Source organism: Oncorhynchus gorbuscha, unplaced genomic scaffold (genome assembly GCF_021184085.1).
Source record: "Oncorhynchus gorbuscha isolate QuinsamMale2020 ecotype Even-year unplaced genomic scaffold, OgorEven_v1.0 Un_scaffold_1384, whole genome shotgun sequence".
In the NCBI taxonomy this organism is placed as follows: Eukaryota; Metazoa; Chordata; class Actinopteri; order Salmoniformes; family Salmonidae; genus Oncorhynchus; species Oncorhynchus gorbuscha.
In genome coordinates this window covers 18,560-145,628 of record NW_025746177.1, presented here as the reverse complement: position 1 = coordinate 145,628, position 127,069 = coordinate 18,560, and the positions used below count along the sequence as shown (strand labels likewise).

The following is a 127,069-nucleotide window of genomic DNA, read 5'->3' as shown; positions in this document are numbered from 1 at the left end:
GTTATGCAAGATATATTCAGTTAGTTATGTGGCTATATTCAGTTAGTTATGTAGGCTATATTCAGTTAGTTATGTAGGCTATATTCAGTTAGTTATGTAGGCTATATTCATATTCAGTTAGTTATGTAGGTTAGTTATGTAGGCTATATTCAGTTAGTTATGTAGGCTATATTCAGTTAGTTATGTAGGCTTAGTTATGTAGACTATATTCAGTTAGTTATGTAGGCTATATTCAGTTAGTTATGTAGGCTATATTCAGTTAGTTATGTAGGCTATATTCAGTTAGTTATGTAGGCTATATTCAGTTAGTTATGTAGGCTATATTCAGTTAGTTATGTGGCTATATTCAGTTAGTTATGTAGGCTATATTCAGTTAGTTATGTAGGCTATATTCAGTTAGTTATGTAGGCTATATTCAGTTAGTTATGTAGGCTTAGTTATTATGTAGGCTATATTCAGTTAGTTATGTAGGCTATATTCAGTTAGTTATGTAGGCTATATTCAGTTAGTTATGTGGCTATATTCAGTTAGTTATGTAGGCTATATTCAGTTAGTTATGTAGGCTATATTCAGTTCGTTATGTAGGCTATATTCAGTTAGTTATGTTGGCTATATTCAGTTAGTTATTTAAAACGTAGCTTTTATTTTCACGACCTCCGCCGAATATGGTCCCTCTTCTTATTTGGGCGGTGTTCGGTAGTCAACGGGCAAGTACCTTCTCGTCTTCGCTGATACACTTTTCATTTTCCATTGGTTTTGTCTTGTCCTCCATCACACCTGGTTCCAATTCCATCAATTACATGTTGTGTATTTAACCCTCTGTTTCCCCCCATGTCCTTGTCGGTAGTTGTTTTCTTGTTGTGCTTTTGCACGGTCTGCTGGTATTTACCGGGTTTTGTTTGACCCATTTATTGTACTGTTCTGTTGACGGTGGTTTCTGGATATTAAACGACACCGCTGGAAATCAGTTTTTGCTCTCCTGTCTTCTCTGCCGCCAGTAACTACATTTATACTTTTCTTACTTTCTTTTGCAAGGCTAGTGCTCGATCAGTGTGTGATTCCAACACCAGATCTCCAGGTTGTCTCCTCATTTCTCCTCTTCTGAAAGGAAAGTGTGCTGGTCTGGAGGAGGTATGGCTTCCCTTGAAACAACATGCCAAGGACAGAAGCACAGCCTGTGTGGGCTCAAGTCCATTATCCCAACAGCACCGTCAGTGTGAATGCAGGCGCCTGCGGTGGGACTGTGCTAAGTAAAACAGGATTTTCATGTTTCACTATGGTAGAGAGAGAGAGTCCACCTTTCCTTGAACCCAGAAGGGGCCCTACTCCTGACGAGAACTGCAATGGGAATAATTTTGGTGCTTCTTTTGGGGTTTTGGAGGGACGGTTTCGGATAGGTTTTACAGTGTTTGCAGATTGCTGACACACTGAAAGTGAATGCTGAGACTAAAGCCTCAAACCCTTAACTTTTGGAACCTTGCCTTAAACAGAGGCACCAATTGTACAAATACATTTTCTGCTTTGTGCTTTGTTTGTGCTTTGTTTGCAATTCTGCAACACACTTGCAAAACACTACACATTGTTTCTTACATTAGACACTTTGTTCAAGAATGACATTTCTTGCAATCATTGGGAAAACACTTCTATTCAAAATGCAAAACATACCTGAAATTTGCAACACACACACACACACACACACACACACACACACACACACACACACACACACACACACACACACACACACACACACACACACACACACACACACACACACACACACACACACACACACACACACACACACACACACACACACACACACACATGAAAACACAGTAGTTGAACACAAATTAGTCTGAGCCTCAGCACTGCAAATAGACCTCCGGTAAGCTCACCTCTTTTGTGAGAACTTTGCAAACATGGAGGCAGCGATAGTGAGAGGAAGAGGAAGAGGACGAGGACGAGGAAGAGGACGAGGACAAATAAGGGCACCAGGCAATAAACAGAGGCATATTTACAACAACATTAGGGCCACTTTAGTGGACCATGTCATAAATCAAGGCCTGACGATGAGGGAGGCTGGGCAGAGAGTCCACGGTAGCATCCATAATACGGACATTTAGACTGGAGAACAGGTATGTCTTCAACTTTCTACACTAGGCTGTTCCTATGCAATTGTTGTACATCATTCTGCATCACAGTACAATACAATGTAGTCCTACAATATTAGGTCTATGCTCCTCAGTGAACAAAAACAATAGGTACAGTATAGTGCTGTGAAGTACATGTAATACAGTTTTGATGTTACTGTGTACAGTATGACAGTACAGTATGTATGTTGTCTGTGGGGAACCTGCCTTGCTTGTAGTTTTGACTGAATGTGTGTGTCCCAACCCACCCTTCACCCCCACCCTCATCCTTGTGTGAAAATATAGACATTGTAGTCCTGTGTTTTTAGTTAGGCATTTTCTGTTACAGAGTCCTGGACTTTGATGCAGCTGCATAGCCTCATGAGTTCTTTTTCATTGATGAAGCTGGATTCAATCTAAAACCAGGCGTCAGGGCCGACATGTTAAAGGACAAAGAGCCGTTGTGAATGTCCCTGGGCAGCGCGGGGAAATATCACCTTGTGTGCCGCCATTAGTCTGCAAGGAGTTCTCCATCACCATGCCACCCTCGGTCTCTACAATACTACACACATAATCATATTTCTGGATGCATCACCATGCCACCCTCGGTCCTACAATACTACACACATAATCATATTTCTGGATGCATCACCATGCCACCCTCGGTCCCTACAATACTGCAACACATAATCATATTTCTGGATGCATCACCATGCCACCCTCGGTCCCTACAACACTGCACACATAATCATATTTCTGGATGCATCACCATACCACCCTCGGTCCCTACAATACTGCAACACATAATCATATTTCTGGATGCATCACCATACCACCCTCGGTCCCTACAATACTGCAACACATAATCATATTTCTGGATGCATCACCATGCCACCCTCGGTCCCTACAATACTGCAACACATAATCATGTTTCTGGATGCATCACCATGCCACCCTCGGTCCCTACAATACTGCAACACATAATCATATTTCTGGATGCATCACCATGCCATGCATCATGTTTCTGGATGCATCACCACCACCCTCGGTCTCTACAATACTGCAACACATAATCATGTTTCTGGATGCATCACATAATCATGTTTCTGGATGCATCACCATACCACCCTCGGTCCCTACAATACTGCAACTCATAATCATATTTCTGGATGCATCACCATACCACCCTCGGTCTCTACAATACTGCAACACATAATCATATTTCTGGATGCATCACCATGCCACCCTCGGTCTCTACAATACTGCAACACATAATCATGTTTCTGGATGCACTACATAATGCAGTTGTACAAGACGGACCAGAGCAGCCCAGGTTTGTTGTCATCTGGGATAATGTTAGTTTCCACCGGGCTGCTCTGGTCAGGGACTGGTTCACCAACCACAATAACTTCACAGTTGTGTACTTGCCCCCTTTACTCCCCATTTCTCAGTCCGATTGAGCAATTATTTTCGGCTTGGCATTGGAAAGTGTATGACCGCCAACCACATGTCTGCCTGCCTCTTCTGCAAGCAATGGAAAAGGCATACAGAGTTATTGAGGTGGTGTCAGTCCAGGGTTGGATACGGCATGCAAGGCAATATTTTCCTCTTTGACTAACCAGGGATGTCATTGCTTGTGATGTGGATGAGATGATGTGGCCAGACCCAAACAGAAGGCGAGATCCATAAACCATCCACCCCATCCCTTACAATCCCTTACAATACTAGTTTTTGTTTACCATTGCGCTGTTATTTTACTGTAATTATTTTTGAGTTTACAGTAACATATTGTATTGATTATTGTACTGTAATTCTACTTTTCTTCGTGTATTTTTGTTGTTGTAAAAACCTGCAATGGCAAAAAAACAAGCTGTATATATTTGTTTAGAGCCTTTCTATTTCTGTGTTCATTGATGTCACGCCCCGACCTTAGAGAGCCTTTTTACGTCTCTATTTGGTTTGGTCAGGGTGTGATTTGGGTGGGCATTCTATGTTCTTTATTTATAGGTTTTTTATTTCTACGTTTTGGCCGGGTATGGTTCTCAATCAGGGACAGCTGTCTTTCGTTGTCTCTGGTTGAGAATCATACTTAGGCAGCCTTTTCCCACCTGTGTTTGTGGGTGATAATTTTCTGTTTTGTGTTTCTGCACCTGACAGAACTGTTTGTTGTCGTTGGCGCGTTGTTATTTTGTTCAAGTGTTTTGACAATAAATCACGAACACTTTCCACGCTGCGCTTTGGTCCACTTCTTCATGCACCGACGAGCGTGACAATTGAAATGTGGGTAGATGTACTGTACCGGAACAATCTTTCACAGAAGCCTGTATGAGAAATGAAAAAGGTATACAAAGTACTAAAGACAGCAGTGTTTTGTATAAAGGACATCAGTGTGTTGTTGCTGCATAGAAGTGAGATGTAGAAGTGAGATGTGTATCTCCAAGTGTTGTGTCTCATTTGGTTTGTGTGTAGAGCTTTGACACAATGAGCCAAATTCCGCAACAAGTCTGTAAGCAATTGCAAAAAAACTATAAATAATTACGGACAGCACTTTGGCTGAGTCTGCTGGCTCAGTCAATTTCAATGGGACTATTTATCTCTAAACATAAACCAATACCTTGGAGATTGTTTCAAATTGTAACCTTAGAAAAGTCTAAATGCTGAGCCATCTTTTATTTTCCTCATAAACTACTGTCCACACACACCTGAACTTGTAACAGGAGTTTAAATTGCCTTTCCAAAACCATTCAGGAGTTTGATTTAACCACTGGGGAAATGGTTTGACTGCTACTGCATAAATATTTCAGATTTAGCTGGTTTAAGGAATTTATCCCTACCAGGATACAGCAGCTGCATACAATATCCAATATACCAGGGGTTGTGAAGAGGCATGCATGGGTTTTATCCACTCTTCCCTCACCCTTATCTGACAGCCCCTTGCTGTGCTGGAGTGTCGGTGGAGTATTACTGATGCATCGTTCCCTAATGACACTGAATACAATCCTCAGTAGATAACCCAGGCCTAGCCAGGGACAATGGACCTCACAATGGGCTGCTGCGCTGTAAATGTAAACCTAATATGCCACTGTTTGGCCAGGACAGATAAGCCTTACTGAGTCCCTGATAGATTCAACAGATGAGAAGAGACATGAATCCTCAATACAAACGGACCAGACTGGCCAGAGGAGGAACCCCTATCAGAAAGTAAGTGTGTGTGTGTGTGTGTGTGTGTGTGTGTGTGTGTGTGTGTGTGTGTGTGTGTGTGTGTGTGTGTGTGTGTGTGTGTGTGTGTGTGTGTGTGTGTGTGTGTGTGTGTGTGTGTGTGTGTGTGTGTGTGTGTGTGTGTGTGTGTGTGTGTGTGTGTGTGTGTGTGTGTGTGTGTGTGTGTGTGTGTGTGTGTGTGGCTCATGGCAATTCAATGAATTGGTCAATGCACTGGAACATTCTTTTGGTCACGTTTTCTTTGGAGCTGAAAGCTGTGGATTGTGTGTCTATGAAAGATGTGTGTCTTTGAGTTAGAATGCAGATTTACTGTGCCATTGTGATTGCATTATTAGATCATTTGAATATGAATGAAAGAAACCTGAATCTCCACCATGAAGATAATCCCCTTTGGGGTTCTCACACACATATGTCAATCTCACAGAAGTAGCCCTGGCCATAGAGACCTCTCCCCCTCTCCTTTTCCTCCCTCTCTCCCCCTCCTCCTGCCTGTACAGCGGTTGTAAGGTGATGTAGGCTTCTTTGAAACCTCTCTTTCTTTTCAACAGAAGACTTGGCCCTGCCCTTACACACTCAGACTACTCCTCCCATGCCTCTGAAGGGCAGAAGAGAAAGAGAGAGAATTCAAAAACAACCTCAATTTTGATAAACTCCCATATCTACTGGGTGAACTACCTCAGTGTGCCATCACAGCAGCAAGATTTGTGACCTGTCCCCACAAGAAAAGGGCAACCAGTGAAGAACAAACACCATTGTAAATACAACCCATATTTATGTTTATTTATTTTCCCTTTTGTACTTTAACCATTTGCACATCATTACAACACATCTTTACATAATATGACATTTGTAATATCTTTATTCTTTTGTAACATCTGTGAGTGTAATGTTTACTGTTCATGTTATTGTTTATTTCACTTTTGTATATTATCTACTCCACTTGCTTTGGCAATGTTAACACGTGTTTCCCATACCAATAAAGCCCCTTGAATTGATTTGGCCTCACTGACTAACTAAGGAACTTCTGCCTCCGTGCCTGGCCAGGCCTGGGCCCCAATGTACTGACACACAGAAAGAAGGACATTTAATGGAATGCTGCATCTCAAATCCAGTGTAGTGTAATGCTTCCACCATTCTGTGCTGTGTCTAACTAATAATGATGTTGACTTAACCACATATTAATATAGGTAAAGAGCTTTGAGTTTGAGGAGTAGACGTTCTGTCTATGCAAATCATCAATATTACTTTCTGACAATAACACCAGATCTCCATGGCTACAGACTAGTTGCTATGGAGAGAGGTTAGATCTAAGAAAATAACCTCTCAAGTTGTCTAGGCTACTGAGCCTTGACCCACAATGCTGAGCGCTAGGGGATGTCGGCTTGTTTTCATCTCAGCAGGACAAATATGAATTATGGATTTCACTGTTTGAAAGGGGAAAACCAGGCCAAGGCTTTCCAATTAGTGAATCTAGCTGAATGCCAAATGCAGTTTGTTGCCCTAGTATCTTGTTCCAATGGGAGCCTTTTATATATAACCCCACTGATCTAAAAAATAACATTGTAATTATTAGATTTTTCTAATAATGCACCCAAATCTCTGTTTAAAAGGCTGCAAGCATTGCTTTTGTAGTCCAGACATCAATCAGATTAGCAGTTGGTTATTATTGAATCAAAGGTTAAATTCTACGTAGGAAAAGTATGAAAATCATTTATTTTTCCTTTCTTTCTTTTCAGTAACATTGTCCTCACACAGGAGGGCAGGGAAGGACAGGCTCTGTCTGTCTGTCTGTCTGTCTGTCTGTCTGTCTGTCTGTCTGTCTGTCTGTCTGTCTGTCTGTCTGTCTGTCTGTCTGTCTGTCTGTCTGTCTGTCTGTCTGTCTGTCTGTCTGTCTGTCTGTCTGTCTGTCTGTCTGTCTGTCTGTCTGTCGTCCGTCCGTCCGTCCGTCCGTAGGAAAATCATTTATTTTTCCTTTCTTTCTTTTCAGTAACATTGTCCTCACACAGGAGGGCAGGGAAGGACAGGCTCTGTCTGTCTGTCCGTCCCTCCCTCCCTCCCTCCCTCCCTCCCTCCCTCCCTCCCTCCCTCCCTCCCTCCCTCCCTCCCTCCCTCCCTCCCTCCCTCTCCAAGACACATTCTGCTCCAGATAACTCTTCTATAAACATTACTGTTGATATTTTCACAATTTACAGAACATAGAATAGAGGCAAAACCACCTCCCTGTAAAAATAATCACAATCAGCTCTTCCCATTATTACCTGCCTGTTTTCCCAACATGGTGTCACATGACACCTCACATCTCACGTCACCCCGCTCCTCCGCTCTCTCCACTGGCTTCCAGTTGAAGCTCGCATCCGCTACAAGACCATGGTGCTTGCCTACGGAGCTGTGAGGGGAACGGCACCTCAGTACCTCCAGGCTCTGATCAGGCCCTACACCCAAACAAGGGCACTGCGTTCATCCACCTCTGGCCTGCTCGCCTCCCTACCACTGAGGAAGTACAGTTCCCGCTCAGCCCAGTCAAAACTGTTCGCTGCTCTGGCCCCCCAATGGTGGAACAAACTCCCTCACGACGCCAGGACAGCGGAGTCAATCACCACCTTCCGGAGACACCTGAAACCCCACCTCTTTAAGGAATAACTAGGATAGGATAAAGTAATCCTTCTACCCCCCCCCCTTAAAAGATTTAGATGCACTATTGTAAAGTGGCTGTTCCACTGGATGTCATAAGGTGAATGCACCAATTTGTAAGTCGCTCTGGATAAGAGCGTCTGCTAAATGACTTAAATGTCAAATGTAATGTGACAGGAACAAAATAGGGTTTTCTTCCATTTCGGACCAGGCCAGGAAGACCCCATTTGAAGAAATAATCATGTGGTCTCTGTACCCAGGTGACCCGATAGACCAAAGGTTGTTCATTCCTCAATGCTCCATCTCCACTGATCCTTGACCCAGTTAGCTTCACCCTTCTATGGGTTAGGAATGTCCTCCCCACACTGGATAAAGACTGACCAATAAGCTAACCTATAACCAGTCCAGGGACCCCCCATGAGAGAACCACTATGTCTATTTGCACTTTACAAGCTAATTACCAAACAACGGAGCAGGGTTAAGGTAAGTTTAAACTAGCAGCTCAGACGGCGTATACACAGGCAGCTGTTGAATGGTCCATTAGCGCTATGCTAACAGTTAACATCAGAAGTAGAGGCCCCACAGGGTGGAGCCCAGTGAAACATGCAAATCCACTGACCTCCGCCCTTTCCCACATGACCTATGCAGGCGTTCACTGATTGGCCTGGGATGCTCTGTTCCAATGTTCATAGCGTACCAATTAGAAGCAATGTGTTGGACATGCATTCTAAACTGAGTCTGTTGTTTCAGCACTGACTATTCTTTTACGCATGTTTCAGCACTGAACTGCTCATTGAGTCTTATCTAAGCAACTACTGTTTCAGCACTGACTACTGCTCAAGTCTTATCTAAGCAACTAGCTCTGACTACTGCTCATGAGTCTTATCTAAGCAACTACTGTTTCAGCACTGACTACTGCTCATGAGTCTTATCTAAGCAACTACTGTTTCAGCTCTGACTACTGCTCATGAGTCTTATCTAAGCAACTACTGTTTCAGCTCTGACTACTGCTCATGAGTCTTATCTAAGCAACTACTGTTTCAGCTCTGACTACTGCTCATGAGTCTTATCTGACTACTGCAACTTATCTGTTTGTTTCAGCTCTGACTACTGCTCATGAGTCTTATCTAAGCAACTACTGTTTCAGCTCTGACTACTGCTCATGAGTCTTATCTAAGCAACTACTGTTTCAGCACTGACTACTACTGCTCATGAGTCTTATCTAAGCAACTACTGTTTCAGCTCTGACTACTGCTCATGAGTCTTATCTAAGCAACTACTGTTTCAGCACTGACTACTCCTCATGAGTCTTATCTAAGCAACTACTGTTTCAGCTCTGACTACTGCTCATGAGTCTTATCTAAGCAACTACTGTTTCAGCTCTGAGCTTATCTAAGCAACTACTGTTTCAGTGTTTCAGCTGTACTACTGCTCATGAGTTTCAGCAACTACTGTTTCAGCTGACTACTGCTCATGAGTCTTATCTAAGCTACTGTTTCAGCTCTGACTACTGCTCATGAGTCTTATCTAAGCAACTACTGTCTTATCTAAGCAACTACTGTTTCAGCTTCTTATCTAAGCAACTACTGTTTCAGCTCTGACTACTGCTCATGAGTCTTATCTAAGCAACTACTGTTTCAGCTCTGACTACTGCTCATGAGTCTTATCTAAGCAACTACTGTTTCAGCTCTGACTATCCTCATGAGTCTTATCTAAGCAACTACTGTTTCAGCTCTGACTACTCCTCATGAGTCTTATCTAAGCAACTACTGTTTCAGCTCTGACTACTCCTCATGAGTCTTATCTAAGCAACTACTGTTTCACTCTCAGCTCTGACTACTCCTCATGAGTCTTATCTAAGCAACTACTGTTTCAGCTCTGACTACTCCTCATGAGTCTTATCTAAGCAACTACTGTTTCAGCTCTGACTATCCTCATGATACCAATGAAGAGTCTTATCTACCCACTATTGTTTCAGCTCTGACTATCCTCATGATACCAATGAAGATTCTTATCTACCCACTATTGTTTCAGCTCTGACTATCCTCATGATACCAATGAAGAGTCTTATCTACCCACTATTGTTTCAGCTCTGACTATCCTCATGATACCAATGAAGAGTCTTATCTACCCACTATTGTTTCAGCTCTGACTATCCTCATGATACCAATGAAGAGTCTTATCTACCCACTATTGTTTCAGCTCTGACTTGTCTGATTGTTATGCTGGACAGGTTTCCTTCTACAAGGGGAAACGCTCTCACATACATTATGTTATGAAAATGGCCCTCAGACTTCCACATTTGGTACAGTGCAGTTAATATCCATTTCAGTGCCATGGTTTGTAAAGGGAATCAGATTATATATGGAGCTTGTTCCCCCGTTGCCCCAACGGAGGGGTCAATTTCCTAGATGCAGCATAGATGCAATCTATGTTTATTAGTCTGTTCGTTCATGTGTATAAATCTGTTTCATGGAGTCCTTTGACAATCTGACACTAGCAAGAGCAGGTTCCTCCAGTCTACACTGATATGGCAGCTCTCGCCAACAGTGAGTTCAACTCCAGTGTCTCTCCAGAAAGACTTTTAATTGGTGGAAATTAAGATTCAGCACAAGACGGTTTGACGATTCTACTCATGTTTGTCAAGACCAGATCAGTCCGTCAGGCGTCAACGCTGCTTCCCGCTCCCACCTTCTAACAGAACAGAGGATGAGGGATGGATGGGAGGATGAGGGAGGATGGGAGGATGAGGGATGGATGGGAGGATGAGGGAGGATGGGAGGATGAGGGAGGATGGGAGGATGAGGGATGGATGGGAGGATGAGGGAGGATGGGAGGATGAGGGAGGATGGGAGGATGAGGGAGGATGAGGGAGGATGTGATGAGGGGTGGAGGAGTGGGGTTGGATAATGAGCCCATAGCTCCTGGGAGACTGATCTAACAGTGGATCAGATCGCTGTTTCACTGCCACATTCATGGCCGTGAGAACGAGGAGTCCACACACACACACACAACCACTCATACACACACAACGACGGCTTTTCTGTGTCCCAGGAGGAATGAGGATACAGTGAAAGGCTGTTTGTTCTGCTACATGGCTGTGCCGCCACGGAGGCCTTTGGCATTCAGACGCACACTGCTCCCACGATCAGTCCATTCAGGAGGCCCTCACACAGGAGAGGGTGCGATGCTCTTAGACCTCTCTGGCGTTGTTCTGGAAGTCCCCATTGATGTTTGGACGGGAGAGTGAAACAGTGAAATAGCACAGGGGTTCGTCTTAGCTGTTGTCTTACTGGATCTGTCTTAATGTCCTGACTGTCATGCCTCTTTCTGTATGTTCTCCTATAGAATCTTATACATAGTGGAAAGTGCTTGATTGGGACAGGCTGGGTAGATGCCAAACTAGTTAACCCTGAAAACCAGTTGGAAACCAGATACTCATGTCTTTGAGTTTCATTGACTGGACTCCCCAGACATCCCTAAACCAGCTTCTGAGTCAACTCTCATAACAATCCGTGTAACAGCTAACTTGTAAGCTTTCAAACATCATTATGTCTCCTGCCAGAACGCGGCCTCTCTGCCTACCTGCTACTCCACGTAACAAGCCTAGCCTGAGGCCTCTGGGGTGGGGGACAAGTTTAGACAGGGCTGGAGGAATCGTCCAGGAGCCAGTCAGGAGCCACTGTCAGTCAGTCTGTCTGTTGCCCTAGGGATCATCACACTCCACTGGGCTAATGTGGATGTGACTGCCCCTGACACGGGGGACAACCCTACTGGAAGAGCATAGTTCCCACCAGGGAGGTGGTTTGTTTGTGTGTTTATTAAATATCATGTCTTGGTTGTTGTTATTGGAGAAACATGAATAATTGTGATTTCAATATTTCTCCTTTCATGTCCTGAATCTGCAGCAGCTAAACATATAAACTACCCCATATATACAGAGTTCTTTGGGATAAACACGGTTTTAACATGATTACTGTATGTTGTGGAAAAGAAGAGATGTGTTCAATAACGTCCATGCTGTGATATACATGTGTTTTTCTTTCTTCCCATCAGCTGGTTAAACAGGGTTCTACCAGGACAGGGCCATTTACACACAGTTGGTGCAGCTTCAGACCCCGGTGGGTAGAAAGGTCATTGACACGGTTAACTGACTTGGTGAACACCTGGGGTTTCTCTTCATCCAGACACAAACTACAGAGAATAACTGGGGTGGAGCACAGTTGGTGCTGATTAGGTTCTGCCACTCACACACAGACACACAGAAAACACAACCCATACATTCTAGAACACACACAGACACATGTTGTTCTGGAAGAAAACACAACCCATACATTCTAGAACACACACAGACACATGTTGTTCTGGAAGAAAACACAACCCATACATTCTAGAACACACACAGACACATGTTGTTCTGGAAGAAAACACAACCCATACATTCTAGAACACACACAGACACATGTCGTTCTGGAACGAAAACACAACCCATACATTCTAGAACACACACAGACACATGTTGTTCCGGAAGAAAACACAACCCATACATTCTAGAACACACACAGACACATGTTGTTCCAGAAGAGAACACAACCCATACATTCTAGAACACACACAGACACATGTTGTTCCGGAAGAGAACACAACCCATACATTCTAGAACACACACAGACACATGTTGGTCTGGAAGAAAACACAACTCATACATTCTAGAACACACACTGACACATGTTGGTCTGGAAGAGAACACAACTCATTCATTCTAGAACACACACAGACACATGTTGGTCTGGAAGAGAACACAACTCATACATTCTAGAACACACACAGACACATGTTGGTCTGGAAGAGAACACAACCCATACATTCTAGAACACACACAGACACATGTTGTTCCAGAAGAGAACACAACCCATACATTCTAGAACACACACAGACACATATTGTTCCAGAAGAGAACACAACCCATACATTGTAGAACACACACAGACACATGTTGGTCTGGAAGAGAACACAACCCATACATTCTAGAACACACACAGACACATGTTGTTCTGGAAGAGAACGCAACTCATACATTCTAGAACACACACAGACACATGTTGGTCTGGAAGAGAACACAACCCATACATTCTAGAACACACACAGACACATGTTGTTCCAGAAGAGAACACAACTCATACATTCTAGAACACACACAGACACATGTTGTTCCACAACTCATACATTCTAGAACACACACAGACACATGTTGTTCCAGAAGAGAACACAACTCATACATTCTAGAACACACACAGACACATGTTGGTCTGGAAGAGAACACAACTCATTCATTCTAGAACACGCACAGACACATGTTGTTCTAGAAGAGCATTCTATACATACCAAAACACAAATATTCCCCTCTCAGACAATGAAGTTTGAGGCAATAATAAACAGTTTTGTGCATTTATTTGTTATTTTACACAAGAGCGTAAAAACATCCACTGACTGGCAAGAAACTGCGTTTGCAAATTCAAAAAGAGCTGCAGGTTGTGACTGAAATGTACACACATTGGCTGTTTTTCTTTTGTGTAGTGATATAAATGCAAACGAGTTGAACAAAAAGAACAAGATAACTGAAATATAACTAATGGTATATTATTTTAAACAGTAGCAGAACTGCCATTTTTAAACATTACACAGAAAGCACACCTTCATTGATTCCGTTTCACAAAAAACTTCACAAAATCACTGCGCCTACAGATCAACAAATATATAAATATGATATTTACAGAATAAACAATGGATTTGAAAGTCTACTCCTTCATTCTACATACTAAGCACCAATACTTTCTAAATGCGTCATCTAGAGGAGTGTTTGGGACTGGATGGATTCTCCTGGCTTTATATTGACACCTCACTAACCATCATACACACATCAACATACATACATCTACTTCTCACATTGACACCTCACTAACCATCATACACACATCAACATACATACATCTACTTCTCACATTGACACCTCACTAACCATCATACACACATCAACATACATACATCTACTTCTCACATTGACACCTCACTAACCATCATACATCAACATCATCTACTTCTCACATTGACACCTCAACATACATACATCTACTTCTCACATTGACACCTCACTAACCATCATACACACATCAACATACATACATCTACTTCTCACATTGACACCTCACTAACCATCATACACACATCAACATACATACATCTACTTCTCACATTGACACCTCACTAACCATCATACACACATCAACATACATACATCTACTTCTCACATTCTACAGATTGGCTTTCGTGTTTGTAATGTCTTTTTTATGGCCCCAGTGAAGACCAGAAGTTGCTTAAGAGTCAGCTGATGGGGATCAGAATAAAGAATACAAAATCAAATATAGCTTTAGAGTTTTGACTCTGGTCTCGGCTGTCAGTCCGTTTGACATTCCTGATTTCCATGTAAACACAGTGGCTTGATTCAGTGGCAGGTCCTTCAGAGTAATGGAGTCTGGTTGACTGACTGCCTGCTCACATAAACACTGGCAGGGAGAGCACCTCGTCGCCTTCCCTGTGGCTCTGACCAGGGCAGGGGGAAGGGTGTGTGTGTGTGTGTGTGTGTGTGTGTGTGTGTGTGTGTGTGTGTGTGTGTGTGTGTGTGTGTGTGTGTGTGTGTGTGTGTGTGTGTGTGTGTGTGTGTGTGTGTGTGTGTGTGTGTGTGTGTGTGTGTGTGTGTGTGTGTGTGTGTGTGTGTGTGTGTGTGTGTGTGTGTGTGTGTTTGTGTTTACGGTGTCGTTGAACCATCTGTTTGGGTGACACCAAGTCTCCAGTTCAGAAGAAGTGCTTTCTCAAGAAGACCCCCCAGCCCTGTTACTAGGCAAGGGGGAAGTTAACCAAACTCACTCAGAAAGGGGGAAGTTAACTAAACTCACTCAGAAAGGGGGAAGTTAACCAAACTCACTCAGAAAGGGGGAAGTTAACCAAACTCACTCAGAAAGGGGGAAGTTAACCAAACTCACTCAGAAAGGGGGAAGTTAACCAAACTCACTCAGAAAGGGGGAAGTTACAACAAAACGGGAGTTACACTGAAACAGAGCATATTTGGTCTTGGTCTTTTACAGTGCGTCTAATGTGCTTGAGATGTCCTTCCCAGGGACTGCATTCAGTCAGTTAACTGTTCAGCCCATTCAGCAGGCCTTAAGTAGAGTGCGTTTGGTAGAGAGTCAGTTCTCTGTGAGTTGTGTGACATCACCTCTGTGTGTCCAAGACAATTTTCCCCTCAGGGACAATTTTCCTCTCCCAGCGGGCCAATCACACGTTATTCTCCACAGCCGCCACGGCCAAGTACTCTGTCTCGGACACATGTGATGCGTCAATGAGCTTGGCCAGGCCCGTCTTGGTGGAATACTTGAAGATGAAGGCCTTCATGAGGTCGTAACGGTAGTTTCTGTTGATGAAGTTATAAATGACGGGGTTGATGCAGCAGTGGACGAGGCTGAAGCACTGGGTCAGGTGGAGGGACACATACAGGAAGTTCTCCAGCCTGCAGCTGAAGGGCAGGACGTTGAGGAGAGATAAAGTGTCGACCAATAGGACTCCGTGGTAGGGCAGCCAGCAGACCAGGAACACCACAATGTAGGTCAGGATGATCTTCCGGCTGAAAATAATCATTGATTAATCATTGATTGGATTTATAAAGCATGTGTGTGTGTGTGTGAATGTGTGTGCATGTGTGTGCGTTTGTGCGTGCCTGCGTGTGTGTGTGTGTGTGTGTGTGTAAGGGGGACACTCACCTGATGCGGCGCTCCTGGTTTGAGTTGGCGCTGGAGCCGGGCGGGTTGGCGTTGCCAATGGAGCTCGCTAATAACAGGTAGAAGACAGCGATGACTGGGAACGGGATGGCGAAGCCCAGGACGATGAAGCTAAGCTGGATGCCCACCATCCACTCTCGGGGGTTGTCAGTGGGGTAGACGGGCCGGCACAGGGTGGCGTCAGAGTGTGTGGACTTGACCGCCTGCAGAAAGTAAGTGTCTGGGACGGAGGCGGCCAGTGCCAGCAGCCAAACCAGGATACAGATCACCCTCCTCACCACCTTCTTCCTGCGGCTGTTCCCTCCGTCTCCGAACAGCGCCACGGAGAGGTAGCGGTCCACGCTCATACAGGTGAGGAAGAAGATACTCCCGAAGAGGTTGACGCTGAACACCAGGTGGGTGATCTTACAGATGGCCTCGCCGAAGGGCCAGTGGCCATGCTGTAGCAGCGAGCTGACCCAGACTGGGAGAGTAGCCACCACACAGAGGTCAGCCACAGCCAGGTTGAGGATGTACAGGTGGGTTTCAAAGCGGTTCCTCTCTGAGCGGAGGTTGACCCACACCACCAGGGTGTTGGCAGCCAGGCCCACCAGGAAGATGAAGATGTAGAGGACAGAGAGGGTGTAGAGCACCGCCGCGTGGCTGAACCCAGCCGGGCACAGCAGAGCCTCTACGTGGTGGGATGACATGTTGTCCCCTGTGAAGTTAAGTTCCGCCCATATCTCCATCAGCTCCGTCAGCTCGTTCACACTCAGACTCATGGTGGCGTTCACCGCAGTAGGGGGAAGGCCGTGTTGTGAAAAAGCCAGAATCCACAATCTGTAAAGCAAGAAGTTAGCTGGTTAGAGTTTGCGCAAAACAAGTGGATCAACTGAGGGGCTGTATGAGGGGAAATATGTCCATTTGCAAAACAAGACATTTGCTGGGTGACCACACAAACATATGGACCAAACATGTCAAACAATCATTTGTTTAGAGGGACAACAGGCGTTGTCTAAAACATATCAAGAGGCCAGGGACGTCAGTGACCCCTGAAATCTGAGGGGGGACAAAGTATGTGAGGATGTCTGGGGGGGGTGGCTAGGTGGTCCTGAAGTTGGAGAATCTTCCATTTTTCAAACTCCTGAAACAGTATTTTCCATGCTTAATTCTACGTTTAAAAAAATATGTTTATTTTTCTGCATATCTAAGCATACCTCATGAGCTGTCTGTATCCTCCTGGACGGTGGTTATTATTTTAAAGAAACTAAATATGCTCAAATCTGGGTAAAAGATTGAAAGGGATGTGACTTATTCAGTACATTTAGTTATTGTTGCTTTTCTAAAGTCTTCCAACCTTGCCAGCAGGCATTCCAGCTCAGATCGTTTTAGACAAGCTAGCTACTCCAACTAGACTGATAACCTGAAATGGCTTCTGGGTAGCTAGTTATTGGGTTGGGAACATATCTGGAATAGCTAAAGCCAACTTCATACAATTGCAGGGTGGCTAGTAGTGTTAAAGAGACGTTTTAGTATTTTTTATTACAGGATAAATCTCAGGGTCATGTCCCCTGTGCTCCCCATGGGCCTGGCGCCTCTGTCCGAGGCGGCATGGTGGGATGTCAGGGGGTTCGACCGATCGCATGCTGTGTCCAGGAATGTTCTCAATGTTTTCCCTCTAGTTCATTAGACAGAGACATTCCTCAGGACTCCCGAGTTCCTCCTAGTCCATCGATAACAAGCAGAGCTCCTCCTAGTCCATCAATTACAAGCAGAGTTCCTCCTAGTCCATCAATTACAAGCAGAGTTCCTCCTAGTCCATCAATAACAAGCAGAGTTCCTCCTAGTCCATCAATAACAAGCAGAGTTCCTCCTACCTAGTCCATGAATTACAAGCAGAGTTCCTCCTAGTCCATCAATTACAAGCAGAGGTCCTCCAAGTACATCAATAACAAGTAGAATTCCTCCTAGTACATAAATAACAAGCAGGATTGGGGCAATCGGTGCCAAATGAGGAGTTATCATGGTCTAAGACAGACAGATTCTCACATCTGAGACTAATCTGACTACTGCAAACTGGGAGCTGAGGGACTATTTCAACTATGCCTGTATTACCACTGAATTATGAACTGAAGTAAGCTAGTAAGTGATTTATTACTAAATCAAAATAAAAATGCTTTTCAGATGATACCATTTTCAAATGTAACTGTGGCATGGTCCATTTTAAGCTAAATCAAATAAACATCACTAAATACTGTAGGTACATGTGGAGCATGGACATTTATGATTCCATTGTATTTGTGTACATCCATTTTTATGACTGTGAAATACGGACCTCCCAACCTCACAAGGACCTCTCAACGACTTTTACTTAGCCTTGAGCACAAAGAGAGTGAAGAGAGTACTGACGCTTTCAATGCGACCCAGGAATACCTCAAGGTGAGAACTTCACGGACACGGAAACGTAGCCTGCGATTTAGATATGGACAGGATGGAGTGTGTGTGTGTGTGTGTGTGTGTGTGTGTGTGTGTGTGTGTGTGTGTGTGTGTGTGTGTGTGTTGTGTGTGTTATGTGTGTGTTCAGTGTTGTGTGTGGTGTGTGTGTGTGTGTGTGTTTATGTGTGTGTGTGTGTGTGTGTGTGTGTGTGTGTGTGTGTGTGTGTGTTGTGTGTGTTATGTGTTATAAGTGTGTTCAGTGTTTATGTTATAAGACATGTTGTGTGTTTATACCTGTGTGTGTGTTCAGTGTTTATGTGTTGTGTGTGTGTGTGTGTGTGTGTGTGTGTGTGTGTGTGTGTGTGTGTGTGTACCTTATAAGGCAGAGAGTTTATACCTTATGTGTGTGTGTGTGTGTGTGTGTGTGTGTGTGTGTGTCTGTCTATGGAAGGTATGGAAGGTGAACGGTCCCGTTCTTCACTAGAACAGTGAACCGGCATCATGTCATGACCCTTTCCTTTGAACCGACAGTTCGAGGGTGAGGGGTCAGAGGGCCGTGTTGTTGAGAGAGAGATGTGAAGCGAGCCAGAGAGCTTCACATCAGATGGAACCATAGAACACAGGATGCAACTGGTGCTGCTGAGTAGCCCTTCACACACTGATAAAACCTCTCACGACTTGGCTTTTACTGCCTGTCTTCATGGAATACAGCACTTCATAAGACACGTTCAGACTGTTCAGAGTTTATACCTTATAAGGCATGTTCAGAGTTTATACCTTATAAGACATGTTCAGAGTTTATACCTTATAAGACATGTTCAGAGTTTATACCTTATAAGACATGTTCAGAGTTTATACCTTATAAGACATGTTCAGAGTTTATACCTTATAAGACATGTTCAGAGTTTATACCTTATAAGACATGTTCAGAGTTTATACCTTATAAGACATGTTCAGAGTTCATACCTTATAAGACATGTTCAGAGTTTATACCTTATAAGACATGTTCAGAGTTTATACCTTATAAGACATGTTCATACATGTTCAGAGTTTATACCTTATAAGACATGTTCAGAGTTTATACCTTATAAGACATGTTCAGAGTTTATACCTTATAAGACATGTTCAGAGTTTATACCTTATAAGACATGTTCAGAGTTTATACCTTATAAGACATGTTCAGAGTTTATACCTTATAAGACATGTTCAGACATGTTCAGAGTTTATACCTCATGTATGTAAAACAAATAGAACTAATATAAATGCAATTGACACGGATGGACTGGATTTAACCCTCAAACAACTTAATCGTTTCTTTATTTGCTTATAACATTAGCCAGATGTTTGTTCATCTAACAGAATTACCATATAGCCTTAAAAGCATTGTGGGTAACATGAGTAGATAGACAGCTGTCTTAAAGATGACCTTAAATCCCTGACAGATGAAAACTAAAAGCCTGACCCATTTGGGAGAGGTGGGTCACATAATAACAAAAGCTGCAGAAAGCTTGGTGTTGTTACTGGCGTCAATCCCACCACCATCCATTTGGGAATGCAGAAAGCTTGGTGTTGTTACTGCAGTCAATCCCACCACCATCCATTTGGGAATGGATAACATTAAATGCTGCATCTCCACGTGCCATAAAACGCGGCGGCCCTTTTGAGGACCCCAGTCCTTGTAAATCGGTTGTGTTTTCACTGGTCTAACAGAGTGGCTCTTCACCTGGTTCCCTTGTCCTCCCTCTAGCCCCTAATGGCCCCAGGGCAGCTAGCACCATCTGGGGCACAAAGAGCTGCCCGTGTGGACACAGCATCTCTCACCACCACACCCCAATATTACATCCAACCACAGACACACACAAACACACTCGCATACACTAACGTACTCACACACACACAAACAATCACACAGTATACACATATTATACACACCTCCACTCTCTTTCTCGCTCCCAGTCTCCCAGTCTCTCTATCTTTCAGTCTCCCAGTCTCTCCGTCTTTCAGTCTCCCAGTCTCTCCGTCTTTCAGTCTCCCAGTCGCTCAGTCTCCCAGTCGCTCAGTCTCCCAGTCTCCCAGTCTCTCAGTCTCCTAGTCTCACTGTCTCTCAGTCTCCCAGTCTCTCAGTCTCCCAGTCTCTCAGTCTCCCAGTCTCTCAGTCTCCCAGTCTCTCAGTCTCCCAGTCTCTCAGTCTCTCAGTCTCTCAGTCTCCCAGTCTCTCAGTCTCCCAGTCTCCCAGTCTCCCAGTCTTTCAGTCTCTCAGTCTCCCAGTCTTCCAGTCTCTCAGTCTCTCAGTCTCTGAGTCCCCCAGTCTCTCAGTCGGGCAGCTCAGTCTCCCAGTCTCCCAGTCTCTCAGTCTCTCAGTCTCCCAGTCTATCTCACTGTTTTTCTGTCTTTCTCCATCTCTGTCTTTTCTGCTTTTTCCTCTCTGCATAATACACTCCCTCTCCCTGTCCATCTCCCTGTCCATCTCCCTGTCCATCTCCATATCCATCTCCCTGTCCATCTCCCTGTCTATCTCCATATCCATCTCCCTGTCCATCTCACTGTCCATCTCCCTGTCCATCTCCATGTCCATCTCCCTGTCCATCTCCATGTCCATCTCCATATCCATCTCCCTGTCCATCTCACTGTCCATCTCCCAGTCCATCTCCATGTCCATCTCCCTGTCCATCTCCATGTCCATCTCCCTGTCCATCTCCCTGTCCATCTCACTGTCCATCTCACTGTCCATCTCCCATCTCCCTGTCCATCTCACTGTCCATCTCCCTGTCCATCTCCATATCCATCTCACTGTCCATCTCCCTGTCCATCTCTCTGTCCATCTCCATGTCCATGTCCATCTCCATCTCCCTGTCCATCTCCCTGTCCATCTCACTGTCCATCTCCCTGTCCATCTCCATGTCCATCTCCATGTCCATCTCCCTGTCCATCTCCATGTCCATCTCCCTGTCCATCTCCCTGTCCATCGCCCTGTCCAGCTCCCTGTCCATCTCCCTGTCCCTCTCCCTGCCCATCTCACTCCCCTCCCTGTCCATCTCCCTGTCCATCTCCCTGTCCATCTCCCTGTCCATCGCCCTGTCCATCTCCATGTCCATCTCCCTGTCCATCTCCCTGTCCAGCTCCCTGTCCAGCTCCCTGTCCATCTCCCTGCCCATCTCCCTGTCCATCTCCCTGTCCAGCTCCCTGTCCAGCTCCCTGTCCATCTCCCTGCCCATCTCCCTGTCCATCGCCCTGTCCAACACCCTGTCCATCTCCATGTCCAACTCCCTGTCCATCTCCATGTCCATCTCCCTGTCCAGCTCCCTGTCTATCTCCCTTCCTCCTCTCCTCTCCCACCCCTCTCCCTTCCCCTTTCCATCTTCCTACCCCTCTCCATCCTCCCTCTCCCTCTCAATCCCCCTTCTAGTTCTTGTCTCAGAAGAAACCCTGCAACTTTAAACTGTTTCCCTCCTCCTCCAAGGAACTAACCCCCCCCCCCCCCCACCCCACACACAAAACATTTCTCTCTCCCCACTCTTTTTCACAGTGAAAATTCTGCAACCATCTGTACTAAATGAATGTATTGAAAGGTAGGCTATTAACGGTGTCCATCCAGCATATAGCCTGCTGAATATGTGAATGACCAAAATGGGTCAGTCTTAAGTGAGATTTTAGTGATTGTGCATAAGTCTTCTGAAGATACAGTAGATGAATGTTGTCCTACTATAAACGACTTTTGTTAACGGAAATACACACTATAAACTACAGAACTTTTCCATGAATTATTTGATGCGTGATTTATTCACATAAACAGACCCACAGTTCCTGAACACGCTATACCTCTCTACCTGTCAGCTATAATGCAATATGTTAAGTTTTTTTAAATAAAGAATGTTATTGTGCACAATTTAGGTGCGTCTATCCATTGCCGTATCATTTGCTTACATACAGGGCAATCTAGATCTGATTGAATGTAGACCAGTCTGCGGGGATATAACCCACTGTTAATCCGATAGGACCCACTGTTAATCCACACCCCCAACTGTGAGACCCGGGGCGCTTTTACAAATGTATGACAACTTCAGAGCACAACAAATCTCAGCGCCATGGAATGGTTGGGTAATGTCGAAGTATTCGTTTTCTAAACTCAAGAAAAACGAACAAATAACAAACATATAACATGCCAGTTATAAAAAGTAGAATAGCCTATGAAAACTAAATGTATTTTATTTTCTGTCAGTGAAAAAGTAGGATAGAATGCACTATGGGTAGTGTTATTTAAGAATTACTTACAAAAGTCCTTTCGGTGTCCTTTGTAATTCCGTCAGCACAGAAATTGCACAGAAAGTCCCCGTGAATGCGTTGAGAGTCCCTAGACTGGTGTTAATATTGAGGTTATAGTAGGCCCATTGAAGTCTGTAGGTTATACGCAAATTGACTGAAGAGCTCTCGGGTTCCTGCTCTGTCGAGAGACTACCTCGCTTTGTCCCGGTGCACTTGTTAAATACTGCAGAGAGAGAGCAACGCCTACTAGGGCAACTAGGCAGCTTGGTAAAACTGGTTCATTGACGTTTCAGCAAAAAAAAACTATGGAATCGACGGACTTGCGAAACATCGGATTTCCACTCCCACCAACATAATAGAGATATAAATAGTAGTTAGTTATTTGTGTCCGAGTACTGAAAAGTCTGACGTCCAATGTGAAAGTCAGTGGGCTACGGAGTGCGTTTGCTGCTTTGCATTCCATCACCTTCCGATACTGGTGCTGCCTTGGTGCTGAATTCTTTAGGGGACATTTCTTATAATAGATTTACGAGCTTTTCTGTAGGGCAATATATTATCATGATTGTATTATAATTTAGTAGCCTATGCTAAATTCATTAGAATATTGGTAGATAATTGACTAAAATTAATGTAAAATATTTACAAGAAACTGTTAGCCAGTGGGCTATGTTTTACACTGAATTATTGTCTATGCCTACTTTGAAACATAATTTGAATGCATTAATAGGCCTATATAATGATGTGCAGGCGGCAGGGTGGTTAGTGATTAGAGCGTTGGACTAGTAACCGCTAGGCTACCTGCCGCCGTGGATACCAGTTGTATGTCTCTGCATCCAGAATGATAGAGGTAGTTTAGTGAGCCAATGCTAACTAGCACTAGCGCAATGACTGCTAGCATGTGACTGGATGGTTGGCTGCAACCGTGTTAACGCTATTTAGTAACTTCATTCAAACTGCAGGCAGATATAAAAATTGTATGCACAAGATCATCTGACTCTGGTGAAGTAGATAAAGGGCTTCATTGCCAAATTCCAGAAGTATCCACTTAAAGATGTGAATACATTTTTTTTAAATTCCTTTATTTAGCTAGGCAAGTCTGTTAAAATTATTATTTTCAATGACGGCCTAGGAACAGTGGGTTAACTGCATGTTCAGGGGCAGAACGACAGATGTGTACCTTGTCAGCAACCTTTCGGTTAAGAGCTCTGGAGCACTAACTGAAAGGGTGCTGGTTCGAATTCCTGAGCTGACTAGGTGAAAAATCTGTAGATGTTCCCCTGAGCAAGGCACTTCGCCCTTATTGTTCCTTTAAAATGATGACTAAAATGTAGAAAGTAAATACAAGCCACAAGTTCACCTGACGTAGATTTAAAAAAAATAAAGGGCTTCATTAACTAAATTCCCTAATAAGGCTCTCTACTAACCAAATTCCGTTTGGAGTGACCTGAGTTCGCGCATAAAAGATTGGTGTGAAATATCGATCATTTTGGCTTCTAGGAAAAGTGCGGATGAAGGAATTCATGCAAACAGATTATCTAGAAAGAAGAGACACTCTCCTTTATTTGACCTGCACGTGGTTAAAGTTGGAACAGTTAGTAGGTGAATGTTTTTGGTGTTTAACTATATTTTTAACCTTTCTTGGAACAAACTCAAAGGCTTGGCGTTCTTTAGGAGCTCACCTGTTCACCTGCATGCCTTACTGGGATGAGTTTAAACACATAGGCCCTATGCCAGCTTGGCTCTTGTTATCTTGATTTTGGCAAGACATCTTACCATATGCCATATAAAAAAGCACAATGTGAAATTTCATTCATTGAAATATTTGCCAATGTATTGTGTCATTTTAGAAAGGAAGGATGGATGTTTGTTTGCCAGGGAATTTGATACAGTAGATAGATTGTGTCTGACTGACAAAGCCAGGGTGCTGCACCTGGTTGAACAATGCATGTCCATCCTCACTGCATCTGACAGAACCATCAGGGCCAGTCTCTGATGTCCTGCAAGCCAACGCCAGATTCGGGTACTTTCTGAGGTTGTTCCCACCTGGCTTGGGCCCGTCAGAGGGGAATCCAGTGAGATTCGGTAAAAAGCCCCTCTCCCCTCCACCTTATGAGTTTACAGTTGGCTACATAACTGCCCATGTTGTGTCCTTAAACCTCTATTTTAATGATATAAATAATATACCATTGCAGGCACGCATGACGGATCATATAGCACTCATAATCAGTCTTTGTTTTGGGGGACCACCGGGATAAAGGATGTCCTTAGGATCTATTGATGCGTTCACTGCAAATAGAATTATACAGTATGCTGATATTGCACATTAGAAAGCCATACATCTCTATTCAGCCAGACCATTTGCCTAAGCGTGCATATAGTGACGTGTGTCTGTCTTTACATGTGCTGGTATTGTTGACTAAATATTGTCAACAACTTCAGAAAAACAACTTGGGAAAATGTAGACTGACACAAGAGAAAGGAATGCTCTGTGTAAATTAATTTGCTGCCGGTAAAGTGAGAGCAACATCTCTTCTGCTACAGTTCTAAACGACACGAGCGGTCGTTTGGTCAAACCTCATTGCGCATGCGTGGCGTTTCGTTGCTAGACGCTCTGGCGCACACACAGCAAGAAAGCAAACACGCTTCAGTCGATGGGGAAGCGCATAACTTTTTTGGCGAAGTCTTTAAATTGAAAAATAGGTATAGTATGGCATCTTCCGTGTGATTTTATTGATGACAAAATCTAAAATGATTCGTGTTTAAAATTATAATCTTATTCTGTGTTATTTGAGAGTGTGACGATATTTTCCCACGTCAAATGCGATGTTATTGGCTCCTGTTTTGTGCGATAGAGATTTTAACCTGGTCTCCAAAGCACCTGTCTGACCCATGTTTTGACTGCCGAACGGTTTCTGACAGCGGTGTTTCCCCTAGAATAACGTAAATATAGCTATTATCATTAAATACCACATTTTTTAATTAAAGTGAGATGTTTTCAATTTCATCAGATGCGCAATTTTTTTATTTTTTATTAGGCAAGTCAGTTAAGAACACATTTTCAATAACGGCCTAGGAACAGTGGGTTAACAGCCTTGTTCAGGGGAAAAACGACAAATTTGTCAACTCGGGGATTCGATCTTACAACCTTTCTGGTTTCTAGTACAACGTCCTAACCACTAGGCTACCTGCCGCCCAATGCAATGCTTGTGCATTAATAGCCTTATAGTGCATCGAGAAAAACGCAACTCACAATTCTATTGGAAACATAGCTCGTGGAATTACACTCAAGAATGTCACACAGGTATTCTATTTTGTTTTATCTACATGATGTATCTCATATTGTGCAAATGCTGTAACCAATGTTGTGGCTAGACTATATAGGCCTATAGGACACTTGGAAAGATCCAAATGACATCCACAGACATATCCAGGAGAGGCACTGCACAACTCTAAACAGAGTCAACCACTTACTCAGTTGTGGTCATACTTCCTTTATGATTTCCTCACTATTAAAAGGGTTATGGGAGCAGCAGTTTGTGAAAGAGAGAGGAAGTCTACATTGTGTTTTGCTGTTCCCATAACAACAGACAGTCATGTTTGTATCAACCCGGCTAAGCATTTCAAAAGCAGTTAGTCTGAGCTATATTTCCATCCCTAGATGTTGTTACTGAAATGTTACCACACAGCTTTATTCACAGAAATATGTCTACTCACTGAGGACATGTGAAACAAAAGAAACAAAATAAAGCCTCATCCTTTATTTCCTGGTCCCCTGACCGGTATAAGCCTTTGTGATTTGTTGACCTTGTAGTTTTGGGGGTTTCATTGGGGGTCCTTTGAATTATTTTGACTTCACAGCGTTGTTGCCTGGGAACTAGTTGGGTATCTGGTTGAATTCCCCAACACCTTCTCATTTTTATTGTAACGTCCCCCTCAGAAATGTCCTTTCAGCCTAGTCCTCACTACACCTCCCCCGTTCCCACCCACTGACCCCTGGCAGCTTTGATTCAACCAGTCCCTTAACAAGAGTGGGCCATGGAAATGCTGCCTTTAGGGTAATGACATAGGCCTCATAGGAATATGAAAGGAGCGTGGTTTCTCCATTGTAAGCCTCAGCTCTTTTAGATATACAGAGGCAGCAACTATGTTCAAAGTTAAAATAAAATAATACCATGTTTACAGGTGTAGGAGCATCATTTTATCACTCTTTGTTTTGTTGCTGAGAATTTTCCAGCACCGCAGGAAATGCAGATGAGCTTTGTGATTCACATAAATGAACTGAAAACCCACATTAACACACGGTTATATTAACAGTATTGCACTTTTCATGTAGCCTACTTTTGGCCAGATTATGGACTAAATGTTAAAATCTGTTAAAATCCTGTTGCTACATGATTATTTTGCTGTGACAATATAGGTCAAATTAAGATCCTACCTCTGTAGGCCTATAATGGTTATTTGTTGATGGCTGTTAGGGAGTGACATTAGGGATATATTGCGGCCATTTTTGTTTTCTTCTATGGCATTGATAGTTCTATGTGTCAACAAACTCTAATTTTTACAACAGCTAGGCTGAGGTAGGAAGGTATTTTTATACCTACGGTAAATATAAACTATAACCAAGAAGACAAGTGCACCCCTCTTATTCCCAGATGTTTTAGCCAGGTGGTGTTAGGCTTGTTTGAATGTTTTGACTGACAGACCACCTGCCAGTTACTGCATGACAAAGAGAGGGTTATTGACAATCTAGTGCAAAGTGAAAGAAATAGGTGTTAGAATCCTTCAATCCTGTTAATGGTACTTATCAGACATAACCTGGAGAGACAGCTCTGCCAAGGGCAGCTATCCTGAAGCAGGTGATGGTTCTACCTTGGCCTTGATCCGTCCAGAAAAGTAAGAGAGAAAGAGCCAGACATAGTAAGAAAGAGATCCTTCCCCCTCAAAATAGGTCCAATATGTCCATCCACATATGATATGCCCTTCCCCTTCGCTCTCACTTCTCTTCCTCCTTCACTTCCCCTTCTCCTCCTTCCCCTCCTCCTTCTCCTTCCCCTCCTCCTTCTGTTTCCCCTTCACCTTCTCTCTCCTCCTGTTCTTCCTCCTTCACTTCCCCTTCTCCTCCTTCCCCTTCTTCTCCTCCTTCTATTTCCCCTTCACCTTCTCTCTCCTCCTGTTCTTTCTCCCACCCCTCCCCCTCCTCCTCTTTCCCCTTCGCTCTCCCTTCTCCTCCTCCTTCTATTTCCCCTTCACCTTCTCTCTCCTCCTGTTCTTCCTCCTTCACTTCCCCTTCTCCTCCTTCCCCTCCTCCTTCTCCTTCTTCTCCTCCTTCTATTTCCCCTTCACCTTCTCTCTCCTCCTGTTCTTTCTCCCAACCCTCCCCCCTCCTCCTCTTTCCCCTTCGCTCTCCCTTCTCCTCCTCCTTCTATTTCCCCTTCACCTTCTCTCTCCTCCTGTTCTTCCTCCTTCACTTCCCCTTCTCCTCCTTCCCCTCCTCCTTCTCCTTCCCCTCCTCCTTCTATTTCCCCTTCACCTTCTCTCTCCCCCTGTTCTTTCTCCTTCCCCTCCCCCTCCTCCTCATTCCCCTTTGCTCTCCCTTCTCCTCCTCCTTCACTCTCCCTTCTGCTTCTCTTTCCCCTCCTTCTCCTTGTCCTTCTCCTCAGCTCCTACACCAGGATGTGGGTCCAGGCCCATGGAGCCTTGGAGGACCTCCTGGTGGATGAGCACCCTCCCACTGCCCCTCGGCCGCTGAAGGACCGGCTGCAGGTCTTCCAGGGCCTGGCCACCTTCTACCTGAAGTACCTGCAGATCTTCCGCAGCCTGGAGGCTGTCTACGACCAGATAGTTCACCCCCAGAAGAGACGCATGGTCAGGCACGTGTTGGACGGCGTGATGGGTAGAATCCTGGAGCTCAAGAACGAGATGGTGGAGCTGGAGTTCTCAGAGTTCCACTACTTTGATGATGTGCTGCAGGACCTCAAGCTGACACCTGTGAGTCAGTGGTACTGTACCGGGGACTGAGTGATAGGACGTGAAGGGGGAATGAGGAAAAGGAGTTTCTGTATCCTGACAGTCATTTTCAAAGTATTTGGAACTCACCCCTTTGACTCAGAGATTCTACCTTTTGAATCACACACAACAACAGAGCAATATTTATGCAATATTATATTTTGCAGGAGGACCTGGAGGTGCCCATCCCTCAGTATTTTGTGAGAGAGAAGATGCGTGTGCTGCGGGACAGAGAGAAGATGCTGGCTCATGTCATGGCTAAAGGGGGACACATTGAACAGGTTGAGCAGGTTAGAGAAACACACTATCAGACTCCCTTATGCAAGAAATTATAACAATTGTTACCATGAAATTCATTAAAATAAATACGGTTAACCTCAGTCGAGATATATAGTGTGGATGTAGAATAAAATATTAAACTTAAACATTACTATAGTCTCACACAGCAGATGCTTCCTCCCCAAGTTGTATGCCTGGGGAGAAGGTTAACATTACTCTAGTCTCACACAGCAGATGCTTCTTCCCCAAGTTGTATGCCTGGGGAGGAGGTTAACATTACTCTAGTCTCACACAGCAGATGCTTCTTCCCCAAGTTGTATGCCTGGGGAGGAGGTTAACATTACTCTAGTCTCACACAGCAGATGCTTCTTCCCCAAGTTGTATGCCTGGGGAGGAGGTTAACATTACTCTAGTCTCACACAGCAGATGCTTCTTCCCCAAGTTGTATGCCTGGGGAGGAGAATAACATTACTCTAGTCTCACACAGCAGATGCTTCTTCCCCAAGTTGTATGCCTGGGGAGGAGGTTAACATTACTCTAGTCTCACACAGCAGATGCTTCTTCCCAAGTTGTATGCCTGGGGAGAGGTTAACATTACTCTAGTCTCACACAGCAGATGCTTCTTCCCCAGTGCTTCTTCTCTCAAGTATGCCTGGGGAGGAGGTTAACATTACTCTAGTCTCACACAGCAGATGCTTCTTCCCCAAGTTGTATGCCTGGGGAGGAGGTTAACATTACTCTAGTCTCACACAGCAGATGCTTCTTCCCCAAGTTGTATGCCTGGGGAGGAGGTTAACATTACTCTAGTCTCACACAGCAGATGCTTCTTCCCCAAGTTGTATGCCTGGGGAGGAGGTTAACATTACTCTAGTCTCACACAGCAGATGCTTCTTCCCCAAGTTGTATGCCTGGGGAGGAGGTTAACATTACTCTAGTCTCACACAGCAGATGCTTCTTCTCCAAGTTGTATGCCTGGGGAGGAGGTTAACATTACTCTAGTCTCACACAACAGATGCTTCTTGTATGCCCGGGGAGGAGGTTAACATTACTCTAGTCTCACACAGCAGATGCTTCTTCCCCAAGTTGTATGCCTGGGGAGGAGGTTAACATTACTCTAGTCTCACACAGCAGATGCTTCTTCCCCAAGTTGTATGCCTGGGGAGGAGGTTAACATTACTCTAGTCTCACACAGCAGATGCTTCTTCCCCAAGTTGTATGCCTGGGGAGGAGGTTAACATTACTCTAGTCTCACACAGCAGATGCTTCTTCCCCAAGTTGTATGCCTGGGGAGGAGGTTAACATTACTCTAGTCTCACACAGCAGATGCTTCTTCCCCAAGTTGTATGCCTGGGGAGGAGGTTAACATTACTCTAGTCTCACACAGCAGATGCTTCTTCCCATTACTCTAAGTTGTATGCCTGGGGAGGAGGTTAACATTACTCTAGTCTCACACAGCAGATGCTTCTTCCCCAAGTTGTATGCCTGGGGAGGAGGTTAACATTACTCTAGTCTCACACAGCAGATGCTTCTTCCCCAAGTTGTATGCCTGGGGAGGAGGTTAACATTACTCTAGTCTCACACAGCAGATGCTTCTTCCCCAAGTTGTATGCCTGGGGAGGAGGTTAACATTACTCTAGTCTCACACAGCAGATGCTTCTTCCCCAAGTTGTATGCCTGGGGAGGAGGTTAACATTACTCTAGTCTCACACAGATGCAGATGCTTCTCTCCCAGCAGATGCTTGTATGCCTGGGGAGGAGGTTAACATTACTCTAGTCTCACACAGCAGATGCTTCTTGTATGCCTGGGGAGGAGGTTAACATTACTCTAGTCTCACACAGCAGATGCTTCTTGTATGCCTGGGGAGGAGGTTAACATTACTCTAGTCTCACACAGCAGATGCTTCTTGTATGCCTGGGGAGGAGGTTAACATTACTCTCACAGTGTTGAGGTCCTGTCCCTCTTATGTCTATACTGCTGTCTGTGTCAGGAGGTGTCGGTTCAGACCATGTGTCTGGAGGAAGCTGTTCGGGTCCTTCAGGTTTGTGAGCGGGCACGGCAGGGTCGGCTCAGGCATCTCTTCATGAAGGAGATACGGCAGGCTGAGGAAGAAGGGAGCCAGGCCACGAGCCAAACACCCATCAGCACCCTGGACCCCGACCAGGCTGCCACATGCATTCAGAAGGTAAGGAGTGTAGTATACTTATTGTTTCAATTTGTAAGTCGCTCTGGATAAGAGCGTCTGCTAAATGACTTAAATGTAAATGTAAATGTTTCGTTTCTCATATGTTGTCCGCAAACTTTACTTTCAATACCAGGCCAACATTTCCAATTGCTGTTGAACAGTACTGACTGATGTTTTAATACGAGTGAACCACTAAAGACACAGCCAACAGTCAGGGAAGCTGATTAACTGGGTTAAAGTAACTGTCCAGTGTTTCCAGATTTTTATGAAATATTACTTATAGTTAATTACAACATGAGTGAAATAGTTTTCCTTTTTCATTTATTAAGTATGTTAAAACGCAGCTTTTCTGTGTTGGAATGGTGTGGGCGTTAAAAATATGAATGCAAATAGACCACTGATTGGCCAGCTCATCCTCAGGATGATGACATCATCCTCTAGAACAAAATAATAAGCATTTTTGAAATGGTCTGTTTGAGATACAAGTTTGAGTTGTTGTTGTTTTTTTAAAGTGTTTTTTTCCAGAGGGTTGTAGTTCATCCCACTCTCTCTAGTCAGAGGGTTGTAGTTCATCCCACTCTCTCTAGTCAGAGGGTTGTAGTTCATCCCACTCTCTCTAGTCAGGGTTGTAGTTCATCCCACTCTCTCTAGGTTGTAGTTCATCCCACTCTCTCTAGTCAGAGGGTTGTAGTTCATCCCACTGTCTCTAGTCAGAGGGTTGTAGTTCATCCCACTCTCTCTAGTCAGAGGGTTGTAGTTCATCCCACTCTCTCTAGTCAGAGGGTTGTAGTTCATCCCACTCTCTCTAGTCAGAGGGTTGTAGTTCATCCCACTCTCAGAGGGTAGTCAGAGGGTTTCATAGTCAGTCAGAGGTTGTAGTTCATCCCACTGTCTCTAGTCAGAGGGTTGTAGTTCATCCCACTCTCTCTAGTCAGAGGGTTGTAGTTCATCCCACTCTCTCTAGTCAGAGGGTTGTAGTTCATCCCACTCTCTCTAGTCAGAGGGTTGTAGTTCATCCCACTGTCTCTAGTCAGAGGGTTGTAGTTCATCCCACTCTCTCTAGTCAGAGGGTTGTAGTTCATCCCACTGTCTCTAGTCAGAGGGTTGTAGTTCATCCCACTGTCTCTAGTCAGAGGGTTGTAGTTCATCCCACTCTCTCTAGTCAGAGGGTTGTAGTTCATCCCACTCTCTCTAGTCAGAGGGTTGTAGTTCATCCCACTCTCTCTAGTCAGAGGGTTGTAGTTCATCCCACTCTCTCTAGTCAGAGGGTTGTAGTTCATCCCACAGAGGGTTGTAGTTCATCTCTAGTCAGAGGGTTGTAGTTCATCCCACTCTCTCTAGTCAGAGGGTTGTAGTTCATCCCACTCTCTCTAGTCAGAGGGTTGTAGTTCATCCCACTGTCTCTAGTCAGAGGGTTGTAGTTCATCCCACTCTCTCTAGTCAGAGGGTTGTAGTTCATCCCACTCTCTCTTGTCATCCCACTCTCTCTAGTCAGAGGTTGTAGTTCATCCCACTCTCTCTAGTCAGAGGGTTGTAGTTCATCCCACTCTCTCTAGTCAGAGGGTTGTAGTTCATCCCACTCTCTCTAGTCAGAGGGTTGTAGTTCATCCCACTCTCTCAGAGGGTTGTAGTCATCCCACTCTCTCTAGTCAGGGTTGTAGTTCATCCCACTCTCTCTAGTCAGAGGGTTGTAGTTCATCCCACTCATCCCACTCTCTAGTCAGAGGGTTGTAGTTCATCCCACTGTCTCTAGTCAGAGGGTTGTAGTTCATCCCACTCTCTCTAGTCAGAGGGTTGTAGTTCATCCCACTCTCTCTAGTCAGAGGGTTGTAGTTCATCCCACTCTCTCTAGTCAGAGGGTTGTAGTTCATCCCACTCTCTCTAGTCAGAGGGTTGTAGCATCCCACTCTCTCTAGTCAGAGGGTTGTTGTCAGTTCATCCCACTCTCTCTAGTCAAAGGGTTGTAGTTCATCCCACTCTCTCTAGTCAGAGGGTTGTAGTTCATCCCACTCTCTCTAGTCAGAGGGTTGTAGTTCATCCCACTCTCTCTAGTCAGAGGGTTGTAGTTCATCCCACTCTCTCTAGTCAGAGGGTTGTAGTTCATCCCACTCTCTCTAGTCAGAGGGTTGTAGTTCATCCCACTCTCTCTAGTCAGAGGGTTGTAGTTCATCCCACTCTCTCTAGTCAGAGGTTTGTAGTTCATCCCACTCTCTCTAGTCAAAGCCAAACCACCTCTTGATGAATTGCTCAAAGATGGGTAACAGAATACCATCTGTATAAAACTCTGCTAGACACTTGGACTGAGTCCAAGTCCAGATCGATGGCTGCTTTTACTTTGTATGGAGACATGGGTCCAAGTGATATAGTTTTCTGCCTGCTTTGCAAAAAGGCACAAGAACTCCATCTCAACAATGTTATCTCAATGTCACCTCTCTGTTGTTGGTTGGTTCAGAACCAGAGAACCACCTCGATGTTCTCATACAGACACCCAGCTGTCAAAACGCAGGGTCATCACATTACATGATCAGCAAGGTCATGGAAACAAACACCTAAAATTCAGACTCCCTTTCAGTTCCCCCCACCATTCTCTCTCATCGGCCCAAGTGTAAACCATCTCTGGCCTAACAAAGCCACTGGGCACATTGCTTTCACGGAGGAATCGGGTGTGTAGATATTTTATGGAGAGGTTGGATCATGTATCGGTATAATAATGTGTCATGGCTGAGGTCGTGACAAGTGGTTCTGTTGACCTGACCTGTTAGGGTTCATGTTCAGGTCAGAGCGCTGGGTCAATGTTAATCCCTGTCTTGCACAAGGGACGGTATCGATCAAACACTGTTAGACAAACCTGACTTTGTAAGCAGCACCTTGGTAGAACAGGACACTACTTTTATATCAGATGACACCACCACTGTGACTGATACATAGAGGCTCATTCCTCCCTGCAGTAGAGTTACATTCCTCGTGGGGGGAGATATCATTGTAGCAGACCAGACAAAGAGAGGGGTCTCTTCTACGGGGGGGGGCAGGTGTTATCATGAGTAGCGTCGGTCTCCTGGATGTTAGCCGCCTGCCAGCCCCCGGGTCCTGAGTGTTTGGCATTTGTCAGGCTCTGCTCAGCTCTCAGCTGTTCATGCAATGCAGTATGGGCATGCTGGTTATAAAATCCCCTTTTGTCTGTCCCCTTGTGTTGTGTTCTACTTGTCTTGTTTTATGTTCTATGTGTGTCTTGTTTTGGGTTCTAGGTATGTATTTTTGTGTTCTAGGTGTCCTGTTTTTCTGGTGTGTTCTAGGTGTCCTGTGTTGTGTCCTAGCTGCCCTGTTGTTCTGGTGTATGTTCCAGGTGTCCTGTGTTGTGTCCTAGCTGTCCTGTTGTTTTGGTATGTTCCAGGTGTCCTGTGTTGTGTCCTAGCTGTTCTGTTGTTCCAGGTGTCCTGTGTTGTGTCCTAGCTGTCCTGTTGTTTTGGTATGTTCCAGGTGTCCTGTGTTGTGTCCTAGCTGTTGTTGTTCTGGTATGTTCCAGGTGTCCTGTGTTGTGTCCTAGCTGTTCTGTTGTTCTGGTATGTTCCAGGTGTCCTGTGTTGTGTCCTAGCTGTCCTGTTGTTCTGGTATGTTCCAGGTGTCCTGTGTTGTGTCCTAGCTGTCCTGTTGTTCTGGTATGTTCCAGGTGTCCTGTGTTGTGTCCTAGCTGTCCTGTTGTTCTGGTATGTTCCAGGTGTCCTGTGTTGTGTCCTAGCTGTCCCTGTTGTTCTGGTATGTTCTAGGTGTCCTGTGTTGTGTCCTAGCTGTTCTGTTGTTCTGTTATGTTCCAGGTGTCCTGTGTTGTGTCCTAGCTGTCCTGTTGTTCTGGTATGTTCCAGGTTTGGCGGGGCTACAGTCAGAGGAAGAGGACCAGGAGAGAACGGCTGGAGGAGATGATATTTCTGGGAATGGTGGGTGTACTTGTTCACTGTTCCCTCTACCAGGACTGTGTTGGGTAACAAAGGGGCAGGGTTACTCTGAGTCAATAAACACAGGCACGTCTGTATTGGGAAGGTCAGCCAATCAGTACCAGTGGTGATAACCAGACAAGCCTTGGTGCCATGGTAACTATGTTTGTCTTCCATTTGTGCTAAGTCAGTCAGTCAGTCAGCTGTCTCTGTCTCTGTCTCTGTCTCTCTCTAAGGGGCTTTATTGGCATGGGAAACATTGCCTAAGCAAGTGAAATAAACATTAAAACAGTAAACATTACATTCACAAAAGTTACAAAAGAATAAAGACATTTCAAATGTGATATTATGTCTATATACATTGTTGTAACAATGTGCAAATAGTGTGCAAATAAATGGTGTTGTTCTTCACTGGTTGCCCTTTTCTTGTGGCAACAGGTCACAAATCTTGCTGCTGTGATTGAATTGGATTTGGATTCAATTTCTTTGTGGATCTGTGTAATCTGAGGGAAAATATGTGTCTCTAATATGGTCATACATTTGGCAGGAGGTTAGGAAGTGCTGCTCAGTTTCCACCTCATTTTGTGGGCAGTGTGCACATAGCCTGTCTTCTCTTGTTAGCCAGGTCTGCCTATGACTACCTTTCTCAATAGCAAGGCTATGCTCACTGAGTCTGTACTTAGTCAAAGCTTTCCTTAAATTTGGGTCAGTCACAGTGATCAGGTTTTCTGCCACTGTTAATTCTTTGCAATGTGTCAAGTAATTATCTTTTTGTTTTCTCATGACATGGTTGGGTCTAATTGTGTTGCTGTCCTGGGGCTCTGTGGGGTCTGTTTGTGTTTGTGAACAGAGCCCCAGGACCAGCTTGCTTAGGGGGCTCTTCTCCAGGTTCATCTGTCTGTAGGTGATGGCTTTGTTATGGGAGGTTTGGGAATTGTTTCCTTTTAGGTGGTTGTAGAAAATCTTTCTGGATTTTGATAATTAGTGGGTATCGGCCCAATTCTGCTCTGCATGCATTATATGGTGTTTTACGTTGTACACTGGGGATATTTTTGCAGAATTCTGCATGCGGAGTCTCAATTTGGTGTTTGTCCCATTTTGTGAATTCTTGGTTGGTGAGCGGACCCCAGACCTCACAACCATAAAGGGCAATGGGCTCTATGACTGATTCAAGTATTTTTAGCCAGATCCTAATTGGTATGTCAAATTTTATGCTCCTTTTGATAGTCCTTGTCTCTCAGATTGTTCACAGCTTTGTGGAAGTTACCTGTGGCGCTGATGTTTAGGCCAAGGTATGTATCATTTTTTGTGTGCTCTAGGGCAAAGGTGTCTAGATGTAATTTGTATTTGTGGTCCTGGCGACTGGACCTTTTTTGGAACACCATTATTTTGTTCTTACTGAGATTTACTGTCAGGGCCCAGGTCTGGCAGAATATGTGCAGAAGATCTAGGAGCTGCTGTAGGCCCTCCTTGGTCAGAGACAGAAACACCAGATCATCAGCAAACAGTAGACATTTGACTTCAGATTCTAGTAGGTGAGGCCGGGTGCTGCAGACTGTTCTAGTGCCCTCGCCAATTCGTTGATAGATATGTTGAAGAGGGTGGGGCTTAAGCTGCCTCCCTGCCTCACCCCATTAATCTCTATAGCTGTGTCTGGTCCTCCCTGGTCCTCAGGTCCTTCCAGAGCAGCAGCAGCAGAGGCCCAGTGTGGCCCAGCTGAAGGCCCAGCAGGTGGAGACGACTCGCAGGCTGGTCCAGGAGGAGAATGAGGCTGAGTACCAGAGGGCCCTGGTCAGCATCAAGGAATCTGTGCGTGCCGTGGATGGCCCTGACCTACGGGAAACCCTGCAGGAGCAGATCAGACAGTGGTTTATCGAGTGCCGGTGAGACAGGCGGGCAACGGGGAAGTCTGTCTTCTTTCACAGTAGCTGTTTCTTTTCTGTGTTATCTTCTCTCTCTGCCCAAACTAACTCCTGCCTCTTTCACTGCCATGTCTCTGAGGTTATCACACCCATAGACTCTTCCTGGCTCCTGCCAAACCCTTCACCACCAGTATGTATCTATCCCTGTTCGTGTCATGAGGAGGAGGTTGGAATGGAAAAGGGGAGGGGGAGGACAAGAGCAAAAACAGAGTGTTAGTGTGAGGCCTAATGGCTGTTAGGTGCAGGATATGGCCGGAGGAATGGAGTCACAGTCAGTGGCTAGGTGTGTCTTCCCTCTATGTGTGTGTGTCTTCCCTCTATGTGTGTCTTCCCTCTATGTGTGTCTTCCCTCTATGTGTGTCCTCCCTCTATGCGTGTCTTCCCTCTATGTGTGTCCTCCCTCTATGTGTGTCTTCCCTCTATGTGTGTCTTCCCTCTATGTGTGTCTTCCCTCTATGTGTGTCTTCCCTCTATGTGTGTCTTCCCTCTATGTGTGTCTTCCCTCTATGTGTGTCTTCCCTCTATGTGTGTCTTCCCTCTATGTGTGTCTTCCCTCTATGTGTGTCTTCCCTCTATGTGTGTGTGTCTTCCCTCTATGTGTGTCTTCTCTCTGTGTGTCTTCCCCTCTGTGTGTGTCTTCCCTCTATGTGTGTCTTCCCTCTATGTGTGTCTTCCCTCTCTTCCCTCTATGTGTGTCTTCCCTCTATGTCTTCCCTCTATCTGTGTCTTCCCTCTATCTGTCTCTTCCCTCTGTGTGTGTCTTCCCTCTATGTGTGTCTTCCCTCTATGTGTGTCTTCCCTCTATGTGTGTCTTCCCTCTATGTGTGTCTTCCCTCTATGTGTGTCTTCCCTCTATGTGTGTCTTCCCTCTATGCGTGTCTTCCCTCTATGTGTGTGTGTCTTCCCTCTGTGTGTGTCTTCCCTCTATGTGTGTCTTCCCTCTATGTGTGTGTGTCTTCCCTCTGTGTGTGTCTTCCCTCTATGTGTGTCTTCCCTCTATGTGTGTCTTCCCTCTATGTGTGTCTTCCCTCTATGCGTGTCTTCCCTCTATGTGTGTCTTCCCTCTATGTGTGTCTTCCCTCTATGTGTGTCTTCCCTCTATGTGTGTCTTCCCTCTATGTGTGTCTTCCCTCTATCTGTGTCTTCCCTCTATGTGTGTCTTCCCTCTATGTGTGTGTCTTCCCTCTGTGTGTGTCTTCCCTCTATGTGTGTCTTCCCTCTATGTGTGTCTTCCCTCTATGTGTGTCTTCCCTCTATGTGTGTCTTCCCTCTATGTGTGTCTTCCCTCTATGTGTGTCTTCCCTCTATGTGTGTCTTCCCTCTATGTGTGTCTTCCCTCTATGTGTGTCTTCCCTCTATGTGTGTCTTCCCTCTGTGTGTCTTCCCTCTATGTGTGTCTTCCCTCTGTGTGTCTTCCCTCTATGTGTGTGTGTCTTCCCTCTATGTGTGTGTGTCTTCCCTCTATGTGTGTCTTCCCTCTATGTGTGTCTTCCCTCTATGTGTGTCTTCCCTCTATGTGTGTCTTCCCTCTATGCGTGTCTTCCCTCTATGTGTGTCTTCCCTCTATGTGTGTGTGTCTTCCCTCTATGTGTGTCTTCCCTCTATGTGTGTCTTCCCTCTATGTGTGTCTTCCCTCTATGTGTGTCTTCCCTCTATGTGTGTCTTCCCTCTATGTGTGTGTGTCTTCCCTCTATGTGTGTGTGTCTTCCCTCTATGTGTGTGTCTTCCCTCTATGTGTGTCTTCCCTCTATGTGTGTCTTCCCTCTGTGTGTGTCTTCCCTCTGTGTGTGTCTTCCCTCTATGTGTGTCTTCCCTCTATGTGTGTCTTCCCTCTGTGTGTGTCTTCCCTCTATGTGTGTTTTCTTCTATGTGTGTCTTCCCTCTATGTGTGTCTTCCCTCTATGCGTGTCTTCCCTCTATGTGTGTCTTCCCTCTATGTGTGTGTTCTCTATCTTCCCTCTATGTGTGTCTTCCCTCTATGTGTGTCTTCCCTCTATGTGTGTCTTCCCTCTATGTGTGTCTTCCCTCTATGTGTGTCTTCCCTCTATGTGTGTCTTCCCTCTATGTGTGTCTTCCCTCTGTGTGTGTCTTCCCTCTATGTGTGTCTTCCCTCTATGTGTGTCTTCCCTCTATGTGTGTCTTCCCTCTTCCCTCTATGTGTGTCTTCCCTCTATGTGTGTCTTCCCTCCATGTGTGTCTTCCCTCTATGTGTGTCTTCCCTCTATGTGTGTCTTCCCTCTATGTGTGTCTTCCCTCTATGTGTGTCTTCCCTCTATGTGTGTCTTCCCTCTATGTGTGTCTTCCCTCTGTGTGTGTCTTCCCTCTGTGTGTGTCTTCCCTCTATGTGTGTCTTCCCTCTGTGTGTCTTCCCTCTATGTGTGTGTGTCTTTCCTCTATGTGTGTCTTCCCTCTGTGTGTGTCTTCCCTCCATGTGTGTGTGTCTTCCTTCTATGTGTGTGTGTCTTCCCCTCCATGCTAGCTGCCTATTAGTGAATTCCAGGGTGATTTATGGTTGGCCAGCGGTGGGTGCTGCCTGCATACCCAGTAGAGCAGGAACAATGGACATAAGTCATCCAGGCTGGAGAGCCCTGGGGAGTGAACAGAGAGAGAACAGCTCCCATGGGGACGAAGCAATGACCCACAATGGCCCTGGCCTCCACATTCAGCCCCAGTCTGCATCCCAAAAGGCACCCTATTCCCTAAATAGTGTACTACATTTGACCAGAGCCCTATGGGCCCATTTGGGACGCATCCCCAGTGTCTCAGGCTCCAGCCTGGCCTCCACGGCCCTGCCCTCTGCTGTGACCTCGGCTGAGCTGCTGACAACATTATACGCAGCGTGACGGATGGATGAGGTGGTCACACCCTCCAGGGTAGTCTAAACTCTAAACCCTGTCGGTACAGTACAGCTTCCTCAACCTGTCTGATGAGAATCTAAACCCTGTTGGTACAGCTTCCTCAACCTGTCTGATGAGAATCTAAACCCTGTCGGTACAGCTTCCTCAACCTGTCTCATGAGAATCTAAACCTGTCGGTACAGCTTCCTCAACCTGTCTGATGAGAATCTAAACCCTGTCGGTACAGCTTCCTCAACCTGTCTGATGAGAATCTAAACCCTGTCGGCACAGTACAGCTTCCTCAACCTGTCTGATGAGAATCTAAACCCTGTCGGTACAGCTTCCTCAACCTGTCTGATGAGAATCTAAACCCTGTCGGTACAGCTTCCTCAACCTGTCTGATGAGAATCTAAACCCTGTCGGTACAGCTTCCTCAACCTGTCTGATGAGAATCTAAACCCTGTCGGTACAGCTTCCTCAACCTGTCTGATGAGAATCTAAACCCTGTCGGCACAGTACAGCTTCCTCAACCTGTCTGATGAGAATCTAAACCCTGTCGGTACAGCTTCCTCAACCTGTCTGATGAGAATCTAAACCCTGTCGGTACAGCTTCCTCAACCTGTCTGATGAGAATCTAAACCCTGTCGGTACAGCGTCCTCAACCTGTCTGATGAGAATCTAAACCCTGTCGGTTCGGCTTCCTCAACCTGTCTGATGAGAACACAAACATTTTGAGGCCAAGAGGAGAGGACCAGATTTGAAGGAAGTTGGAAGCTAAACGTTGGTTCACAGGGTTGCTCTAAGATTTAGGATAATGAGAGCTGGAAGGGAAGTGAGGGATACATAGTTTGGCGTTCCAAAGAGCAATTCCTGGTCGGTGATTATTTTCTCTCCACATTGAGATAACTGCTCCATGACATGAACCACCCCTAATTAGTGGAAGTATCTGAGGCATTTAGTAAACCATTAGGAGGGTCTGCCCTCTGGTGACCTTGTTGGAGGTCTGCCATCTGACTCTCAGTGTGACATAGTACAATTCATCAAGAATGATACATCTGTAATGATCATTTAAGAACAGGAAGTATCTCAGATTGCGCTGTTAAAACATGCTATTTATTGTAGAGATGCCACTGGAAAGTTTCCTGACTTCCCCAATGCTGAGGATGGGGGATCAACAGCCATATTTACACAGAAGACACCTGACCAGGTAGACTAATGACCCATGGTCCTCATCTAACCTACAGACAGTTAACAAACACTCCATTTCCTTTTCTATGCTCATCTCATGTCTGTTCCTGATAGGTCGCTGCAGAATTAGCAGCGAAAGAGGAAGAGAAGGAGAAGAAGAGGAAAGACAACGTAAATAAAGATAAGAAGGGTGGGAAGGACCGCAAGGATCAGAAGAAAGACAAGAAGCGGAGAAGCAAACAGAAGAAAGGAGGAAAAGAAGAAGGAGAGGTGGGCTCAGACAAGGCTTGGCCAATAGTGGCTCATGTTATTAAACAGACAAGGCTTGGCCAATAGTGGCTCATGTTATTAAACAGACAAGGCTTGGCCAATAGTGGCTCATGTTATTAAACAGACAAGGCTTGGCCAATAGTGGCTCATGTTATTAAACAGACAAGGCTTGGCCAATAGTGGCTCATGTTATTAAACAGACAAGGCTTGGCCAATAGTGGCTCATGTTATTAAACAGACAAGGCTTGGCCAATAGTGGCTCATGTTATTAAACAGACAAGGCTTGGCCAATAGTGGCTCATGTTATTAAACAGACAAGGCTTGGCCAATAGTGGCTCATGTTATTAAACAGACAAGGCTTGGCCAATAGTGGCTCATGTTATTAAACAGACAAGGCTTGGCCAATAGTGGCTCATGTTATTAAACAGACAAGGCTTGGCCAATAGTGGCTCATGTTATTAAACAGACAAGGCTTGGCCAATAGTGGCTCATGTTATTAAACAGACAAGGCTTGGCCAATAGTGGCTCATGTTATTAAACAGACAAGGCTTGGCTCATGTTATTAAACAGACAAGGCTTGGCCAATAGTGGCTCATGTTATTAAACAGACAAGGCTTGGCCAATAGTGGCTCATGTTATTAAACAGACAAGGCTTATTAAAACAGACAAGGCTTGGCCAATAGTGGCTCATGTTATTAAACAGACAAGGCTTGGCCAATAGTGGCTCATGTTATTAAACAGACAAGGCTTGGCCAATAGTGGCTCATGTTATTAAACAGACAAGGCTTGGCCAATAGTGGCTCATGTTATTAAACAGACAAGGCTTGACCAATAGTGGCTCATGTTATTAAACAGACAAGGCTTGAATAGTGGCTCATGTTATTAAACAGACAAGGCTGGCTCATGTTATTAAACAGACAAGGCTTGGCCAATAGTGGCTCATGTTATTAAACAGACAAGGCTTGACCAATAGTGGCTCATGTTATTAAACAGACAAGGCTTGGCCAATAGTGGCTCATGTTATTAAACAGACAAGGCTTATTAAATTAAACAGACAAGGCTTGACCAATAGTGGCTCATGTTATTAAACAGACAAGGCTTGGCCAATAGTGGCTCATGTTATTAAACAGACAAGGCTTGGCCAATAGTGGCTCATGTTATTAAACAGACAAGGCTTGGCCAATAGTGGCTCATGTTATTAAACAGACAAGGCTTGGCCAATAGTGGCTCATGTTATTAAACAGACAAGGCTTGGCCAATAGTGGCTCATGTTATTAAACAGACAAGGCTTGGCCAATAGTGGCTCATGTTATTAAACAGACAAGGCTTGGCCAATAGTGGCTCATGTTATTAAACAGACAAGGCTTGGCCAATAGTGGCTCATGTTATTAAACAGACAAGGCTTGGCCAATAGTGGCTCATGTTATTAAACAGACAAGGCTTGGCCAATAGTGGCTCATGTTATTAAACAGACAAGGCTTGGCCAATAGTGGCTCATGGTATTAAACAGACAAGGCTTGGCCAATAGTGGCTCATGGTATTAAACAGACAAGGCTTGGCCAATAGTGGCTCATGTTATTAAACAGACAAGGCTTGGCCAATAGTGGCTCATGTTATTAAACAGACAAGGCTTGGCCAATAGTGGCTCATGTTATTAAACAGACAAGGCTTGGCCAATAGTGGCTCATGTTATTAAACAGACAAGGCTTGGCCAATAGTGGCTCATGGTATTAAACAGACAAGGCTTGATGGCCAATAGTGGCTCATGCTATTAAACAGACAAGGCTTGATGGCCAATAGTGGCTCATGCTATTAAACAGACAAGGCTTGATGGCCAATAGTAGCTTCAGAATTGCTTTACCCAGGCTTTTGATAAGAAGAGCTCAGTTTATTCTCTTCCCCTGAAACATAACTGATCTGAGTCTGGTCTTAATGCCATTCTTAAAACAAAGTGAAACACCCAAAACCTTCAGAAGACCACAGAGTCTCCAAGTCAAACCAGTAGACAGAAAGTGTAAGTGATGGGCAATAATCTTCAGTCGTGTGCTTTTCCTCTTAAGCGAATTGAAGTATGTGCTGTGTTGCAGCCTCTCTCCACCTGTTTTCCTCATGAAGGCCCAATCCCACTGGACGTGCACAATTAAGACCATAAAATACACCTCCGCTACTAAATCAGAAGCTAAGCGGAAGAGCTTTGTCTTCTCAGATGATTGAGGGTGTGGTGGAACGAAAGAGATGTTTACTGCTGAAGACTGTGAAGACTGAGGAAATGGTTCTGATTTCAGTCAAGTGTTCCTCAAAATGGTTTGTTCAAGCCAAGGATTTAGTCCCAGTCCATATCCCCCTTGCATGAACATACCCAGTGGAACAACAATATGTCTCTCGTTGTCCTACATCAAGCCAATAAAACTAAGGGCTATATTCATTCTGTATCGCTGAAGCGTTACAGATTACGCAATATAAATGTAGAGGTCAATTCCGATTGAGATGACATGTGCAGCGTTTATGGTGAATCCAGGCTCAGCTAATGCTGGAACATGGCCTTTAAATTTAAATCTTTCTGTAACACTGTGTTTCCTGGATACGGATTGAATAGAGCATTAAGATTATTCATGACTATTTTGTTGAATGACTTCTCTATGACTTTAAATCTCTTATTGAAGTAGCTAATATGTGTTCCTGAACAGAATAGCAACAGCTATTGGACAAGGAGGTCACTTGTTTTCAATCAAAGTCTATTTGACTGGGTTTACCGTACAGTCCTGGACATCCGGTTACAGAGTTTGCTTGAATAGGGCTCTTAGAATAGCTGTGATAATGGTTGAGGGTGATAATGTAGGGTTAAAGCCAAAAGAACTGATAAGAGATGTTCAGGAGAACAGAGCTGAGCCTTGGCAGGGCTTCTCTCCTTTGTAGTTGGGAGTCACTTTAGCCTCTCAGACAGAATGGCACAGCGTTCTTCTGAGTGAGGTGTGTGATTAAACTAGCACTCTGCAGTCTGTCAGACTCTAAAAGCAGACTGACCGTCTCAGAGATAAAACCAATGGGTCTTAGTCTGTCACTCAGGCCTTTACCAGAGACGGATAGAGTTGAAAAGGGCATGATACTTCTCGTTTTACAGTAAGGCTAATCCTGTACACTGGGGACCTTACAATGTTCTAGAATCAGGATGATGTCATGACTAGTGGTTACCGTGCAACAGAAAGAGGATGACAGGTCCTCACTCATATTGTCTGGCTCTGATCCCACAGACTAGAATGGAAGCATTGTTCACGTAAAAACCAAGAAATGCCCCTTTAATTTGCTGTGGAGGAACATTTCACATCCACCTGACTACGTTGGAGACAGCTCACGAACCAGAGAAATAGCATGGCTAGAAGGGGACATCACTTTAGAGGTACCTAGAAGATTATTCCAGATGTGCCAGATGGTTGAACTCATCAAATAGACACTTCATCTCTATACTGCTTTCTATGACCGATACGTCTGTAACGGAGGTTAAGTTACACATTGACTCATGGTGGTGTGAACGGTTATATTTAAACCCTATGGTTGTGCCCTGGTTTGTTATTGGACTTCTATGAGACGTCCTTAACCTTGTCCTGAACAATCCTGAACAGTCCTACAAAGAGAAACAATGAAGTGTTGTCTATAGATCAACACTGGTTTACCAGGTCACTAAAACCCCCCAGTCTAAAGCACAATGATCGACATCAGTTCCTCACTACCTGATCCGTCTCTATTAAAACCCTGGTACGTTCTCACAGCCTTGAAACGCAACATCTGACATTCGGAACATTCCTGTCCTGGTCCTGGTCCTGGTTCTGGTCCTGGTCCTGGTCCTGGTTCTGGTCCTGGTTCTGGTCCATCCATAAGGACGCTTCCTGCCTCGCACCATGAGTGTCGTCATCCAACGTTGAAGCGTATTATGAAGCACTTAAGATTCCTACAATATTTTCCAATGGATTTCTCCTCTTCTGGGAGCCATTAAATGCTACTGGAGGAATGTATTAAAGAATGAGAGGGAACATAAAACATGCCATGTGTGAATAACTGATAGACCCCCTTTAAGAACCCCCCTCCCCCAGTCCACTCCCTACCTGTCTACAACTCTCCTCATTGAATGGAAGAGAAAGTGTGCGTGTGCATGCATGAGCACGTGTGTTTTCGTATGCGTGCATGTGTAAAGGGACTGGATGTTGATGTTGTACCCCTGACTATGCATTAAGACAACATCTAGTTCTGGAAGTCATCCACCCAGCATCTCTCCGTCTGCTACTGTTTATCCACATCATCAAAGTTAGCTCTGGATCTGACCTGGTGTCCCAGCATGGATAGTTCTGGATCTGACCTGGTGTCACAGCATAGTTAGTTCTGAATCTGACCTGGTGTCACAGCATGGATAGTTCTGGATCTGATCTGGTGTCACAGCATGGATAGTTCTGAATCTGATCTGGTGTCACAGCATGGATAGTTCTGAATCTGATCTGGTGTCACAGCATGGATAGTTCTGAATCTGACCTGGTGTCACAGCATGGATAGTTCTGGATCTGACCTGGTGTCACAGCATGGATAGTTCTGGATCTGATCTGGTGTCACAGCATGGATAGTTCTGGATCTGATCTGGTGTCACAGCATGGATAGTTCTGGATCTGACCTGGTGTCACAGCATGGATAGTTCTGGATCTGACCTACCTGGTGTCACAGCATAGTTAGTTCTGGATCTGACCTACCTGGTGTCACAGCATAATTAGTTCTGGATCTGACCTGGTGTCACAGCATAGCTAGTTCTGGATCTGACCTACCTGGTGTCACAGCATAGTTAGTTCTGGATCTGACCTGTTGTCACAGCATAGTTAGTTCTAGATCTGACCTGGTGTCACAGCATAGATAGTTCTGGATCTGACCTGGTGTCACAGCATAATTAGTTCTGGATCTGACCTGGTGTCACAGCATAGTTAGTTCTGGATCTGACCTGGTGTCACAGCATGGATAGTTCTGGATCTGACCTGGTGTCACAGCATGGATAGTTCTGGATCTGACCTGGTGTCACAGCATGGATAGTTCTGGATCTGATCTGGTGTCACAGCATGGATAGTTCTGGATCTGATCTGGTGTCACAGCATGGATAGTTCTGGATCTGACCTACCTGGTGTCACAGCATGGATAGTTCTGGATCTGACCTGGTGTCACAGCATGGATAGTTCTGGATCTGACCTACCTGGTGTCACAGCATAGATTAGTTCTGGATCTGATCTGGTGTCACAGCATAGCTAGTTCTGGATCTGACCTACCTGGTGTCACAGCATAGATAGTTCTGGATCTGACCTGTTGTCACAGCATAGTTAGTTCTGGATCTGACCTATTGTCACAGCATGGATAGTTCTGGATCTGACCTACCTGGTGTCACAGCATGGATAGTTCTGGATCTGACCTGGTGTCACAGCATAGTTAGTTCTGGATCTGACCTATTGTCACAGCATGGATAGTTCTGGATCTGACCTACCTGGTGTCACAGCATGGATAGTTCTGGATCTGACCTGGTGTCACAGCATGGATAGTTCTGGATCTGATTGGTGTCACAGCATGGATAGTTCTGGATCTGATCTTGTGTCACAGCATGGATAGTTCTGGATCTGACCTACCTGGTGTCACAGCATGGATAGTTCTGGATCTGACCTGGTGTCACAGCATGGATAGTTCTGGATCTGATCTGGTGTCACAGCATGGATAGTTCTGGATCTGATCTGGTGTCACAGCATGGATAGTTCTGGATCTGACCTACCTGGTGTCACAGCATGGATAGTTCTGGATCTGATCTGGCCTATTGTCACAGCATGGATAGTTCTGGATCTGACCTACCTGGTGTCACAGCATGGATAGTTCTGGATCTGATCTGGTGTCACAGCATAGATAGTTCTGGATCTGACCTGGTGTCACAGCATGGATAGTTCTGGATCTGATCTGGTGTCACAGCATGGATAGTTCTGGATCTGATCTGGTGTCACAGCATAGATAGTTCTGGATCTGATCTGGTGTCACAGCATAGATAGTTCTGGATCTGATCTGGTGTCACAGCATAGATAGTTCTGGATCTGATCTGGTGTCACAGCATAGATAGTTCTGGATCTGATCTGGTGTCACAGCATAGTTAGCTCTGGATCTGATCTGATCAGGTCATCTGTAGAGCAGCTTTGAACTCGATCCAAGTCATATGGAGTCTCTGAAAACCTCAACTCTCTCCACTAAATTAGCCATTGGCCACTGTTATTACCTTAAACTAGGGTGGCAGGGTAGCCTAGTGGTTAGCGTTTTGGACTAGTAATCGAAAGGTTGCAAGTTCGAATCCCTGAGCTGACAAGGTACAAACCGGTCGTCTCTGTCCCTGAACAAGGCAGTTAACCCACTGTTCCTAGGCTGTCATTGAAAATAAGAATTTGTTCTTAACCGACCTGCCTAGTTAAATTAAAAAACTAGGTGCTATTTCCTTTCTGCCTTGCTTCGATTTCATCTATCCTGAAAAACACAGGATTTTAAGGAAATAATACGGAATAGAACTAAAGCTTTAAAACCGTGTCCAGCTATAATACATGTAATTGATTCATTCATTTCTTGTCTCTTGAAGGAGGAGGAGAAGGGCTGGAAAATGCCCCCGAGCAACTTCCTCCCTACTGTTGTGGAGGGAAACAAAATGTACAAAGGTGAGTTAGAGAGTAGGTATGAGGACCATAGTAATGTATAAAGGTGAGTTAGAGAGTAGGTATGAGTAGGTATGAGGACCATAGTAATGTATAAAGGTGAGTAAGAGAGTAGGTATGAGGACCATAGTAATGTACAAAGGTGAGTTAGAGAGTAGGTATGAGGACCATAGTAATGTATAAAGGTGAGTTAGAGAGTAGGTATGAGAACCATAGTAATGTATAAAGGTGAGTTAGAGAGTAGGTATGAGGACCATAGAAATGTATAAAGGTGAGTTAGAGAGTAGGTATGAGGACCATAGTAATGTATAAAGGTGAGTTAGAGAGTAGGTATGAGGACCATAGTAATGTATAAAGGTGAGTTAGAGAGTAGGTATGAGGACCATAGTAATGTATAAAGGTGAGTTAGAGAGTAGGTATGAGGACCATAGTAATGTACAAAGGTGAGTTAGAGAGTAGGTATGAGGACCATAGTAATGTATAAAGGTGAGTTAGAGAGTAGGTATGAGGACCATAGTAATGTATAAAGGTGAGTTAGAGAGTAGGTATGAGGACCATAGTAATGTATAAAGGTGAGTTAGAGAGTAGGTATGAGGACCATAGTAATGTATAAAGGTGAGTTAGAGAGTAGGTATGAGGACCATAGTAATGTATAAGGTTGAGTTAGAGTAGGTATGAGGACCATAATAATGTATAAAGGTGAGTTAAGGTATGAGAACCATAGTAATGTATAAAGGTGAGTTAGAGAGTAGGTATGAGGACCATAGTAATGTATAAAGGTGAGTTAGAGAGTAGGTATGAGGACCATAGTAATGTATAAAGGTGAGTTAGAGAGTGAGTAGTAATGTATAAAGGTGAGTTAGGTATATGAGAACTATAGTAATGTATAAAGGTGAGTTAGAGAGTAGGTATGAGGACCATAGTAATGTATAAAGGTGAGTTAGAGAGTAGGTATGAGAACCATAGTAATGTATGAGGACCAAAGGTATAAATGTGAGTTAGAGAGTAGGTATGAGGACCATAGTAATGTATAAAGGTGAGTTAGAGAGTAGGTATGAGGACCATAGTAATGTATAAAGGTGAGTTAGAGAGTAGGTATGAGAACCATAGTAATGTATAAAGGTGAGTAAGCGAGTAGGTATGAGAACCATAGTAATGTACAAAGGTGAGTTAGAGAGTAGGTATGAGGACCATAGTAATGTATAAAGGTGAGTTAGAGAGTAGGTATGATGACCATAGTAATGTGGTGATAAGAGGCACAGCATTGCTAAAGGGTAGAGCTGATATTCACAGATCTGAAGTCTACCTTCCAGTGTTTCTCTCTGTGATGGTTAATGATGTCTCACTGAAGACAGCGGTGTATAGTGACAGGAGTCACGGCTTGAGAGGCTAGTCGTTTCTGAATCTTTACCATGGGCCTGTTGTCGGTGTTTTTTTTAATCAGTGTGGGACCACAAATCAATCTGATCACCTGACAGACTTCCTGTCTCCCATGGTGCCCTTGGCCCTTAACAAGGAAGTGATGCGTGCCGCCCAGACTCCTGTCTCTCAGTGACCCGTGGAGGGGCGTGTGTCCAACCCCCATATCTGTCTTTACGCAATGACTCAGTGAGGAGCAGTTGGACCTGGAGCCTCCAGATTGTTGTTTCAAGTCAACCACCCTGCTTCCTCCAAACCCAATGGAGATGGATGACTGACTTTGTTTTGGTGTTTTAGCTTTTCGCAGGTTTAGTCATTAGCCCTTTGACAGCTATCCCCTCTTCTGGTTAAGTCAGTTTGACTCTTTCCACATTTTGGCGACCAAGGGAGATTTCAACAGAATGTTGAGTACTGAAGTAATGGAGAAACAATGAAGAGAAATGACAGAAGCTGCTGCTTCCCTCCTGTTGCTGCCAGATTCAGGTCAAACATCCAGGAGTAACTCTCCATTAGAGCTCGTCTGGCTTCAATATTTTACTCCGTAAAGACTCAAACCCTTTCAACAACGTCTCAGCAGCCAGATGAAGCTTCTCGGTCCCGAGTAGGGAGGGATCTCTCTCTCACTCTCTGGAGGAGTCTGCATCTTCCGACCACATACATCCTGGGTCTCATCACTCCTTTCTCTTCCCTCTCCCTCCCTTCATTTAACTTATCTGACCCAGTCACCTGAGGTGGAAGGGTTCTAGGTGGAATGCTTCTCTGGGGGCAGCATGTGTTATTTGGCTTCTCGCAGGCGGTTCCCACTGCTGCACAAACACCCACAAGTCACTGAGGGAAATATGCGGATCAGTCACCACTGCTCTCCAGGCGTGGCTCAAAGGTCTACAGGGTTGGTGCCAGAACAACAAACATTATTCAGAGGAGAAATGGCCTGATTATTATATTACACAGGCTTATCCCCCAAAGCTGTGGGGAGTATTATGGATAGCACAGTAGTTTCATTTAAACGTCTAGGAACTCAATAGTTCCATTCTGAATTCCAGGCAGTTTAGTAGTTGAAACAGAATTGACTCCCTCTCTGATACAAAGTGACCAGTCAATATCTCGGCTCATTGAACGTTCATGGGCCTGTGATATCCTTGGATGAAAGGTAGGTGAATGAGGCTGAAGGGAAGTGAGTGAATAGTCGCTGTGTGTATATCTGTGCCACAGTGTCAAATTCAGCCCTTTCAAGCTGCTGCGCTACTTCCTAATCTACACAATGAGAGCATTAGAGTCAAATCACTGGGATATCCTGTTGACATCCCTATGGAGGACAAATATACAGCCTTCTCAGTGTTCCCAGCTTAATGAGATGTGTCATAACAATGCCTTCATTCAAAGATACCTACAGTCCAATATTAAACACACATTCAGAGCAGGTGACCCATGTGGGAATTCAATTGAAGCCACAACGTTGGTCTTGCCAGCACTGGTTTTACAAACTCCACTTTTTTGGGGACAGCTCAATGGTCTTTTGATCAGAATCATGGTCCAACCAACAGAACCAGCTGGAGAAATGAACATCTTACTTGTGTCTAACCCTAGTCTGTCAGTGACCGTAGAAGGTCTCTGCTCCACCTCTGCTCTGTGTCACCTTTAGTTCAGCATTGAGAGGGTAACAGAGGGTAACAGAACCTACAACCAATAGTCAGTCAGCAGCTGTAGAGTTGCAGGACGTAATTATATTCCCAGTCAAAAGTGTTCAATTCTCTCCTCGTTATGATTCACCTCAGAATGTCAACTGGTACAACACAGGGCTTTAGGTTACATTCCTGTTAGAAGCAACACACACACACAGACCTTTGAGATGTAATGAAGACCAGATGCTGGCCCAGCGCTTTACACCTCACCACCTGACCTCCACAACGTTTATAACGTTGTGTGTGTGTGTGTGTGTGTGTGTGTGTGTGTGTGTGTGTGTGTGTGTGTGTGTGTGTGTGTGTGTGTGTGTGTGTGTGTGTGTGTGTGTGTGTGTGTGTGTGTGTGTGTGTGTGTGTGTGTGTGTGTGTGTGTGTGTGTGTGTGTGTGTGTGTGTGTGTGTGTGTGTGTGTGTGTGTGTGTGTGTGTGTGTGTGTGCACTGTGTAGTGAGGTCAGCGGTTTCTACAAGGCCATAGAGCGGTGTTGCCTATATCAGGGGTCAGTCTCTCTTATTAGCCCAAACTCGCCCCGGTCTAAGGTAGCTGTAGGTTGACGGAGTCTAGACTCCAACATGAGAGGGGAGTGATTGATTTTGAGGTTTTTATTAGGAGTGACCTCTCCTCTTAGTGCAGTAATGGGGAAGGACAGGAACTAAAACACTGCAGCTGGTCCTCCTCCCTCTTCTCCCACTCTCTCTCCTCCCTGCCATCCTCCTCCCTCTCTCTCTCCTCCCTGTCTTCCCTCTCCCTCTCCTCCCTCTCCTACCTCTCCCTTTCTTATTCTCCTGTCTCTCGTCTCCTCCTCCCTCCCTCTCTTCTAATCCTTCTCCCTCCTCACTCCTTATCCCTCTTCTACTCCTCCCTCCCTCTCTTCATCTCCCTTAAACCTCAGCATTAAAGATCCTTAAACACAGTTTGTCATTAACATTAATAAAGAGCAGAATATAGCTCTTAAACCCATGTAAAACATCCAGCCTGTCAAAGGCCTGATTAAAAATAATAATAATAAATGTCAGGGCGCTTTGTAAACGGTGGTCCTGTCACATCAGCTCTGTTTTATCAGGTGTGTGTAATTGGAAAATGGTTTAATGACTGGCTCGTTAGGTTGATTTAGATGTAATGAAGCGGAAAAGGTGAAGCAAATATTTACCCAGAATTCAATGAGGGTTCAGGTCTATAGGTCCGTTGCTCTGAGAGTTTGTGTTTGTTGGGAAAACAAGACACTTGACCTTCTCGGTAGTGTGAGACTTTTACTTTGGCATCTTGTCCATACACTAGTCACGGATAAGTGTTTCATTGAGGTGATCGTTCATTGTGTGCTACTTTATCCTGTTATTTTTGTTTTGTTTTGTTTCCGTCTCTCTCGTTGGGTACTTTTTTGTTTTGTTTATATCACTTTTTTCCCACTACCTCCTCTACTTCCCCCCATACATCCCAGCTGGGCTGGGGGCTGGAAGGGAACCATGGACGGACAAACCCTGGGAGTGTGATTGGAACTGGACCTCTCTTCCTGTGTGCCCAGGCAAGCCAGGCCCAGCGTCACAGAGCAGCGTTTAGATGTGAACCATGGATATCATTTCAATTTCCTGTCCAGAGGACCGTGCAATAGGAAGCATTCTTTACTTAGCAGACTCACTCTTCCTGTTTGCAGCTCAGCTCAAAACACCTTGTTTTTCCCAGAGTGAAGCAGAAAAGGGGGCTCTGTGGTAGAAAGGTGTGCAGCAGCATACTAATGGCTAGATATATATTGGAAGCCGAAGCACATACTGTGGGTGTAGCAGACTGTGGCCTTGGCAAAGAAAACGCTGTTGATCACAATTCAGTTCTAATGTGTCTTTCACCAGCCAGGTGGTATATATATTACATATATATGGCCAACACAGTGTATCCAATGACAGAGCAGCCTGTTCTTACAGGTGTGTGTGTGTGTGTGTGTGTGTGTGTGTGTGTGTGTGTGTGTGTGTGTGTGTGTGTGTGTGTGTGTGTGTGTGTGCTGTGTCTGCGTGTGCGTGTGTGTGTGTGTGTGTGTGTGTGCGTGCGTGCGTGTGTGCGTGCGTGTGTGCGTGCGTGCGTGCGTGCGTGGTGAGCTTGAAGTGAACTTGTCCAATAGTCAGCTTGGTCAAGTGAACTGATTAAATTGCCGTTGGCTCATCCTCAGACCTAGTGAGACTTTTTCTCTACCCAGCCTAAGTCTCTTAGATTCTCCTCATGGCAATACAGTGGACTTTAAATGCTGACCTTTCTACCACTTGCACCACTGCTTTCTCTTCAAACCCTTCTACTTTCAGAGGCATAGAAAGGATGCCCTCTTTAAACAGACAGATTGACTTTTGGGAACACACACACGAGACAAGAGAAAAGGTAATTACATGTATCAGATTGCCTGGGGGATGTTTTGAAGCGGGAGACTTTAAAAAGGGGGCCTTGTGGAGGAGGAGAGGAAAGGTTGATCTCTGACCTTCTGAGCAGATCTCATTTCAAAGAGACGGCGTATATAGAGGTGCCACCGACACAAGCTGTTAAACCAATGGCCTTTGACTCCTGCCTGAACTTGACAGGTCTGCATTCTAAAGGGGGGGGGGTGTAACTGTCAAATGTGAAAACAAGTCGGATGTTAGTAATTATCTTGTGATACCATGTTAACAAAAAGGTCTCACAAAATGGCACATTTTGACCACAACCGTGACCATGCCAATGCAGAGACCAAAGGAGGATTTTAGGAGAAAGATGGCAGAGCAGCTGTGGTCTCCTGTCTGTAATGGCCTTTGGCCGTACCAGTGTTTAGTCGTGTCCGGCATTTTAAATGGTTGTTTTGAAGGCTCAGATCCCATTCCCCCACCTGTCTGGCTTGATGTGGAAATCTTTGCTTGGCGTTGTGACAGGCCGGTAGCAGGAACAGGAAGTTCATTTCCTGACCAGGGAGTGGTGCCTGAGAGCGGACAGAGCAACTTGGAGAGGACAATATGCATTGCCTTAGTCCCACACAAAAACACACACTCCTCCACCTGCCTCTCTCTCTGGTCCTGTCTGCTTTCCCTGCTGACCACTCCAGCATGCTTCCTCATGCTCTACTGTCAGTGATTGTGTGTGTGTGTTGTGTGTGTAGACGTGTGGCAGGGGCGTGATGAAACACAGAACTTCCTGCAGCGGTTTGATGCCCAGCTGGTGCGTGAGGAGAAGAGGTTGGAGGTGGAGGAGGAGGTCAGAGTTCAGGTGAGAGACTAGGCCATTGGTCTCAACACACAAACATTCACACACACACATACACATACACACATACACACAAACACTTCAATCATATGTGCCCGCATCGATTCGGTCTTGTGTTTAAAATTTTTTTACATTGGATAAAAGTAGATGACTGGATAAAAATTGTATATCATGCAGTTGTGGAATAATGGGAAAGAAATTCTGCTTTGAAAGTTGATAAACTTGTAAACCCCCTTTTGAGAAAATGGTCCTTGAATGTTTTGGTACCTACTGCTCTTCATTAATGGATTCACTTGAGACCATTTGCTTGTGTTTAAAAATTTGAAATAAAAGTGTTTTTACAATAAGGAAATACACTTGATCTCGATAAAAGTAGATGACTTACAACTAAACTATATCAAATAGAATCAGTTTATTTGTCATACACTGCAGTTGTGGAATAATGGGAAAGAAATTCTGCTTTGAAAGTTGATAAACTTGTAAACCCCCCTTTTGAGAAAATGGTCCTTGAATGTTTTGGTACCTACTGGAGAGCTCTTCATTAATGGATTCAACTTGAGACCATTTGCTAAACAGAGTGCGTAGTTTACCCCAGACAAACAACCCCCAAAATGTGAAACCCCCAGACACACCAAAAGTGGTAAAACCCCACAGACACACCAGTAACCCCCAGACCTACAATAAGGAAATACAACCCCAGACACTCCAACCAACCCCCAGACACACCAACCCCCTTTGACCTAATCTGACTTTGGACACTGCAGGTCACCTTCACATTACCCCCCCAGACACTGGTAAACACACACCCCATATCAAAACCCCCAGAATCAGTTTATTTGTCACACAGGATACAGAAGGTGTAAACCCCCAGACACAGTGAAATGGTTAACCCCAAGTGCCAACAAAAACCAACCCCAATTGACATAAAACCCCATTTTACATTTATTAACCCCCAGACACTCCGATGCTTAGTGCCCCAGACACACTGACCAACCCCAGACACTCCACCAACCCCCAGACCAACCCCCCCAGACACACCAACCCCCAGACACAACCCCCAGACACTCCAACCAACCCCAGACACTCACCAACCCCCAGACCAACCCCCCCCAGACACACTGACCAACCCCCAGACCCCCACACTCCGACCAACCCCCAGACACTCTGACCAACCCCCAGACACACTGACCAACCCCCAGACACACCAACCAACCCCCAGACACACTGACCAACCCCCAGACACTCCAACCAACCAACCCCAACCCCCAGACACTCCAACCAACCCCCAGACACTCCAACCAACCCCCAGACACTCCAAACCCCAGACACAACCCCCCAGACACACCAACCCCCAGACACCCAGACCCCCAGACACTCCAACCAACCCCCAGACACACTGACCAACCCCCAGACACAAACCCCCAGACACTCCAACCAACCCCCAGACACTCCACCAACCCCAGACACACTGACCAACCCCCAGACACACTGACCAACCAACCCCCAGACACTCCAACCAACCCCCAGACACTCCAACCAACCCCCAGACACTCCGACCAACCCCCAGACACACTGACCAACCCCCAGACACACCGACCACCCCAGACACACCGACCAACCCCCAGACACTCCGACCAACCCCCAGACACTCCGACCAACCCCCAGACACTCCACCAACCCCAGACACACCAGACACCCAACCCCAGACACACTGACCAACCCCCAGACACTCCAACCAACCCCCAGACACGTTAGACCAACCCCCAGACACTTAACCAACCAACCCCAGACACTCCAACCAACCCCCAGACACTCCCAACCCCCAACCCCCAACCCCCAGACACTAACCAACCCCCAGACACACCAACCAACCCCCAGACACACCGACCAACCCCAGACACACCAACCAACCCCAGACCACTGACAACCCCCAGACACACTGACCAACCCCCAGACACACTATCCAACCCCCAGACACACTAACCAACCCCCAGACACATCCAACCAACCCCAGACACACCAACCAACCCCAGACACACCAACCAACCCCCAGACCCCCAACCCCCAGACACACTAACCAACACCCCAGACACACTAACCAACCCCCAGACACACTAACCAACCCCCAGACACTCCAACCAACCCCCAGACACCGACCAACCCCAGACACCCAACCACCAGACACTCTAAACCAACCACCCAGACACTCCGACCAACCCCCAGACACAACCAACCCCCAGACACACTACCAACCCCCAGACACACTACCAACCCCCAGACACACTATCCAACCCCCAGACACACTAACCAACCCCCAGACACAACCAACCAACCCCCAGACACACTTGTCCAAATTGACACCCCAACCAACCCCAGACACTAAATGCCCCCCCAAACAAACCCCCAGACCCCCAACCAACCCCCAGACACTCCAACCAACCCCCAGACACAAGAATAATAATAATAGACACTACACAGATCATACAAACGACACTAAACCCCCAGACTAACGATCCAGACAGACACACTGACCAGTTAATGTTTGTTAGATAGTGAACAGTACGCTTTAAATTGCAATGAAAACCCAGACACTAGCACATGCATTCATGTCAGTCCATCCCTATTAAAAAATGAAAATGCATTATTAAACTTTTTTTTTTTAAATCAGTTCATCACCTGAAGATAATATTACCTCAAATGAAACAGAATTCACCTTTACCCTGTTGCATACATCAGAACCCCCAGACACACTGAAAACCCCCAGCTGCACATCTGACACTGAACGATTTCAAACTAACCCCAGACAAGCTGAGTGTTTATGGTGACTGGTGAGCGTGCATGTTAAAGAATCTCTCCACAGGTCCCAGATGAGCTGATGAGACAGGAAGTGAAGAATCTCAAGACTGGCTGTGGACCAAGAGAAAGGGAAGAAACCCCCAAGAAGAAGAACCCCAGAAAGAAAGGTGGCAAGAAGGACACTCCGAAAGAGTCGCTCTGCTCTGAACTCGTGTGGATGTGGGGTCTGGACACTTTGGATGGTGAGCTATGGGGTTAATCCAAGTCATATGATCAGACATATGTATGGTTGGGATGAAGGATTACACATTTCCCAGGTAAGCAATAATAGCTTCCATATGGCATTTCTACCATTGCTTAATGTAGGAATAATATAAAATGGACATCCATAATCTCAAAATAAAATGAGCGACATGAATTAATGTAATGAAATGAAAGTAATCAACCATTGGCCTCGTTGTCTGTTGGTGTGAATGTCATTCTATTGTACCTCACAGCTGTCTTCTCTGGGTTCTGTTTGTCCTTTTCCAAACAAACCAAGTAGACATGAGAACAGTCATTACATTTCTACACCAGTGTCAGTTCATCCCCACAGTTTGACCATAGACCCTGACACATTCCCCCCCCCATATCTCAGTTTGTATAACCCCCAGACACATCCAACCCCCAGACATATCTCCAGTTTGTATATGCCCTGCACACCCCCCAACCCCCATATCTCAGTTTGACATATGCCCCCCAGACATTCCCCCCCCCATATCTCAGTTTGACATATGCCCTGCACATCCAACCCCCATTCTCAACCCCAGACACTGTAACCCCCATGCCAACCCCAGACCCCCAACCCCAGACCCCAGACACATCAAACCCCCAGACACACCCCAACCTCCGACCAACCCCAGACATCCAACCAACCCCCAGACACACTGTATATGCCCTGCACATTCCCCTCCCCCATATCTCAGTTTGTATATGCCCTGCAGACATCCCCCCCATATCCCCCAGACACACCAACCATACCCCCTGACATCCCCCATATCTCAGTTTGTATATGCCCTGCACATTCCCCCCCCCACCATATCTCAGTTTGTATATGCCCTGACACATTCCCCCCCACATATCTCAGTTTGTATATGCCCTGCACATTCCCCCCCCATATCTCAGTTTGTATATGCCCTGACACATTCCCCCCCACCCATATCTCAGTTTGTATATGCCCTGCACATTCCCCCCAGACCCCCATATCTCAGTTTGTATATGCCCTGACACACATTCCCCTCCCCATATCTCAGTTTGTATATGCCCTGCAACATTCCCCTCCCCCCCATATCTCAGTTTGTATATGCCCTGCACATCCCCCCCCATATCTCAGTTTGCATATGCCCTGCACATCCCCCCATATCTCAGTTTGCATATGCCCTGCACACCGACCAACCCCCATATCTCAGACACCCGCAACCCCCATGCCCCCCCAGCACATTCCCCTCCCCCATATCTCAGTTTGTATATGCCCTGCACATTCCCCTCCCCCATATCTCAGTTTGTATATGCCCTGCACATTCCCCAACCCCATATCTCAGTTTGTATATGCCCTGCAGACATTCCGACCAACCCCCATATCTCAGTTTGTATATGCCCTGCACATTCCAACCCCCAGACACACTATCCCCCATATCTCAGTTTGTATATGCCCTGCAATTTAACCCCCCATATCTCAGTTTGCATATGCCCTGCTAAAACAAACCCCCAGACCCCCCATATCTCAGTTTGCATATGCCCTGCACATTTAGCTACCCAGCATCTCAGTTTGTTATATGAACAGTGCACATTCCCACTCCCCATGTCATATCTCAGTTTGTTATTAAACTTTTTTTTTATATGCCCTGCACATTCCCCTCCCCCATATCTCAGTTTGTATATGCCCTGCACATTCCCCTCCCCGAGACATATCTCAGTTTGGTGATATGCCCTGCACATTCCCCCCCCATATCTCAGTTTGAAGATATGCCCTGCACATGTGGGGTCTGGTTAGTTTGGATCCCCCCCCATATCTCAGTTTGTATATGCCCTGCACATAATAGCCCTCTCCATGGGTGTGGATGAAGGATTAGCACATTTCAGACATATGTATGGTTGGGATGAAGGATTACACATTTCGTAGGTAAGCAATAATAGCTTCCATATCTCAGTTTGCATATGCCCTGGACATCCATAATCTCATATCTCAGTTTGTATATGCCCATTGGCCTCCCCCATATCTCAGTTTGTATGTCATTCCCTCCCCCATATCTCAGTTTGTCCTTTTCCAAACACACGATGCCCTGCACATTCCCCTACCCATATCTCAGTTTGCATATGCCCTGCACATTCCCCCCCCCATATCTCAGTTTGCATATGCCCTGCACATTCCCCTCCCCCATATCTCAGTTTGCATATGCCCTGCACATTCCCCTCCCCCATATCTCAGTTTGTTTGTATATGCCCTGCACATTCCCCTCCCCCATATCTCAGTTTGCATATGCCCTGCACATTCCCCTCCCCATATCTCAGTTTGTATATGCCCTGCACATTCCCCCCCCATATCTCAGTTTGCATATGCCCTGCACATTCCCCTCCCCCATATCTCAGTTTGCATATGCCCTGCACATTCCCCTCCCCCATATCTCAGTTTGTATATGCCCTGCACATTCCCCTCCCCCATATCTCAGTTTGCATATGCCCTGCACATTCCCCTCCCCCATATCTCAGTTTGCATATGCCTGCACATTCCCCTCCCCCATATCTCAGTTTGCATATGCCCTGCACATTCCCCCCCCCATATCTCAGTTTGCATATGCCCTGCACATTCCCCTCCCCCATATCTCAGTTTGCATATGCCCTGCACATTCCACTCCCCCATATCTCAGTTTGCATATGCCCTGCACATTCCCCTCCCCCATATCTCAATTTGTATATGCCCTGTAATCTGTCCCCCATTTTTTGCAGAAACCTGTACATGCCCCTATAAACCATACATTGTGTTCCCTACAGGTGATAGAAAAGAGCAGAAACACTGAACCTGTCCGTTCAGACCCCAGTCCTTCCTACCTACAGGTTATAGAAAAGAGCAGAAACACTGAACCTGTCCGTTCAGACCCCAGTCCTTCCTACCTACAGGTTATAGAAAAGAGCAGAAACACTGAACCTGTCCGTTCAGACCCCAGTCCTTCCTACCTACAGGTTATAGAAAAGAGCAGAAACACTGAACCTGTCCGTTCAGACCCCAGTCCTTCCTACCTACAGGTTATAGAAAAGAGCAGAAACACTGAACCTGTCCGTTCAGACCCCAGTCCTTCCTACCTACAGGTTATAGAAAAGAGCAGAAACACTGAACCTGTCCGTTCAGACCCCAGTCCTTCCTACCTACAAGTTATAGAAAAGAGCAGAAACACTGAACCTGTCCGTTCAGACCCCAGTCCTTCCTACCTACAGGTTACAGAAAAGAGCAGAAACACTGAACCTGTCCGTTCAGACCCCAGTCCTTCCTACCTACAGGTTATAGAAAAGAGCAGAAACACTGAACCTGTCCGTTCAGACCCCAGTCCTTCCTACCTACAGGTTATAGAAAAGAGCAGAAACACTGAACCTGTCCGTTCAAACCCCAGTCCTTCCTACCTACAGGTTATAGAAAAGAGCAGAAACACTGAACCTGTCCGTTCAGACCCCAGTCCTACCTACCTACAGGTTATGGCAAATATGTTGTTTTAGTATTTCTCCAGTAGCCCCAAACTTATATGTCAAAGATAATAAAACAAAAGCACTACAGTAAATACTACAGTATACTACACTAGTCTGCAAAAACACTACAGTAAATACTACAGTATACTACACTAGTCTGCAAAAACACTACAGTAAATACTACAGTATACTACACTAGTCTGCAAAAGCACTACAGTAAATACTACAGTATACTACACTAGTCTGCAAAAACACTACAGTAAATACTACAGTATACTACACTAGTCTGCAAAAACACTACAGTAAATACTACAGTATACTACACTAGTCTGCAAAAACACTACAGTAAATACTACAGTATACTACACTAGTCTGCAAAAGCACTACAGTAAATACTACAGTATACTACACTAGTCTGCAAAAACACTACAGTAAATACTACAGTATACTACACTAGTCTGCAAAAACACTACAGTAAATACTACAGTATACTACACTAGTCTGCAAAAGCACTACAGTAAATACTACAGTATACTACACTAGTCTGCAAAAGCACTACAGTAAATACTACAGTATACTACACTAGTCTGCAAAAGCACTACAGTAAATACTACAGTATACTACACTAGTCTGCAAAAACACTACAGTAAATACTACAGTATACTACACTAGTCTGCAAAAACACTACAGTAAATACTACAGTATACTACACTAGTCTGCAAAAGCACTACAGTAAATACTACAGTATACTACACTAGTCTGCAAAAGCACTACAGTAAATACTACAGTATACTACACTAGTCTGCAAAAACACTACAGTAAATACTACAGTATACTACAGTCCACAAAAACACTACAGTAAATACTACAGTATACTACAGTCCACAAAAACACAACAGTAAATACTATTTACAACAGTATACAACAGTGAATAATACAGTTAAGTCTGCAAAAACCCTACAGTGAATACTTAAGCAACAAGGCATGAGGAGGTTTGATATATGGTCAATAAACCACGGCTCTGGGCTGTTCTAATCATGACACAATGCGGAGTGCCTGGACACATCCCTTAGCCATGGTATATTGGCCATATACCACAAACCACGAGGTGCCTTATTGCTATTATAAACTGGCTAACAACGTAATTAGAGCAGTAAAAATAAATGTTTTGTCATCCACCTGGTATACGGTCTGATATAACACGGCTGTCAGCCAATCAGCAATCAGGACTCAAACCACTCAGTTTATACTATAGTATTTTTTCATGTGGATCTCCAAAGACATATTTGGCAGAATATTTTTGAATTTACCTCAGCCAGAGTAGCTGAGCGTGTTGATTATTGAATCAGTAGGCCTGTTTAGCTCTTGCTTGTGTCCATACTGTAATGAAAGTAATGTGGTAAACAAAGAATATCAAATCCTAAACCACCCAACATAACCATAGCTCCTTCTTTGAGAGGTGTTCATTTATGGTTTGCTGCCAGCACTGTAGGCTACGATTAAACATAGTTTCACAGTGGTCCAAAATTCCTGAAGAAAGAGAGGGGAATTCTTAAATATTTCTGTGAGAGGAACACCCTCTCATAGCAACAGGGAGGTGGTGTAATTACTAAATGAAAGAACACATGTATTTTAGTTCATAGGTTGTGTCAAATCATCTCTCTAGGAGTGTTATTATAGACCAGGAACAAGTTGTTTTCCCCAAAGACTGTGACTCAGTTTTTCCTTTCTGATGTTTTTTTCTAAACTCAACATCTTCCATGTTGTTCATTTTAGGCTCCGTCTGTATGGCGTTTTGTGGAGCTATGAGCTACATTCATCTCAATGTTTTCAGCTGTCTTATGTGCATATCTGACTATCTTGTAGGACATTCCTTGGCTGCTCTGCCAGCTTGGTTGTGGTTTTGGAAGAACCCTCAGTTCCTCAGTTGTTTGACTCTGGTACATTGATTCCATCCCAGCCACTATACTGAGCCCGTCTTCCTATAGCTCCTACTACCAGCCTCCACTGCTTAGTTATATGTCTCCATTGTAGAAAAAGAAGAAAGGAAAGAAGGGCAGTAAGAAGAAGAAGAAGAAAGAGAAGGATCTGACTGCCGACAGGTCAGTGTCTGATAATATCAGTCTGCCATATGGAGCAGATGATTGGTTGGCAGAGGGCAGGAGTATGATGTCATGGAGTGACCACCACTCCAATAGGCCTGGTTAATGGTTAGTGTGTTTGTGACCTGCTCCCCCACCCTCAGTTTAACACCATCTTTCTCTCTCCCTCCCTCTCACCCGACTTACCATTCTCTCTCTCTCTCCTTTCCTTTCTCTACTTCATTTACATTTACATTTACATTTAAGTCATTTAGCAGACGCTCTTATCCAGAGCGACTTACAAATTGGTGCATTCACTTCATGTTTATCTCTCACTTTCATTGCCCTTTTCTCTCACTCTGTCTGTCCCTCCACACTCTCTCTCTCTCTCTCCCTCCCTCCTCTCTGTGTCTTACTCTCTGTCCCTCCTTCTCTCTCCCTCCTCTCTCTCTGTCTGTGTCTTACACTCTCCTCTCTCTCTCTCTCTCTCTGTCTGTTACTCTCTCTCCCTCTCTCTCTCTCTCTCTCTCTCTCTCTCTCTCTCTCTCTCTCTCTCTCTCTCTCTCTCTCTGTCTCTCTCTCTCTCTCTCTCTCTCTCTCTCTCTCTCTCTCTCTCTCTCTCTCTCTCTCTCTCTCTCTCTCTCTCTCTCTCTCTGTCTCTCTCTCTCTGTGTGTCTTACTCTCTCTCTCTCTCTCTCTCTCTCTCTCTCTCTCTCTCTCTCTCTCTCTCTCTCTCTCTCTCTCTCTCTCTCTCTCTCTCTCTCTCTCTCTCTCTCTCTCTCTCTGTGTGTGTGTGTCTTACTCTCTCTCTCTCTCTCCTCTCTCTCTCTCTCTCTGTCTCCCTCTCTCTCTCCTCTCTTACTCTCTCTCCCCTCTCTCTCTCTCTCCCTCTTCCCCTCTCTCTCTCTCCTCTCTCTCTTCCCCTCTCTCTCTCTCTGTATGTCTTACTCTCTCCGAGTCTCTCTCTCTCTCTCTCTCTCTCTCTCTCTCTCTCTCTCTCTCTCTCTCTCTCTCACTCTCTCACTCTCTCACTCTCTCACTCTCTCACTCTCTCACTCTCTCACTCTCTGTCTCTCCCTCTCTCTCCAGAACCATTGAGTCTCTGTATGAAGAGCTGGTGCTGGAAGGCTTCTTGATTAGACCCTTGAACATCAAGCTCTCTGAGTACATTGGTACGGTACTGACATCTCACACACACACACATACAGCGCTGAAACTATTCAGACCCATTTTTTCACATTTTTTTCCCTCATCAATCTACATACAATAGACCATAATGACAAAGCAAAAACAGGTTTTTAGAAATGATTGCAGATGTATTAAAAAAATGAATAAAACTGAAATATCACATTTACATAACTATTCAGACCCTTTACTCAGTACTTTGTTGAAGCACCGTCAGTGATTAGAGTCTCAAGTCTTCTCGGCACACCTGTATTTGGAGAGTTTCTCCCATTCTTCTCTGCAAATACTCTCAAGCTCTAAGGTTGGATGGGGAGCGTCGCTGCACAGCTATTTTCAGGTCTCTCCAGAGATGTTCGATTGGGTTCAAGACCGGGCTCTGGCTGGGCCACTCAAGAACATTCAGAGACATGTCCCGAAGCCATTCCTGTGTTGTCTTTGCTGTGTTCTTAGGGTCGTTGTCCTGTTGGAAGGTGAACCTTTGCCCCAGTCTGAGGTCCTGAGCTCTGGAGCAGGTTTTCATCAAGGATCTCTCTGATCTCTATCTTATCAAGGATCGTTCTGTTCTTCTTTCCCTCGATCCTGACTAGTCTCGCAGGCCCTGCCGCTGAAAAACATCCCCACAGCATGATGCTGCCACCAGCATGCTTCACCGTAAGGATGGTATCAGGTTTCCTCCAGACGTGATGCTTGGCATTCAGGTTTCATCAGACCAGAGAATCTTGTTTCTCATAGTCTGAGAGTCTTTAGCTGCCTTTTGGAAAACTCCAAGCAGGCTGTCATGTGCCTTTTACTGAGGAGTGGCTTCCGTCTGGCCACTCTACCATAAAGGCCTGATTGGTGGAGTGCTGCAGAGATGGGAGAACCTTCCAGAAAGACAACCATCTCCAAAGAGGAACTCTGGCCCTTCTCCCCCGATTGCTGAGTTTGGCTGGACGGCCAGCTCCAGGAATAGTCTTGGTGATTCCATTTTTTTTCCATTTAAGATTGATGGAGGCCACTGTGTTCTTGAGGATCTTCAATGATACAGAAATGTTTTGGTACCCTTCCCCAGATCTGTGCCTCGACACAATCCTTTCTCGAAGCTCTGCGGACAATTCCTTCAACCTCATGGCTTTGTTTTTGCTCTGACATGCACTGTCAACAGTGGGACCTTATATAGACAGGTCTGTGCCTTTCCAAATCATGTCCAATCAATTGAATTTACCACAGGTGGACTCCAATCAAGTTGTAGAAACATCTGAAGGATGATCAATGGAAACAGGATGCACCTGAGCTCAATTTTGAGTCTCATAGTAAAGTGTTCAAATACTTATGTAAATAATGTATTTCTGTTATGTATTTTATATACATTTTCCAAAAATGTCTAAAAACCTGTTTTTGCTTTGTATTTATGGGGTATTGTGTGTATATATCCATTTTAGAATAAGGCTGTAACATTCCAAAATGTGGAAGAAGTCAAGGGGTCTGAATACTTTCCCAATGGGGCGGCAGCATAGCCTAGTGGTTAGGGTGTTGGAATAGTAACCGGAAGGTTGTGAGTTCAAACCCCCGAGCTGACAAGGTACAAATCTGTCGTTCTGCCCCTGAACAGGCAGTTAACCCACTGTTCCCAGGCCGTCATTGAAAATAAGAATGTGTTCTTAACTGACTTGCCTGGTTAAATAAAGGTAAAAAAATAAAAATAAAAATGCACTGTACATATAAAATGTTGGTGACTTAGGTCTGGCTCCTGTCAATTGGATAATCCTTAGTCACATCTATATGAATGTTCATGCATGTGCGTGTGCGTGTGTGTGTGCGTGCGTGTGCGTGTGCGTGTGTGTGTGTGTGTGTGTGTGTGTGTGTGTGTGTGTGTGTGTGTGTGTGTGCGTGTGTGTGTGTGTGCGTGTGTGTGTGTGTGTGCGTGCGTGTGTGTCTACTTGCTTTGGTGTGTGTGTCTGTGTACTTTGGTGTGTGTGTGTCTACTTGCTTTGGTGTGTGTGTGTCTACTTGCTTTGGTGTGTGTGTGTCTACTTGCTTTGGTGTGTGTATCTGTGTACTTTGGTGTGTGTGTGTCTACTTGCTTTGGTGTGTGTGTCTGCATGCTTTGGTGTTTGTGTCTGCATGCTTTGGTGTGTGTGTCTGCATGTGTGTGTCTGCGTGCTTTGGTGTGTGTATGAAAAGGTGTGTTTGCTCACATGTGTCTAGTAGGGCCAGCTGGATATCAGACAGTGAGGCTGCCTCGTCTCCACAGGGATTTATGACTCAATATCCCACTCTGTGCCTCATTCCCTCCCTGCCTCCCGCCCTAGATGTCTCGCTGTGGCCATGTTGCAATAAGGGTCATGATGACACCACACTCTATCATGTTGAACAGACAGACACACACGCCTGGCTCCCCAAAACCAGTTACTGTTTGTTTCAATTATATCCACATACAGTGCCTTTGATGTTGGGAGGGAGTTCGGAATGGTTGAGGAGGAGAGTCCGGCAAGAGGGACAGAGAAATAGATGTTGATGTCTTGTCTATGATAGTGGCCTAAATACCTTCCCTTATTTCAGTTCTAGCCACAGTATAGCTAGATGCCTTGATGCCTAGAGGCTCCTGAATTACAGCCAATTAATGTCTAAGTTGCATTAGTACAGGTTTCTGCTGAGTTGATTTATGTCTGAAGATATGCATCAGCCAATGTACAAAGAGCAAATTCCCTAACTCAAAGAACAAGACTATTGTCTGATGGATGTCTGACTTCTCTCCCTCCCCCTCTCTCTCTCTCTACCTCCCTCCCTCCCTCCTCTCTCCCTCCCCCTCCCTCTCTCTCTCCTCTCTCTCTCTCCCTCTCTCTCTCTCTCCCTCCCTCTCTCTCTCTCTCTCTCTCTCTCCCTCTCTCTCTCCCTCCCTCCCTCCCTCCCTCTCTCTCTCCCTCCCTCCCCTCTCTCTCTCTCTCCCTCCCTCCCTCCCTCTCTCTCTCCCCCTCCCTCCCTCCCTCCCTCTCTCCCTCCCTCGTCTCCCTCCCCCTCCCTCCCTCCAGGTGAGTTCAGCTACCTGGGTACGACCCTGCGCCAGGCAGACATTGAGCCCATGCCCTCTCTGTCAGACGTCAGACAGCTCATTGCCCTTTATGGGATCCTGCCTCTGGGTGAGTGAGAGAGAGCCCATCCCATCCACTCTCATCATTGTGACTGTGATCACATCACCCCACAACCTGGCTAGTCTGATTCATACTTATTGTACTTGCAACACACACACACTCACACTTTGATCCTTCAGCCATTCTCTCCTGGCTGAGCCTTTCTGTCACTGTCGCTGCCACCACTATGCTACAGAACACAGGGGAGTCAGGTAACAGTGGTCCAGAACCCAGAATAGAATAGAAAAGCACAGAGAAGAACATAGAATACTAGAGGAAAGTAGAAAGAATAGAACAGAATAGAATAGAATAGAATACAAATACAGAACAGAAATACAGAACAGAACAGAATAGAATATTAGACACCACTAGATCATCTAGAAGCAGCTAGTGGGCTGATGCTGATCCAGGGATCCTAATGGTAATATAATACAGCTCACTGAAGTTCACCCCAACTCTGAAGGGACGTGATCTTTCTCCCCAACACGTCTCATGTCACCTGGCGTTAAGACCCATTTCCATCCCATCCCCCTACGCCAGCGTTGTGGACCCCCAGAAGTAGCTCCCGAAGAGGGGAGGGTTACTGAACAAACAGGCCACCCACCCTGGAGAAGAAGATGATGTCTTTCAGCACCTCAGACCTAATCAAAGGCAATATGACTACCAGAGGCCTGGATGGGCTGGTGTGGATGTCCATCACCACCATCATCACTACCACCACCACCTTCATCACCTGCAACACCACCCCCTCCACCACTACCATCCCCCCCACCACCATCACTATTCTCATCACCACCACTACCACCACCGCCACTAGCACCCCCTACCATCACCATCACCACCACTAAAACCACTACCATCACTAACACCACCATCACAACCATCACCACCACCACTAACACCACCACTACCATCACCACCGCCACTAACACTACCATCACCACCACTACCACCATCACCACTACCACCACCACCACTACCAACACCATCATCACCATTACCTCCACCACTACCACCTCCACCACTACCACCACCACCACCACCACCATCCACCACTACCACCTCTACTACCACCATCACCACCACTACAACTACCAACACCATCACCACCAACACCACCACCACCATTACCTCCACCACTACCACCTCCACCACCATCACCACTACTATCATCACTACTACCACCTCTACTACCACCACCACTACTACCACCATCACCACCACCACTCCCATCATCACCACTACTACCACTACCTCACCATCACCACTACTACCACTACTACCACCACCACCTCTACCACCATCACATCATTACCATCACCACCACCTCTACCATTACTACTACCACCACCACCACTACCATCACTATCACCACCCCCACCACCACTACCACCACCTCTACCATCATCACTAATACCACTACCACCACCATCACCACTACTACCACTACTACTACCACCACCACCACCACTACCATCACCTCTACCACCACTACCATCACCACCACTACCATCACCACCACTACCATCACCACTACAACCACTCCAGCATCACCACCACCATCATCACTACTACCACCACTACCACTACTACCACCACCACCACCATCACCACCACCTCTACCATTACTACTACCACCACCACCATCACTGCTATCACCACCACCACTACCATCACTACCACCACCACCATCACCACCACTGCTATCACCACCACCACCACTACCATCACTACCATCATCATCCATCACTACCACCCCCACCACCACCACCACTACCTACCATCATCACTAATACCACTACCACCACCATCACCACTACTACCACTACCACCACTACTACCACCACCACCACTACTACCACCACCATCACCACCACCACCATCACCACCACCACCACATCTACCAACACCACCACCACTACCACCACCTCTACCATCATCACTAATACCACTACCACCACCATCACTACCAACACCACCACCACTATCACCACCACTACCATCATCACTACTACCACCACCACCATCATCCCATCACTACCACCACTACCACCACCACCACCCACCACTACCATCACCACCACCACCACCACCACCACTCACCATCACCACCACCACCACCACTACCACACCACACCACCACCACCACCACCCACTACCACCACCACCACCACTACCACCACCATCACCACCACTACCATCACCATCACCACCATCACCACCACCACTACCATCACCACCACTACCACCACCACCTCTATGACCACCACCACCTCTACGACCACCACCACCATCAGCACCACTACCATCACCATCACCACCACCACTACCACCACCACCACCACCACCTCTACGACCACCACCACCATCAGCACCACTACCATCACCATCACCACCACCACCACCACTACCATCACCATCACCACCACCACTACCACTACTACCACCACCACCATCATCCCTCACTACCACCACCACCACCACCTCTATGACCACCACCACCATCAGCACCACTACCATCACCACCACCACTACCATCACCACCACTACCACCACCACCTCTACCACCACCACCACCATCACCACCACCACCATCACCATCACCACCACCACTACCACTACCATCACCACCACCACTACCATCACCACTACTACCACCACCACCACCACCACCACCTACCACCACCACCACCATCAACACCACTACCATCACCATCACCACCACCACCACCACTACCACTACCATCACCACTACCACTACCATCACCACCACCACTACCATCACCACCACCACCACCACTACCACCACCACCTCTACGACCACCACCACCATCAGCACCACTACCATCACCATCACCACCACCACCACCACTACCATCACCACCACCACTACCACCACCACCACTACCACCACCACCTCTACGACCACCACCACCATCAGCACCACTACCATCACCACCACCACTACCACTACCATCACCACCACCACTACCACTACTACCACCACCACCATCATCCCTCACTACCACCACCACCTCTACGACCACCACCACCATCAGCACCACTACCATCACCATCACCACCACCACCACCACTACCACTACCATCACCACCACCACTACCACCACCACTACTACCACCACCACCATCATCCCTCACTACCACCACCACCTCTACGACCACCACCACCATCAGCACCACTACCATCACCACCACCACCACCACTACCATCACCTCCATCGTCACATACTACAGTTTATTTATACCTGCACTGTGAACACACAACACTGCCTAAGCTTCCACCTCTTTTTATGAAATGAATCCCAACAGGACATTGTTTTGTTTTGTTGTTCCCGGAACTTTATTGTCATTCTCACCAAGAGTTGGCTCAGTTTCAGTTACTCTGTGATGATTCAGAGATTCCTCAGAGACTGGTTTGGTTTTCTGAAGTATAAGCATTGTATATTGGAGGGAGGCTGGCTAGATCGTGTCCTTGGTAGAGAGATATCTCTGTGTACTCCCTTTGTTAGCGATTCACAGCCAATTATCCAGACTGGCTGCTATCTCATTCTCAGTGGTGTCTGTTATTTTCACAAGAAAGTGACAACATTTGAACGTGATAGTGTTCCTTCTTTTAACCTGTGTTTGACCTTATTGTTCAAGCTTCTACATTTCATTTCCTATGGAAAAGGACAAGTGCACGTTGCACTAGTCAATTGATCGGCTAATCTGTCCCAGATGGGTTAGAGGCAGGAAGGAGATCATCATTAGACCTTAATGGGAGGAGTAGTCTTCTAATCAGTGCTCATAGTGTACCTAATGAACTAACACTGTGACCTGATCTAACAGAGAGTGAACTGACCCTATAAACAGCCTGCAGCATAGAGAGAACAGAGAACTGACCCTATAAACAGCCTGCAGCATAGAGAGAGAGAGAGAACTGACCCTATAAACAGCCTGCAGCATAGAGAGAACAGAGAACTGACCCTATAAACAGCCTGCAGCATAGAGAGAGAGAGAACTGACCCTATAAACAGCCTGCAGCATAGAGAGAGAGAGAGAACTGACCCTATAAACAGCCTGCAGCATAGAGAGAACAGAGAACTGACCCTATAAACAGCCTGCAGCATAGAGAGAGAGAGACCAACTGACCCTATAAACAGCCTGCAGCATAGAGACCAGAGACTAGAACTGACCCTATAAACAGCCTGCAGCATAGAGAGAGAGACCAACTGACCCTATAAACAGCCTGCAGCATAGAGAGAGAGAACTGACCCTATAAACAGCCTGCAGCATAGATCCACCTCCACCACCACACCACCACCACCATCAGCACCACTACCATCACCACCACCACCACCACTACCACTAGAGAGAGAACTGACCCTATAAACAGCCTGCAGCATAGAGAGAGAGAACTGACCCTGAAACAGCCTGCAGCATAGAGAGAGAGAGAACTGAATAAACAGCCTGCAGCATAGAGAGAGAGAGAGAACTGACCCTATAAACAGCCTGCAGCATAGAGAGAGAGAGAACTGACCCTGGTAAACAGCCTGCAGCATAAGACAGCCTAAACAGCCTGCAGCATAGAGAGAGAGAACATTTGAGAACTGACCCTATAAACAGCCTTATTGTTCAGCTGACCCTATAAACAGCCTGCAGAGAGGAGAAACTGACCCTATAAACAGCCTGCAGCATAGAGAGAGAGAAGAGAACTGACCCTATAAACAGCCTGCAGCATAGAGAGAGAACTGACCCTATAAACAGCCTGCAGCATAGAAGAGAGAACTGACCCTATAAACAGCCTGCAGCATAGAGAGAGAGAGAACTGACCCTATAAACAGCCTGCAGCATAGAGAGAGAGAGAGACTGACCCTATAAACAGCCTGCAGCATAGAGAGATAAACAGCCTGCAGCATAGAGAGAACTGACCCTATAAACAGCCTGCAGCATAGAGAGAGAGAGAACTGACCCTATAAACAGCCTGATAGAGAGAGAGAGAGAACCCTATAAACAGCCTGCAGCATAGAGAGAGAGAGAGAACTGACCCTATAAACAGCCTGCAGCATAGAGAGAGAGAGAACTGACCCTATAAACAGCCTGCAGCATAGAGAGAGCAGAGAACTGACCCTATAAACAGCCTGCAGCATAGAGAGAGAGAGAACTGACCCTATAAACAGCCTGCAGCATAGAGAGAGAGAGAGAACTGACCCTATAAACAGCCTGCAGCATAGAGAGAGAGAGAACTGACCCTATAAACAGCCTGCAGCATAGAGAGAGAGAGAACTGACCCTATAAACAGCCTGCAGCATAGAGAGAGAGAGAACTGACCCTATAAACAGCCTGCAGCATAGAGAGAGAGAGAACTGACCCTATAAACAGCCTGCAGCATAGAGAGAGAGAGAACTGACCCTATAAACAGCCTGCAGCATAGAGAGAGAGAGAGAACTGACCCTATAAACAGCCTGCAGCATAGAGAGAGAGAGAACTGACCCTATAAACAGCCTGCAGCATAGAGAGAGAGAGAACTGACCCTATAAACAGCCTGCAGCATAGAGAGAGAGAGAGAGAACTGACCCTATAAACAGCCTGCAGCATAGAGAGAGAGAGAGAACTGACCCTATAAACAGCCTGCAGCATAGAGAGAGAGAGAACTGACCCTATAAACAGCCTGCAGCATAGAGAGAGAGAAACTGACCCTATAAACAGCCTGCAGCATAGAGAGAGAGAGAGAACTGACCCTATAAACAGCCTGCAGCATAGAGAGAGAGAGAACTGACCCTATAAACAGCCTGCAGCATAGAGAGAGAGAACTGACCCTATAAACAGCCTGCAGCATAGAGAGAGAGAGAACTGACCCTAAAACAGCCTGCAGCATAGAGAGAGAGAACTGACCCTATAAACAGCCTGAGCATAGAGAGAGAGAGAACTGACCCTATAAACAGCCTGCAGCATAGAGAGAGAGAACTGACCCTATAAACAGCCTGCAGCATAGAGAGAGAGAGAGAACTGACCCTATAAACAGCCTGCAGCATAGAGAGAGAGAGAACTGACCCTATAAACAGCCTGCAGCATAGAGAGAGAGAGAACTGACCCTATAAACAGCCTGCAGCATAGAGAGAGAGAGAGAACTGACCCTATAAACAGCCTGCAGCATAGAGAGAGAGAGAACTGACCCTATAAACAGCCTGCAGCATAGAGAGAGAGAGAACTGACCCTATAAACAGCCTGCAGCATAGAGAGAGAGAGAGAACTGACCCTATAAACAGCCTGCAGCATAGAGAGAGAGAACTGACCCTATAAACAGCCTGCAGCATAGAGAGAGAGAGAACTGACCCTATAAACAGCCTGCAGCATAGAGAGAGAGAGAGAACTGACCCTATAAACAGCCTGCAGCATAGAGAGAGAGAGTGAACTGACCCTATAAACAGCCTGCAGCATAGAGAGAGAGAGAGAACTGACCCTATAAACAGCCTGCAGCATAGAGAGAGAGAACTGACCCTATAAACAGCCTGCAGCATAGAGAGAGAGAGAACTGACCCTATAAACAGCCTGCAGCATAGAGAGAGAGAGAACTGACCCTATAAACAGCCTGCAGCATAGAGAGAGAGAGTGAACTGACCCTATAAACAGCCTGCAGCATAGAGAGAGAGAGAGAACTGACCCTATAAACAGCCTGCAGCATAGAGAGAGAGAGAACTGACCCTATAAACAGCCTGCAGCATAGAGAGAGAGAGAGAACTGACCCTATAAACAGCCTGCAGCATAGAGAGAGAGAGAACTGACCCTATAAACAGCCTGCAGCATAGAGAGAGAGAGAACTGACCCTATAAACAGCCTGCAGCATAGAGAGAGAGAGAGAACTGACCCTATAAACAGCCTGCAGCATAGAGAGAGAGAGAGAACTGACCCTATAAACAGCCTGCAGCATAGAGAGAGAGACTGACCCTATAAACAGCCTGCAGCATAGAGAGAGAGAAACTGACCCTATAAACAGCCTGCAGCATAGAGAGAGAGAGAACTGACCCTATAAACAGCCTGCAGCATAGAGAGAGAGAGAGAACTGACCCTATAAACAGCCTGCAGCATAGAGAGAGAGAGAACTGACCCTATAAACAGCCTGCAGCATAGAGAGAGAGAAGAACTGACCCTATAAACAGCCTGCAGCATAGAGAGAGAGAGACTGACCCTATAAACAGCCTGCAGCATAGAGAGAGAGAGAGAACTGACCCTATAAACAGCCTGCAGCATAGAGAGAGAGAGAGAACTGACCCTATAAACAGCCTGCAGCATAGAGAGAGAGAGAGAACTGACCCTATAAACAGCCTGCAGCATAGAGAGAGAGAACAGAGAACTGACCCTATAAACAGCCTGCAGCATAGAGAGAGAGAGAACTGACCCTATAAACAGCCTGCAGCATAGAGAGAGAGAGAACTGACCCTATAAACAGCCTGCAGCATAGAGAGAGAGAACTGACCCTATAAACAGCCTGCAGCATAGAGAGAGAGAACAGAGAACAGAGAACAGAGGCCAGAGCCTGTTGCCAGCTATTGTAGTTTTAATGAGTTCCGGTCAGAGCAGTAGCAGCGGGACTTCTTGGCTGGACCTACCCCAGGGACAGGAGGGGATTCCTGGGGATAAAGGTTACACGGCTGCACCTGCTCTGGGTCTCTGGGTCTAGAGGTTAATGGAGGGGTGTTGTGATTGTATGTGTTTACTCTCACGTTCTGTGTCCTGGTCCTCTGGCCTCTGTCCAGCCTGGACTTTTAACAGTTAGTATCAGAGAGCACACAATGCTGCACCCTCAGCCCAGCCTCACTGCAGCCTCACTGTAGCCTCAGCACACCCTCACCCCAGCCTCAGCCCAGGCTCATCCCAGCCTAACCCCAGCCTCAGCCCAGCCTAACCCCAGTATCATCCCAGCCTCAGCCCCAGCCTCAGCCCAGCCTAACCCCAGTATCATCCCAGCCTCAGCCCAGCCTAACCCCAGTATCATCCAGCTGGATAATCCAACTATTTTCCCTATGGTAGGAGGTTGACCTGGCTGAATCAGTTAGTACCAGTTAAGCAGCACTGCTGCTGAGGTCCTCAGAGACCTCACAGGGGCTACAAACACCTATAGTGACCTTACGGCTCTGTTCAATCCGCATGGCGGAAGATCAGCTTTAACAGTTTAGCATTGTGCTGTGATTGAAATTTACTACCACCTAACCATCACCATCTACATGTTATCATCCTGTTATTATACTCTCTCTCTCTCTCTCTCTCTCTCTCTCTCTCTCTCTCTCTCTCTCTCTCTCTCTCTCTCTCTCTCTCTCACTCTCTCACTCTCTCTCTCTCTCACTCTCTCACTCTCTCACTCTCTCACTCTATCCCTCTCTCCCTCTCTCCCCCCCAGGATCCCAGTCCGTCCATCAGAAGGCTCCCCTGATGAAGACTCTGCTGCTGGCTGGTCCTGGAGGCGTAGGGAAGAGGATGCTGGTCCATGCTCTGTGCACTGAGACCGGGGCCAACCTCTTCAACCTGTCCCCCAGAAACCTGGCTGGGAAGTACCCCGGCAGGAGCTGCCTCCAGTACCTACTGCACATGGTCTTCAAGGTTTTTGTCAATCTGCTACTGTACATAGTGAGGAAGGCAGCAAAATGGTGCCATGTACGAGGGTAGAGGTCATTGTCTGTTTTGATTCAGATAGTATATGCACACATACTGTATGGCCCACAAAAACACTTTGGCAGTGTACATGATTAGGTATTAGTGTTGTGAATGAAATGCCTGCTGGTGAAGTCAGGAATAAGCTGCACTATGAGCTGCTCTGTGTTTCTCTGTCAGCTTGATGTTTCTATGTGTTGCTCTGTCAGCTTGATGTTGCTGTGTTACTCTGTCAGCTTGATGTTGCTGTGTTACTCTGTCAGCTTGATGTTTCTATGTGTTGCTCTGTCAGCTTGATGTTTCTATGTGTTACTCTGTCAGCTTGATGTTGCTATGTGTTGCTCTGTCAGCTTGATGTTGCTGTGTGTTGCTCTGTCAGCTTGATGTTGCTATGTGTTGCTCTGTCAGCTTGATGTTGCTATGTGTTGCTCTGTCAGCTTGATGTTGCTATGTGTTGCTCTGTCAGCTAGATGTTGCTATGTGTTGCTCTGTCAGCTTGATGTTGCTATGTGTTGCTCTGTCAGCTTGATGTTGCTATGTGTTGCTCTGTCAGCTTGATGTTGCTATGTGTTGCTCTGTCAGCTTGATGTTGCTATGTGTTACTCTGTCAGCTTGATGTTGCTATGTGTTGCTCTGTCAGCTTGATGTTGCTATGTGTTGCTCTGTCAGCTTGATGTTGCTATGTGTTGCTCTGTCAGCTTGATGTTGCTATGTGTTGCTCTGTCAGCTTGATGTTGCTATTGTTGCTCTGTCAGCTTGATGTTGCTACTGTGTGTTGCTCTGTCAGCTTGATGTTGCTGTGTTGCTCTGTCAGCTTGATGTTGCTGAATGAAATGCTCTGTCAGCTTGATGTTGCTGTGTTGCTCTGTCAGCTTGATGTTGCTCTGTGTTGCTCTGTCAGCTTGATGTTGCTATGTGTTGCTCTGTCAGCTTGATGTTGCTATGTGTTGCTCTGTCAGCTTGATGTTTCTATGTGTTGCTCTGTCAGCTTGATGTTGCTGTGTTGCTCTGTCAGCTTGATGTTGCTGTGTTGCTCTGTCAGCTTGATGTTGCAATGTGTTGCTCTGTCAGCTTGATGTTGCTATGTGTTGCTCTGTCAGCTTGATGTTGCTGTGTTGCTCTGTCAGCTTGATGTTGCTGTGTTGCTCTGTCAGCTTGATGTTGCTATGTGTTGCTCTGTCAGCTTGATGTTGCTATGTGTTGCTCTGTCAGCTTGATGTTGCAATGTGTTGCTCTGTCAGCTTGATGTTGCTATGTGTTGCTCTGTCAGCTTGATGTTTCTATGTGTTGCTCTGTCAGCTTGATGTTTCTATGTGTTGCTCTGTCAGCTTGATGTTGCTATGTGTTGCTCTGTCAGCTTGATGTTTCTATGTGTTGCTCTGTCAGCTTGATGTTTATCAGATCAGTTCATAGTTGTCTATCGGTTAACACAGTTACTGTTCACGGTTCCCCTGTGACATTCTGCACCACTGACTCATCTGAGACATGGAGGGGGGACGAGGGAGATGAGAGAAGAGAGAGACATGGAGGGAGAGAGATGGGTGGGGGGAGAGAGATGGGTGGGGGGAGAGAGGGGGGGCGAGGGGAGAGAGAGGGGGCGGGGGGAGAGAGATATTTGTCTCGCTTGGACACCTCTCTATGCAGCTGTCTTGAGAGGCAAACAAGTCAGGAGCCCATAGCCACATTGTTCTGAATCTCGCCTGTCAGCACCTCATTGGTCGGCACCCTCTCTAAGTGCATTCTGGGATCAGGAGCGTGTCCTGACAGCACTTCCTGCTTGCTGAGACAGTGTTGGTTTCTAAAATGCTTGTAACATTTGGGTGTGGCTGCCTCCCTCACCCCAAGTTGTTTTTGTCAACGCCAGCCATGGAAACACTGCAAGTTCACAATACTGTTTCTCCATAAGCCTGTGGTGTCATTAACTACAGACTTACTAGATCTCTTCCCCTATGGGACATAAGGCAACAATGAGCTCCTTCCAACACTCTCTGTCCTTGGCCACGTGTTGTGCCTCGTGATACTAGATGTTCATCTTGGCCAGCTCCTCTGTCACAGTTCTGTACCAGGTATTCTTCTTCTCCCTGGTAGAGTCCACCTTTTTGGGATAAGGGTTAGGTTTAGGGTTATGGTTAGGTTTAGGGTTAGGTTTATGGTTAGGGTTATGGTTATGGTTATGGTTTGGGCTAGGGTTAGGGTTATGGTTAGGGTTATGGTTAGGGTTAGGTTTAGGGTTAGGGTTAGGGTTAGGGTTATGGTTAGGTTTAGGGTTAGGGTTAGGGTTATGGTTAGGTTTAGGGTTAGGGTTATGGTTAGGTTTAGGGTTAGGTTTAGGGTTATGGTTAGGGTTAGGGTTAGGGTTATGGTTAGGGTTAGGGTTATGGTTAGGGTTAGGAGATACACTGTAGTTTAATGTTACTGATAGTCCAGTTAATGTACGACTTGTGCGTGTGGGTGTTATTTTGTTTGTGTGTTTGTGTGAGACTGATGTTTCTGCTGGTTAGACTGTTTGGTTTGTTGAGGTTACTAATCTTCCCGGATGGGAGAGAGTTGTTTGAACATTGGCCTTGATGTGTGAAATAAAGAGGTGTGTTTCTTTGTGTTGTTCTGCTGGGGCAGGTGGCTCGCCAGCTGCAGCCCTCTGTAATATGGATCGGAGATGCAGAGAAAACCTTTTATAAGAAAGTCCCGAAGATGGAGAAAGAGGTATGTTCTCTACACAACAGCAGCATATCTCAATACCACTGTTCATCTCGTCAACAAAAATAGTGAATAAAATATTTGGCAAACATATATTTTTCAGTGGCAATTAACGAGACTATAACTGACGAAATAGACCCAGAAAAAAAAACTGTAACTAAACAAAAAAGAAGAGACTAAATTATCTCTGTGACTAAAATCTGTTGGACTGAACAAGAGTTTTTAGACAGATTGAGAGCTATTCAGTGATACGTACTGTTAATATCAGAACAGTCCAGTTCTGTTCATGAGTCTGGGCAGACAGGCTCCACTCCGGCTCCGCCTCCGATCAAACACATTGCGCAGGCGACTCTGTTGCTTCCTCGTAGCTAACCAGTCACCACCAGCCTTCTAGTTAGATACCACCCTTTGCCTGGTTAACAAACACAAGATGCTTTACAAAATAAAAACAAAGCAGCATTAAGTTTAATAGTAAAACAACAGTCTAGCTATATTTTTCTCTCTCTTGAGTATAGAAACACTTTTGAATTTGTAGTCTCGCTCAACACTCACACTTTCCCCACTGCATTTCATAGCCAGGTTCTGTCTCCGACTTCTAGCCAAGTCTCCCTCTTTTCCTCAGAGAAAATGGCTCTATTGTAGCCATTACTTTCAAAAGATATGACTCATAATAACAGCGCTACATTTGTTTTCTTTCTGTCGTGGCGGGCCGTTCTACAACTAGGCAACTTGCGGACTCGAGGTTAAGTGGATCGGCCTAATTCTAAAATACATTTTTTTCCTCATCAATCTACACACAATACCCCATAATGACAAAGCAAAAACTGTTTTTTTAGACATTTTGCTAATTTATTAAAGATAAAACACTGAAAAATGGCATTTACATAAGTATTCAGACCCTTTACTCAGTACTTTGTTGAAGCACCTTTGGCAGTGATTACAGACTCGAGGCTTCTTGGGTATGACGCTACAAGCTTTGCACATCTGTACATGGGGAGTTTCTCCCATTCTTCTCTGCTGATCCTCTCAAGCTCTGTCAGGTTGGATGGGGAGCATCGCTGCACAGCTATTTTCAGGTCTCTTCAGAGATGTTAGATCGGGCTCAAGTCCTGGCTCTGGCTGGGCCACTCAAGGACATTCATAGACTTGTCCCAAAGCCACTCCTGCGTTGTCTTGGCTGTGTGTTTAGGGTTGTTGTCCTGTTGGAAGATGAACCTTCACCCCAGTCTGAGGTCCTGAGTGTTCTGGAGCAGGTGTCATCAAGGATCTCTCTGTACTTAGCTCCGTTCATCTTTCCCTCGATCCTCACTAGTCTCCCAATCGCTGCCATTGAAAAACATCCCCACAGCATGATGCTGCCACCACTATGCTTCACTGTAGGGATGGTGCCAGTTTCCTCCTGATGTGACACTTGTCATTCAGGCCAAATAGTTCAATCTTGGTTTCATCAGACCTGAGAATGTAGTTTCTCATTGTCTGAGATTCTTTTAGGTGCCTTTTGACAAACTCCAAGCAGGCTATCATGTGCCATTTACTGAGGAGTGGCTTCCGTCTGGCCACTCTACCATGAAGGCCTGATTGGTGGAGTGCTGCAGAGATGGTTGTCCATCTGGAAGGTTCTCCCATCACCACAGAGGAACTCTGGAGCTCTGTCAGAGTGACAATCGGGTTCTTGGTCACCTCCCTGACCAAGGCCCTTCTCCCTTGATTGCTCAGTTTGGGGATGAGTTTAGGAAGAGTCTTGGTGGTTTCAAACTTCTTCCACTTAAGAATGATGGAGGCCACAGTGTTCTTGGGGACCTTCAATGCTGCAGACATTTTTTGGTACCCTTCCCCAGATCTGTGCCTCGACACAAACCTGTCTCGGAGCTCTACGGACAATTCCTTCGATCTCATGGCTTGGTTTTTGCTCTGACATGCACTGTCAACTGTGGGATCTTATATAGACAGGTGTGTACCTTTCCAAAACATGTCCAATCAATTGAATTTACCACCTATGGACTCCAATCAAGTTGTAGAAACATATCAAGGATGATCAATGGAAAAGGATGCATCTGAGCTCAATTTTGAGTCTCATAGCAAAAGGGTCTGAATACTTCTAAATATAAGGCATTTCTGTTTTATGTTCACTTTGTCGTTATGAGTATTGTGTGTAGATTGGTGAGGAAAAACATTTATTTCATCCATTGTAGAATAAGGCTGTAACGTAACAAAATGTGTAAAGGGGGAAGGGATCTGTATACTTTCTGAATGCACTGTATGTAATATCTATGTAGTCTGAACTAAGAATTCATACGGCCAGATAATTGTTATATATTCTTATATATATGTGTTGGTAGGATAAGGCTTTGTCTGTTTGGTCACATAGAAGTCAGTGATGTATGTTAACTATAGGTTAATGAGGCAATGCAAATGTGATGTGACTAAAATGTGACTAAAATGAATGGGTATTTAGTTGACTAAAATGGCCCACTGTTTTTGTCATTTTGACAATAACTAGACTAAATCATTATTCAATCGACAAAAACTTGACTAAAACGTAATGATATTTTAGCCAAAATGACTAAGACTAGACTAAATGTAAGAAAAGAGTCCAGTTATTAGCACTGCTCAATACCAGCCCTCGACACTCGACTCAACAAACTGGATGCAGTCTATCACAGTGCCATTCTTTTTGTCTTCAAAGCTCAATATACTACCCACCATTGCGACCTGTACGCTCTCGTTGGTTGGCCCTTGCTTCATACTCGTCGCCAAACCCACTGGCTACAGGTTATCTACAAGTCTCTGCTAGGTAAAGCCCCACCTTATCTCAGCTCACTGGTCACCATAGCAGCAGGTACAGTTTATCTCACTGGTCACCATAGCAGCACACACTCATAGCACGCGCTCCAGCAGGTACAGTATATCTCACTGGTCACCATAGCAGCACACACTCATAGCACGCGCTCCAGCAGGTACAGTATATCTCACTGGTCACCATAGCAGCACACACTCATAGCATGCGCTCCAGCAGGTACAGTATATCTCACTGGTCACCATAGCAGCACACACTCATAGCACGCGCTCCAGCAGGTACAGTATATCTCACTGGTCACCATAGCAGCACACACTCATAGCAAGCGCTCCAGCAGGTACAGTATATCTCACTGGTCACCATAGCAGCACACACTCGTACCATGCGCTCCAGCAGGTACAGTATATCTCACTGGTCACCATAGCAGCACACACTCATAGCAAGCGCTCCAGCAGGTACAGTATATCTCACTGGTCACCATAGCAGCACACACTCATAGCACGCGCTCCAGCAGGTACAGTATATCTCACTGGTCACCATAGCAGCACACACTCATAGCACGCGCTCCAGCAGGTACAGTATATCTCACTGGTCACCATAGCAGCACACACTCGTACCATGCGCTCCAGCAGGTACAGTATATCTCACTGGTCACCATAGCAGCACACACTCGTACCACGCGCTCCAGCAGGTACAGTATATCTCACTGGTCACCATAGCAGCACACACTCGTACCACGCGCTCCAGCAGGTACAGTATATCTCACTGGTCACCATAGCAGCACACACTCGTACCACGCGCTCCAGCAGGTACAGTATATCTCACTGGTCACCATAGCAGCACACACTCGTACCATGCGCTCCAGCAGGTACAGTATATCTCACTGGTCACCATAGCAGCACACACTCATAGCATGCGCTCCAGCAGGTACAGTATATCTCACTGGTCACCATAGCAGCACACACTCATAGCACGCGCTCCAGCAGGTACAGTATATCTCACTGGTCACCATAGCAGCACACACTCATAGCACGCGCTCCAGCAGGTACAGTATATCTCACTGGTCACCATAGCAGCACACACTCATAGCACGCGCTCCAGCAGGTACAGTATATCTCACTGGTCACCATAGCAGCACACACTCATAGCACGCGCTCCAGCAGGTACAGTATATCTCACTGGTCACCATAGCAGCACACACTCATAGCAAGCGCTCCAGCAGGTACAGTATATCTCACTGGTCACCATAGCAGCACACACTCGTACCATGCGCTCCAGCAGGTACAGTATATCTCACTGGTCACCATAGCAGCACACACTCGTACCATGCGCTCCAGCAGGTACAGTATATCTCACTGGTCACCATAGCAGCACACACTCATAGCAAGCGCTCCAGCAGGTACAGTATATCTCACTGGTCACCATAGCAGCACACACTCACCACGCGCTCCAGCAGGTACAGTATATCTCACTGGTCACCATAGCAGCACACACTCATAGCACGCGCTCCAGCAGGTACAGTATATCTCACTGGTCACCATAGCAGCACACACTCATAGCATGCGCTCCAGCAGGTACAGTATATCTCACTGGTCACCATAGCAGCACACACTCATAGCACGCGCTCCAGCAGGTACAGTATATCTCACTGGTCACCATAGCAGCACACACTCATAGCAAGCGCTCCAGCAGGTACAGTATATCTCACTGGTCACCATAGCAGCACACACTCGTACCATGCGCTCCAGCAGGTACAGTATATCTCACTGGTCACCATAGCAGCACACACTCGTACCATGCGCTCCAGCAGGTACAGTATATCTCACTGGTCACCATAGCAGCACACACTCGTACCACGCGCTCCAGCAGGTACAGTATATCTCACTGGTCACCATAGCAGCACACACTCACACCACGCGCTCCAGCAGGTACAGTATATCTCACTGGTCACCATAGCAGCACACACTCGTACCACGCGCTCCAGCAGGTACAGTATATCTCACTGGTCACTCCCAAAGCCAATTCCTCCTTTGGTTGTCTTTCCTTCCAGTTCTCTGCTGCCAATGACTGGAACAAACTGCAAAAATCTCTGAAGCTGGAGACTCACATCTCCCTCACTAACTTTAAGCACCAGCTGTCAGAGCAGTTTACAGATCACTACACCTGTACTTAGCCCATCTGTAAACAGCCCATCTATTTACCTCATCCCCATACAGTATTTATTTATTTATCTTTCTCCTTTGCACCACAGTATCTCTACTTGCACATTCATCTTCTGCACATCTACCATTCCAGTGTTTAATTGCTATATTGTAATTACTTCGCCACCATTTATTGCCTTAACTCCCTTAACTTACCTCATTTGCACTCACTGTATATAGACTTTTTTGTTTTCTTTTGTTCTACTGTATTATTGACTGTGTGTTTTGTTTATTCCATGTGTAACTGTGTTGTATCTGTCGCACCGCTTTGCTTTATCTTGGCCAGGTCGCAGTTGCAAATGAGAACTTATTCTCAACTAGCCTACCTGGTTAAATAAAGGTGTTCTCAACTAGCCTACCTGGTTAAATAAAGGTGTTCTCAACTAGCCTACCTGGTTAAATAAAGGTGTTCTCAACTAGCCTACCTGGTTAAATAAAGGTGTTCTCAACTAGCCTACCTGGTTAAATAAAGGTGTTCTCAACTAGCCTACCTGGTTAAATAAAGGTGTTCTCAACTAGCCTACCTGGTTAAATAAAGGTGTTCTCAACTAGCCTACCTGGTTAAAGAAAGGTGTTCTCAACTAGCCTACCTGGTTAAATAAAGGTGTTCTCAACTAGCCTACCTGGTTAAAGAAAGGTGTTCTCAACTAGCCTACCTGGTTAAAGAAAGATGAAATAAATAAAAACACTACAGTGCACATTGACAAACAGTGTAATCAAGGGACTTGTTTTGACAAGAATGTTTACATAGCAGATTGTCAAGTAATCTTCTCCATTATTGTATTGTTTGTGAATGAACTAAAGTGGGACTCACATCCATTGTTGGGTAACATGGGTTATATGAGATGACAGCTGTGAGCAGTTGAAAATGGGGACATCTTGAATTTACAAATAAGTTTATGCTGCCCTCATGTGGCCGGTCATAACTCTACCCCCTCTTCCTTGTTCTCCCTCTCCTCCCCGCTCTCTCTATCTCCATACCCCTCTCCATCTCCATCTCCTCACTTCCTCTCCCTCTCTCCATACCCCTCTCCATCTCCCTCTCTCCATACCCCTCTCCATCTCCTCTCTCTCCTCACTTCCTCTCCCTCTCTTTCTCTCTCCTCCCTCTCTCCTCTCTCCCTCTCTAGATGGATCCTAAGCGTCTGAAGAAGGACCTAGTAAAGGTGCTGAAGTCTGTGAAGCCTGAGGATCGTGTTCTGGTCGTAGGGACGTCCCGGAGGCCCTTTGACGCAGACCTCAAGCCCTTCTGTAAAGTCTATAGGAAGATCATCCTCATCCCCAGACCTGACTATGCCTCCAGACTGGGTGGGTTATCTATAGTAGTCTATATCGGTTTATATTGGTTTATAGTGGTCTATAGTGGTCTGCATTGGTTTATGGTGGTCTATATTGGTTTATAGTGGTCTATATTGGTTTATAGTGGTCTAAATGGATTTATAGTGGTCTATATTGGTTTATATTAGTTTATAGTGGTTTATAGTGGTCTATAGTGGTCTATATTGGTTTATAGTTGTCTATAGTGGTCCTTGGTGGTCTATATTTGTCTATATTGGTTTATAGTGGTCTATATAGGTTTATAGGAGTCTATAGTCGTCTATATTGGTTTATATGAGTCTATAGTGGTCTATATTGGTTTATAGTGGTCTTTAGTGGTCTATATTGTTTTATAGTGGTTTATAGTGTCTATAGTGGTCTATATTGGTTTATAGTTGTTTATAGTGATCTATAGTGGTTTATGTTGGTTTATAGTGGTCTATCTTGGTTTATAGTGGTCTATATTGGTTTATAGTGGTTTATAGTAGTTTATATTGTCTATAGTGGTTATAGTAGTTTATAGTTGGTAGAGCATTTTGTAACGTATAGTACGTCTATAGTGTAAGTCTATAAAAGCGTCTGCTAAATGGCATACATTATTATTACATTATATTGGTCTATATTTGTCTATAGTGGTTTATAGTGGTTTATAGTGGTCTATATTGGTTTTTAGAGGTCTATAGTGGTCTATATTGGTTTTTAGTGGTCTTTATATTGGTTTATAGTGGTCTATAGTGGTTTATATTGGTTTATAGTGGTCTATATTGATTCATAGTTGTTTATAGTGATCTATAGTGGTTTTAGTTGGTTTATATTGGTCTATATTGGTTTATAGTGGTCTATATTGGTTTATATGAGTCTATAGTGATCTATATTGGTTTTATAGTGGTCTTTAGTGGTCTATATTGGTTTATAGTGTCTATAGTGGTCTATATTGGTTTATAGTTGTTTATAGTGTCTATAGTGGTCTATATTGGTTTATAGTGATCTATAGTGGTTTATGTTGGTTTATAGTGGTCTATATTGATTTATAGTAGTCTACAGTGGTCTATATTGGTTAATATTGGTTTATAGTGGTCTATATTGGTTTATAGTAGTTTATAGTTGTCTATAGTGGTCTATTGTGGTCTATATTTGTCTATATTTGTCTATATTGGTTTATAGTGGTTTATATTTGTCTATATTGGTTTATAGTGGTCTATATTGGTTTATATTGGTTTTTAGTGATCTTTATATTGGTTTATAGTGGTCTATAGTGGTTTATATTGGTTTATAGTGGTCTATATTGATTCATAGTTGTTTATAGTGATCTATAGTGGTTTTAGTTGGTTTATATTGGTCTATATTGGTTTATAGTGGTTTATATTGGTTTATAGTAGTCTACAGTCATCTATATTGGTTAATATTGGTTTATAGTGGTTTATATCGGTTTATAGTGGTCTATAGTGGTTTATATTGGTTTATAGTCTTTTACAGTGGCCTATATGGGTTTATAGAGGTCTATAGTGGTTTATATTGGTTTATAGTGGTTTAAACTGGTCTATATTGGTTTATATCGGTTTACAGTAGTTTATAGTGGTTCATATTGGTTTATAGTGGTTTATAGTGGTTTTTAGTGGTTTATAGTGATGTAAAGTGGTCTATATTGGTTTATGGGGGTTTATAGTGGTCTATATCTAGGCCAACCTGTTGGCTATGGTCAGACAGAATCTGTGGAGGTTTTATTCCCTAAATACACCAGAAATGAGTTGACATGAAAAATACTGGTGGAATGAATTCATATGATAGGCCCACCAGTAAACACACATCTTTAAAAAAAATGTTGTATTCATTGCCCGCTTCTGGTTTGAACTCTAACCTTTCTATCCCTGTCTGTGATGTGTTCTCCAGTGCTGTGGCGGGAGCTGCTGTGTGGCGGCGGTGCTCACCTCACCCCCAGCCTGGACCTGAGCTCCCTGGCCAAGGTGACAGACGGCTACACCCAGGGCCACATCCTGCAGGCTGTGAGGCAGGTGCTGACCCCTCGCAGGCTGGCCCAGCAGACTACCAGACCACTGACCGCTGAAGAGTTCATCCCTCCACTGGCCAGACAGGACCCCGTCTACAAAGAGGAGGAGGAGGCCTTTAAGGTTCAGTAGCATCAATCAATTAATCACCTTTGATTTGCATATTTTTTTTTTTTACATATGTTTATCACCAAAGTGCTCAGGATAGCCTTACTCCCACAGAAATCAGAGGCGACAATTGGAAATCTCCTATGTAGGAGGAAGGAAGGGGTTATTTTGCCATTATAACAGTTAAAATGGTCCTCTGTATCTCAGTAGGTGGTGCAGTAGGTGGTGCTTGCATCTGAGGATAGTGGGTTTGATTCCCGGGACCACACACATGTAAAACAATAATATGGCATATTATTATATTAAAACCTGTTTTTGCCTTTGTTGTGCTGATTGGTCTACATCTATTATCATAAGCAGATATGAATTCAGTATTATTACTATTATCATTATTGTATTATGAATTCAGTATTATAATCCGATATGAATTCAGTATTACAATCAGATATGAATTCAGTATTATAATCAGATATCAATTCAGTATTATAATCAGATATCAATTCAGTATTATAATCAGATATCAATTCAGTATTATAATCAGATATCAATTCAGCATTATAATCAGATATCAATTCAGTATTATAATCAGATATCAATTCAGTATTATAATCAGATATCAATTCAGTATTATAATCAGATATCAATTCAGTATTATAATCAGATATCAATTCAGTATTATAATCAGATATCAATTCAGTATTATAATCAGATATCAATTCAGTATTATAATCAGATATCAATTCAGTATTATAATCAGATATCAATTCAGTATTATAATCAGATATCAATTCAGTATTATAATCAGATATCAATTCAGTATTATAATCAGATATCATTCAGTATTATAATCAGATATCAATTCAGTTATAATATAATCAGATATCAATTCAGTATTATAATCAGATATCAATTCAGTATTATAATCAGATATCAATTCAGTATTATAATCAGATATCAATTCAGTATTATAATCAGATATCAATTCAGTATTATAATCAGATATCAATTCAGTATTATAATCAGATATCAATTCAGTATTATAATCAGATATCAATTCAGTATTATAATCAGATATCAATTCAGTATTATAATCAGATATCAATTCAGTATTATAATCAGATATCAATTCAGTATTATAATCAGATATCAATTCAGTATTATAATCAGATATCAATTCAGTATTATAATCAGATATCAATTCAGTATTATAATCAGATATCAATTCAGTATTATAATCAGATATCAATTCAGTATTATAATCAGATATCAATTCAGTATTATAATCAGATATCAATTCAGTATTATAATCAGATATCAATTCAGTATTATAATCAGATATCAATTCAGTATTATAATCAGATATCAATTCAGTTCATTATAATCAGATATCAATTCAGTATATAATCAGATATCAATTCAGTATTATAATCAGATATCAATTCAGTATTATAATCAGATATCAATTCAGTATTATAATCAGATATCAATTCAGTATTATAATCAGATATCAATTCAGTATTATAATCAGATATCAATTCAGTATTATAATCAGATATCAATTCAGTATTATAATCAGATATCAATTCAGTATTATAATCAGATATCAATTCAGTATTATAATCAGATATCAATTCAGTATTATAATCAGATATCAATTCAGTATTATAATCAGATATCAATTCATAATAATCAGATATCAATTCAGTATTATAATCATTATAATAATAATAATAATATCAATTCAGATATCAATTCAGTATTATAATCAGATATCAATTCAGTATTATAATCAGATTCAGTATTATAATCAGTATTATAATCAGATATCAATTCAGTATTATAATCAGATATCAATTCAGTATTATAATCAGATATCAATTCAGTATTATAATCAGATATCAATTCAGTATTATAATCAGATATCAATTCAGCATTATAATCAGATATCAATTCAGTATTATCCGATGAACTCTATATATATACATTTGAGAGTCGTGCTCCAACAATCACCACATGAGGGTGCTGCGTTCCTACAGTTAGGAAGGAAATGCCACTGTATAACAGGTTTTATTTCCTCCGACCGTGGATCGATGGCTGTGAATGTGTTTCAGATGTGGTACGGCAGGACACCTTTGGGTAAGAAGAGGGCACGGGCGGCCAAGGCCATCGAGGAGGAGGGAGAGTCGGGCAAGGACAAAGACAAGCGGGGCACTGGGAAGAAGACAGGGAAAGAAGAGAAAAGCAAGAAGAAAATAAGTAAATGTCAAATACAAGAGATAAACGTGGTCAACATTGGGGAGGTCTACAGATAGGGACTTTCAGGGGGTGTGATTTACATTCCTCCTACTTAGATGTGATGGACGATACATTTACTACCAGTCTATGACTGTAAATGTCATGGCAACAGTATAACGGTAACAGTCGATCATGTTATGATCATAATGACAAAAGTAGCTGTTTATCTTGTATGAGACCAGATATAAAGTATGTAAAATAAATCATTGCTATCGCAGTGTAAATATTTAAGATGGAAATAAGTGTTCTTGATTTGAGTCCAAATGGATCACAGCAGTATAATTTCATGAGATTCTATTTGGGGGATGTTTATTTTCAGTCTCAGACTATTTTGACCATTAGAAGCTAATTAGCCTTGTTGATGAGCGCTGAGTTGTTTAAACTGGGGGCTCTGAGCTGCAGTGGGAGGGGGGGCGTACTGAGACTCACAACCCCCCCAAAATACACCCCGTCGCATCCGAGCCCCGGGCTCCCCTCTCTCCCCTGTCCTGAGACAAATCATCATTAACCATCCCCAGAACCACGAGACCGTGCAACGATGGAGGGATTCCTCTCAAATGTTAGCTGCTAACCGTAATGATGAAAAAACACAGCAACGGTGCCTTGTATTTCCTGTCCGTCTTCCTTCTTCTTTCCCTCTTTGTCTCTCTCTCTCCCTCTCACTCTCTCCCTTTCCTCAGCCATCATTGGGTTTGCGTGGCTTCTGTGCCATAGGAGTCTGTTAATTAGCCTGTGTAATTGTCATTGTTGCCAGTTACAGCCAGGGGGCTTCAGGCAGAGAGACACTGTGCAATGTAGCAGCACCTTGTCCCAGGTCGCCCTGTGTTACTGTTTACACCCAGTTAGCGCTAACAAGCCAGCCTGCCCTGCCAAGCGGCTGACCCACTTCAAGGCTCCAGCAAGCCTCTACTAGCTCCCCAAGGACCAACTACCCCCGTTCACTGGCCATCTTTAATCAAGTATTAGTCAATGGGAAACCAGATCCCCATTGTCCACCACAGCATAACCCGAACCATGCATCTGTACCCCTCTTGTCTTTTGGGTGTCTGGGTCTACACACTCCACACTCTCTCTTGTCCCGGTCTTTATTGCCCTCCTCTACCTTCCCTTTCTGTCTGTCTTTCTCTCACTGTCCCATCCCATCGCTCTCTCATTTTCTCTCTTTCTTTCTTTATCTCTCTTCTTCTTCTCTCGTCCCATCTCTCCTCCTGCCAGGTGGGTTTACAGAGCGTGACAAACACTGTCACCTTTCCTGCTCCTTGTAGCTTAAACCAACATCTAATTGAATTATTCATGTGTGTGGACCACCGCCTTCTCACCCAAGAAAAGGCCCTTAAGCAGTCTTTTATGTGACGACCAAGCTGTTTTTTTACTCCAGTGGTGTTCCCTTTGGGATCTATTTACTGTAGTATGACTGAGGTGAACCACGCCGTGCATTTATCCAGAATAACACATTCACAATGTCTTAATGCAGATAATTAGCGAATACGTAAAGACAGCATTGTATGTGGTTAATGCTCACAGTGTGATGGTTACTAGCGTTGTTATCAGCTGATCTGTGCCTCAGACAGACTTCTTTTTTCATTTTGCCCATCTTCTCCTCCTTCATGCGTCATTTCTTAATTCCCATAACACTGGATTTCTCGCCACATTTTTGTGGCGATGATAATGAAGCATTATTTGATTAGATTAATCATTCTTTAATTTCTGTGTTTTGTGATGACAGAGTCAAGGGTGATTCAACCCTGTGGTCATGGCAGTAATAAAATCAAGACCACTGTCGACTCTTGGAGACTTTTAACCATTATTTTGCAATTCCTATTTATGTCCCTGTCTCTTGGCTTGAGGGCCCAGTTCTCCATACACCCATACTTTCTCTCTCAACTCCTGACCCAGTGTTCCTTTTTATGGTGATGTATCCAGTCTTTCCACCCAATCCTCAGCCAGAGGTGGGAAGAAATGCTGATATGACCTAGAAAATGTTCAGCTCAGGTCCCAGCCCCATTCCTATTCCCAACCCCAGCACCAGCCTTCCTCTGTAGCCCAGGGGAAGTGATGCTCTGACAGGCTCATTTGCTTTGCGATCCCCTGGTCTACTGGGGCCCTGTACTGGGACAGAGTGACAGCTAGGAGCTCTGGAGGGGGACACAGGCTCAGGGGGTTCCCCCCTCCACCTCACTGCCTGTCACATACTATCACAAAGTTCCAATACTCTTTTTCAAGGCAGCATCCACTTTAAAACCATGAAACCTTCAAATAATGTTTGAGATCTTTCCTGTATTCCACTGTTCTATTGTAATAAAATAGATGTATACCATATACATAGATTTATAGTTGGAACGTTATGCTGATGACATTTGAAACAAACTCAGGAAGCTAGACCAATTTGAGCTGGTTGGTTAGTATTATCTGGTTGGTTAGTGTTATGTGGTTGGTTAGTGTTATGTGGTTGGTTAGTATTATCTGGTTGGTTAGTATTATCTGGTTGGTTAGTATTATCTGGTTGGTTAGTATTATCTGGTTGGTTAGTATTATCTGTTTGGGTAGTATTATCTGGTTGGTTAGTATTATCTGGTTGGTTAGTAATATCTGGTTGGTTAGTACTATCTGGTTGGTTAGTACTATCTGGTTGGTTAGTACTATCTGGTTGGTTAGTATTATCTGGTTGGTTAGTATTATCTGGTTGGTTAATATTATCTGGTTGGTTAGTATTATCTGGTTGGTTAGTATTATCTGGTTGGTTAGTATTATCTGGTTGGTTAGTATTATCTGGTTGGTTAGTATTATCTGGTTGGTTAGTATTATCTGGTTGGTTAGTATTATCTGGTTGGTTAGTATTATCTGGTTGGTTAGTATTATCTGGTTGGTTAGTATTATCTGGTTGGTTAGTATTATCTGGTTGGTTAGTATTATCTGGTTGGTTAGTATTATCTGGTTGGTTAGTATTATCTGGTTGGTTAGTATTATCTGGTTGGTTAGTATTATCTGGTTGGTTAGTATTATCTGGTTGGTTAGTATTATCTGGTTGGTTAGTATTATCTGGTTGGTTAGTATTATCTGGTTGGTTAGTATTATCTGGTTGGTTAGTATTATCTGGTTGGTTATCTATTATCTGGTTGGTTAGTATTATCTGGTTGGTTAGTATTATCTGGTTGGTTAGTATTATGTGGTTGGTTAGTATTATCTGGTTGGTTAGTATTATCTGGTTGGTTAGTATTATCTGGTTGGTTAGTATTATGGTTGGTTAGTTATCTGTTATATCTGGTTGGTTAGTATTATCTGGTTGGTTAGTATTATCTGGTTGGTTAGTATTATCTGGTTGGTTAGTATTATCTTGGTATTATGCGGTTGGTTAGTATTATCTGGTTGGTTAGTATTATCTGGTTGGTTAATATTATCTGGTTGGTTAGTATTATGTGGTTGGTTAGTATTATGTGGTTGGTTAGTACTATGTGGTTGGTTAGTATTATGTGGTTGGTTAGTATTATGTAGTTGGTTAGTATTATGTGGTTGGTTGGTATTATGTGGTTGGTTAGTATTATGTGGTTGGTTAGTATTATGTGGTTGGTTAGTGTTATCTGGTTGGTTAAAATTATGTGGTTGGTTAAAATTATGTGGTTGGTTAGTATTATGTGGTTGGTTAGTATTATGTGGTTGGTTAGTATTATGTGGTTGGTTAGTATTATGTGGTTGGTTAGTATTATGTGGTTGGTTAGTATTATGTGGTTGGTTAGTATTATGTGTTGGTTAGTGTTATCTGTTGGTTAAAATTATGTGGTTGGTAGTATTATCTGGTTGGTTAGTATTATCTGGTTGGTTAGTATTATGTGGTTGGTTAGTATTATCTGGTTGGTTAGTACTATCTGGTTGGTTAGTATTATCTGGTTGGTTAGTACTATCTGGTTGGTTAGTATTATCTGGTTGGTTAGTATTATCTGGTTGGTTAGTACTATCTGGTTGGTTAGTATTATCTGGTTGGTTAGTATTATCTGGTTGGTTAGTATTATCTGGTTGGTTAGTACTATGTGGTTTGTTAGTATTATGTGGTTGGTTAGTACTATGTGGCTTGTTAGTATTATGCGGTTGGTTAGTATTATCTAGTCGGTTAGTATTATGTGGTCGGTTGGTATTATGTGGTTGGTTAGTATTATCTGGTTGGTTAGTATTATGTGGTTGGTTAGTGTTATCTGGTTGGTTAAAATTATGTGGTTGGTTAAAATTATGTGGTTGGTTAGTATTATGTGGTTGGTTAGTATTATGTGGTTGGTTAGTATTATGTGGTTGGTTAGTATTATGTGGTTGGTTAGTATTATGTGGTTGGTTAGTATTATGTGGTTGGTTAGTATTATGTGGTTGGTTAGTGTTATCTGGTTGGTTAAAATTATGTGGTTGGTTAAAATTATGTGGTTGGTTAGTATTATGTGGTTGGTTAGTATTATGTGGTTGGTTAGTGTTATGTGGTTAGTATTATGTGGTTGGTTAGTATTATGTGCTTGGTTAGTATTATGTGGTTGGTTAGTATTATGTGCTTGGTTAGTATTATGTGGTTGGTTAGTATTATGTGGTTGGTTAGTATTATGTGGTTGGTTAGTGTTATCTGGTTGGTTAAAATTATGTGGTTGGTTAGTATTATCTGATTGTTAGTATTATATGGGTGGTTAGTGTTATGTGGTTGGTTAGTGTTATGTAGTTGGTTAGTATTATCTGGTTGGTTAAAATTATGTGGTTGGTTAAAATTATGTGGTTGGTTAGTATTATGTGGTTGGTTAGTATTATGTGGTTGGTTAGTATTATGTGGTTGGTTATGTATTATGTGGTTGGTTAGTATTATGTGGTTGGTTAGTATTATGTGATTGGTTAGTATTATGTGGGTGGTTAGTATTATGTGGTTGGTTAGTACTATCTGTTAGTTAGTACTATGTGGTTGGTTAATATTATCTGGTTGGTTAAAATTATGTGGTTGGTTAGTATTATGTGGTTGGTTAGTATTATGTGGTTGGTTAGTATTATGTGGTTGGTTAGTGTTATGTGGTTGGTTAGTATTATGTGGTTGGTTAATATTATCTGGTTGGTTAGTATTATGTGGTTGGTTAGTATTATCTGGTTGGTTAGTATTATGTGGTTGGTTAGTACTATCTGGTTGGTTAGTACTTATGTGGTTGGTTAGTATTATCTGGTTGGTTAGTATTATATGGTTGGTTAGTATTATGTGGTTGGTTAGTATTATGTGGTTGGTTAGTATTATGTGGTTGGTTAGTATTATGTGGTTGGTTAGTACTATCTGGTTGGTTAGTATTATGTGGTTGGTTAATATTATCTGGTTGGTTAGTATTATGTGGTTGGTTAGTGTTATCTGGTTGGTTAGTGTTATGTGGTTGGTTAGTATTATCTGGTTGGTTAGTGTTATGTGGTTGGTTAATATTATCTGGTTGGTTAGTATTATGTGGTTGGTTAGTGTTATCTGGTTGGTTAGTATTATGTGGTTGGTTAGTGTTATCTGGTTGGTTAGTGTTATGTGGTTGGTTAGTATTATCTGGTTGGTTAGTATTATGTGGTTGGTTAGTATTATCTGATTGTTAGTATTATATGGGTGGTTAGTATTATGTGGTTGGTTAGTATTATGTGGTTGGTTAGTATTATGTGCTTGGTTAGTATTATGTGGTTGGTTAGTACTATCTGGTTGGTTAGTACTATGTGGTTGGTTAATATTATCTGGTTGGTTAGTATTATGTGGTTGGTTAGTATTATGTGGTTGGTTAGTGTTATCTGGTTGGTTAGTGTTATGTGGTTGGTTAGTATTATGTGGTTGGTTAGTATTATGTGGTTGGTTAGTATTATGTGGTTGGTTAGTATTATCTGATTGTTAGTATTATATGGGTGGTTAGTGTTATCTGGTTGGTTAGTATTATGTGGTTGGTTAGTATTATGTGGTTGGTTAATATTATCTGGTTGTTAGTATTATGTGGTTGGTTAGTGTTATCTGGTTGGTTAGTGTTATGTGGTTGGTTAGTGTTATGTGGTTGGTTAGTATTATATGGGTGGTTAGTGTTATGTGGTTGGTTAGTGTTATGTAGTTGGTTAGTATTATCTGGTTGGTTAGTATTATGTGGTTGGTTAGTATTATGTGGTTGGTTAGTATTATGTGGTTGGTTAGTATTATGTGGTTGGTTAATATTATCTGGTTGTTAGTATTATATGGGTGGTTAGTATTATGTGGTTGGTTAATATTATCTGGTTGGGGACAGTCTTGTTACTGCTGGTTTGATGACAGATCAGAGGTCTGGGGAGAGAAATTGATTGGTTGTAACACTCACCTGTTGTTGTGATGGCCTCCAGTCCAAGGACATTAGCCCTCCCTCTACAGGTCCACAACCTCCCTGTGTGTCTCTCTCTCTTTATCTCTCTGTGTGTGTGTGTGTGTGTGTGTGTGTGTGTGTGTGTGTGTGTGTGTGTGTGTGTGTGTGTGTGTGTGTGTGTGTGTGTGTGTGTGTGTGTGTGTGTGTGTGTGTGTGTGTGTGTGTGTGTGTGTGTGTGTGTGTGTGTGTGTGTGTGTGTGTGTGTGTGTGTGTGTGTGACAGCAAGTGTAGTCACACACTCCATCGTGTTGGCGGGGAGGGGAGAACTGCTTACCTCAATTCCAGAATAATTATGGAGTGAAAAGAAAGAACAATTAGCCAGCTGGGGATTATAAAACAAAGCAATTAATGTTATGCTAATAAGTCGAATTTCCAGCAATTGTCGATCATTTGCTAATTATTTGTTAATTAGTCTGACTTTTTAGTGCATCAATTTATGAGAGATTAATGAACAGACAGATTCTGGTATTTAACAAACTCTCTCGGCAGCAGTTGAGAGTTCTGTTCCTTCCTGCTGTGATCGTAATTGCTGTTATGAAAAGTCAAACTCCATTGAGACACTTTTACAACCATGTCCTCTAGTGTATCATATTCCTGGGACAACACACGAGGTCTCTGGGACAACACGCGAGGTCTCTGGGACAACACACGAGGTCTCTGGGACAACACACGAGGTCTCTGGGACAACACACGAGGTCTCTGGGACAACACACGAGGTCTCTGGGACAACACACGAGGTCTCTGGGACAACACACGAGGTCTCTGGGACAACACACGAGGTCTCTGGGACAACACACGAGGTCTCTGGGACAACACACGAGGTCTCTGGGACAACACACGAGGTCTCTGGGACAACACACGAGGTCTCTGGGACAATGTAAACCTTCAGTGACAGCAGCGTAATACTCACTATCTAGCCTACGTTTCATTACTGTGGGATCCTCTAACTCTAAGATACTGCGTAATACTCACTATCTAGCCTACGTTTCATTACTGTGGGATCCTCTAACTCTAAGATACTGTATGTCCTTTTTTCCTTGATTCAACTAGGTTGTTTGTCACATGAAATGTGTTAATGAGGATGATTGCTTTCTCTCCTTGGGGACAGCCATGCAGGTCTGGGATGGAATTGAATTTCAGATGTTGAGTGGGATGAAGGTCCCCTACTCCCCTTTCCCCTCAGTGATAGTCCTATTACCATCCTCTGCTCTCTCCTATGACAGATCATTACCATAGTCCTGGGGTGCCTGGTCTCATCCACTGGGATCATTTACCTTGCCCTGGGTCATACACACTGAAAAGAAGACTCTATAACAAAATCATGTTTACAGTAGAAAATGAAAAGAAACTCAACTGTATATAAAAATAGAAATTAATTGCTGCAAGGGACACTCTTTTGGCCTTTAGCGTGTTGAGTAGACATTCATCACAGAGGTTTAGTTGGACAAGTAGGGCTAGGATAGACACCAGAGTATAGAGACTGCAGACCCTGCACAGACAGACAGACAGAGACAGACAGAGAGACAGAGAGACAGAGAGACAGAGAGACAGAGAGACAGAGAGACAGAGAGACAGAGAGACAGAGAGACAGAGAGAGAGAGAGAGAGAGAGAGAGAGACAGACAGACAGACAGACAGACAGACAGACAGACAGACAGACAGACAGACAGACAGACAGACAGACAGACAGACAGACAGACAGACAGACAGACAGACAGACAGACAGACAGACAGACAGACAGACAGACAGACAGACAGACAGACAGACAGACAGACAGACAGACAGACAGACAGACAGACAGACAGAGACAAAGACAGACAGAGAGACAGAGACAGACAGAGAGACAGAGAGAGAGAGTCCAGCTCTTTTAAATACCTGTAAAAGGCTATCAGTAAGGGTTAGTAGGCTTGACTGGGTCCTGGGTCATACACAGGACAACCAGACCTTTTGTTGTGAGACGGTTTGTGTTTCTGAACCAGATGAAGACGCCGTTAAACCCCAGATGTTCCACTCCTCAATTACACTGCGTCAGGCCACACTAATTGGCGTCCGTCCAGCGAAGGTCATAGCTCCAGCAGGGCACTTTGGGAAATCACAGGGCAGCCGCGGCCTTCATGGGCAGGGACGGAGTTAATTTGAATGTATATTTTTATGGCTGTCCAAAACAGAAGCTCGTGGTAATTATCTACATAGCTTCCTCCTCCCCTCCCTCTGAGGCAGAGGGTCTTTTCTTCCCCAGCCCAAGGTAGCAGTAGACTCCAGGAAAATAGACAACTCATGCCGTTAGCCCAGGACACCACAACCCACCATTTGACTCCTGGGAGACAGACAACCCATGCCGTTAGCCCAGGACACCACAACCCACCATTTGACTCCTGGGAGACAGACAACCCATGCCGTTAGCCCAGGACACCACAACCCACCATTTGACTCCTGGGAGACAGACAACCCATGCCGTTAGCCCAGGACACCACAACCCACCATTTGACTCCTGGGAGACAGACAACCCATGCCGTTAGCCCAGGACACCACAACCCACCATTTGACTCCTGGGAGACAGACAACCCATGCCGTTAGCCCAGGACACCACAACCCACCATTTGACTCCTGGGAGACAGACAACCCATCCGTTAGCCCAGGACACCACAACCCACCATTTGACTCCTGGGAGACAGACAACCCATGCCGTTAGCCCAGGACACCACAACCCACCATTTGACTCCTGGGAGACAGACAACCCATGCCGTTAGCCCAGGACACCACAACCCACCATTTGACTCCTGGGAGACAGACAACCCATGCCGTTAGCCCAGGACACCACAACCCACCATTTGACTCCTGGGAGACAGACAACCCATGCCGTTAGCCCAGGACACCACAACCCACCATTTGACTCCTGGGAGACAGACAACTCATGCCGTTAGCCCAGGACACCACAACCCACCATTTGACTCCTGGGAGACAGACAACTCATGCCGTTAGCCCAGGACACCACAACCCACCATTTGACTCCTGGGAGACAGACAACCCATGCCGTTAGCCCAGGACACCACAACCCACCATTTGACTCCTGGGAGACAGACAACCCATGCCATTAGCCCAGGACACCACAACCCACCATTTGACTCCAGGAAAATAGACAACCCATGCCGTTAGCCCAGGACACCACAACCCACCATTTGACTCCAGGAAAATAGACAACTCATGCCGTTAGCCCAGGACACCACAACCCACCATTTGACTCCAGGAAAATAGACAACTCATGCCGTTAGCCCAGGACACCACAACCCACCATTTGACTCCAGGAAAATAGACAACCCATGCCGTTAGCCCAGGACACCACAACCCACCATTTGACAACCCACCATTTGACTCCTGGGAGACAGACAACCCATCCGTTACCCCAGGACACCACAACCCACCATTTGACTCCTGGGAGACAGACAACCCATCCGTTAGCCCAGGACACCACAACCCACCATTTGACTCCTGGGAGACAGACAACCCATCCGTTAGCCCAGGACACCACAACCCACCATTTGACTCCTGGGAGACAGACAACCCATCCGTTAGCCCAGGACACCACAACCCACCATTTGACTCCTGGGAGACAGACAACCCATCCGTTAGCCCAGGACACCACAACCCACCATTTGACTCCTGGGAGACAGACAACCCATGCCGTTAGCCCAGGACACCACAACCCACCATTTGACTCCTGGGAGACAGACAACCCATGCCGTTAGCCCAGGACACCACAACCCACCATTTGACTCCTGGGAGACAGACAACTCATGCCGTTAGCCCAGGACACCACAACCCACCATTTGACTCCTGGGAGACAGACAACTCATGCCGTTAGCCCAGGACACCACAACCCACCATTTGACTCCTGGGAGACAGACAACTCATGCCGTTAGCCCAGGACACCACAACCCACCATTTGACTCCTGGGAGACAGACAACCCATGCCGTTAGCCCAGGACACCACAACCCACCATTTGACTCCTGGGAGACAGACAACCCATGCCGTTAGCCCAGGACACCACAACCCACCATTTGACTCCAGGAAAACAGACAACCCATGCCGTTAGCCCAGGACACCACAACCCACCATTTGACTCCAGGAAAATAGACAACTCATGCCGTTAGCCCAGGACACCACAACCCACCATTTGACTCCAGGAAAATAGACAACTCATGCCGTTAGCCCAGGACACCACAACCCACCATTTGACTCCAGGAAAATAGACAACCCATGCCGTTAGCCCAGGACACCACAACCCACCATTTGACTCCAGGAAAATAGACAACCCATGCCGTTAGCCCAGGACACCACAACCCACCATTTGACTCCTGGGAGACAGACAACCCATGCAGTTAGCCCAGGACACCACAACCCACCATTTGACTCCTGGGAGACAGACAACCCATGCCGTTAGCCCAGGACACCACAACCCACCATTTGACAACCCACCATTTGACTCCTGGGAGACAGACAACCCATCCGTTACCCCAGGACACCACAACCCACCATTTGACTCCTGGGAGACAGACAACTCATGCCGTTAGCCCAGGACACCACAACCCACCATTTGACTCCTGGGAGACAGACAACTCATGCCGTTAGCCCAGGACACCACAACCCACCATTTGACTCCTGGGAGACAGACAACTCATGCCGTTAGCCCAGGACACCACAACCCACCATTTGACTCCTGGGAGACAGACAACCCATGCCGTTAGCCCAGGACACCACAACCCACCATTTGACTCCTGGGAGACAGACAACCCATGCCGTTAGCCCAGGACACCACAACCCACCATTTGACTCCAGGAAAATAGACAACCCATGCCGTTAGCCCAGGACACCACAACCCACCATTTGACTCCAGGAAAATAGACAACTCATGCCGTTAGCCCAGGACACCACAACCCACCATTTGACTCCAGGAAAATAGACAACTCATGCCGTTAGCCCAGGACACCACAACCCACCATTTGACTCCAGGAAAATAGACAACCCATGCCGTTAGCCCAGGACACCACAACCCACCATTTGACCGGAAAATTAGCCCCCAGGACACCACAACCCACCATTTGACTCCTGGGAGACAGACAACCCATGCAGTTAGCCCAGGACACCACAACCCACCATTTGACTCCTGGGAGACAGACAACCCATGCCGTTAGCCCAGGACACCACAACCCACCATTTGACCCCACCATTTGACTCCTGGGAGACAGACAACCCATCCGTTACCCCAGACAACTCATCCGTTAGCCCAGGACACCACAACCCACCATTTGACTCCTGGGAGACAGACAACCCATTGCCCAGGACACCACAACCCACCATTTGACTCCTGGGAGACAGACAACCCATGCCGTTAGCCCAGGACACCACAACCCACCATTTGACAACCCACCATTTGACTCTGGGAGACAGACAACCCATCCGTTACCCCAGGACACCACAACCCACCATTTGACTCCTGGGAGACAGACAACTCATGCCGTTAGCCCAGGACACCACAACCCACCATTTGACTCCTGGGAGACAGACAACTCATGCCGTTAGCCCAGGACACCACAACCCACCATTTGACTCCTGGGAGACAGACAACTCATGCCGTTAGCCCAGGACACCACAACCCACCATTTGACTCCTGGGAGACAGACAACCCATGCCGTTAGCCCAGGACACCACAACCCACCATTTGACTCCTGGGAGACAGACAACCCATGCCGTTAGCCCAGGACACCACAACCCACCATTTGACTCCAGGAAAATAGACAACCCATGCCGTTAGCCCAGGACACCACAACCCACCATTTGACTCCAGGAAAATAGACAACTCATGCCGTTAGCCCAGGACACCACAACCCACCATTTGACTCCAGGAAAATAGACAACTCATGCCGTTAGCCCAGGACACCACAACCCACCATTTGACTCCAGGAAAATAGACAACCCATGCCGTTAGCCCAGGACACCACAACCCACCATTTGACTCCAGGAAAATAGACAACCCATGCCGTTAGCCCAGGACACCACAACCCACCATTTGACTCCTGGGAGACAGACAACCCATGCAGTTAGCCCAGGACACCACAACCCACCATTTGACTCCTGGGAGACAGACAACCCATGCCGTTAGCCCAGGACACCACAACCCACCATTTGACAACCCACCATTTGACTCCTGGGAGACAGACAACCCATCCGTTACCCCAGGACACCACAACCCACCATTTGACTCCTGGGAGACAGACAACCCATCCGTTAGCCCAGGACACCACAACCCACCATTTGACTCCTGGGAGACAGACAACCCATCCGTTAGCCCAGGACACCACAACCCACCATTTGACTCCTGGGAGACAGACAACCCATCCGTTAGCCCAGGACACCACAACCCACCATTTGACTCCTGGGAGACAGACAACCCATCCGTTAGCCCAGGACACCACAACCCACCATTTGACTCCTGGGAGACAGACAACCCATGCCGTTAGCCCAGGACACCACAACCCACCATTTGACTCCTGGGAGACAGACAACCCATGCCATTAGCCCAGGACACCACAACCCACCATTTGACTCCTGGGAGACAGACAACCCATGCCGTTAGCCCAGGACACCACAACCCACCATTTGACTCCTGGGAGACAGACAACCCATCCGTTAGCCCAGGACACCACAACCCACCATTTGACTCCTGGGAGACAGACAACCCATCCGTTAGCCCGGGACACCACAACCCACCATTTTCACTTTGACACTGTAATACAAAGTGTTGTCTGTCTTTAATAACTGTAAAATAATTTGTCTTCTGTCCTCATGACATCACAGGTCATGTGTTACCTGTGTGACATCACATGGAGCGACTGTATAGTGACATCGTTACATCATGTTCAGACGGCCCATATTGGTCCCTACTGGGGCAGTGTGAGAGAAATACTACTGTATAGGATACATCTTCATATTATCCTCACCTCAATCCCCTATGTGTCCTCCCACCCGTCTCTGCATCACACACACATCTCTGCATCATCAGAACTGTCATCCACTGTAACCTTGACACCCTGATGTGATGTCATCATGGAGGGATCATGGACCCAATCACCTTGGTGACCTTGACCAGTCATGTCATTACATCTCCACGCCCTCTGTCACGCATCTCCACGCCCTCTGCCACGTATCACGTAGAGGAGACACCTTCAGGAGACACACAGATAAACAGACACACGCTCACACAGACACGCTCATACAGACACACAGACACACGCTCACACAAACACGCTCATACAGACACACTCATACAAACACAGACACACGCTCACACAGACACACGCTCACACAGACACATGCTCACACAGACACATGCTCACATAGACACACGCTCACACAGACACACACTCATACAGACAAGCAGACACACGCTCACACAGACACATGCTCACACAGACACATGCTCACATAGACACACGCTCACACAGACACACACTCATACAGACACACACTCATACAGACAAGCAGACACACGCTCACACAGACACATTCTCACACAGACACACGCTCACACAGACACACGCTCACACAGACACACGCTCACACAGACACACGCTCACACAGACACACGCTCACACAGACACACGCTTACACAGACACACGCTCACATTAAAACATGCTCACATTAAAACATGCTCACACAGACACACACTCACACAGACACACGCTCACACAGACACACGCTCACACGCTCATACAGACACATGCTCACACAGACACACGCTCACACAGACACACGCTCACACAGACACACACTCACACAGACACACACTCACACAGACACATGCTCACACAGACACACACACACGCTCATACAGACACACAGACACACGCTCACACAGACACACGCTCACACAGACACACGTTCATACAGACACACACTCACACAGACACACGCTCACACATACACATGTTCACACAGACACGCGCTCATACAGACACACGCTCACAGACACACGCTCACACAGACACATGCTCACACAGACACACGCTCACACAGACACACGTTCATACAGACACACACTCACACAGACACACAGACACACGCTCACACAGACACACATACATATGCTCACACAGACACACGCTCATACAGACACACGCTCATACAGACACACAGACACACGCTCACACAGACACACACTCACACAGACACACACTCATACAGACACACGCTCACAATCATAAATTAAAATAAACAGTGTCTTAAGTATGAAGGTATTAACATGGACTGTTATAACATTTGAAATTCACACAGTAGAATGTTGTAAAGGTCCGCTTGAAAACGCACCATTAAACCATCTCATTGGGAATGTTCTAGTGCACAGACAGACAGACCAGCATCGCTAGCTCTTTTTGAAGCCTCTCTCTTGAAGCTGAAGAGACAAGATATCTTGCTGGGAATCATCCGGTTTGTGCAGCTTTGATCGGAATTCTAAGACAATACACTGGTCCTACAAAATACAGACAGACAGGGAGGCGGGGAGACAGACAGGGAGGAGGGGAAACAGACAGGGAGGTGGGGAGACAGACAGGGAGGTGGGGAGACAGACAGGGAGGTGGGGAGACAGACAGGGTGGTGGGGAGACAGACAGGGAGGCGGCGAGACAGACAGGGAGGTGGGGAGACAGACAGGGAGGTGGGGAGACAGACAGGTAGGAGGGGAGACAGACAGGGAGGTGGGGAGACAGACAGGGAGGCGGGGAGCAGATAGGGAGGCGGGGAGACAGACAGGGAGGCGGGGAGACAGATAGGGAGGCGGCGAGACAGACAGGGAGGCGGCGAGACAGACAGGGAGGCGGCGAGACAGACAGGGAGGCGGGGAGACAGACAGGGAGGCGGGGAGACAGACAGGGAGGCGGGGAGACCGACAGGGAGGCGGGAACACAGACAGGGAGGTGGGGAGACAGACAGGGAGGTGGGGAGACAGACAGGGAGGCGGGGAGCAGATAGGGAGGCGGGGAGACAGATAGGGAGGCGGGGAGACAGATAGGGAGGCGGCGAGACAGAGGGAGGCGGGACAGGGAGGCGGCGAGACAGACAGGGAGGCGGGAGACAGACAGGGAGGCGGGGAGACAGACAGGGAGGCGGGGAGACAGACAGGGAGGCGGCGAGACAGACAGGGAGGCGGCGAGACAGACAGGGAGGCGGGGAGACAGACAGGGAGGCGGGGAGACAGACAGGGAGGCGGGGAGACAGACAGGGAGGCGGGGAGACAGACAGGGAGGCGGGGAGACAGACAGGGAGGTGGGGAGACAGATAGGGAGGTGGGGAGACAGACAGGGAGGAGGGGAGACAGACAGGGAGGTGGGGAGACAGACAGGGAGGTGGGGAGACAGACAGGGAGGTGGGGAGACAGACAGGGAGGTGGGGAGACAGACAGGGAGGTGGGGAGACAGACAGGGAGGCGGGAGACAGACAGGGAGGTGGGGAGACAGACAGGGAGGCGGGGAGCAGATAGGGAGGCGGGGAGACAGACAGGGAGGTGGGGAGACAGAAGTAGAGCTAAATGATGAAGAAAGGAGGTTTTAGGTTAGGACATTCACTGTGATATGGTGGCTACATGGCCCAACATAATAGTGCTCTTTTTCTGCCTGGCTCACTCCATTAGCGTTGAGTGGGTTTGCCATTTGGGACGCGCACTGGGTCTCAGTCTGGGCACTAATTACTGTGAAGGATGAGGAGAGAGGGCTCATTACCAGGAGAACAGGCCGAAACATACTGTCTCCCTCGCTGCTAACGATGTTGGATCCACCGTGCAGCGAGAGCGGGGAGAGAGTCGTAAGAGACACCGCTTCATCAGATGTCTGACTCTGTCCGCCTGAACAGGGTTAATGCTGCTGTTGACTTCTCCATCTCTCTCTATCTAAATTCTCATTCAGATTCAAGCTGCTTAATTGGCATGAAAAACATTGCGTCAATATTGCCAAAGCAACAATGTAAACAATATACATTGTAATAATACAATAACAATAATATATCTCTCTTTTCTCCACTCTCTCACTCCCGCTCTCTCTCATTCTCTCTCTCTCAATCTCTCTCGTGCTCTCCGTCTGCCCCCACCCACCCCCCACCCACCCTCTCCCTCCCTGTCTGCTGTAACTCAGCCACAGTTGTTCAGTCTTCATTAGAAGCTGTTACCTGACACAATGAAGCAGAACTAAATGGTGCCGTGCGCTCCGGCCAGATATCTGTCACAGCTCTTTCTACCTTACAATGTACTAGACACACTGAACACTGACTGAGGCAAGCCATTCAGTCCTACAGACACTGAACACTGACTGAGGCAAGCAATTCAGTACTACAGACACTGAACACTGACTGAGGCAAGCCATTCAGTACTACGGACACTGAACACTGACTGAGGCAAGCCATTCAGTACTACAGACACTGAACACTGACTGAGGCAAGCCATTCAGTACTACAGACACTGAACACTGACTGAGGCAAGCCATTCAGTACTAGACACACTGAACACTGACTGAGGCAAGCCATTCAGTACTAGACACACTGAACACTGACTGAGGCAAGCCATTCAGTACTAGACACACTGAACACTGACTGAGGCAAGCCATTCAGCCCTACAGACACTGAACACTGACTGAGGCAAGCCATTCAGCACTACAGACACTGAACACTGACTGAGGCAAGCCATTCAGCCCTACAGACACTGAACACTGACTGGGGCAAGCCATTCAGCCCTACAGACACTGAACACTGACTGAGGCAAGCCATTCAGCCCTACAGACACTGAACACTGACTGAGGCAAGCCATTCAGCCCTACAGACACTGAACACTGACTGAGGCAAGCCATTCAGCCCTACAGACACTGAACACTGACTGAGGCAAGCCATTCAGTACTACAGACACTGAACACTGACTGAGGCAAGCCATTCAGACCTACAGACACTGAACACTGACTGAGGCAAGCCATTCAGCCCTACAGACACTGAACACTGACTGAGGCAAGCCATTCAGCCCTACAGACACTGAACACTGACTGAGGCAAGCCATTCAGCCCTACAGACACTGAACACTGACTGAGGCAAGCCATTCAGCCCTACAGACACTGAACACTGACTGAGGCAAGCCATTCAGTACTAACACTGACTGAGGCAAGCCATTCAGACACTGAACACTGACTGAGGCAAGCCATTCAGTACTAGACACACTGAACACTGACTGAGGCAAGCCATTCAGTACTACACTGAACACTGACTGAATTCAGCTCTGACTGACAGACACTGAACACTGACTGAGGCAAGCCATTCAGCCCTACAGACACTGAACACTGACTGAGGCAAGCCATTCAGTCCTACAGACACTGAACACTGACTGAGGCAAGCCATTCAGTCCTACAGACACTGAACACTGACTGAGGCAAGCCATTCAGTCCTACAGACACTGAACACTGACTGAGGCAAGCCATTCAGCCCTACAGACACTGAACACTGACTGAGGCAAGCCATTCAGCCCTACAGACACTGAACACTGACTGAGGCAAGCCATTCAGCCCTACAGACACTGAACACTGACTGAGGCAAGCCATTCAGCTCTACAGACACTGAACACTGACTGAGGCAAGCCATTCAGCCCTACAGACACTGAACACTGACTGAGGCAAGCCATTCAGCCCTACAGACACTGAACACTGACTGAGGCAAGCCATTCAGTACTACAGACACTGAACACTGACTGAGGCAAGCCATTCAGTACTAGACACACTGAACACTGACTGAGGCAAGCCATTCAGTACTAGACACACTGAACACTGACTGAGGCAAGCCATTCAGTACTAGATGCACTGAACACTGACTGAGGCAAGCCATTCAGCCCTACAGACACTGAACACTGACTGAGGCAAGCCATTCAGTCCTACAGACACTGAACACTGACTGAGGCAAGCCATTCAGTCCTACAGACACTGAACACTGACTGAGGCAAGCCATTCAGTCCTACAGACACTGAACACTGACTGAGGCAAGCCATTCAGTCCTACAGACACTGAACACTGACTGAGGCAAGCCATTCAGTCCTACAGACACTGAACACTGACTGAGGCAAGCCATTCAGCCCTACAGACACTGAACACTGACTGAGGCAAGCCATTCAGCCCTACAGACACTGAACACTGACTGAGGCAAGCCATTCAGACCTACAGACACTGAACACTGACTGAGGCAAGCCATTCAGCCCTACAGACACTGAACACTGACTGAGGCAAGCCATTCAGTACTACAGACACTGAACACTGACTGAGGCAAGCCATTCAGTACTACAGACACTGAACACTGACTGAGGCAAGCCATTCAGCCCTACAGACACTGAATACTGACTGAGGCAAGCCATTCAGCCTTACAGACACTGAACACTGACTGAGGCAAGCCATTCAGTCCTACAGACACTGAACACTGACTGAGGCAAGCCATTCAGTCCTACAGACACTGAACACTGACTGAGGCAAGCCATTCAGCCCTACAGACACTGAACACTGACTGAGGCAAGCCATTCAGCCCTACAGACACTGAACACTGACTGAGGCAAGCCATTCAGCCCTACAGACACTGAACACTGACTGAGGCAAGCCATTCAGCCCTACAGACACTGAACACTGACTGAGGCAAGCCATTCAGCCCTACAGACACTGAACACTGACTGAGGCAAGCCATTCAGCCCTACAGACACTGAACACTGACTGAGGCAAGCCATTCAGCCCTACAGACACTGAACACTGACTGAGGCAAGCCATTCAGACCTACAGACACTGAACACTGACTGAGGCAAGCCATTCAGCCCTACAGACACTGAACACTGACTGAGGCAAGCCATTCAGCCCTACAATTCATTCAAAAAGGGCCTTATTTGAGATGTTAAGATGACATGTAACGATACTTGTAATCTGAATATAATGAAGGAAAAAATGTGAGTTAAATAGATACGAGGCTAGTCAACAGAGACGCAGGAGAATCACATCACTAAGAGAACGCAGTGAACTCTTCACCTCCTGAGAAAAAAGACATCAATTGTTCAACCTTATAGACACTTGTTGGGGATGAAAGAACCCTCTGCTCCTCTTTCCCAGACAAGGAGACAAGTAGATTTCAGCGTCCCTTCAAGACCCTAATCCGAGCAGACACAGTTAACACCATCTAGGTCTAGAGGGAGAGCAGGGAAATGAAGACCAGGCTCTTCTAACTAACCCAGTTTAGCCTCAGAGCCGCAGTCAGACGACACTACACTTGTTCTGTTTCTGTCCCGTTGATTGGAACGGTAATTAAGGCTGTAGTTATTAAATAACTGTCTTTTTGGTGGGAGAGTGAGGCTGGAGGTGAACATTCACTAGATGATGTAATTAGCTGTTCGTCTGAAGCGCTCGTCTCGTGGTGAATGTAAGGACGTGGGAGGTGGGGGTTGGGGGTTCTAACATGACACCAAAGTGACCGTCTGGACAGAGGACCCCGTGTCTGTCTCTGTCTGTTCTTCATATGTTTTTCTGAGAAATGGGATGGTCATGTCAATGCCTGTTCCCTTTAATGTACAGTGCACTACTTTTGAGCAGGGCCCATAGTAGTGCACTATATAGGGAATAGGGTGCCATTTGGGACACACAGAGTGTACATGTTGGCTATATGCTCTGTTGTGTGTGATTTTAACCGTCTGACTCCATGGTCACAGAGAGGGGAGGCTGGCTGTGTGTCTGATGACTATCATTAGCTAGCCCTGAACATCTGGGGCTCTGTCTTCAGGGGCATAATGAAAGTTGATGCTGCTATGATTCATGTGTTGGAGTGTCATAGGTCTGGTCCAGTCAGGAACTACCCCTGGCCCTGACCTCCCCCAAGATAGACAAATCACGTAGCCTAGAGGTGAAAGAAGTGGACAGGTATAAGCAATATGGTTGTAGCTATGCTTTTCCCTCCGACAAGCCCCGTTTTGGACCACATACACTGGTGCAATCCTGTCAGACCTGCATAAGTACCTATGGGACAGGGATACACGTTATTCCGTGTTTATCTGTGGATTTGTCTGTGTGTTTTTTCTCACAGTGACACTTCCAGACCTGTATTTAACCTGCTCACCCAGTCGCTCTCACTCTCTCCCAGCGCTCCTCACCTCTCGCAGACGCCTCAGGGTGCCATCTATTCAAGCTGTCTGGAGAAAACACGGCTTCAATCACATCACAGCAGTGGTTGGCACACACACTGATCCTCCTCCTAGGGCTCTGTAAAACTGTCAGACACCCCCCACAGACCAGGGACTCTTCCAAAGTCCCTCAGCAATTACAGGCCCTGTCCTGAGACTGAGATGGCGTTAGTTATTCTGATGTCAGTGTAGTTTAACATATTGTAATCATATTGAAGTGAGTAGTGTGGCTAGAATAAGGATTTTCTGATTGCTGTTTCATTGTTCTCTGTGTGCAGTTCCGTCTCTGAACTGCAGAGGGCGCTGTGGGTTAATTCGATTACAATGGGTCAGGGAGCCGTTGCACTTGGATCCTCATTTTGTCTGGAGCAAATGATTAGGCCTGTATTGTTTCATCTTGCTCATGGTAAATACTGAATGTTTTCAGAAGAAGTTAAAACATTTTTTTGCATTTTTTTTATTTTTATGAAATCTTCACATTTTCCAACGGGGCTATACATTTGGTTTTTTTTTCTCGTCTGAGTAGCCTCGTTTCACTACCAAAAATAAAATGAAACCATCTAGTGTTCAGCGAAATAACAACACAATGTCAAATACAGGTAGTCTAGTCAAATAATTAACATCCGATCACATTAACCGTTACTCTCTCTTGGGAATTCCACTAATTCCGTATGAAGCCGAACGTAGCTGCTGCTCATTCCGTTTGCTCAAAAATAGATAAATGGTTAAAAAAAGTAAAGCCAGTGTCCATAGAGACACATAGCAGCTCTACTGGTAGTACTGTAGAGTACTTCACTCTTGCGCAGACCAATTTGTAAGTCGCTCTGGATAAGAGCGTCTGCTAAATGACTTAAATGTAAATGTAAATTTAGAAACAAAACATGCCAATTTAAAAAATAAGCCACAGGAGTTTTTTGATAGAGAATTAAGTCGACTTTCGAGTAAGACATGTATAAACGCAACAGATACCATGAATAAGAAGGGGCTAGAAGTGTCTTATATGGGGAGCTACTGAGTGGCTAGGACAGGCAAGCCCCATACTATTGAGGAGGACTTAGTTCTTCCTGCTGACACAGATATGGCTGGAACAATACTGGGGGAAAAGGCCCAAAAAACTATACAGACAATGTCTTCATCAAACAACACTGTTTCACGACACATCAGTGACATGGCAGGAGATGTTTTGAAACAATTACTGCTTCACATACAAGCCAGTGAATTCTATGCTTTACAGCTGGATGAGTCAACAGACGTGGTGGGCCTGGCACAGCTCCTGGTATATGTCTGTTACAGCTGGATGGGTCAACAGACGTGGTGGGCCTGGCACAGCTCCTGGTATATGTCTGTTACAGCTGGATGAGTCAACAGACGTGGTGGGCCTGGCACAGCTCCTGGTATAGTCTGTTACAGCTGGATGAGTCAACAGACGTGGTGGGCCTGGCACAGCTCCTGGTATATGTCTGTTACAGCTGGATGAGTCAACAGACGTGGTGGGCCTGGCACAGCTCCTGGTATATGTCTGTTACAGACTGGTGGGCCCTGGCACAGCTCCTGGTATATGTCTGTTACAGCTGGATGAGTCAACAGACGTGGTGGGCCTGGCACAGCTCCTGGTATATGTCTGTTACAGCTGGATGAGTCAACAGACGTGGTGGGCCTGGCACAGCTCCTGGTATATGTCTGTTACAGCTGGATGAGTCAACAGACGTGGTGGGCCTGGCACAGCTCCTGGTATATGTCTGTTACAGCTGGATGAGTCAACAGACGTGGTGGGCCTGGCACAGCTCCTGGTATATGTCTGTTACAGCTGGATGAGTCAACAGACGTGGTGGGCCTGGCACAGCTCCTGGTGTCTGTTACAGCTCCTGGTATATGTCTGTTACAGCTGGATGAGTCAACAGACATGGTGGGCCTGGCACAGCTCCTGGTATATGTCTGTTACAGCTGGATGAGTCAAGCATGAGTCAACAGACGGGTGGGCCTGGCACAGCTCCTGGTATATGTCTGTTACAGCTGGATGAGTCAACAGACGTGGTGGGCCTGGCACAGCTCCTGGTATATGTCTGTTACAGCTGGATGAGTCAACAGACGTGGTGGGCCTGGCACAGCTCCTGGTATATGTCTGTTACAGCTGGATGAGTCAACAGACGTGGTGGGCCTGGCACAGCTCCTGGTATATGTCTGTTACAGCTGGATGAGTCAACAGACGTGGTGGGCCTGGCACAGCTCCTGGTATATGTCTGTTACAGCTGGATGAGTCAGCTCCTGGCACAGCTATATGTCTGTTACAGCTGGATGAGTCAACAGACGTGGTGGGCCTGGCACAGCTCCTGTCTGTTATATGTCTGTTATATGTCTGTTACAGCTGGATGAGTCAACAGACATGGTGGGCCTGGCACAGCTCCTGGTATATGTCTGTTACAGCTGGATGAGTCAACAGACATGGTGGGCCTGGCACAGCTCCTGGTATATGTCTGTTACAGCTGGATGAACAGACGTGGTGGGCCTGGCACATGTCCGTTATATTTATGGAGGGTCAATTAAGGAAGATATCCTCTTCTGCAAACCACTGGAAACCAGGACAACAGGAGAGGATATTTTTTAAGTACTGGACAGCTTTGTGACATCAAATTGACTTTGATGGTCAAGATGTGTTGGTATCTGTATTGATGGCGCAAAAGCCATGACAAGGAGACATAGTGGAGTGGTAACATGCATGCAAGCAGTTGCTCCCGATGCCACTTGGGTACACTACAGCATCTACCAAGAGGCTCTTGCTGCCAAGGGAATGCCTGACAGCTTGAAAAACATTTTGGACTACAGTGAAAATTTGTTAAAGCAAGGCCTCTGAACTCTCGTGTATTTTCTGCACTATGCAATGATATGGGCAGCGACCATGTCATGTTTTTACAACATACAGAAGTGCGCTGGTTTTCAAGGGGCAAAGTATTGACATGTTTTTTTAAATTGAGAGACGAGATTAAAGTTTTCTTTACTGACCATAATTTTCACTTGTCTGACTGCTAGCATCATGACGGGTTTCTCACACGACTGGCCTGTCTGGGTGATGTTCTTCCTCGCCTGAATGATCTGAATCTAGGATTACAGGGACTCTCCGCAATTATAACTAATGTGCGGGACAAAATTGAGGCTATGATTAAGAAGTTGGACCTCTTCTCTGTCTGCATTAACAAGGACAACACACAGGTCTTTCCATCATTGTATGATTTATTGTGTGCAAATGAACTCAAGCTTACAGACAATGTCAAATGTGATATAGCGAATCACCTGAGTGAGTTGGATGTGCAATTACGCAAGTACTTTCCCCGAAACAGATGACACAAACAACTGTATTCGTTATCCCTTTCATGCCCTGCCTCCAGTCCACTTACCGATATCTGAACAACATTGAAATTGGAACAAGTGGTTCTGTGAAATTTGAATTTAATCAGAAGCCACTGCCAGATCTCTGCATTGGGCTGCGCTCAGAGTATCTTGCCTTGGCAAATCGCACTGTTAAGACACTGATGCCCTTTGCAACCACGTACCTATGTGAGAGTGGATTCTCGGCCCTCACTAGCATGAAAACTAAATACAGCACACAGACTGTGTGTGTAAAATGATTTAAGTCTGAGTCTCTCTCCAATACAACCCAACATTGCAAAGTTATGTGCATCCTTTCAAGCACACCCTTCTCATTAACCTGTGGTGAGTTATTCACAATTTTCGATGAACAAATAAGGTTTTATATGTAAGATGGTTAAATATGATTATTTGTGCCCTGGTCCTATAAGAGCTCTTTGTCACTTCCCATGATCCGAGCTGTGACAAAGACTCACACTCATTCTTATGTTTAATAAATGTATTGTATAGTGTGTGTGTGTGTGTGTGTGTGTGTGTGTGTGTGTGTGTGTGTGTGTGTGTGTGTGTGTGTGTGTGTGTGTGTGTGTGTGTGTGTGTGTGTGTGTGTGTGTGTGTGTGTGTGTGTGTGTGTGTGTGTGTGTGTGTGTGTGTGTGTGTGTGTGTGTGTGTGTGTGTGTGTGTGTGTGTGTGTGTGTGTGTTTTACAATGATGGCAAAAAACAACATTTGAGAGCACGCTGACCCTGGTGCTAGAGGGGGTACGCAGCTGGAGGTTGAATGTTTGAAGGGGTACGGGACTATTAAACGTTTGGGAACCACTGGGCTAGAAGATCAAGCTGCCCCTAAAGGTGCTGATCACTGATGCTTCAGCCAATCTCCCCAAGAGGAATTGAACTGTGTCAGTCTCACTGCCCTGTCAGTCTCACTGCCCTGTCAGTCTCACTGCCCTGTCAGTCTCACTGCCCTGTCAAGTTTTACCACACCAGACCAGAAATCCTATGGCAACTCCACACCATGCCAAGAGCTGTCATCAAGGCAACAAAGGGTGGCAACTTTGAAGAATCTCAAATATAAAATATATTTTGATGTGTTTAACACTTTTTTGGTTACTACATGATTCCATATGTGTTATTTCATAGTTTTGATGTCTTCACTATTATTCTACAATGTAGAAAATAGTAAAAAAATAAAGACAAATCCTGGAATGAGTAGGTGTGTCCAAACTTTTGACTGGTACTGTATATCTACTGTTGTACGTATCATTGGTAGTTGATTGTGTGTAAATTGTCTCCGTGTAGATAGGGCCTACAGTACGCATTGCATCTGATTACTGCTACAGGGCTATTTGGGCTGTTAATCAGATTTGTTCCACCGTTCTAGATTTCTTGATTTCGCTTTTTTTTTCTTACATTCCGACTGGGAACATACTGGTTGAATCAATGTTGCTTCCACGTCATTTTAATGAAATGATGTTGAACCAACGTGGAATAGACATTGAATTGACATCTGTGCCCAGCGGGTTGTTAGGAGCTAGTAACATAAGCATGTCACTGCATTTGCTATAACACCTGCTAAACTGTGTACACGACCAATAAACTTTGATTTGAAGTAATTGAATAGTGGTGGGGTAAAAGATTATGCACAAAGGCCACAAGAGAATGTCAGAATAGTTTAAATCTCTCCTCTCTGGGGGCATTGATCGCTACTAGAATGGATGATGTGATGAGCCTAGAGAGAAAGAAGAGGAATGGCTACAGGATCAATAGCTAAGCTGTTGTGTTTCTGGAGATTTGGCTGAAGACAGGCTCCTTCCTGTGTACATCCCAAATAGCACCCTTTTATACTGCACTACTGTTGTCCAGAGCGCTATGAGCCCTAAATAGGGAAAGGGGTGTGATTTGGAACGGACACCAGGTTCTGCTCTAGTCAAAGGCGCCATTGTGGACCAGGCTTCTGTTTGATTGGTCATCATCACGGACAGACTTATTAAAGGTAAATCAATTGGATTCGTTTAAGCTTTAATAATCAAAAATCCTATGGCAACTCTAAATGTTCATTGATTTTGGATGGGGGGGTGTGAATGGAAACTCAATCTGAGAGGTGAGTTCGGTGCTTTTCCATACTTTTTTCAGTCCTAGTAATGGAGTCTAATCGAAAAGTAAGGCAAACAACGAGATATGTGTTTTCACAAAGAAATCTGAACTGAGCAGAATAAATTATAGCTGACATTTAGATCTTTCTGAAAAGGTTGAGCCCGACCGAGACACTCCAACTAAATAATGTTGAATGGTCGAACGCTGGAGGCAACATTTTCAAATCCAATTTTTCTCCTTCTACCTCCCTCCAACTGCAGCCTTCAGTCAAAACATCTTTGTAATTGCTTCACCCACCACACCCCCTCCACTTAAATCCACATATCAGTATAGGCTCACGGCGAATGCTCCGTTTGATAACAGATAAATGCTAGGGCAGGGGCCATTCTTGGCATCGTTGTCATTAATACACTGTTTGATTGTATCCCAGTTCAGTGCAGAAGTATTATTTCATTCTATTCGTTGTGGAAGTGGTAGTAGTCTGATGTTATTGTTCTAAGTCCTAGCAGTAAGCAGCTCCTTAACAAGCCTCAGCTTCATTTAGTCTGCAGTTATACTCCCCTGTCCCCAGTATAATGGATGATGGTGATCACTAGCATGCAGGAAAGGTTTAATTAAATCATATTCCAATCATAATCCATGTTGTTAATTAAACTGGATAATTTATAAGTATAAAAGAGGGATATTTAGTAGCTGTTCTGCAGCGGTGGCACTGCAGTGTATTAGTGAGAGCACACACACACACAAACACGGTGTACACACACACACGGTCACACACACGGTCCACACACACACAAACACAGTGACACACACACATCTCCCTCTCCTCTCCTTCCCTCCCCCCGTCTCCCCCCTTTACAACCCTTTACTATTGATGTCCCCACATGATTGATAATGAGACAGTGACTGCTGTACTATTGTCTAATGGCTGTGCAATTAAATTCCCTTGTAAATGACCCATGCCTCATTTCATCCTAATCTATGGAATTTTGATTGAATTTGTCAGCCCTAATTGAAAAATACTGCTATTTAATGTCTGCATTGCAGTTGTGGATCAGGCAGCCTTTAATGAGATGGTGTCCTTATGACCCTGGAGGGAGAAGGGGGTGGGAGTAGATGAGAGCTGGGGGTGAGGGGTCGGAGCTGGAGCTGAGGATTGGGGGAATTGGTGTAGTGGGGAGCCTGGGCTGGGGGTTAGGGTAGGAGGAGCCTGGGCTACAGGGTTGGAGTAGGGGGAGCCTGGGCTACAGGGTTGGAGTAGGGGAGCCTGGGCTACAGGGTTGGAGTAGGGGAGCCTGGGCTACAGGGTTGGAGTAGGGGAGCCTGGGCTACAGGGTTGGAGTAGGGGAGCCTGGGCTACAGGGTTGGAGTAGGGGAGCCTGGGCTACAGGGTTGGAGTAGGGGGAGCCTGGGCTACAGGGTTGGAGTAGGGGGAACCTGGGCTACAGGGTTGGAGTAGGGGGAGCCTGGTCTACAGGGTTGGAGTAGGGGAGCCTGGGCTACAGGGTTGGAGTAGGGGAGCCTGGGCTACAGGGTTGGAGTAGGGGAGCCTGGGCTACAGGGTTGGAGTAGGGGAGCCTGGGCTACAGGGTTGGGGTAGGGGAGCCTGGGCTACAGGGTTGGAGTAGGGGAGCCTGGGCTACAGGGTTGGAGTAGGGGAGCCTGGGCTACAGGGTTGGAGTAGGGGAGCCTGGGCTACAGGGTTGGGGTAGGGTGGGACCTGGGCTGGGGGTTGCGGCTGGGGGACCCTGGGCTGGGGGGATGGGGCTTGGGGGGGGACCCTGGGCTTGCGGCTGGGGGACCCTGGGCTGGGGGATGGGGCTGAGGGGAACCTGGGCTGGTGCTTTAGGGCTGGGGGAACATGGGCTGGGGGTTGCGGCTGGGGGGAACCTGGGCTGGGGGGTTGCGGCTGGGGGACCCTGGGCTGGGGGGTTGGGGCTGGGGGAACCTGGGCTGGGGGGTTGCGGCTGGGGGACCCTGGGCTGGGGGTTGGGCTGGGGGGAACCTGGGCTGGGGGGTTGGGGCTGGGGGAACCTGGGCTGGGGGGTTGCGGCTGGGGGACCCTGGGCTGGGGGAACCTGGGCTGGGGGGTTGCGGCTGGGGGACCCTGGGCTGGGGGAACCTGGGCTGGGGGGTTGCGGCTGGGGGACCCTGGGCTGGGGGGTTGGGGCTGGGGGAACCTGGGCTGGGGGGTTGCGGCTGGGGGACCCTGGGCTGGGGGGTTGGGGCTGGGGGAACCTGGGCTGGGGGGTTGGGGCTGGAGGGAGCCTGGGGTGGGAGGGTTGCGGCTGGGGGACCCTGGGCTGGGGGGGGGGTGCGTCTGGGGGACCCTGGGCTGGGGGTTGGGGCTGGGGGAACCTGGGCTGGGGGGTTGGGGCTGGGGGACCCTGGGCAGGGGGGTTGGGGCTGGAGGGAGCCTGGGCTCCCACACATTCCCTTGGATTGGCTCAAGGAGTGGATCTGGATTTAGGCGGGTTTAGCGGTTAGGGGGGGAGCACCCACCCCCCCAATATTAACTGACAGCTCACCTAATAGTAAAGTATGGTGGCGCTATGAGAGGCTGCCTTTTACACAGCAGTGACTTGAGTTATTCATATGAGGGACATTTATTGGTCATCATGAACATCAATAGGCACTGTGGCTACTGACTCGTATCAAGACTGTTATTCAAATGCACAAACAATATCTGGATAGGAAGCTAGCAGCAGTGAATGAACTATGGCAGCGACCAGAGATGGGACGGCACCATACGAAGGTCTCACATCAAGCAGAGGTTTGTCCATGCATGTTATTAACTTGGTACATTATACAGTCACTAAACATCACAAATCACTCACAGTGCTCTCATTCTACTAGATGGATCAAAGCTTACCAAAATGTATATGCACTTCCAACTGTAAGTGGCTTTGGATAAAAGCCTCTGCTAAATGGCATATGTATTATTATACATGTATTACAAAGCTTAGCCAGCCGGAGTTGCTGGAGTTTGTTCAGTCAGGGCAACATTAACCATAGAAATACATTACTGTAGAGCCGATACAGTAGGATTCCATCTTATGGAGAATAAGGACTCACGGCAGCTCTATACATGACATTTCTATCAGCAACGTCCTTTCAGCTTCCTAAATATATTCTCCTGATGTTGATTCAACTCATTTAATTCCAGCTGTATCAACACACTAGAGGTTGTGAGTACACTCTTAGAAAACAACAAGTGCTATCAATCTGAAAAGGTTCTTCAGCTGTCCCCATAAGATAACCATTTGAAGAACCCTTTTTGGTTCCAGGTAGAAACCATTTGGGTTCCATGTAGAACCCTTTCCACAGACCCTTTTCTCCATCTACCTTCCATCTCTCCATCTACCCTTATTTTCTTAATCTATCCTCCATCTAACCATCTCTCCAACTACCCTCCATCAATCCATCTCCCCTCCATCTCATGTCCATCTCCTCTCCATCTTTTCATCCACCCTCCATCTTTCCATCTACCCTCCATCTCTTCATCTGTCCATCTTCCTCTCCATCTCCTCATCATCTCTCCATCTACCCTCAATCTCTTCATCTGTCCATCTTCCTCTCCATCTCCTCATCATCTCTCCATCTACCCTCAATCTCTTCATCTGTCCATCTTCCTCTCCATCTACCCTCCATTTTTCATCTACCCTCCATCAATCCATCATCTCTCCAACTCTCCATTTACCCTCGATCACTCCATCTACCTTCCATCTCTCCATCAATATATCTAACCTCCATATCTTCATCTCCCCTCCCTCTCTATATCTAATATCCATATCTTCATCTCCCCTCCCTCTCTATATCTAACCTCCATATCTTCATCTCCCCTCCCTCTCTATATCTAACCTCCATATCTTCATCTCCCCTCCCTCTCTATATCTACCCTCCATCTCTTCATCTCCCCTCCCTCTCTATATCTACCCTCCATCTCCCCTCCCTCTCTATATCTACCCTCCATCTCCCCTCCCTCTCTATATCTACCCTCCATCTCTATATCTAACCTCCATATCTTCATCTCCCCTCCCTCTCTATATCTAACCTCCATATCTTCATCTCCCCTCCCTCTCTATATCTAACCTCCATATCTTCATCTCCCCTCCCTCTCTATATCTAACCTCCATATCTTCATCTCCCCTCCCTCTCTATATCTAACCTCCATCTCTATATCTAACCTCCATCTCTATATCTACCCTCCATCTCTATATCTAACCTCCATCTCTATATCTAACCTCCATCTCTATATCTACCCTCCATCTCTATATCTAACCTCCATCTCTATATCTAACCCTCCATCTCTATATCTAACCTCCATCTCTATATCTAACCTCCATCTCTATATCTAACCTCCATCTCTATATCTAACCTCCATCTTCATCTAACCTCCATCTCTATATCTAACCTCCATCTCTTCAACCTCCATCTCTATATCTAACTCCATCTCTATATCTAACCTCCATCTCTATCATCTAATCTCTATATCTCCATCTCTATATCTAACCCATCCATCTCTATATCTAACCTCCATCTCTATATCTAACCTCCATCTCTATATCTAACCTCCATCTCTATATCTAACCTCCATCTCTATATCTAACCTCCATCTCTATATCTAACCCATCCATCTCTCTCTATATCTAACCTCCATCTCTATATCTAACCTCCATCTCTATATCTAACCTCCATCTCTATATCTAACCTCCATCTCTATATCTAACCTCCATCTCTATATCTAACCTCCATCTCTATATCTAACCTCCATCTCCTATATCTAACCTCCATCTCTATATCTAACCTCCATCTCTATATCTAACCTCCATCTCTATATCTAACCTCCATCTCTATATCTAACCTCCATATCTAACCTCCATATCTAACCTCCATCTCTATATCTAACCTCCATCTCTATATCTAACCTCCATCTCTATATCTAACCTCTCATATCTAACCTCCATCCATATCTAACCTCCATCTCTATATCTAACCTCCATCTCTATATCTAACCTCCATCTCTATCTAACCTCCATCTCCTATATCTAACCTCCATCTCTATATCTAACCTCCATCTCTATATCTAACCTCCATCTCTATATCTAACCTCCATCTCTATATCTAACCTCCATCTCTATATCTAACCTCCATCTCCTCCATATCTAACCTCCATCTCTATATCTAACCTCCATCTCTATATCTAACCTCCATCTCTATCTCTATCTAACCTCCATCTAACTCCATCTCTATATCTAACCTCCATCTCTATATCTAACCTCCATCTCTATATCTAACCTCCATCTCTATATCTCTATAAACCTCCATCTCTATATCTAACCTCCATCTCTATATCTAACCTCCATCTCTATATCTAACCTCCATCTCTATATCTAACCTCCATCTCTATATCTAACCTCCATCTCTATATCTCTAACCTCCATCTCTATATCTAACCTCCATCTCTATATCTAACCTCCATCTCTATATCTAACCTCCATCTCTATATCTAACCTCCATCTCTATATCTAACCTCCATCTCTATATCTAACCTCCATCTCTATATCTAACCTCCATCTCTATCTAACCTCCATCTCTATATCTATATCTAACCTCCATCTCCATATCTAACCTCCATCTCTATATCTAACCTCCATCTCTATATCTAACCTCCATCTCTATATCTAACCTCCATCTCTATATCTAACCTCCATCTCTATATCTAACCTCCATCTCCTCCATATCTAACCTCCATATCTCCATATCTAACCTCCATCTCTATATCTAACCTCCATCTCTATATCTAACTAACCTCCATCTCTATATCTAACCTCCATCTCTATATCTAACCTCCATCTCTATATCTAACCTCCTAACCTCTCTATATCTAACCTCCATCTAACCTCCATATCTAACCTCCATATCTAACTATATCTAACCTCCATCTCTATATCTAACCTCCATCTCTATATCTAATCTCCATCTCTATATCCAACCTCCCTCTCCATATCTAACCTCCATCTCCGTATCTAATCTCCATATCTAACCTCCATATCTAACCTCCATATCTAACCTCCATATCTAACCTCCATATCTAACCTCCATATCTAACCTCCAAATCTAACCTCCATATCTAACCTCCATATCTAACCTCCATATCTAACCTCCATCTCCTCCATATCTAACCTCCATCTCTATATCTAACCTCCATCTCTAACCTCCATCTCTAACCTCCATCTCTATATCTAACCTCCATCTCTATATCTAACCTCCATCTCTATATCTAACTCCATCTCTATATCTAACCTCCATCTCTATATCTAACTTCCATCTCTATATCTAACTTCCATCTCTATATCTAACTTCCATCTCTATATCTACCCTCCATCTTTATATCTAATCTCCATATTCATCTCCCCATCTCTCCATCTCTTCTCCAGCTCTCACTTCATCTGAAGGCCCATTGGTAGCCTGGTCAGTAGTGAATGTGGACCTTCCACTGTTTGATCTGAGCTTCCTTTAGGTTCAGGAGGACATAATATCAGGGAACAGTCTTTTCGTCATTCTGAAAAGGTGGAACATGATTTTTTTTATCAACACACACAAAGCAACAACACACGCATACACACACACATTCAGGTCTAGGGTTGCAAAATTCTGTTTACTTTCAATAGCTTCCCTGGTTTTCCAAAAATCCTGGTTGGAAGATTCCGAATTTCCTACTTATTTCCTCCAACCCGGACTTCGGGAAAACCAGGGAATTTATTGACAGTTCACATACTTTTGCAACCCTATTCAGTACAAATAGTTATTTTTATGTTTTATACATTTAATGTAAGGAAGAGAGTTGTAGTCAATATGTGTGCGTGGATATTGCATGTGTAGCCTAGCTAATTTCCATTTGCATTATGGTCCCTTAGGATGTGTATAGCCTACGCTTTACAAATCCACATAATTGGCATTTATTCCTAGACCCAGACCGAAGCCAGCCCTCACAGGTCTATGTGACGAATGACAGCTAGGCTAGCCCAACAGTTTAACAGCGACCAATGAAATGCGAGAGTGCGATGAGAGGGTGGTCCTTGCGAGTGGAAGAGCCGATCAAACAGAGGGAGCGTAATTTAAACTCCTCGCTTAACATCTGGATGTTGTAGAACAGAGTAGCATCACTCTACTCTCTAGAGTGAGTTAGACAGACGTGCGGAAACCGAGTCTCGTCGAATATAAGATTGTTGTTGTCAAATGGTCAGAACGTCAGCAACAACTCGAGGATATTGATTGGCACTTGGAATGGGCTTTGGCTACCGCTATCGGAGCGCAAGGTAAACCAAAAGGGGCCACATGAGTTCTGCTATATTCGGAAACCACCACGGCTCCAAGTTGGCTGCTAATTCTGTTGATCTGGACACATCTCCACTCTCCAGTATCGTGTGTCGACCATCTGCAATGTTGATGGAATGGTTTTATTTAATCGCGAGAAACGAACAAATGATCACGGGATTACCAAAACGTCGACATTTCTAAGGTCGGTTGTCTGTCGAATAACAACGTTGTGAAGTTGGTGACTTCCGAACCCAAGGAAGACTGCAGGTGTCAGCGCTCCCTTCCATTTCTCCAGTAACATTTCCTTGATTGACATTCCTTCCATCAGATCATATGAGTGCAGCGTTCAGCCCTTCGTTTATGATGATGCAGCGCCCACTGGGAAGCACCACTGCCTTCAGTATCGACTCTCTGATCGGCGGTCCCCCTCAGCCCAGCCCGGGACACTTCGTCTACACCGGTTACCCCATGTTCATGCCGTACCGGTCAGTGGTGCTCCCACCGCACCCTCCGCCGCCCCCTGCCCTACCCCAGTCCGCCCTGCAGCAGGGGCTCTCGGCTACCCATCCGCACCACCAGATCCCCAGCCTCCAGAACTCTTTCTGCTCTAGCCTGGCTCAGGGCATGGCGCTCACCTCCACCCTGATGGCCAGCCTGCCTGGAGGGTTCTCGGCTTCACAGCAGCACCAGGAGGCGGCGAGGAAGTTCGGCTCGCAGTCTCTCCACGCCGCCTTCAATAAATCTCAGGACATTCGTTTGGATGGGGATGACGGAAAGACATTTCTAGGAAAGGAGTCCGCGACGCTCCCCTCCTACCACGACTCAGAGCCATTGCAGTCATCCACAGGTACAGTAAACTCTGTGTTGTCTGGACTCTGCTGGACAGGGTTGTTTACTTGAGGTTATATTGAGGAAACGTTTGACTGTGTTTGGGATTTGTGGCTGTCTTGAGCTTGGACGCACTAACTGTAAGTCACTCTGAACAAGAGCGTCTGCTAAATGATTAAAATGTAACCTAATGTTCTTGGATAAATTAGATATTATTTGTAAGTTGTAAAAGAGAAGTTCAAAGCGAACACTCGTATTTATTAGGCCTATTATAAAGAGAAATAAATAAATAAATAATAGTGCACATTTGCGAGGTTCCTTAGAAGTAATTCGAACTCTAAACTGTATATCATTAATTATTAATAATAATAATAATAATATATGCCATTTAGCAGACGCTTTTATCCAAAGCGACCAGTCATTAGATAAACCCACTACCCTGGCGTTACAAGCGCCATGCTCTACCAACTGAGCTACACAGGACCACATTCTATTAGGCCTATTAGATAACGGACCAATATTATCAATAGACCTACGTCATCAATGTACAAAAAAAGGGCCCAAGTGCCATTTGAGGATAACTTATAAGTTCTACTCCCTCAGTGTTGGCGTGGGCTATATCCTGTGCATTTCACATCAAATGACAACGATTAAAGTATAGTGATAGAAAGTGTCAGTTGCCCCGGAGTGAAAAATGTCTTTTTTTTAAACAAATTCTTTACATGGACGCTTACATATTTTGTCGTGAGAAGCTTGACATGATATCCGCATATCAAATACGTTTATTTCAGGCTTTTCAATGAATAGTGCCTGGGGGCAAACTAAATGACTAAATTAGCCTATTTTAATTGAAGGATGGGAAAGCGCCTGCAGTATTTGAATGTCTATAAAACTGTGATCAGAATTCAAAGTCGACCGAGTCATTTATATGTATTATGAAATACATGTAAGAAACACTAACTCCGGAAGTGCGTTTAAGATATTGTATAATATAAATCAATTGATTTTTGTCTCTAAAATGAATGGAATTATAGTAAGCGCGAGGCCTATTTCATACATGATATGTGTCATGATACAGCCGATGGGCCTAATTCGATAAATATTTACTTAAAATAACTAAAATACTACTTTACTAAAATAACTTTCACTTCACTTAAATACGTCCAGAGACATAATATAATTTGTTTCCAATTTGCTCCATAATATAATAGGCTATTGTTTTCCTCTAACACAATATGTAAAGTCTACTCGTAGGTTTTTACTCATGAAACGAAATGTTGATACAATACACACAACGTTAGTGATTATTCAAATGTAGAAGAAAAGTTGCTTGTTTTTTTTAAAGCAAAATATTTATTTAAAAGTATAATTGTGATTATCCATTATATAAACTCAAACTGTCGCATATCAGTCCATTATAGGTTACACATTGTCATTTACTTTTCTATTTTGAGGTCAATATAAGCTAAACTAACCTGTTCTATTTCCTTACCCACACAGCCAGAACCCACGGCAAAGAAGACCCGAAAGAGGACGAATGTAATAAAAGAGATGAGAGCTTCTCAATGGACAGCGATTTAGACTACAGCTCCGACGACAACATGACGGGTAACTCGATGTGTCAGAAAGATGATGGGGAGGGTAACGTGGATGAGGGCGTCCACGGGTCCAACGGCACAGGCAGCACCACGTCTACCGGTAAGAACCGGCGGCGGAGAACGGCGTTCACGAGCGAGCAGCTCTTGGAACTGGAGAAGGAGTTCCACTGTAAGAAGTACCTGTCTTTAACGGAACGCTCTCAGATTGCGCATGCCTTGAAACTCAGCGAAGTTCAAGTCAAGATCTGGTTCCAGAACCGGAGGGCCAAGTGGAAGCGCGTAAAGGCTGGTAACGTCAATTCCAAAACCGGCGAGCCATCTAGGAACCCTAAAATCGTGGTGCCTATCCCTGTGCACGTCAGCCGGTTTGCAATAAGGAGTCAGCACCAACAGTTAGAGCAAGCCAGACCATAATATTTCTTTATGTTAAACCGATGGACGAAATACAGATTGAGTTAATAACACTGTTTAAAAACAGCACACACGTTATTTTGGAATTGGACTACTGATAATCACAAACCAAGTTTATCCTTTGGTGAGTCTTTGTAAATCTTTGTAAGACAGAGGAGAGCAAATGAATTGATGGTACATTGCTTTTCCTCTGCATTACTGCTGAATCGATCCACTGATGGTAAAACTGATTAAATACCAAGACAAAAAAACTCTAAATGGTGACATATGTATCACCTTGGTTACGAGTGTAAATACCGAGATGGACCATAACTATAACCGCCATGGGACCAAATTGAGGACATTACAACAAGACAACAATACATCCAATTGTACATTTCCGAGATATTGATTAAAAATATAACCTACTTTTACGTCTGTTAGATTTTCTTTGAGGTTTGTGCTGCCGATTCTGAAGGACCTTGCTTGTATTATTGTTGTTTTTGCAGCAGGCGCAAATCAGATCAGAATGATCAGCTTTGTCCCAAAAGGAGCACTTTTATCATTTCTAATTTAAACACCCCCCAAACTAGTACACATATTGTACACGTAGCCTACAAATATGCTCAGACACCTCAACCATCAATCATCTCCTCCAAAAAGCTAAGAGTGGCCCTGTAAAACCATCCTACTTCTGTTCTCAGTTTGAGTTTGTTTCCATTGTTTCATTCCATGGTTGCTTGAATGATTTTTCTTCATTGTGACTTTTTCAACAGTCAAGGAGCACGCTGCTAATTTATTTAATATTGTGCAAAAAGTAACTAACATTCCATGACTTATTGAGTAAATAATAAAGTGTGCATTAAAGATGAACCATTAGCAATTGTCAACAATTTGTCAGTTTGTTTATTGTCATTCCATTTTTGTGCAATTCTATTTGAATTTCAAATCTTTAGCGAAATGACGCATGCGCGGGTTTACAGGTGCTTTCTTGAGTGCTGGGCTTCGAGTTGATCACGACATTGAGTGCTGGGCTTCGAGTTGATCACGACATTGAGTGCTGGGCTTCGAGTTGATCACGACATTGAGTGCTGGGCTTCGAGTTGATCACGACATTGAGTGCTGGGCTTCGAGTTGATCACGACATTGAGTGCTGGGCTTCGAGTTGATCACGACATTGAGTGCTGGGCTTCGAGTTGATCACGACATTGGAATTCCTTGGTTGATTATTATTTTCACCAATATATCAAATGTTCATTTGGGATTATTCAATTTGTTTTCTGCAAGTGACAAATACTATTTTCACAATCCATTAAGAAAGATAATTGTGTATGTATTTTATCTTTGAATTAAGAGTGATTAACGACACGATTTCGTTTAGATTTAATTTACAACACAATTTATACTATTATTATTAAGACTAGTACTTGTAATAATCATGTCATTTTACTATTATAAAGAATGACTTTCAGAATTATATATTTTTTCCTGCACCAATTGTGAGTTGTGCAGATATTGCTGAGGCAGGAGCAACTGTGAGGTTTACAGGTAATGCAGAGGCAGGACCAACTGTGAGTTTTACAGGTAATGCAGAGGCAGGACCAACTGTGAGGTTTACAGGTAATGCAGAGGCAGGACCAACTGTGAGTTTTACAGGTAATGCAGAGGCAGGAGCAACTGTGAGGTTTACAGGTAATGCAGAGGCAGGACCAACTGTGAGTTTTACAGGTAATGCAGAGGCAGGACCAACTGTGAGGTTTACAGGTAATGCAGAGGCAGGACCAACTGAGTTTTACAGGTAATGCAGAGGCAGGACCAACTGTGAGGT

General features: G+C 45.3%; 3 protein-coding genes across 5 annotated transcripts; 2 read left to right on the top strand and 1 right to left on the bottom strand.

The window, feature by feature from the left end:
* Positions 1 to 13,416: 13,416 nt before the first annotated feature.
* ackr3b (atypical chemokine receptor 3b) lies at positions 13,417 to 22,827 on the bottom strand. Of its 3 annotated transcripts, XR_006836384.1 has the most exons (5): positions 22,502 to 22,827; positions 15,797 to 16,633; positions 14,131 to 15,660; positions 13,937 to 14,048; positions 13,417 to 13,880 (listed from the first exon to the last, which is right to left on the bottom strand). XR_006836384.1 is itself a non-coding variant. In XM_046337360.1 (3 exons), exons 2-3 carry the CDS (start codon positions 16,573 to 16,575, stop codon positions 15,315 to 15,317), a joined length of 1,125 nt encoding a protein of 374 aa, XP_046193316.1. In that variant the 5' UTR covers positions 16,576 to 16,633; positions 22,502 to 22,827; the 3' UTR covers positions 14,109 to 15,314. The 3 variants fall into 3 exon arrangements, 1 of the variants encoding a protein (XP_046193316.1); XR_006836383.1 differs by having other exon boundaries at positions 13,417 to 14,048; XM_046337360.1 differs by lacking the exons at positions 13,417 to 13,880; positions 13,937 to 14,048 and having other exon boundaries at positions 14,109 to 15,660.
* Positions 22,828 to 25,112: 2,285 nt separating this feature from the next.
* On the top strand, positions 25,113 to 89,302 carry iqca1 (IQ motif containing with AAA domain 1). Its single transcript, XM_046337359.1, has 19 exons — positions 25,113 to 25,793; positions 28,153 to 28,480; positions 28,666 to 28,788; positions 30,766 to 30,960; positions 34,821 to 34,892; positions 36,564 to 36,772; positions 40,771 to 40,855; positions 40,951 to 41,106; positions 47,732 to 47,807; positions 54,010 to 54,116; positions 56,974 to 57,090; positions 62,667 to 62,728; positions 63,797 to 63,879; positions 66,904 to 67,011; positions 75,401 to 75,600; positions 78,268 to 78,354; positions 84,477 to 84,654; positions 86,554 to 86,792; positions 88,889 to 89,302. Exons 1-19 carry the CDS (start codon positions 25,783 to 25,785, stop codon positions 89,087 to 89,089), a joined length of 2,637 nt encoding a protein of 878 aa, XP_046193315.1. The 5' UTR covers positions 25,113 to 25,782; the 3' UTR covers positions 89,090 to 89,302.
* Positions 89,303 to 122,261: 32,959 nt separating this feature from the next.
* On the top strand, positions 122,262 to 126,118 carry gbx2 (gastrulation brain homeobox 2). The gene is made up of 2 exons (XM_046337361.1): positions 122,262 to 123,272; positions 124,754 to 126,118. The coding sequence occupies exons 1-2, from the start codon at positions 122,759 to 122,761 to the stop codon at positions 125,263 to 125,265; spliced, it is 1,026 nt and encodes a 341-aa protein (XP_046193317.1). The 5' UTR covers positions 122,262 to 122,758; the 3' UTR covers positions 125,266 to 126,118.
* The last annotated feature ends 951 nt before the right edge of the window (positions 126,119 to 127,069 follow it).

What these genes read in the sequence shown, in the direction of transcription:
- ackr3b (XM_046337360.1), bottom strand. Translation starts at nt 16,575, where the DNA reads ATGAGTCTGAGTGTGAACGAGCTGACGGAGCTGATGGAGATATGGGCG. An exon ending in AACCAGGAGCGCCGCATCAG is followed by an intron (nt 15,661 to 15,796) that starts GTGAGTGTCCCC and finishes GATTATTTTCAG; the next exon opens with CCGGAAGATCATCCTGACCT.
- iqca1 (XM_046337359.1), top strand. An exon ending in AGAAAGGTGGCAAGAAGGAC is followed by an intron (nt 57,091 to 62,666) that starts ACTCCGAAAGAG and finishes TTGTAGAAAAAG; the next exon opens with AAGAAAGGAAAGAAGGGCAG. An exon ending in CAAGCTCTCTGAGTACATTG is followed by an intron (nt 63,880 to 66,903) that starts GTACGGTACTGA and finishes CCCTCCCTCCAG; the next exon opens with GTGAGTTCAGCTACCTGGGT.
- gbx2 (XM_046337361.1), top strand. Translation starts at nt 122,759, where the DNA reads ATGAGTGCAGCGTTCAGCCCTTCGTTTATGATGATGCAGCGCCCACTG. An exon ending in GCCATTGCAGTCATCCACAG is followed by an intron (nt 123,273 to 124,753) that starts GTACAGTAAACT and finishes TTACCCACACAG; the next exon opens with CCAGAACCCACGGCAAAGAA.